We start from the raw sequence: 144,179 nt of genomic DNA on the forward strand, positions 1-144,179 counted from the left end.
TATGCCACCAGGATGACTGTTCCCATACAAAATGGCAAACTGGACCGTGAATGCCTCCCAGAATCCCTGTTGGAGAGAGGGGTAGTCCACAGTCTGACTGGTTTCATTTGGGTTTTTAACAATTTTACAGATGTTACCTGCAAAATTTGTGAGGAGTGATCTCCTGCTGCGGTGAACCCTACATGGCTCCTTGGCTGAAGATGACTCCAGAAGCAGAGCTGGTAGCACCTCATGGCATCAAGGTTTTGTTTTGTGCATCAGCTGTACTCTTGTGCTGCAGACAAAGAACAAGTGTACTGAGAGGGAGGAAGAGCCAATAACTCTATATTTTTTGCTATCATTTCCTTGCCAGCTGGTGAATACAACAGATTCAAGACAGTGCCGGCAAACTTCTTTATTTAGGCCTCTCTTCATGCAGTGCTTCTTTCTTTCCTAAGCACATGAAGGACAAGGAGAGAATTATAACCTCTTTTTTTTTTATCGTGCTCTATTAACAGAGATACTGACTGATGACAGAGACACAACACCATGTATTTTACCAAACTTATGACTTGTGAGCATGATTTCAGAGAGATGAAATGCTATTTACATTTGGAATAGCCCTTACACCAAAATCCTAGGTCCAAACAGCCTTCTGAATGCTGATGTCAAATGCTGGATCCCTCACACTGAGCCTTGAACCTGTCTCTGCATTGAATTGAACAGGAATGAGAGCTTTAAGTTTTTTATGCTTCAAATCAAAGAGATCTAGCAACATAAAGATCCCCAAAATAATGTCCCTACAGAGGAAACAACTATTGAGATATTTAGCATATAGGGAAAACGGTCATTTGGCACTGGTAATTGCTCTGTATTTTAGAGTCATTTATATTAAAAGCAAGCTGTAATTAGAATAAGCATTTAGTTGTTAATAAGAAAAGCATAAAATGAAATGTTCGGAAGACAAGACAATTCTGCCTCACATAACATCCCATAGTACAAGCTCAGATTTATCACTGTCGTCCTAAAAGATAATTGCTCTGTGTAAAGTAGACTACATATATAGGGGTCATTACTGAAGTAACACTATTGAAATGCAGCTGCCGTGGGGTGCAATGCAGCAGCTATTGAACAGTGTCTGCAGATCAACTTTTCTGAACAGGGAGCAAACCTAGTTCTGAATGCAGCTGAAATGTTGGGAGAATTTACGTTAACCAGTGTAGTTACTCTAGTCATTGCAAAAAAAAGCATTACAACCTGATCTCAAAGGCAGAAGAGGTATGCCTCATTCAGAAAGATTCAGGGCCCTATTAATTAGGCTGTGTGTTTGATTCAATGTGTGGTGCTTTTTTCTGTGTCACATTGTTCCACCAATCTCCTGGCTGTTGAATTTGTTGGTGGCACAGCRGGAGAATAAACATCTCTGAGATCTGTGCATTGCTGATTGAGACCTCAGTGAGCAGAGACGCTGTCTCCTATGGTTTGAGTACCAAGACCCTAATCCTGACTGGGAAGTATGCACAGTGCAAAATGCCATATAAGCAACCAGGTTTTCACTGAAAGTGAAACCTGGCTAATTTGCCAGGTGCCTCCCTCAGTCCTAAAGGCTGCAGGGGGAGGGAGGTGGTTCATTCCTCACTGACAGGTGATTGTCCCTGAACCTCATTTGTAAATGCCACTGTATCACGAATGATTCTTTGTGAATTGGAATGACTTACTAATACCCATTTAACTATCAGCTGTTTCATATGTTAATAGTTTTTGCATATTTAACTGAAGCATGATGTTCAACAGCAGGAAGTGAAGCAGAAATCAAACACATAGGCTGATACACTGTCTTAGGCAACTATCTTACAAATACTTATGAAAGTATCCGTTTGCTGTGTACATGCAATTAGATGATATTTTCAGAACTGAGGCTTTAATCTCCCACTGAACTCAATGGAAGTTTAGCCTAATTAAGACCTAAATAAAATCTGAAGTAGTACTTCAGGATTTAGTCTGATTAGCTTCACAAAAGAGAAGAGCACCATAAAATTTTTCTCATTCTAAGTGTTTTAATGAAGGTGGACTTAAAATCATCATTTTCAGCTAGAAAATATAAGGCTAAAAGTTTATCCATAAGGACAATTACTTTTTTTTAGAAGGATTTTGATGTATTTTGAGACTATTGAAAGCAAATGTATTTCATTTCTCTTAAGCACTCTGTATCAGATGCTGCCTCACAGAGATTTCATAATATAAAAGTTTGCTGGAGAGGACAGAACAATGGAGATCATTGCTTTAATGTGCATAAACCTTCCACCTCAGTGCCTTCAGCTGACTCCTACTTGCAGTATATAATGAAAAGTATGCTTCCCCATTAAGAAGTGATACACTTCAGGTTTTTAAGGAGGTGTTTAACTGTATTCTATTCTATGATTCTGTTTAGAATCAGGATGATGCCAAAATCTTCTATTAGCAGGGGATGTGTAACTGTCTTTTTATAACTCTAGATTTTCAGAAGCTGCCCCTGGTACAAGAGGTGGGAACAGTAGGTAGTATTGCACTTTTCCAGGAAAGAGAAAAAGGCTAGGTGAAGGAGTAGTGGAGCCCACCATAGCAGCCACAGACTAATCAAGGACTTTATTGATTAACAAAAAGAACACTCCTGGAATTTTTTGCAACTTTGCTAGCCAACGTGAGYCAATTATACTGGAGAACCAGGGAAGGTGGAAATGAGTGCTGATCAATTTTGTAGATTTGACAGACATAGGAAACAACACAGAATGGCTGCAAGTCAGCCTGAAAAAGCTATTTCTTGAAATCTTTAATTCAAAAATATATATCATCACAATAGGAAGTAGTATGAATACTGCCAAAAGGATTAATGTGAGTGCAGAGAAGCCCATATACTATCCATATTAGTATTTATCCATGAGTAGCTGAGCACCTTAGCTGAAGAAATGTTATCTCTGGCTGGCACTCTGATGAACAGAGAACTGTGAAATTAAAATGCTGTTTTGCCACACAAAGAAGAATTGTCACAATTAACTAGCAAGTCATTTTAGTGAAGTACCCTGCTCTCAGTTTTGATCTCAAATGTTTATACATTACTGTCATTGACTTAGCTTCTGGAAGTAGTCCTGACATATGATGTTCTTTGTCCAAATTATTCACATGAAATAACTAGTGCTAGATGTAGCATTACATGCAGAGATCACTCCTGTCAAAGTTTGTATACCACTGGTATACAGGGTGGGTCCTGACTACTTTTTCACTTACATATTTCTGACTGTTTCTTTTGTCTCTCAATTCTGCGATAAACCTCATATATCCTGTCCTTTCTCTGCAGTTGACTTCTTTGCAGAGTAAAGCATTTCAAACATTTATATCTCCACATTATAAAAATTAGATGATAATGAATATTCCTGTAATTTTAACCGTCACTTAGAAAACATCGTGTAATTATTTCTAGATCATTAATGTTGTGACAAGCTCATCTACAGGTACCATTTGTGGAACTTGTGATTTTCTACAACACTGAAAGCAAACAGAGGCCTAAGAAAGGTCTCTATGTAGCATGTAGGTAGCATGGAGCTTTTTATAAAACATTCCATTCTTACAAGTTTTATCATTCAGCTTTACAGATCCATGAAGATGCAGGAGGTTAGAAAAGTGCTGGATATGCATGCAAATATTACAGTGTTTCTCTTCCTTCCCTGCCTTCTCCCTCCACTATACCCTCTCAGCCAGGTACCAAATGAATTAGCTCTTTTAGCATAAACTTAAATTCTGGAGAAATGTTTTAATCAGTTGCATTATAAACACCATTGATAAAGTCAGCTTCATTTTATTGTCCGCCAGATAAGATGAGATGTAAAATTGGATAACAAAATTTCAGCRAAGATTTGGGCCTCAACTTTCTGCATGGTTTATGACACAACTATCGCAGTACATCCTTTCCATGTGGACTTGATTGAATGATATTTTCTTTAGAATCTGGATTAACAGCTCACTTGGGTTTTAGAGAGGACTAAGTAGAAACAGGAATTATCCTTGCTCCATTAATAGAAGCGCAGGGGCACAGAAATATTAGATCTTTTATTAAACACAGAGAGTCAGAATTGACTGAGAGTCTTGTTACCACCAGTAAAATATTTCCTTCTAGTGGGTTTCAGTCACCACTCAAACAGTTCTTAAGCTACCCCTAGTAACTGTCTGTTCTGCTGTGGCAATGGGCTATATCTCTAATTCTTGCTCTGATCTTTAGACCAACTTTTTTTTTTTCTCCTCTCATATGCCTTTGCATGTAATAGGAGCAACGTATTTCTTATGGCTGTGCTAAGGAAGACTGTGATGGTATAACGAAGAAAATTGTCTGTTAACCTGGTTTGTGCGCAGATGACTACCCTATTCCAGCTGACTAGCTTCAACAGCAACTTGAGATGTACAGCATATTGTTTGTGTGCATATTTGGTGGGGGGGTATATCTTAGTGATAATTAGTTTCCCAGAAACAATGCTTCTTGCTTCATCTGTACAGTACCAGGTAGGTAGATTACAGTTTAGTGAATTACACCCAAGGGCTAACTCTAACCTTCAAATGTTCTACCATATTATTTCATTTTCAGACAGTTTAATAGAGTTCTTGATCATTAATATGATTTTAATATCTGACAGTGCAAAAGGGTAATAATGTTGTGGAGCTGAGAAGGTAGAAAAGAATAAAATAGCCATCACTGTTGTTGATTCACTGCTGGTGTGTCATCCCTAAAAAATATATTTTATTGTTCCCAGCATGCCTGCAAAGCTAAGGGAAAGAATCAGTCATTCAGCTCTCAGACCTGTAAAAATCATGTTAACTCAATTACCATCTGTCCTCTCTTCCCACTCTTACTTCTTCTCCCAGCACTTGGCCAGACACAGTCTGTGACCAGCAGGTCCTGCTCAGCCCCACATTTGCAAACATCTCACTGGCTGCAAACTTTCCTCAGGAGTGTGACTGACAGCTACAGCATGTGCTTGGGGGTGAGGAGCAGTGACTGATATGAAGCAGCTGTGTGGTCTGCTCAGGAGGTTCGCTAGTGTGACTTGAAACTAGCTTGCCAGTGATATTTCTAGGTTGCTTCATATTCTTTTCCTAATTTGCCCTGTGTATCCCTTTTCATTTTAGATTTTTACAGAGATTTTAAAATACACTTATAGGACTTAAGTGCCTCAGTCACACAGGTTTCCAGAGGTGGGTACCTCTCTGCCTTCTGTTTCTCCTAGACCCTATCTGACTCGCATGTAGTGTAAGTTAGTACAGGGATCCTGTGGCTAGTGCAGACCACTGCTTAAAGCTGTGCAACCATGTCACCATGACATTGCACCTTAGAAAATAAAATCCAGCTGAGAGGCAGAACTTATTGTCCTACAAGCAATGCCACATTAACACAGCCAAATCGCTTTCAGGATTGAGGATAACATCTCTGTGGGACTGCAATATTCTCCATATACAGTTTAGCACACACAGAGCTAGCTCAGGGAACTCTGCTGGCTTGTACAATAAAGGTGTAACATCAGTCYTACAAGCTCTTGAAGCAAAGTCTACATTCTCTCTTTGGGAAGATTTGTGTTGTAACTGCCAAAGAGTACAAGCCATGGCAAAGACTCCACTGGGTGACCTCCTTCCACTACCAACACTGACCATCCCTTCCCATCATATTCTATCTTTTAACCAGTTAGTTAACTGTGCGAGGGCCTTTGCTCTTACTGCCGCTTGGTTAATTTTTTTTTTTAAGAACCTGTGGCAAAGGAATTTGTTTAATTACTTTTGAAAATCCAGGCAGACCATATACCAACTAATTCTCSCTTACCCATGGCTGTTAACTCCTTCAGAGAATTCAGATCTGTAAGCTATGATTTAGTTGGTGTGGCTTCTGAAAAGCAATGCATCTTATTTAATTATGGGTCAAATATTCATATACTTAAAATAGTTTCTATCATTTCATTGATAGGGTAATCAGGCTTATTGGTCTCCCCTGGAAGCCTTTAAAAGCCTTTAAGATAAACATGTGTCTGAGAAATCCATAGTATTCTTTCACTGTGGTAGGAAGGTCTCCTAAGGAAAGGATGTCCATGAATGTCTGCTGTGTAGCAGCCACTCACAGCCTGGTCCAGCATGCTTCCCTATAAGAAGCATCCTCTGTCTCCTGGCATGTTATGCCCCTGGTCTCAGCTGCCATGGCGTTAGTCAGTATATGAAAACACTTTGCTGCAGACTCGGACCTTACGTGCAGTTTGTAGAGTTAGGGCTACAAACTGGCTCACTTGATTTCCTCAGTCATTTCCCCTCACAGTGCTTTCCTGTTTGGCAGTAATATATTAGATAATCATTACCAGCAAGAGGATTATGAAGATAATAATTAACAAATGAGGTTATTGAAGGATTTATTGCTCTGGCCTGATCCTGGACTAGTTTCCCTGGGAAAGAGCATCATTTAGCTCACATTTGCCAGTAATTAGCTTTTCCTTTATTGCATTGTAAATACTGCTTTAATTACTGAACTGTTTAGCTCAGGAGATGAAATTCAATTGCAGTAACTTAAATGGGATTCTCATGCTGGTTTTTTTTTCCTTAATTCCTTTTATTCTTAACTCCTTTTAAGATAAATACATGACAATGACAATTGGCAAAGACATCTGGATTTGTTTTCATGATTAAAACCTTAAGCAGGGCTTCCCTATGGGGGGGGGGGGGAGATGAACTCAGTTATGTGGCTAAAAAAAACACCCCTTCAAGGGACTGCCATAATGGATCTGTGCTGGGATACAGCTATTTTCTATTATTCCAGTGGCATAAAGAGACAAGCATTGAGACAGACCGCTAGCAGAGAATTTCCCTGGCTTACAGGAATTCCTGTATATGCTCTGTACCACCCCCTATACCTCTGTCCATCCAAACTCAATGAAAAGATGTAATTTCAGTCTAGTAGATGTCACATACAGGAAATTTAGGTGAGCATTTGCTGTGTTTCATCCATAGAGAAGTAAGCAAAGGAAGATGGAGCAGAAGGGAGGGAAGTGCTAATGTTCCCCACTCCTGACTCAGCCTTTTGTTGATGCAGAATTCACATGGGAGCTCATCTTGGTCGAGTAACGCAAGATGTCAGGGCATCTGCTCTTCTGACACTGGGGAATATAAACTCTCCAACACTTCAAACTCCCTGTATCGCATGGGGTCTAGTGATCTGCCCCAAAACATCTGTCCTTGCTGATTAAGCTTATCAGCAATTGTCTGACTAGAAGAAGTGGTCATATACCCACCATAAGAACTGCCAGGGCTCAGCCTATTCTGTTAGTGCAGTAAATGTTAATTGCTCCTATGCCTCTGTGCAGGGGCTTAAGGAGAGTGCAAGAGAACATATCTACTTATCTGATGCTCAAAGAGAGAAAAACTCTCCTTTCTCTTTTTCTGGCCTGTCAACAGATGGGAGCTATAAAGTTTTGGCTGCACTTCAGGAAATATTTCCTGTCAAAGACATCTATTAGGTTGTGATTATCTCCCAGAAGGAATGTGTGGAGCCTCATTACTTCAGCTATTTAAATCTAGACTGGACAAAGCCCTGATAATTTGCCATCATGGAGGGCATCAGTAGGAAAAGTCCTTCACCTTCTAATGCAGTTTGTGTTGTAGAGTCATGAGGGGCTAACAGAGTTTAGCGTTTTCAGTTGTCCAGAAGTGGTAATCAGTGAGTTTTCTCTAGAGTCCAGAAATGAGAATGGCTTAGAAACATATGAAGAGTTAATTGAAGTTGGACTGGAATTGCAGCCAGCTTTTGTAGAGAACATTAAATAGTTACTCTGATGTTTTTCCTAAGTGAAGACCACCTTTTCTTTTTTTTTTCCTTTCTTTCTTTTTTTTAATTGTCTTAGTGTGGCCTGCTACCTCTGTTCCCTTCAAGATCAGAGTTTACAGATCACTTAATAGGAAACTTGGAAAACATGAGGAAAATTGAAGCAGAATAATTTATAATAGAATTTTTGTATTATGTCAACACTGGCTATGAAGCTACACAGACTACTTGATGCTTTCTTTTCCTTAAAATGAAGGTTTTTTACCAGATTGTACTAATTAATTTCCACTAGATAATTGTCTTCTGCCTATTCCTGCAGGTGAAAGAATGCCTTTGCTTCTAGTCCTAAGCTGTTATGTGCTTTGTCGCAACTTTTATTCTTTACAGTCTGAAAAAAACACTATAATGGGTATCAATCATATTTAAAACATGTGCCAATATGAGGCCTGAAAAATACTGTTTCCATTCTAACTGCCTCTGATAGCACTTACAGTAAGGAATACACTAAACAGCACCAAAGGGTTCCCAATCTCCTCACTGTTAAAAGAGGATACTCACCTATCCCCATATACTGCACTGCAAAGCATTTGCCGAGTTCTTTTCTGGGAGTGGCTGTACTTCAGCTATGAGGGAAGTAGTCCTCACATATAGAAAATCGGTAAGTATTTTGAGATCTTCAGATGAAAGTCACTATATAGATTTCTCCCCCTACCATGATAGATATAAAGCAGGCCTGCCAGCTTGAATATTTGATGGAATGCTTCCTAGAGGATATTGTGCTATACTTGGGGTGGGAAACATCTATGATTTAATCCCTCCAACCTCTGTTGGAGGCTTTGTGCCACATACTCTTTATATTACCCCTATGCCCCCATTCCTCTTCCATCAAATGCATTTACTGTCCCAGCAACAGAAGGCTGSGGGTGGATAAAAAATGTGCCTGCACAGCTAGGAGTGCTTTGATGCCATTGTAATGTGGGCATAAAAATCAAGCAACATATGTAGAGGCAGCTGCTCGCAGTTGTGAAGGCATGTAAAAAATATGGGACTGTTGAAAAACTTTGATAGATTTTATAACTGGGGAACTATATATTTTTATTGTATACTGTATGAAACCACAAAAAGTGATTTTTTCTTTAGTACATTTATTCATTGCTCGTTTACAACAAAGTAATTCCATCATGCAACAAACTGGAAGGTTTATGCCCAGTCTCTTCACTGAAACTTGTAAGCTCACTAAATCTGTCTGACAGAGAAACCAAGATAGTGGCAAGGACTGGAGGCATTGCAGAGAACACTGATCACCCTTTCTGATGGTGAATCACTTTCCTGGCCATACTTCAGATGCATGTACATGGCTTCTTAAAGGAACTAGGGAAAACTTTTAAGCTGGAGCTGGGATCCTGGAGTGGAATGTTTAAGGGAAGGCTAGAAACTACATGTGAAGTTCTTCTTCAAAAGAGCAAATTAGTACATATCTAGTCCTCTTGGAGTACCTTCTCAATACAGTCCTGATTTTTATCTTCGTTCAGAGAAGGTACAAATACTCTGCAGATCTTCAAATCAGTTTCCTTCTGCATTAGCAGGTGAGATTCCTGCCTTTGAAGGAGAGTTAATTTAGACTGCAACAGCAGAGAAGACGAGATATAGAACAGTCCCAAACTCACCATCCTTAGGATCTTCCCCTTTTAAGGCAATGCAGGAGCCATAAATGAAGAAATGCAGAGGTAACCAAACCCAAGGACTAGCAAAGGAGAGACTGCACACCAGAGTGAACAGCTATGTAGAGAAACACAGCAAAGCCTTCTTAAAAGGGCGGGAATTATGTTTGAGTCAGCCTTACACTGTTTAGCATGGGTAGCATGCCTAATGCCTAAGCATGCCACCGCAGACTGGATATCTCTCACCCTCACCTTGTGTGAGGCCATGAGAAAGCCACCTAATTTCTTTATCAATATCATGATGTACAAAGCAAGTAAGCAAAGAAATCTTTACCCTGTGGAGATTTTGGGAGGATCACCTAGCTAACATGATTGAAGTGCTGTTGAATGTATRTGCTTTGATTATGGACTGATCCTTTCCAGAGAGAGGGAAAATAGGACCTATATGTTGTTTCTCTGTCACTAAGGTTTAATTTGTTAATTGACATAAAATACCATATGGAGGAACTGAGCAGTCTGAAGGGAAGAGTTAGCTTGTAGTAGCTATATGCAATATTCTGTTTAATGAAAAAGTAGATGAGGCCAGGCAAAGATGTGAGAGTGGGAATCATGGGAGTTTATGGGCATTGGGCCTCCATCAGATTGTTACATTAGGAGCACCATCACAGTGTGTATGCTCCACTTAAAATCAGTGATTAGTGTGGCTAACTTGACCCGCAAGACTGGTAAGTTTGGTAGAACTTGTCAGTGAACAATTTCTCTGTACACTGATGGACAGGTGCAAATCTCTGCTTTTGAAGTAAATTTTAGCTTATTGGGAAGTTTATGTGTGCACTCAAATATAGAAAGTACTCCTAAAATAGGGGGAATAGTAGCTAGGGAAAGTCATATCCATGGTGTGCATAAACGATTAGCAAATGAAAGCTCCTCACTGACAATACTGTTTTCTTCCAAACTAGCATTATAAAATAGCAAAAAATAGTCAGACACAAAGTTTTACCTTCTGATTACTGATTCAGAATTGAGACCAGATTAGATGAAAGGGAGAGCAGACATCATCTTAAAATCTGGTGAACTATGTGAGATGTGTAAGCAGTCTCAATCTAATCTCAAGACACAGTTGTTGATCATTTCATAGGAAAAACAAAACCAAATAAACAATTTATGTCCCCTACTTCTAAGAACACACAAGGGAGAGTTAATTGTTAGAAATTTACAGTGCAACTCTGTGCCATATCTTCCTGTGGATAGAGGTCTTCAGTCTCCATAAATGACATTCCCAGGACTTGATAATTATCAACATTAAAGGACCCTTGGCTTCTTTTTCAAAAGGAACTCTACTGGAGTGTTGTAGGAAATTATGTTAAATTTTCTTCTTATCCTCCTTCCTTCAGATCCTATCACCTAGAACTAACCTGAAGGATTGACAGACTTTTTTCTTTTTTTAAATCAGTGTTATGTTTTACCTGGTTCCTTGCTGTCTTTGAGATTGAATTGGTAAAACAGATGGCACATTTATTCACTGCTGCTGATATAATTCTGATCTTTCTCTTGCTTTTTCTTGCTATCAAACTGCTGCTGCTTAGTTTATGTCCAAAAAGCACTTTGAAGATATAAAACCCAATGTAAATGCTAAGTATTAGTCAAGCATAATAGAGTCAGTCTAATTCAGCAGTACCATTGCAAGTATGCTACTGAAATGGAGGTCATAAGTGCCTTGTCACCATATGCTCCAAGCAGGCTAGTGCCAAGTTTCTGTTCTCCAGAATCCTTACATCTACTACATTTGGTGAAGTCCCTGTTTGTCTCCAAAATCAGGAGGCTGTTGTTGTCCTCCTCACCACATGGTCAGTCTCAATTCCCCCCACCCCTTTTCTACTTACACAAAGGAAAAGTTCTGCTTTTTCATAAAACTGAGAACATGAGTAATTGCATTAATTTCTACTTCAGTGCTACCAATACTTGGGAGTTAGAAGCCTTCAGTATCTTACCTCTCTCAGTGTCACTGGTGTTAACCCATTTTTTGGCCGTTCAGTGGTCCAGGGGTGTGGTACAAAGCTACTGGCTGGAACTGTGAGCAGCTCTGCAGAAGCAGCGCTTGGCATCCGGTAAGGGACTGGCCTGTCCTGGTCCGGGCAGAGAGCAGGAAGGCCCGGTTTTCTCAACTCTAGTATTAGTTGTCAGGGAGCAGCAAGGGTCAGCTGCCTTGTGAGAAGGGAGCCAAGGCAGGAGCCAAGGTATGCCTCGCACAGGTCATGCTTTTGCCAGTTGGCGCTGTCCCACAGAGGCTGATCCAGGGGCCAGGGCCCTGCAATAACCCTGAACACAGCACAGGGACAGGTCAAGGCCTTATGTGTGTGTGTTTGCATGCATATGCATGTCTGTGAGTCCTAGCAGTAGCCACAGCAGACAGAGCTATAGCATGGGTCTGATAGGCACATCCAGGAGATGGGCTTGGGCCAGACACCCCTACAGCCCAGCCTAAGAAGAGGTAAAGGCCCAGGTCTGAGCTTAAATGGGGCTCCTGGGCCTGTGGGCAGGGGCCGTGGCTGGGGGTCCCAGGTGAGGCTGCTCAGCACAATTAAGGCCTGTGGGTGCCCTCAGGGCCCTGATGCCAGTGATGTCTTTACCTCTCCTTAGGTCTTGTGAAATTCACAGTGATGTTTTCAAAAGTGTCCACTGACTCTGAGAATCCAAATTTAAGGCCTCCGTGCTGTTTTCATGAGTGCTGAAACATTTGCRTTATTCATTTGGCCCTCATCACTGTACTGAGTTCTGGGGAAACTTTACAATATTGTGAAAATGCATTATTTACTGTATGTTTATGTTTTATAGGTCAAACCATTGTCCCTATTTTACAGGTAGGATTTCAAGGCTCAGGCAGATCATTGGCATGTCTACACTGTGCAATGAAGTGTGAAACACACCTCCTTGAGCGATCAATGATCGTTGCTGCTTCAGAACCAGAAATGGTACAGTTGTCCCGGCACAGCACAGCCTCTGAGCAAATGAGCTGTAATGAAAGACTGAACTTACATGGTGTGGCACAGCAATGTCAAATGTGGCCAGACTGCCTTCAGATCTCATGAGTCTTGGCTCCTTGCTAAGCAATGCCATGTGAATGCATCAGCTTGCAATCTCTGCACTGTATTTGACTCTACATTGCAGTCATGCCCCCAGTGATTCACCCACAGTCATTAGGGGAGTCGATGGCAGAGCAGGGAATGGTTTTTGTAGGTTTCCTCTTTCAGCCCTGSCTAATGTTAAATGGAAGACCACCTCCCAGAGTCACTGAGAGGCTATAGGAATAGCTGCAGAAAAGCAGATGTCCTGGAGATGGATGAGAGGTGAAGCGTATTTTATGATCTATCACATAGCTCTGTTTGGGTTGAAACACAGAAACATCTCTTAGCTCTTATTCACAAAAAAGGAAGAAAGTACCCATCTCCTTCACAGAGCTTACCAACAGCATTACAGCCTGTGCTGCAGTTTCAGCATTTTCTCTGAGCTTATTTTATTAACTGACAGAAGTGATAAGGATAATCCACATAAAGTAAAAAATAGGTGAGCATATCCTACTCTGCACAATATAGTAGCTGCATTTCAGAGTTAACTTCATTCCAACATAATCCATTCCCCTGCTTTTTTGCAGACCTCCTTTTTCCTTTTTCCCTTTTCCTTTCCCTTTTCCTTTTCCCTTTCTCTTTTTCTGTCTTCTTTTTTTTTTCCTTTTCTTTGCCAGAGCCAGATCAACCAATTCTTGAAAATGTTCCCATGATTACATCAATAGCAATCAAAAGTACTGAGGGAGACAGAATCTCAAACAATGCACCATTGTCAACAACAGCCACAATGCAAAATACCTCATTTGCTCTCAAATTGATTAACTGTTGCAGCTTTGTTTAAATTCAGTTCTATCTAGGACTTGGAAAATGTTATTCTTGCTTTTTCATTCAGTGTGCAGCAATGCAGAAAGCCCTGCCCTCAATCCTCCTCCACTGTATGGTTGGGCACCACATTGTCCTTTATGTTCCACCTCTTCTAAATAAGCAACATTAGTGGAAAGGAAACCTAGAGAAAAAGCAGTATCAACTCTAAGGCAGGTGGCAAAAGGAAGGACGAACGGCTATACATATCTGGCCTTTTAGTATCTTTATCTTCATTGTAATAGTAGTTGAAAAGACACTGGAGAAAATAACAGGATAGGCATTCAAAATACAAACTTGCAGTTTGATGAAGATACATACAGAGAGTACATAACTTCCCATAGTATTTAACAATTTTATTTTCCAAATATCATATTTTGGTGTTACTTTTTTTTCCAAAAAGTAGCAAAAATAATTAGCTATGGAATTTTGGCCTATCTGAGATTAGAATTTGTCTCGTACAGTTTTTTCCAGGAGCTGGCTTATAGTCACGCCAAGGAAGTTTACACCTGCATATGATAGACAAAATAGTCTATTCCATACGAAAGAAAAATTTAGAAAGTGGAAAGAACATTTTTACTGGGGAGTGTAAATTAGAAAATGTCTTACTAAGTCATTACACTGTCTCAGCTTTTAACTTGGGGTGCAGAATTTGGGGCACTGCTGGTTTCCTGAGTGAATCCGTCTCCTATAGACTCCAATGGGAGCTGTGAGTGCTCAGCAGCTTTGCGCATCTCAGTGCTCTGAGTGCCTTGAGTTGATTTTGAAACCAAGCAATCAAAAAGTAGGAGTAAACTTTAAAATGATGAATCTTGAGTTCTTGGTAATACAGTTTCCTCAGCTGTAAAGCAGAGATGGCTTTACTTGGCTAACCCATAGGATCTTGTAAGGATTCTTTCTATAGTATTTGCAAATGTGTAAATTTGTAAGGGGAGCTGGAGATGTATAAGCATTACTTGTGCTGGCTCTGCAGTGGTGTGTTTGAGACTCACTGAATACACTCCCTTGCTTAGCATAAAGCGCTTTTTATGTAGTGCAGCATCATCTTGCAAAGGAATAAMAAGAGCTAATGATCTCATTTTTTCATGTTATTTTTACAGACAGCATAGGGCAGTGACATTGTGCAGTGTTCATAACACAGCATTTTGGTGTAGTTATTTTGTCCTGAAGGACATAAACAAAGAAAAAGCCTCTGAGTTAGGTTTGGCCTTTAGTATGAGGAGCCTATTCTCGTTGGGTAAATCACAGACTTAAGAACCCTGAGGCCTTGAGCATAAAACAGCAGTCTTCCATTTTCTGGAAGAATGTTTCATTAGCATTTTTCCCCAAGATTTTAATCCATTACTAGACCTCAGAGCAGTGTGATGTGATGAATGATTTTATAATGAAATGCATGACAGCTGACTGCTTTTTGATTTGCCTTTGAAGCCTGTCAGTGTCAACATAAAGTGCCCAGATCAATAAATTGCCATAAATCAGCATTAAATCTGTGATAGTTGATGCATTTACACCTGTAGGAGTAAAATAAGTACTTCTCCCCATATATTTAAAAATGGCTTTGTTTTCTTTAAATTATCAAATTGTGTTTATAATATATATCTATGCAAATAATTTATGCAAAGCAGAAATCTTAGCTTTTACTTGTTTGGAATGTTTTAGTGCCTGAATTGGATTAACTCTGAGGAGTGGGTAAAATGAAATTAATAGAATGGCAAAAAGATTCCCATGCATTCATTGCTGAGTTTTTTCTGCATTTTTGTTTGTTTGTTTTGAATTTGGAGCCAAAGTCCCTTGCGGGTTCCAGATGGTGTAGCATTTACCCTTACTGTGTTCCACAACTGTGCTCATTGAACTGTAGGCATAGGTCTAGATACAACACTGTTTATTGTGTAGTACAGTAGCAAAAATAAAAATAAATGTCATTTATTTTCAAACTGCATGGTAAGTTTTTAATAAAACTTTACTTGGCTCATGTTCTATTTCATTCTTTGTTTCATGCTTTTTCTCAAAAGTAGTCTGGGAGTGTATAAAACTGTTGCAATGCAAGATCTGTCACTGTTTTAATTTGGCTAAAGACTTCTTAAAAGCTTGTTTTTATCATAATAACCGTAGAGCTTTTCTGCTGAGCTTTGTTTGAATGTAGTTTTAGATGGTCCTCAGAGGAAAACATTGCAAATCGAGTGACATAGTTGTGGTTAATATGCTGTGTATAGGGGTGCCTGATAATGAACTTGTTAGAGTTATCAGATTTTGCTCTGCAAGAGAATCCAAAATGCACCGACTGCAGAGGTGTTTTAAGGTCAAACAGAGTTTGTTTTCAGGGTTTCTTCAGGGTTTGTTTATTTTTGAAGAAAGATGGAGAGAAAATTTCATGGGTACTAAAAAACACAGTTTAGAGTAAATTAGATAATACAAATTAATTGGATAGCATATATAATGGTACAAGCTGTTCATTATAGATGAGCGCATCTACCAATAGCTTTGCAAAACTAGTTGTTGTACCTAAGAAAGTGTGTTGCCCTTATATCATCAAGTCTTGGCATATTCTAAAAACAGCAGCAGAGATAAAACTAAAAATATGCATTTTCTGTACAAGGAACCCTAACAATTTATGTCTATAGCTGCTAGTATTCTGCCTGCAACATGTGCAAGGCTGTTGCAAGCACAAAGAAAGCCTACTACAGACTTCTACCACTTCACATTGCCAGAACAGTGGCACAGAAAAACACTGCCGATATATACCTGTGTCTAGGAAGTGGCAGCACTCTGGAAAATTCTGGCACTATCTATTAGAACTATAGAACAGTGGCAGGCATAAAACCAATGAACTGGAAAATGTCTGAAATGTCTGCACTCCTTGCGAGCAGAGTTACTGATGGGAAGGTAGAGGGAAAAGGGGAGGTTTCCCTCTGTTGGTCACACACTGGTTTTGTTCAAGAGAATATTGCAGCCAAAAGCCAACAGAAATGAAGCTGAAATTATGAGAGCCTAGAGTTGAGCACTATTTCTATGTTTTTGTTCCTTGAAAGTCAACAACCAGTAGACTTTTCAACATCATATTTTGCCATTTACTACAGGGTTGCAAATTACTTGATTTATTTTTAACACACCCCTCTAAACATCACAAATATGATATCTGAGTTTAGGACTTTTGTGGAAACCTAGCTATATTAAATAGCCATGTTAACACTTACATTAGCTAATTCCAAGGAGTTAGCATTCCTTAAAATTCCACCTCAAGGAGATACCTCTTCCTTACACTGACTGGTATATTTCCTCTGTTCTTTTTTGATATACATTAAGGCCAGTTCATTAGGCAGTGCAGAGAAAGAAGAGGACCATGGCTCAAGGAACCAGTCTCTGAAGTTTCTTTCATTCTTGTTTTTCTCTTCTAACTTCTGTAAATCTTTCTTAATACATTTCAGTGTAAATTTTACCTCTTAGCAACTGCCTAGCATTTTTTCTTTGTTTTCTATATGTGATCTACTGTACGTTCTTGTGTAGAACTGCTATCTAGTTTGTTGTTCTATGAATTCTCCTATGGGGATGATTTCCTCTCTCCATTGATTTTAGCAAGAGACTGCCGAGACTATTTTAGATTAGACATGGAAATGTAGAAATTTGTACTTAGTCTTGCTGAATTGCATTGTTTTTTCAAACCATTCCTCCAGTATGTCAGGAATGTTTTGAATTCTCAATATTGTTGAATAACAACAATATGTTGTAATGTACAAATTTAATTAAGGAAATTCTCTATTCGGTCATTCAGGTATAAAATACTGGATAGCCCAGGCTACTGGCAGTTACATCCATATGTTACTTCCTCCCATTTTGACAGAAAACATTAATAATGACTGTCAGGGCCCTGAGGGCATTAATAGGCCTTAACCAGAGAGACCAGCCTCACCTGGAGCCTCCACCCACACCCCCACATGGGCCCAGGAGCACATTTAAGCTCAGCCCGGGGCAATTGACTCCTATCTGAATTCTGTTAGTAGCAGTGCTGGTTTCCAGTTCAGCTGTGACTCTAGCCAGGCTGTGGGGCCCTACTAATCAGGATCCTGACCTGTAGGCTGACTGCCCAGGCTGGCCTCAGACTTGCCTCATCACAGGTCTGTGTCTGTCCCTGGTTACCCTCCCTGGGCTTGCTCTGGGACTGACTGCCTGTCTTGGACCTGCCTTGTCACCATGGGCTTGCCTGGTGATCACTCCACCTGATCTGACCTGTGGATTGACTCTGCCTCATCACCACAAATATTTCCTCACCACATCAGGTGATCTTGACTCTTGGTTGAACCTGGCTGCCCTCCTAGGCCTGCCCTGCTCCCTTGCTGAGGTACTGTGGGGCTGGGCCCTGGCTGGTGAAGCTCCTGCCCTTCTAGTTGTGTTACTGTGCTGTGCTCCTGGCTCTGTACTAATGAAACCCTGTAGGGTCATATTCTGTCCTCATCCAGTAAACTTGGAGTAACTGCTGAAATTGATAGACTTGCACCCACAGCCTGAACTGCATAAAATCTATTGATTTCAATACACTTGCTTCATAATTATGCCGGCAAACAGATCAAATCTGGAGGGGAAAACTGTGGTGATGCTGAGCATATAGCCCTKATCTTTTGAAACAAACTTCTTTCTCAATGTGGATCTTCCTTTATGGAAAAGAGAAGGTGAGGCAATTCTATTTACTCAAATAGAACTGAAGAGACTGTTTTTTCTAAGCACATAAACATATATGCAATGTATGAAAAGAGGTTGTCTACTTACTATTTTAAACTTAGCAAATTTTTCTTCATCTGAATGTGCACTCCTTTACTTCTCAAAGGAATTCTGCCTAATAGCTCTGATTTTACTGCCCTTTTGAAGAGAAGGGTAATGGTATCCCAAAGGTGTTTTTTAAGGAAATAAGGAAGCAGACCTAATATCAGATAAAAACCTTTGAGACAATTATTCACATTAATCAAAATCACCATCAACTACAACTGAGGGATGCAATAGAGAAAACTTATATTCATGGTGGTGAAAGATGAGTAAGCCTTGCTAAATGCAAGACTTCATTCTATTTCTTCTATTTAAAAAAAAAATTACTGTTCCTCTGCATTTTTCTTGCATGGCAAAACAAAGGGTTCTTTCTTCCCTCCAATCTTGTTCTTGCCCAGGGATTTCAGGTTTGGGTTTTCTTTTTATGTATGAATGAACCAATTGACTGTAAATATAATTCACTATAGGGATTCTTTAACCATTGGAGAAACAACTTCCCATAACTGCCAAAGACAGAAGTGAAACTAATCTATTTGCGTTGTCAAAGACCAAGATGTGGAAGGAAGGGAACAGTAGTGTCATGCAGATCCATTTTATGCTATTAAGTAGATTTATCTTTTGATATAAATCACAAGAATCCATTTTTTAATAGTGTTAATCAAAGGGTGAAGAAGGATTGAGCAGGAAACAAAATGGACTTTTTGCCTATATACATTGCTTCAAAGATGATTCTGAAAGAGCCACCAACATAAATATGGGCTCCACTCACCTGTTTGGGAATATCACAAAGTGCTTCATAAGCTGATTAGTGGCAAGGTACCATAAAATGAAGATGTAGGCTTTATCTTTGAAGAAACAGACAGTRTGACCTGTCAGCAAATGAAATCACTTGGCTAGTCTTATGCAGTTCAAAGCATGGGTTTAGTGGGACTGCCTTTCTGAGAAATGTGAGCCCCATAACTGCATCTCTTTCTGTTATTTCTTCATTGTAAAGTTAAATATAAACCATATCTAGTTATAAATTGGGTTTGCCATTTCTATGAGTCATCTTCGTGTTACTTGATAATACAGGAAAGGATACTGCACCTTTGGGCCTCTCCAATTCATTATATTCCTTCCTGTTCTGGAGACTTTCAAGAACCCCTGAAGCTCCTCAGTAGCTCCTGTGAGAGCAGTGTATTTCAGAATGAAATTACCCACTGTTCTGAGCATCCTCAGGCTACAACAGTGCTTCACCATATGGCTGGCCCTATAGGCTGAGTTTTAAGCTGTGTGTCAGTGGAGGGTGGGAATGCTGAATATCTGTGCATGTATCTCTCCCTAATTATAGGAATATCTATACCTACATATAATTGTCAGGATAGAATATAATCCCCCTTGGCCTACCTGTCACTAATACTCTTGTCTAAAAATTTCCTCAGATAGGGGTGAGTAGAGTTAAGTATCCAAAAACAATAGAACTGTAGGGAGGGAGAGGGAAAAGGTTTTTCACTGTAATTTGCATCAATTCATTTTATTAAACAAATTGGTGAGATAGCAATTTTACTGATTTAGTCAGCAAAGCAGAAGCCTAGAGGACAAGTGAAAGTGGTATCAATATTCYAAACAGGGTTTGCAAGAAGCCAATATGAGATTATACAGAGCATCAGTAACTTGATTAAGGTGAGGCAAGAAAGCTAGCTTTGTTACTAGAGCCTTTAGTTAGTGGCCATGTGGAAAACAAGTGTATTTTGGCCTGTTTTTGTAGTAGGACTCTGAATACAGTGCTGGCTGAGTACCTTTACCAAAGTATTTTTCCCTAAAATAAAGGGCCCTCTGACTATTTCCTTGCATTTCTCTAGACAGCACAGAAAGCACAATCTAATGCCACATCTTACTTCACTCATGCTTGGAACTTGCTTCTTTATTGATCAAGGCTGCTTAATGCAGGACAGATTACTCATGTTAATTCTCAGCTGGGAGTGTCACACTTGTGTTTAATCCTAAACAGATATCAAATCAAAACTATCTTCTCCTGTGAGAAGCCACTAGTGCATATTTCCAGTGTCTTCAGAATGGTATCCTCAATATTGCTCCATTTCTGGTAGGGAATCACTAGCAAAAGAATCATGTCATGATGCAGACTAGAGAAGGCTGATATCAAAACCTTGCCTTTCATCAGTTCCTGACTACTTGATCAGGACTTGTTTCTCTATAGCAGGCTTCCCCAGTAAATTTTGCCAGATATGTACAAATTAAAACAGTAGCACAGTGGCAGTGCAAAACTCACTCTGAATCTATTTATCAGAAGCACAAAAGTTGACCTGTCTTTCCCCAGATGAGGGAAGAAAATGGATACCCCCCAGCCATCTTCCTTTCAGTCCTTGATAATAGCCTCATTACAAGATTGGATCCAAACACTCCTCTGGAGAAGCTTTCATCTTATGGATATAACCTCTGTAGGATGTTGTTGGAGTCTGGACCTTAATGAGAATCCAGTCTGATATCAAGAAGAAATGCAGAGTAGTTGCAATCCAGTAATGTGACAATAAAATTAGCTTTGCAAATACTTAACTGTTAGCTTGCAGGCTGTGTGAGATGGGAGTGAAAGTGAGAGTGTCAGAAGACAAATTTAGTAAATGCATGAGTAGCACACTAAAGATAGCAAAAATGCATGAACTGTTACATAAAAGGGTAGGGACCTTGTCTAGGGAGCAAGTCTTTACTTTTATTTTCCTGGTTCTGTCTTGTAAGATTTGATTTCCTCTCCATGTTCTCTGTAGGCTTTCCTCCCTTTTTATTCATGTGGATCTTTCAGTTTAAGTCTCTGGGCCATGTTTCAGGTGAACACTTATTGCTGGGAGCCTGCAAACTGGCACCTGCTAGGACTATATCAGCTCAAGGCCATTGGTCATCTCAATTTACAGTGAGGATGGTGCAAGAATTGGGTTTAAAATGGAATAAAAAGGGATTCTATTTTTGCTGAAAGAAATGTACCCACAGCTTCTCTAACAGCTAGGCTCTTTACACTGATAAAAGTCTTTGGAAGTAATTATATATACAATACAGTCCACAGCATTTTACTTTCACATGCTATAAATAAGCTACAATCAATTGTAAGTCATAATAAAAAAAGGAGCATATATTAATTTTATATAGTATAATATATTTCAGGAGATGCTGCAAGTTGACAACAAATCCATTGATCTGTAGGGAAAAAAGCTGCTTATAATAGTGACATGTGAATTGTATAGTATCCTAAGAAGGGGTGTTCTCTGCATGTCAAAACTTCCCTTACAGTTTCTCTCTTGCTAGATTGCTGGTTTTAGTAGTGCATCTTTGGAAAGAAATCTTGACCTTCATTTTCATCAGCCTCATGACCTAATCCTTGGCTCTTACTCAGTAGCCCATTGAATTCCAGTAATAAGTCCCAACTGCTGGATAACTGATTTATCCACAAATGCTTAGTATTTGATGCTGGACAGCAAGGCTTTTCATTCTCACCCTTTAGAGATGAGGAAACAGAGGCCCAGAGAAATTAAATGCCTTCAGACTTCATCAGCAAGTAATTTAAAAAGCTAAATGAATAATCCAAGCCCAGTTAAGGATGGGATTTTGTTTTTAAACTAGATCTGTCTTTTGCTAGAGAATACTGCTTCAGCATGTGAAAGCAACAGTTAAGGCCATGTACACTTTAACAGCTTCCTAAATGTATGCATGCATACACAGACACACAAACATAACCCCTTATTTATATGATGACTTCTAAATGGAATCATAATCTAGATTTAAAGCAGCTGTAAACTGTTATTCTGAGGTTACCAAGCCAAACTGACATGCAGTATTCTTGTTTGCCAAATATTTTATTTATGTATGTGCTCTGGACTTGCAATTCCAGAGCCAGTTTGTCTGCAGTAGTAACTGATGCTGGGCAATGGACTTCTTGGGCTTCTTGTTTATTTGGAGGGGAGAGTACTAGAATTTTGGCTTGGGAACATAAAGCTGATAAAAATGACCTGAGTGGACTACAGGTGACTTAAAGCATTTGACAGTGTGTCCCTGGAGACTTCTACCTGTAACTGATATACAAGTGCACTTAGATATGGCAAACTAAACTGTATGCTATACTGCTGATACATGCTTTAGAAGCATGTTTTTGCAATGGCTTAATCATATATCAAACCTACAAGAACAACTTCATCCTGTGCACCAAATCCTAGCAAAATAGAGCTAAATAAATAAATTGAAATGTTACACACAGATAACTAAGCCAGTAGGCATGGGACTCTTCCGCTTACTTTTTATGATCATGCCTCTAGTGACAGGTAGATGACTCTCCAAGGCATTCAATAAATGGCTCACTGTTCTTTCTGATCATGTATTTCTGTGTTTTTTGTTTACACCAAAGTGAATTTTACAGAGGAAAGCTTAACAGTTAGGGATGGAGAGAATTTTGGCTCATCTAATCTTGAAGTTCATTCAAGGTCACTTAATGCCCAGGGACATGGAGACAGAAGCCCCCAGAAGTCCATCTAAAGAAACCTGAATTTATGCCTCATTAAGATATGAGGATAGTAGAGTAAGGAAGTGGAAAGTGATGTGGAATATAAAGTACTTGAGGTTCAAATCAGAACAGAATTTATCAGCAGAAAAAAACATTTTTCTAACTCTTTCAACAATATGCCTTTGTAGGTACACAAGACTTCCCACTGATCTCATGTATGAAAAATGCACACTCTGGACTCAGACTTGATTATCTTCTGCAGAGCGGTTATCCCTTCCCCAGCCCTGGATTTACTGCTGTAGGTCTCCATACACAGGGATGAAATCACAAACCTTAAACGCCCAGCCATGTCACCTACTCAGTTATCAAAATGGGACATAAACTGCTTTAGTAATTTCACTGGAAACCTGAAGAAAAGTCCATTTTTTCCCCCTTTGAACCTCTATATTGCCAAACTGCTCTTGCAAGGAAGTTACTTCCCCTCACACAGCAAAATATTTTTTTCAGATGGCCATGGAGTTCACTTCCAGAAAGAATCAGTGACTGCAGATGTTGCTCTGAACTGCACCATGTTTCTCGGACTATAACCTACAATTTAAACAAATCACCCCTAGAGCTGCTGAGTGGTAGGAAAATAGCAAGAGAGGAAACAACTAACTTTATTCCAGTGCATTATAACTGAAATTGTTTGTCATAGGGTCAGTGTCCTGTTGTCTCTCCACAAGCAGGTAAAACAGCCTCTCTGCAGTTGAAGTAATGTAAAGAAGCTTCACTTGTATCTTTCTGCTACCTTAATATGCATGTCTCCAAATCTCAGCTGAAAGAGCATTCTTTCTATTTTGAAAATAATCTTAATTTTTCCTTTCCTTCCATGAATATTCTAAACTGTGGGGTTTTTTGTTTTTGTTTTTTAGTAAGTCATTCAGCTTTAACTGTACAGGACCAAGTAAGGTGGGAGAAATTCAAAGTTATTGGCAACAGTGAATCCAATAAGAAACAAAGCACTTAAACAGGGAAAGGAAGGAAGAGGTTCTAGAAAAAGGGAATTGTGCAGGTCAATGGTGTTATACTAGCATGCATGTGAAAGTGGAAAAGGACAGAGCAGACTTCAGGCTTGCTGTTTGGGGGAACAGTGAAATATTAAATTCTCAGGAGAGCACTTGTGTATGTAGTACGGGATAAAAAATACTTTGCATCATGCAAGCAGAGGAATTTATAATAAGCATTATTTTCCTACCATATGGCTTCACTCAGTACTTCCTTTCTATTGAACTGGTTGCCCAGGTGCTCAAATGATGTTTCTTTCTTTCCATGGCTGCTAAAATCTGTATTAACTGAGGGAAGTAACTTTTCTTTTGTAATTGAGGCTGAAATTTTCAAAGAAGGTTATATAATTGTAGAGACTTCACTCCATGGTTTAGGCAGTAAACTTCATGGTTTTAAAGAAAATGAGGTATTCTTTTGAAAGAAAATAAATGTCATCCCACTATGTTTGCAAAACAATAGAATGTGGTTTTGCCTCTTGTTTTTTCTCTCTCAGGAACTGGTCCCTTTAGGTATGCATTAAATTGCCCAAAACATAGTAAGGTGAACCACCTGAGTCACTGTTAGTTTGCRTCCATCCTGGATAACACAGAAAAGCTATAGGCAGTGACTCTAGAGAGCTGTGAGGCCAGCTGCCTGGGAAGGGGCTGAGGTGAGCCCTGTACCAGCACTGTCCCCCAAGAGCTGGGGCCCTGCCTCAGCTCTGGGCGTGGTGAGGGGCTGGGCTGGGGCCTCGACCTGACTGGGAAGGGGAGGGGGTCCTGGTGGGAGCCATGGGAGCTGGGGCCACAGTGTGCATCCAAGGGGTCCAGCCAGGAGCCAGAGCAGAGCTGGGAACCCCCCAGCACAGCTTGGAAGGTTGCACTGGGCTGTCAGGGCCGGGGAGTGCCCTTGGTGCCCTGACGCTGATGTGCATGATTCACATGAACTCTTCTCTCTCCMTTTGTCCTCAGCTAATGTACGTGAAGTTTTCAAAGTGTGGTTTTGCCAGAAGGATTGTCTTTCAAAGACATGAAGCCACACTTCTGGTTACTGCTAAAGATCCCCTGCTATTTTTCATTTGAACATGATTGTTAATGCAGGCATCCTGGACAAACATCAGTTCCAGAATTTATTCAGTTTACCTAAATTTCATCTGTATTCAGGGTCACTTCAAGAGAAATGTGGCCCTTTGCAGAAGGCCAGAAGAAGGCCTGGGACCCTGAATCTGGGAATCAGGGAAAGCCTGAGCTGGCTTTATGCCAGCTGCAAACACAAGGCTGAATTTCACCTTTCCTATCCAAAGCTGTCATAAATGTTTTTGTACACTTGTAGATAGCTGTTACCTCCCACTTCAGTGACAAGTAAAATTGTTCCTTTTATGTAGTGTGAAAAGTTGCCTTAGTATGCTTAGATATTTTTGGATGAAAGGCATTTTATCAATATAAAATTACTGTCTTCCCTGCTCTGAATTCAAAGTTTTGTAGTATTTTGTGACTATTTGAGGAGATTCAGGTTAAGTTTGAGGGGCTCAAATTCATACTTCTATCACCTAGCTCACCAGAAATAAAAGCATTAGCAATCATTGCTGCTGCGGTTTTGAATTGGCGGACTATCAAACAATACTATGTTGCTTCATTGCTGTTATAGTATCATGAATTTCAATGCATTTATGTTGGCATGAAACTTGATGAATATGTTGGTGAATCAGGTGCAAAAACTGCAGGTCCCTTAGCGGTAGGACAAAGTAGTTGAACTAAATAGGAGTTACAGCTTCTAAATGGAGATGCATAACACTTCAAAAAAGCATGGCCTATAGTGATTCCATAGCAAGGCTCTAACTATACTCAACTATTGCTTTAGCTATATATACAATTTTTTTTTTTTTTTGCAATTTACAAGCTTCCATTTTAAAATATTTTCTTATGTTTCCTAACTCACTAGAAAACATTTCTACCATATTCTTAAAATTGAAATTGGATCAACCCAGGGAGTCCCTGGTACCTACAGAGTCCTACAGTCAGCCTGCTGCAAGTGTAAAGTGGATCTCTTCTATATTTTCCCATTTATCAGAGTTAATAAAACATTAATAAAATATTAAAGCTTTTACACCAAATGTGCTTGTTCATAGAAATAGCAGTACACACTCCAATATGTTGTACAGTTTTGTTGCAGGAGAGCGCTTTGATTCAGATAGCATTTAAACACATGGTTGACTTTAGCTGCAGGGATCTAAACACAAGTTAAGCATGTGTTTCCTTTCCTCTCCTGAGTAGAGAAGCGGGGCCTCAGGAGGAAGCCGATGGCAACAATATTCAGTGACCTTTAATGAAAATGAAGTATAAAGTGGGTTTTGTTTTGTCTTTTTTGTGCTGCCCAGCAGCTATTCCCCTTTCTTGTTTGATGAACTAAGGAAGTCTTTTTGTTTCTTTTTTGTTTAAAAAAAAAACACAAAATAAGGCTTAATTACAGTCCATTGAATAAGCTTCTCCCTGAGTACCCAGGCATATAATGAAGGATGGTGAAATTTAGGAAGACTAGAGCTAGTGAGGCTGGGCTGAGCTGAAAGAAGAAAAGAGATGGAAGTCCTTTTGTTATTCAGAAGGAAACTTTGCCTTCACTGTCTCATGTCAGTTGTTAGATTGTCACCGGGTGGCACTCACTTGCAAATTCATTGATTTATACAAATAAATGAACAGTAACAATTAATTACACACTCCATGAGTACAACTTGGTAGGAAGGCAGAAGCTGTGCAGACTTGCACRACCCATCCCTCCCCCTGCATCCCTGCTGTGTGATCGGGATCCTCATTAACGTGCCAGGCAATCTTTGGCAATTCCTGCTAGCTATATTTTCTTAATCTTTGATCATGAACATAGAGTCTRGTTGAGTTCTGTGGAGTCATCCAGCAGTCTGAATGCACATAGCCTTTGAGGAAGAAGTTACTAGTGCCATCATATATGCTCCATAGGAAATCCCTGTATTTTATTTTTTCTGTATAAATTGTTTTTCTTCATTAGAGCACCTGATGGTAGTTACAGTGCAAGGCAAGGTCTATTCTGATCTCTAAAGTGTAGTTCTCAGCTGCTGTACAGAAGAAATTGAAAAGGTTAGATCAGGCATTTAGACAAGAAATTTCAAAGCTGTTGACATACCTCATCAACATGCAGTTTCAAAGGACAGTGCAGGCTTTCCATGTAGGAAGTTTTTAAAGGGGAGGCTAGACCTGTGACCTGTTTCATCAAACCAAAGGGCTGGTGGATACAATGAAAGACACAGGTGACTAATTGGGAATTTCTGCAAGGTGCTGTGGATTCATAAAACAGTTTGGGGGCTGAGAATTAGGCATGGAAAGGACATGTCTCACACAACTCTTTAGGAATATGCCGGAGGGAGCTCTGCTGCTGCTGACTCCAGACACACCTGAAAAGGAGCATCAGAAAGACACATCAGATGAGAAAGTCTCATGGAGAGGCCAGATTCAACAAAAGCAGGGAGTTAGGGTAATTTTGTATGTCAAAAAAGGTTGTTTAGCAGTTAGGTAGAAGTCACCTGGGGTCAGCAGCTTATGAAGACAATAGGAGTAGTGGGGGCTGGCACTCAAATTCTTGCCCTTACCATTAAGCACTTAGGCTTGTACCCAAGCAAGTGAGTTAATTGCTAGATGAACCCTCTTTGCAATTGCAAAGCAAACCTACCTTTTCACCCAGGCCTTGGTATTTAGAGGCATGATTGATCTGTCTGGTCTTTGGGAACTGTGGCCTTATTTAAAGCAGCATCTGTGGTTGCTCCCTGGCTGAACAACGAATGAAGCCTGCACCCTTTCAGCCTTCCTCTCCTAACCTTCAGTTCACAGCTTTTGTACCTTTGATTCCTGCCTGCTGGTTCTAAACCATGGCCATCGACACTGGGTGCATTACCATTCACTAGACCCTTCTGACATCAAAACTTTGCTTCATGTTCTTTCATCAATTACCAAAGTCTTCCAGAGTTCTTAGTTATCTAAAATGTAAAAGGACCATTTTCAAAGGCACTAAGAAGTACAGATGCCTTTGTTCTAATAGCCTCAAACTTGGGACCTCTTATGGGGCCTGTAATTTGAAAAGCAATGAATATTCTGAAGATCGTCCCAGTATCCCAAGCTGAACGCTCAGAATTGTGAGCTGGAATTCATCTTTTTAATTCTAATTACATTCTGTACCTAAATTAGGAAACCTATAGTATAGCATTCTTTTAAGCACTTTGCTTCCTGGTATAAGTTCAGTGTCAGGGTAGATGACTGTAGCATGCTTTCTTACTCGTTTGTCAGATACAGTATTTGTCTTTTCCCCGATCCTGTCAAAAGTAGTATGTAAAAATAAAATGCAATAACTGACAGTAGTCTACAGAACTCTCCCTTCTGAATGATAGTATTTTCCCCTCTGATAAATTATTTTGTTTGTTTTCAGTTCATCCTTTGTTATCTCTGATATCTTTTACCTGCAGTATTTGTTGTGCTTAAGGCACAAATGAAACGTTCACAAAAATATTCAGCTATAACTCTATTCAGTCAATAGAGGTGTTTTTTCCTTCCCATTATCTACCACAGCACTGACATTTTATTGCTTGCTGAGATAGGAGACAACAAGGGGAAAAATTGAGTCATTTCATTCCTATATCTAAAAATAACCCCCCCCAAGAACACTTTGCAAAAGAACAAGTAATTGCTGCAGAATTCACAGGCTTTGCTGTTCATCGGAGGGAGAGTATTCTGGAGATTAAATATTTGGAACTGAATAACTGCCCATGATGTTACAGCTCTGTTGAAATGCAAAGATATATCCTTTCTTTCAATAGATGTCTTTACGTGATGTCAGTTAGATAGGTATGTAAATGTATTGTGACATTTTAAGTGCTTTTATCATTGTAGTTCCAGAAAGCTTTGCATATATTAACAAGTCTGGCTTCCCAGCAGCTATCAAGGTAGGGAAGTGCCTTCACATTACAAATAGGGATGAAGGCTTGATAGATTCAGGTAGGGATGAATGCTAAGGTAGATTAAGCAATGTGGTCAAGGTTACACAGAAAGTTTTTGGCAAAAACAGATGAACCCAGATGTCTTGATCACTCAAAGTGCAGAAATAATCTTTTCTCCATAAAATGAGACAACTGAGCAAACTTTGAGCCTGAAACCATAGTTATGCAATGCAAAGATCATTTTCTCTGAAATCCACAGACTTCTACTATGCTTCTAGTTAGCCTTAGCAAGTTTTTAAAAGAAAGYTCTAAAGGCACTGCTCTGCAGCCACCAGTTGCCATGGTGAGTAAGGAAAAAAGGTTGTCTTACTGTTTCTAAAAATATTTCTTCAATGGGCAGGGGGAAATCCAGAAAAGTAGATTCTTACAGAGCAGAGCCAAAGTAAATGACTGGTAACCATTATTAGTGTAAACTTAGAGTCTCCTTAGAAATCTCCAGCTATTTGAAGTTAAAAATGCTCAGGAGCCTAGCTCCTTTTCTATATTCAATCTCTAATGGGAACGCAGCATCTGAAAGCTGGTTTATTTTTAATCTTAGTCAGATTTATGCTGACCCTGTCAAAATTAGGAGCAGTCTTGAGGTTTCTCTAAACTCTTCCAGCTGTTAAGAGCTCCCAGAGAGCCCTATGCAAATAGGAGATTGCTGGATGGCTGCTTGTTAAGAGGTGGGTTTAAGAGCAGCACAATGAAAACCATTTGACATGCACAGTGAGTTTATTAACCTTAAAAGACCTGGGATTTTGCTGCACAGTCTTGAGCACCATCTACAGGACCTTTACTTGCTGAYTCATTATTTCCTATATACAGACAAAGAATAGTCTCAGGACTATTTCTGATTGAGACTTTACCCTGCCATTGAGGTGTCGCTTACATCGGGCAGGTGTACAAGTGATGAAGAGTTACTTTTGCTACACGGGCAAGAGGCGGGCAGTATCTTCTTTCTTGTGTTGGTGCAGTGAACCAAAGGCAGCACTGTGGAGTCCGGAATCTATCCCGCAGCATGGTAATGAGCTCTTCACGGGCTCTTAACTCTGAACTTGTTGTCTATTCTCTTCAGTGTACATAAATGTCAGGCAGAGTAGAGAGAACAAACTGCAACCTGTGTGTTCTTAGAGTTTCTGGCAAGGCAAAAGAAATGTTGAAGGACAAAACTGCTTTGCAACACTGTAAACTGACATGGTATGAATCCAGGTTTTCACTGTAATTTGGTTGAAAGTTCTGCTGTAGCTTTTTTCCCAAGGTTAGCATAAGGACGTGAACAGGTATTTAAAGGGATCCGGTCACTTAACTGGTATCATTTAAAAAAAAAAAAAATCTTTGAAAGTATGGCCCTCTGTTTCTAGGAAACAAATACAAATTCTCAGTAGAAATCTTGGGTCCACTGTTTGATTGTGCATCCAACCATGTGCTAGCAGATTAACTGGTCTTTACTTAGCATTTTTTTTCTTACCAGTTCAGTAAAAACCTTCCTCATTCCAAATTGATTACTGTTTTGGAGCAAGCATAGATATGAGTGCAGACATCAGATCTAAGATCCAGTTYAACCTCACAAGATACCTTATAAATAAATGTCCACACAATGTCCTGATGCCGTATCCCAAAAGGTTTAATCTTTAGTCAGAATACTGAGATGTGCAAGAAGGTCATTTTCCCTATTTCTTCTGTTCCCATTTCAAGAGATTGTTCCATCAAATGAAAAAAAAATGCATACAGGATTACATTCTTCAGGAAAATCTTAGGAAGTTGAGCACTGGGCTCCTCTTTCGACATGTTAGTTTCATTCCCTCTTCAGTCTGCACAAAGTTTTTAAGGTGTTTTTTTGGAGGCATTGGGAAGTGAGTAGAGTAGGAAATTGGTCATAGGTCTGGCCCAAATGAATACAGCTCCTGCATCCCAGGAACAGCCATCATTATTCATGACCATTTTAACTCCTGGTCCTGGATCACTGTGATGTCTGTATTTAAAGCAGCTGTTTGCTGCTCCACCCTAATGGTCAAAGGAGAAGCTTGACACCYGAAAAAGGAAGCCAGTCTTTCTTGAGAAAGGGTAGGAGCTGATTCTCTACTCTATTTGAATTACCTTGTTACGGATCTGCATATGAATCACATGCAGAAGTATGCTCTGACACTTCAAGACCTACCCACTTCTAGGCTACTGCCTCCATTTACTGATGCCTTAGAGCAGGGATAAGAGGAGTTATTATCTTGACAAAGGGGAGGTACAGACTGCAAATTAGCAGAGATAACCAAAAATGAAACATCAAGCAGAAATAAGGGGATTTCTGTCTTTTCATTAATCCCTAATCATTTTGTCACTTACAGGTTATTTAACCAATGAATTTATGTTCCAGATTTGTGCAGCTGTAGGGAGCAGGGGCTGGGAAGGAGAGTGTTTGAAAGTGGCATCTGTCTGTTAGCAGTAATTAAGCTGAAATATGCAAAGTTTCGGGGTTCTAACTGCTCCCGTTAAGCTGTTGATGAGCAGTAAAATCTCTGATTAAATTTTAAGCGGAGGGAAATGGGCCAGCCTCCTGATATGGGGAGGCTGATGAAGTGGAGCGTGGGCAATTATGTGTGCTGCATGCCTGTGCTAGAGGGGAGAGAACACAGCCAGGTGCTGGCTATCCAAGCCAGCATCTGCAACACAGTCCAAGCCTGCATCAGCTCAGCACCGCTCCCCTGTAGAGGTGGATCCTGGGCTCCATTCTGTTCCCCCAGAGTATCAACTGCTTACAGCATGGTGAAAACCTATGGGGTGCAGCTGAATGATTTCTGCACAGCTTTATTTTTCCAATATATATGCATACCACAACCAGACAGGTTCTCTCTCTCTCTCTCTCTCTCTCTCTCTGTCCCCCTTTTTGTTGTTGATGTTGCTGTCTCAAAGCATGTGTATTCCTTAGGCAAATCACTGTATGCTGGTGGAGAACAATACTTCCCTACTGCAAAAGGGTAATTGTGAAGGTTAATTAATGTTTTTAAAGCATTCTGAAAGCTCTAAAACAGTGTGTAAAGGCAGTTAATTATTATCCCAGTAAATATCACTATTAATTATCATTATCTAACTTATTCCTCCTCCTCTACCACTCTTGCTTCGCTCCCGTCCCTTCTTTCTTAACCATTTGGCAGGCCACCTTGTGGAGTGAACCAGAGGCATTGTTCCCTAGCATGTGAAGTGTCATGGAGCTCTATGAGTAATGAATGAGCCCATTACAACTTTACAGGAGAGGAGACAGGTTAGTCCTTTGTCAAATCAGTGCATACAGTGTCCTCCTTCCTTGTTCCAATTATTCAGGAGGTGACAGCAGTTTCTCATCCACAGCATTTCAGGTAACCACTGATGCATATTTAGGACAGGGATAGGTACAACACTTTGCACACAGGCCTTCAGATTCTGTYAAGGGGAACAAAGCTGACAAAAGCCAACAGTGGTGACTAATGCTCTGAACTGACTTACTTTGAAACAATCCTTTAGAAAAAAGCAAAAATAACAACAGAGAAAAAATGGCTTCTGCTTCAAGTTCTGAAGGATTCATTTAATTAAATATAAAAACTCCAAACATCCAAAAGCTATTGCTTTGAGACACTTTGTAGTGAGAATGACTTGCATTTGTATAGTGTCTTTCATCCTACAGTTTGCCAGAGTTCATTACATGATCTTGAAGAAGAGTAGCCACCTCTGGGGTGCAACTTGACAGCTCTTTAACAGCAGAGAGTACATAACCACACAACAGTGGAGGGTAGGAAGCAGTATTTTATTGAATTGACACTACAAGGAAGAGATATTTTGAAGAGAGCACGTGTGGAGGACACCAGGCCATTAACAACTTGGTGAACAAGGAACCATAACTGATCAAGACCTTGGATTTCTTCTTCCAGTAGGCTCATATTATGCACTTTGATACACTCTACTTACAGGATGGGAAGAGGAGAACCAATTATTAATGCTGCTTTTGCAGTCCACCCTTCCAGTTTGGATCCAACACTCCTCTGAGTTGGTGGCCTGCTGCAACAATATGTAAATGGCCATTTTTAACAAGAGCTACAGTTTAGCCAAGCTGTCATGTGATCTCCCTCAGCCCCTTTTTCAGGTTTATCAGTTCCATGACACTCAGAAGTTTCCCAAGACTGGAGAGTCTCAAGAGTCCATATTAAATCAGCATTGTTGTCTCTGCATGTCACAAGACTACATGAAGAAGGTTTTTCAAAATCTAGGATTTGGCCTCCATTGCATTCTGAAGGTTCCTCTCAGGATAAAAATGGCCCTGCTTAATTCCCTGAAGTACCTCCAGTGGATGAATGGAATTCTTTTCCATAGATTGCAGGCAGCTAGGGGGTAAGGCTATGAAGCCTTATATAAGCTTTCTAGTTACGTACCTGTACACCAGAGAAAGAGAGAATACTCCCATATGAGTGATTAGCAGTGGGAAGAAGACAAGTGTTTGTGTAAAAAGCAGGAACCCTACTAGAAGGAAACAGAAACAGGTCCGTGCAGAACTCCTTGCACTGAAATTATGCCTCATGACTGTGAAAGGAACAGAAAGCTGCTTTAGCAGACATATGTTGTTGCTATATCCATTCTTCTGGAAATGCTGGGGCTACCAAGTCATCCAGGTTGTGCATATAGGATTTTACATGCTCAGCACATAGTGGGTGGTTGTTATAATAAACATTAGCAGTGTTTGAGGAGAGTAGAGAAGCATCCAGATTCAGGKTTTTTTTGTTTTTTTTTTATAAACAGCTTTAAGCTGGGTGTTAATTTAAGACTTTGTAGAACCAATTACCTTAACAATCTGAAGGTGGGCTTCTACCACTGTTTTGGTAGTTTAGCAAGATGTTGTCTAAAAGAAGTGTTTGGATGTTGTCTCTCATTTTGTCAGGTGGACTATTTAGTAAAGCTAATCTGTAAAGCGTGAGATTTGTAAATTGGTCTCAAATGCAAAGGGTCCAGTCCCACAAGACAACAGTCATCTCCAGCTCCTGGTGGGGGGGAAAGGAAGAGTGAGTCACATAGCACCCAAAGGGATCACTTGAAGAAATCTCTTGCATTTACATCAGTTCTGAGTGTTTCTCCTCCGTGTTATGTCAGATTTTGAACATGGTTACTGGCCTTTTGCTCAAATATACTTGGGCTCAAGAACCTACCAGCTTTTAAGAGGGTAGTTAAACCTGAACAGAAGGCTTAAGATTTTACAGATGTGATTATAAGGACCAAGTTTAAAGTACCTTGGAGTGTGATTAAAAAGTAAGTCACTGAGTGGGAAGCCATCCTGTGCCAATCAGTAGGAAGCTGAAAGCAGAGAGGCGTACTTGATTTCATAGAATCACAGAATCAAAGACTCGTTCAGATTGGAGGGGACCATGGACTTGTACTGGTTGAGATTCTTTAAGAGATCTCTGATTCAATCCCCAACGTTACTGGTAGTTTCTCTCCTCCTTGAACCTTTCCCCTAGATGAGGCCTGGGAGACCTTGCTTGTGAAAACCAAGGCAAAGCAGGCATTGAATATCTCAGCCCTATCTGTGTCCACTGTCTGTATATCACCTGCTCCATTCAGCAAACAGCCCATATTTTCCTTTTTTTTTCTTTATTGTTAACATAGTGGCAGAAGCTCTTCTTGCTGTCCTCCTTTTTAGTTTGTCCTCACTTCCTCCTCCTTTTTGCAGTGGAGCACCCTTCAGAGCTTAGTTGCACACTAGCATCTTGGTCAGCTTCGCAAACACCAAAGCAACAAACCAAATGATCTGGCACTGGTCTTTACCAGAAGTTAGTGTAAAGAGCATACTACTGAATGTCTTTTCCCTTGTTGACATAACAATTAAAATATACACAGAGTGCTGGAAAATGTGCAATTGGACTGTCCTATCACAATTCTTTCCTAAGAGATTTTATAGAAATTCTTTATTCTTCTTACAAGAGGAAATGCAGTGTTCTGGGCCTGCAGCTCAGCCAGCTCCAATCATCACAATAGTGATTAAAATGAATTCTTCTGAGCTGGAAGTGAAATGTGCTTTTCAGGCACAAACTTGGGTAAATGGTCTGCAGGATGTTGCCAAACAGCTTCTTTTCTAAATAAGAGAAAATGGAACAGGATGATTTTGTATGGGACTAGTGCTGTCTGGGGAATTCTGCTTGCTTGGTTGTCCACAGTATTCAGTGACTAAAGACTGACAAAAGTGGGACACTGAGAAAGGATATTCTTTGCTTTGGAAGTGGCTCTGTTTTCATAGATGTGCAGTGTGGTGCTATAGAGTAGCATGAGGAAATAGTCATCTGTTAGCTCTGTGACCAGACCAGCTCTCAGATGCTCAAGAAAGAAGGGAGAAAGTCAAGCAAAAGAGGAAGACTCCTCAGCTTTGGGATTTGCTCTTTGACTCACATAAGCAAACACCTTTTAGATCAACAGAACCAAAATATGTTGTGCTCTAGGCTATCCTATCCATTTCAGCTATTTTCTAGTCCTTATATTTAACAGGAAACTTTAGGCATACTGGTTTGGTAAATAAGAAGCGTTGTTACGTCATTAGGTATTTTGCATTTTGGTCATTGAGTTGATCTGTTGAGAAAAACTATCATCATTTGAATTTTTGAGCCTTTGGTTTTGTCTTCTCCAAAGCTTCCCAAAAGATCCTGGAGGTCTTGGGAGCAGAAGATTTAAGAGAATATAAAAAGAAGAGGAATGCATCCAGAGCTGTTGTCTGTACTGTGACAAAGCAAAAATAAAATAAAAGCAAAGCAGCAGGCAGAAAGGATATGATCCGTTTACATAAAAATGAAAGAACATAAAAACATAAAGAAAATACCCAGTCAAACAGTGTAGAGAAAGGCAAATTTGACACACCCATGGAATGTATGCTGCTCCAGGGTGCTAATCTGATCTTTCCTGGGCACTTAAATTTGTGGAAAAAAATCTTGAAGTTGAAGCCAAAATATAAAGAACTTAACTATAAAGATGGAATAATGGGAGTCCAGCAATCTTCAGCTACTACTGTAAGTAATCAATCCACAGGAAAATAAAATATTAAAGAGCATCTGAAAAAGTTTTAAACTATTTCTTTTATAAAAAAGTAAGTAGCTGCCACGGGCATCATTGTTTAGAGGCCTGATGAATCTTTGAGTTCTAGTCCCAACTCTGACACTTGTTTGATGGATGGCTTTGGAGGAATCATGTCCACACATTATATTTCATCCCTTTGATCTGTAAAATCAGTATGAAAATATTTACTCCCTAGGCTGTTGTGGGAATTAATTAACATTTCCGTAGTTCTTTAAAGATGTAAAATGCCAAGTAATATTAAGATTATGCTGTCTCAGTCTGTGATTTTGTCAGATGTCACAACTAACATGGGTCAGTGGCTGGATACAGACTTCCAGTGAAATGTAAGGGGTTTGCATGATGTAGTTCTGCAGAATTAAATAATAATCATCTTCAGTCAATTGATAATAAAAAAGTCTTCAGCATTTGATATGAGGCATTATGCTGCTAGGTATGTAATTTTTCATTTTGAATGTAAAATCAAGAAAAACTAATATTCTGTGGTTGTTAAATACTAATGGAACTTTTCCCACAGGTATACAGATGCTATTAATGGTGTTTTAACCAAATTTCATAATAGTATGCTGCATTTCATTTCCATTGGTTCTTGGGTTTTGTGGCAAAAGGCATTCTTTATTGGTTTTGCCATCGTTTTTATGTTTGCTGCTTGACAACTTCCACGTTATTCCTCAAAGGTGGCTGTGTCTTGGTGAAAGGTGATGCCATTTTCTCTCCCTCTGTTTCTCTCCCTCTCTCCCTCTGTTTCTCTCCCTCTCTCCCTCTCTGAAATGACTTTGATGTCCTTCATGATGAAAGGCACTGTGGAAGTGTAACCTATTACTATAAATTACTCAGAGCTTTGATGAGGTGAGGTTTGAAACTGCTGGTTTTCTGTCTTCTCACATGTTCCGTAACATACTCACTCAGGAACATCATCCTGCAAAATAGAATTGACTTGCTCAAAAATGTGTTTAATTGAAACTGATCCAGTAAAAACATAATTTAGTGAGATAATGACTGTGCTGGTTCTTATTCTTGCAAATAGAGAAAGTTTTAAATTATTATCTGCTGAGTTGGCGTAAGTTGATGAAATGTCCAGGGAAATACTTTATAATATTGTTGCAGTGTAAAAGACGCTGTCAGTTCTCCTAAGCCTTGAGGACAGTTTGCAGGGAGCATGTTTTCAGCCTCTCCCTCTCATCCAGAAGTCATGTCTGGAAAATCTTTTTTAGGTCTGCCCAGTTGTGTCTTCAGTTCACTCTGCYGGGTGACTTGACTTGCTTGCATGGGTTGGAGATCAAGCCTGTGGGTTGGAGTTCAAGCCTTGCCTCTTCTGCTGCCTGCCAACCCAGAGGCTTCCTCTAGGCGCCAGCTGACATGGAGGCCCAGGAGACTCGGCCTGAGGCACAGCTCACATTACTAAGGCAGTACAGCTTTGTTGAGAGATTTACACACCTCTCCAACTGCAGAGATTGTTYGCTCTTGAGAACTGAGTGGTTACCAAGAAACACAGTGTATGGGCCAGCCTAGATCCGCAGTTTGCTTTGATTTAATTAGCTAGGCTTACCTGCTATCATTCCCTTTAGATAGTACAAAAACTTACTAAAAGTTCATTCTCTCCCATCAATATGCCTGTCACTTTTGATAAAGCAGTAAACAGTGAGATTGAGATGAAATTAAGAAAAGGGAAATTAAGAATCATTCAAAGAATAATTTCCATCAGAAGTTATTTGAAGCTGTGGAATACTTTCCTAACTGAAAAGAGAGGCCCCCGAAAGGTATGTTATTTAAAATTGTATTCAACATAATACTGGTGAGTGTGCAATAGAAAATTATCTTACAGTAACAAGGAAATCAATTAGAAAGGACTCCCATCCTGACACGGTAACATTTTGAACTCACTCTGCCCATGCTTTGCCCGGACGTAACTGAGTATGCAGATTGCCAAAGAGCACTGAACAAAGCCTGGCTGTGTCTATGGACAGGTGAAGAGACCTCAGCCACGTCGAAAACCACATCTGAATTTCTGTAGAGATCCACAGCTCCTGGTTCCCCCCTTGCATCTTTTTTTTTAGATTCCAGGGTTAGTCTGTGTTTTTTAGCTAAGTCCAGATGCATCTAACAAGAATTAGACATCTCAAGAAGCAAATATAAGTTAGTGCTGCCATGATGCTGCGCTTAGTCCTGCCTCCAGCCAAGCACTCTTACCCCATCGCTTGTGCCAGCCCAAGCGCTTAGCTTATCTCGCAGAATGAGCCAATTCAGGGAACTAAACTGATGGAAAACTACTTGTTTTTTCTGTTGGGCTAGTTTTCTGCCAATTTCACTCCCTGAACAGGTTCACCACAGGGTCGAATGGGCATCGGGACTGGAACAAGGGAGGAGGAAGAAATGATTAACCAGGGATTTCTACTTAGGTCAATTTAAATTGTCATGGAACTAAAACCTCACTTCAAAGCCTTGGTAGCCAGAAGTTTATTCTGTGGTCAATGAAGAGAGAAAAGTAGCCTCAGTCACCCTATATACCACCCTGTACAGGACTTAATTTTTCTTCACTGATTGTAGAGAGAACTTGGAGATACTACCCTCTTAAAGTAGCCACTGTGGTTGTGTTATGAACGAAGCCTGAGTGAACTTTGGAATCCTTTAGAGTTTTCTAATCCAGCTTTTTGTAAGCCCAAATGTTACAACATTTCCCAATTGCTGCTTGTCCCCAAACCCAATATGCCTGTTACAGAAGCGTAACTGCCCTCAGGAATGCAGGTTGCAGTATGTGTCACTTTCCCTTTGGTTGCTGTCTTGTATGGCAGTCATTCCGCACTTGTGGCAGGCACCACAGTATGTATCCAGGGCACTGTTATGGATACTGTCATGGTACTGAATGAAGTAGGCTGCCCTGCCTGTGTGATCTGGCCAGGCTGCTCCGTTTACACCCTGCGGACTACCAGTGGGGTTTCCCAGCCATGCCAAGGAGCTCAGTACCCACAGGTTTTCTCTTGCAGGGTCCTGTAGACAGCAGTAGGATTTACTGATGTAGCAGCAGGCAAATTTATGTTTCCTAAAGGCACACAGTGCTTAAAGGCATAGACTTAAAATAATCAGAAAGACCTGTATGTGTACTGTATTACCCATATCTGGCCCAGACCTGATACTTCAGCTTTGCCCTGCCTCTCCCCTTCCTTACGCATTTCTCTCTGCTGCCCCTCCTGCTCTGTCAGCTTCTGTCCATCAGGGACCAGCTGGCAGATTCCTCCCCCCTCTGTAGCACAGGCATGATACAATATCAGATCTCAGGTTTTCAGCATTGTCAAAAAAGTAAATAGGGACTAAAGAGCCCATTTTTCAACACACCTAGCTGGAGTACACCTGACCGGTGGTGTTTCAGATCTATTTGTCTAGCACTTTGCCTTCCTTTCCTGAAAGCATTTTTTCAACAGTCTGTTTTGATTTGGCGTCACAGGAAGAAAAAAAAAATAAAAAGAAGAAACACAGACACATGCACAGTCTTTGTATAAATTAGTATGTTCCACACTTCATGAAAAAAGGAAAAGGTGCTTTAAAAATTGCCATGTATGAATAATACCAGTTGCTGTTTTAATCAGAAATCCAATTCATCCCTGTTTATTAAATAACATGAGGAGAGTTCTTACACCAAAGATAGTTCTAGCCCATGGCATTCTATGAGAGCTATGCTGGCTTGTGTGGATCTTTCTGAAAATGATGAAGCGTCATTTAAATCAAGGTCTTTTAATTTTAATATCTCATCTAAACTGTGTTCTCACATACCACTTAGGGAAAAGCATCCTAATCACAGCATTTTATCCAAATTTTTCTCTTAGGAATTAATACAATGTCAGTTTCTATACCATGTAGATTCTAATGCTCAATTCAAAGACATTTGTGCTTTATAATCCCCTGAAAATACATCAGAGACTCACCGCAGATCTAAGTACATCTTTCCCAATACAGTCTAGCCTCATATTGTCAAGTTTTAATCATATTTATAAAGCATTCTGTAGTTCATTTATGTACACTACAGGTATCATCATAAGTAACTACAGCTTTGAAATTAAGCAGAAATATTATATTGTACTTCCCTGTCTTCACTTACTCGCTTTCTTACTAATGCATAGACCTCAGCATTTCCCATTCATTCGCAGATTTGTATCACTGAGGTTCTATTGCAATAGGGTAAGGGAGAAAGTTAGGGTATGACAAAATTGGCACCTGATTGTCCTTTCCGAGAAGATGTTCTCAACTGTAGTCTGATAAACCCAAAGTGGTGAGGATTCAGAACCTTTGTGCCACAATGCTGGTAGAATTTAGCCCTAAACACCATATGACTGAACTTCGCCCTTTGGTGGTGTGATTTGGAGTAGCCCTCAGGATGTTCTAAACCAGCACTATCAAGCTGGTGGCCTGCAGGCCAAATCTTACCTCTGGCATGCACCATCCAGCCTCCTGCCTTTTCCTCAGAGGAAGAAGGGAAGAGCTGTGTGTGTAACAGTTGAATGTCTCCTCCTGTGTTACACATAGTCCAGAACTGGAACTTGAGCCATCATCGCCACATCCATATGGGAGGATAGGACAGAGCTAGCGTTAGCAGCTACCACCAGTGTGGACTGAGAGAGGGTTTCCAATATCAAGTCCAGCCCCTGTGATCATCAGGTTTATTTCACCTTGCCAACAGATATTATTTTAGATCTTAGCAGTAGTCCAGTATCAGGAGAACACAAGGCCACATTTCCCTACCTCCTTTCTCTGTCTGGCTGTAGCTGTGGAAGTGGGCACAGTCCTTGAGCACTAGCACACTATTTCACAGCCCAATTACATGATGACTTAAGGGAAGACGACTAGCGAGTGTGATGTGTGTTATTTGGCATATCTATCAAAGTCCTATAGATATTTCTTGGCGTTTGTCCAGTTGCCTCCTTAATGTCTTATGACATGTTCCTGAAGAGGCTGGATTTTATGTTTGTATCTCTCTGGCCAGAAAATGAGCACCAAAGCAGATATTCCGATGACTGAGTTTATTAAGCACTGCAAGCCAAATACTTTAGAAATAATTTCATTTCCATGCCTTATTTTCTCTACACTTTCTCTTTTAGGACCAACAGTGCTTGCTTTAAACAGGTGCAGAACTGCCAAGGGACCAAGAGGGCTGCAGTCCCTCATTAACACACCCAGTGCATCAGACACTTTAGCTACATCTATAGTAGTAAATGTAATGTGTGCAGGAACATTCCCAGGTACTGATGCCAGCTGGCAAAGAATGCCCCAGAACTATCCTGGTTTATTCTGTTAGCTTCCAAAACAGGGTGCTGCCTGCAAACTGCTTATTGAGAATGGTCCTTGCAGAGCCCAGGAATTGTTTGGGAAAGGGCTTCTTAGCATGGGCCAAATGCCAGGTAACATTCTAACAATCAGGTTTCAGTGCCCAATTTTCCCCAGATATGCTTGAATTTATTAGTATAGACAATGTTTCTGTGTTATTGTCAGGGAAGAGCCTGCAGTATTTCACAGCTTGCTATCTTCACCAGCCCAACATTGCTGCATTCAGCCCTACCACTAACAGCTGATCTCAGCTGAAGGCCAGTGGTGTGACTTTGCTGTTTCCACGTAAATCCATAGGCACTAACAGAGCTGCATTGTGTGAAATACTTTGCATTTCTCACATATCTTTCATCTTTAGTATCTGCAAACAGTATCAGTATGGAAACAGGATGTCCCTGTTTGTGGTGTGTCCTACCTTACAAGATGGATAAGTGTTCATAGTACATGAGTGATATCAGTGGTCAGCATACAGAGTGTTTGAGTTTGCCTTAATATACTCATAGTTGCAGCCCTTTTCCTCAAGAAAWTTTTACTGTGCCTTAAGCAAATACAGACTGATCAGGAAAGTCAGTCTGATTTGAGTATTTTACACATACCTGTATGTAAAGAACATGTGTTGCACAGATAACAAGTAGTTGCTTTGGCTCAAATAAATGGATTCAAATACCTTGAAGGGGCTTTTCAGTCTTTGTTTTAAGTGAGCTCCATGCATAAGGTGTCCCTTTCAATGAATAGCAATAGTCACAAAATCAAAATGAGATACTATGGCTTCATAAACTGGATGTTTTTGATTGCCTGTGCTAAAGATATTTTCTGAGCAGGAGAGTTCTGGTCCCATGTCTTCAGTAGACCTAGCTGCTTTCCATTGTGATTCCATCAGCATACGTAGAGTTTAAGAGGCTATGGTATAAAACAAGAGAACTAAAGAAGTGCCTGGACATGTTAAACTGGAGACCATTGTATTATTCCCTCAAATACAGGAAGTGAGCACTTCAGTTAGGATTCTCTAATTTCTCTCTTTCGTGCTCCTGCCAGACTACGTTGAAACTCTTTTATGACTTCTGTATCCCAGATATCAGCAGCTCCAAGACCTGCAAGTCTAAGGTCTTATTTCATAAAACAGGTTCTTGAACTAGACTCATTTTAGCATAAATGCATTCCCCAGCATATTTTGATGGCTAAAGCAAGGACTATCTGCCAAGCCTATGACATTCTGTACCTGACCACTGCTAATTCGCTGGGTAACTATGGATAAATCATAGGGGGACTGATGAGCTGAAGACCATAGGCGTAAGCAAAGCAGGCTATGGGTGAGGGCAGCAAATAGTCATGGTCCAGCCGTTTACTTTGTTATGCCCTTTGCCAGCCCTAGAAAGCCAGGTTGGTTCCTCATGCCAGCAGTGGGATCAGATGTGTTTAGAGTTAGTGATGCTGGGTGGAGCACTCCTTCCCAGCAGCATCCATAGTTACTATACTCCCCCTTCAGAGCCCATCCCTCCAGCAGCAGTAAGAGCAACCCACTACAGCTCTCAGGGCTGACACAGCACAGCCTGCTATTTCCCCTTCCCACAGCCTCGGCAGCCCAACTGCTCATGTTGAAGCAGCAAAAATAAATAGCAACGTTATTAAGTAGTGACAATGTAAGTTATGACATTGCTGACAAGCTCCTCCTCCCTCCCAAAGGGCAACAGTGCAAGCATGCTCTGACCTTGTAACAGAGAAAGAACCACGTGGTAGTTGCTTTCATACCCATTTTGCTGTTTCAGACTGTAGTTGTATGCATGCAAGAAATTTCTCCATACAACAGAGAAGAAACACAGGGACTGCTCTTTTGGACATCATGTAGAGAAAAGATGTGGGTGTTGGGTGCTGAGGCTTGTTATGCTATTTACACAAGGGAGGCCAAATGACTGTGCAGTTCCACCTTGCCGTACTGAAGCTGTCTAGATAAAGCTACTGAGTCCTATTCTTAGCATCTTGATTTATTCCTCTTTACTTACCTACTTCCTGCTGTGACTGCCTGTTGTTTTGCCCTCCTAATATGAGGAGAATATAAAGACAAAATATTAACAGCAATGGTCTTCCCATAATGTTTTATTAATAAATATGCCTATATAAAAGAAAAAAACATGACAATAGTGTCACAGAGACACTGTAGCTTTTCATATCGTACCAATTTGGGGGTAGTTTGTTTGGGCTGAGTTACAGATCTAGGCTCTGAGCACTGAAACAGTTAAATGACTAAAAAGAACGCTCATTGGTTTCAGATTCTTTCCTTCAGACTGATTCAATCTGCACTGATTATAAAGTGTGCTTGCCAAAAACTTTGCTKTGCCCTCCAAACTCATGCATCCCATTATATCTGCAGTCTGTAACTACACTTTTTAGGCTGGGAACCTAGGAATTGCCACATACGAACTGACGAATGGTCCCCACTAGGAGCTCTAGGACTCTTACTAGTATTGGTCTTTCATAGCACTGTCATTGAAAGGCAAAAATTGTTCACAAATCAGGAGAGCTGTCACTCAGGAGCTGTCTCTGCTCTCCTGGACAAACAGGACTGCAGGAAGAAGTACGCTCTTTTGCATTTATGTATTTTTTCAGTTTACAAGAGAAGCCTCTTTTCACTGCTCTGGCCATTTCCACAGTAACTAAAAATGACACTGTAACAAAACAGAACAAAATGCAGTGTAATAGTAGACAGCCAGCACTACATTTAATTATATAGACCCATCAAATACTAAAGCAAAAATCAAAGCTGTGCAGTGAAGAAGTCTAATTGCTTTGTTTACTAAAGATTGAATAATCTCCATGAGCTGTGACATAGGATCCTGATGGCTTTTCTGAAACAGACCATCCTTCCCTAGGGAGCAAATTAAGAACTACCAAACTCATTGTACATCAAAATTTAGCAACAATTAGGAGGTCATAACTTTTAATGAAGGCAATGACTGCCATCTGGGGTGAAGTGGCGATGACTCTGGGTTCTTTCAGATCCATCTTCTATCAGCTGAGGTAATCAGTCACCTTTTCTTTTGGTTAATAGGAAAAATATTTGCAGTCAGTACRTAGATGGGATTTTTGGAGGATGGATGATGAAGCACATACAGAGCAGAAAGCTTTCAGGAAAATGGGAAGTTAGTATCCAAGGAAGAGGTAGAAAATGAGAAAAAATTATTTTTAATACATCTGAAACCAAGAGGCTTTTATATGCCTGAGTTATTATTGAAATCTGTCTGGATGTGATTACAGGGAGCTGTTGTTTCACGAATGATTTTTAATCCTGTTGGCAGAGTCAGACAGGGTATAAATTTGCAAGTCGATTGGTATGCAGATCACCCTGATGCCTTGGTATTGATTTGGAAGATGCAAGATGAATGTTCCCTGCTTTATAAGGAAAGCATTTGTAAAAGGAAAAATATGCTCCAAGTCCTGAGAGCCTTTGCTAAACACTGCTGGATGGGAGTAGCAGCATCTCGAGGAAACACTGGCTGTCATTCCAAGGACTGGAAGAAAATGAAGAAAATGTCTCTAGGATGCTTCTCCTTCAAAGGCAGAAAGGGTAGTGCCAAAGGGTGGTATGACAGGTGTGGACACACAGCCTGAGGACACTGGAGCAACTCATTCCTTTTTCACCGTTGAGGGCATTGGTTTGGCTCACAGTGCCAGTCACACTGTGTAATGACCCTAAGGACTCTTCTGAATGGGATCCCTTTTAGCCTCTTCATCTACACCGCCTCTTCCAGAAGCTCAGCATGATCTCACACAAGTGTAACCTCTCAGTGATTCAGAACAAAATGACAGAGGCAGAGCTCACTGACAGCACTGAAGTGTGCTGGCCGAGTTCATGGACCCAACAGTACTGGAGCAGTAGAAATGGGTAGTTTGGGGTAGGGATACAGCTCATGGGAGAAATGTCAGGCAAATCACCTGATGACTCTTCTGAAGCCTCACTTCTACCTGATTTTAATAATCCTTTATTTCTGTAAACAGTATAATTCTCACAGATGTTATATAAAAAAATGGAAACTAAAAAAGAACTGTAATTCTGATAAATTTACTATCCAAATTCTGTTGTTTTACTCCCTTTTTGTATGGCTGCATATTGCACATGGCAGTTGAACCTTGCACTGCTTTAAGAGCTCAGGTCTCCCCAGAATTACTCCACTGAAGAAGATCGAGCTGTAATGGTGCAAACAAGTCAGGATTTGAACTACATTTTTGCATAAGTACTTTACGGACACATATAACTGAAATCAGAATATCTCTATCCCTATTCCAAACCTAGACGGGTATGTTATATGCAACTTAAATACAGTGATTAAAAACATAGAAACTGGGGGTTTTGCTGTATATAAAACCAGGCCAAAGGGAGAGTGAATGCTAAAATAACACAAAGGAATAAAGTAAAATAATAGGAACTGCTAGTATACATTTTATGCAAAGTACATATTTCATGCATTATGTACTGTAAAAAACCGCAGTGGAGAGGCAAAGATTAAGATGAGATATAAAACAGAAAGCTCTGATACAAGTAGTGAAGAAAAGGCCAAAGCAGTGCTTATTTTTAGTCATGACTCCACAAAAAGAAAGAAACCTAGTGAAATTTCAGACAGCACATTTAAAACAGGTAAAAAGAATTTTTTTTTTTAACACCGAAAGAAGTCACAGGCACTGAATATTATTTAGATCATGTAGTATTTAAAAAGAATCGGTTATTTAGGCAATTAATAAAGTCATCACCTCTCACAATAGATTGGATACAATATTATAAGGAATGAAAATGCTGATACTTTTACTTCTGAAGATTACTGCAGATCTAGTAAATCTAAGTTACTTCACCAGAGCACAACAGTGGTGGTCTATACCTCTCCTTGCACTTTTGGAACAGAATAAATCATAGCACAGATTGCAAGGCAGCTATCAGTGAACAGCTGCTTGAATTGAGGAAGAAAGTTCAAATGAGTCCAAGCACCTCTTCAGCACGCACAACACTGAATCATTTTACCTCTTGAGTTAATCTTTCATGCCAAGATAAGCTCTGATGAAGCTCACATGTCTATCAGCATGTACTATCAAATACTCCTAAGGGTGTACTTTACAGGCTTCACTGCCTAAAATCAAGGAGAATTCCTTCCCCCTTTGGATCTGAGATTTAAAAGTGAGACTGCACCATTACCTGTGCTGTTGGTGGACAGGATGATTCCATTTGCTCCCGATGCAGTTGGAACCCAAGTATTGCCCTTTAGCACACTGCAGTGCAGTCCACATTGCAAAACACTGGGTTACCAGACTCTCCATGCACAGTTCAGATGCAAGACTGCAGGGATTACTGAACTGTTCCACCAYGCCAGTAGATGTGGTGGTCAAGCAGATGGATTCTTCGTCTTTCTGATTATGGCAATAATACAAAAAACAAGCTGTTCTCAGATGACAGGAAGCAGGAGTTCAGATTAGACTGATTATCARTTAGGATCAGCAGGGCAGTTCCTAGCTCCTCAGCAATCCATTAGATGCACCTCATTATGGAAAGAATAATCTGCTGTTCTTTCCTGCACRCTGAATTTTGGGTAGATTTTTTAAGTTAGTTGTTCAACTGGGATTAAACCATTAGTTTTGGCTATCCTCGGAAAAGCGTCCTTTTAAAGGAGCCTACCAACTCCGCAATAACTCCTGGGAGGCAACCACTCACCTTCCACACATAATTTTCAGGAAATTCGATGGCAGTGCAAATTCTATGCAAGAAGCTGTTCCTGGCTCTAGAGATTTGTGTCAGTCACTGAAGCTGAGGCCTTGATCTTCTTCAGTCTGATGCAATGTGAAATGAAGTAAGGATGGAGGTTAAACTGTTAAAAATGTGGTAGGGGGTTTCTCCATTATCTCTCTCCCAGCAATCTGAAAAAGCTCTCTGGGGTTTCAGAGAATCAGAATGTTTCAGCTCTAAATTGTTCCTTCTTAGCTGCAAATCTGCTTGGAATATTTAACAAATAGTGTTAGGAACTTTATGGGCAATGATGGTACCTCCAGAAGTTATTCTCCACTTTCCACATCCTCTCCTCAGAGATACATTGTTTGACATGGATTCAGGCTGCCATAATTTGATATGACACACCAAATCAACTTATGTAGCCTTCATAGTCACATTAACACTCCAATTCCCAACAGTGCTAACAAGTCACCTTTAGGGATGCAAATTTAATTAAACTTTTTAAACTTTTCTCCCCTTCACTATTTCCATTGGTAAAATCCACTCAGTTCTTTCAATAGGTGTTATCCTTCAGATGACCCAAACCACAGGCGACAGTCAGTCTTTTTCTCCGTGCTAATTGTATTAAGCATTGTATAAAAGCTCAGATTTGATAGAGAGGCGGGCAGAAAAGGGTTTTGGATGATAACAGCAATGAAAGAGAGAAGAAGAAAAGAAGGAAGAAAAATTTCCCTATGGAAGACCTTTTGAAGCTTGTTTTCAAACACTAAATAAACATTATTTAAGAGGAGATAGAAAAATGTAGAATCTTGCTTAGTAGAACAATATATTGTGACTATATACTGTATATGGTTAATGGCCAAATTCTACCATTCTTACTCATGCTGAATAATATTTCTCTCACAGTTGTGCCTTGGAAATCATAGTGAGTAAGGGTGGCCGATCCCAGCCCTAAATTTTGTCTACATGGTGTGAGTGCATTAGAGGGAAAGAGTGTACAGAGTCTCTTTTCCTTTCTAATTCTGTTTTGCTGCAGAAGTAGTACTTCGTAAGCACAAGGTGTGGGTACCTCATGCTTCAAAACAGTCTGTTTGCACACATTAGGGATATTCTTATGAGTCTACTGGAAATGGGAGAGATGCAGCCTGTTTCTCGTATATTAGAGGGGCAAGAGCTTTTATTCATCCATGCTCATCTGTTTCCCCAACCCACAAACCTCAGGAGTGAACGCCACTGTTCAAACACTGATGTTTTATGTTCCCAGTGTAGTTCTGCTGGTATGAGACAGCAAGTGGCAGGTAAATATATATTTCAAGATACGCTTTTAAACACACAAGGAACACTGCTTGCGGGAGGTGGGGTAAATTTTTCTCCCAAGTGTTGTAAATTCACATACATATCAATATTTCTACTGAAGAAAATGGGAAAAATCTAACACATACTTGGACTACTATAGACTTACTCTGGTCTAACAGATCAGCCCTGTTCTGAGTCTGGGATTGCTCTGTGTGTTCTAGGTAGCTATTTTTCTGATAGGTTACATTAGAAGTAGTTAAACTAGCAGTAGATACATAAGTCAAAACCTTGCCCTCATTCCTACTGGCAAGAAATGAATCATGTCTTTCTGTAAAGATAGAATGAGGAAGGTCATGAGCAAATAGGAACTTTATCATTTACAAGTGTAAGTTATACTAAGGTTCATAGCTCATGGGTTGGACATCACCTCCTTCCAGAGGACTGTGGAATGAGCAAAGTCTCATGGCACTTGCATAGGTGTTGGCCTGACATCTCTTGAGACTAAAGTCCTCTGTGTTTTTACAGGCAGTTGTTTCTTTATATGCAAATTTGCCATAGCTCCTTTACTGAAATGTTCGGTTTCTATAAATTTTGAAGTCCTTAACTGCTCTATTGAGACTGCCAACAAGGGTGAAAGATGCGTAGAGTGATAATGCTGATACTTTCTCACTAAGACTAGTTAGTGTGGTCTGCATGCATGCGCTTTTGGAATAACAAGGAGAATCTTGTAGCCAGCATGAGGGACCAAGCTGCAAAAATCTGTGCGGTTTCACCAAAGATCTTCTACTAATAAGGAGTAAGACTTTGCTCCTCTCTCTGCAGCTTAAGTTTTCTTCCGTGGAAAACATGGACATTTTTTCTTTTTTTGTGTCTGACTTCATTAATATTGGGAAAGTGTTGTATTATTACAACATCTCTTTCTCTTTCTTTYACATCTCTTTTTCCCTTTTCCCTTTGCTACTTTGTATCTCAAACATCAGAAAAGTAAGTTTGGCTGCAAGACACACAAAAAAAATATGAAACAAGGAAATAGAGGAAAACATCCTCATGGACCACTTGAAAGAAACATCTAGTGAAAGAGAGCCATCCTATTGTAAATGAGTGGCCATAGTCATGTATTTATTTTCAGTGAAATAGGAAGAAAAGGAGCCAGGTGAATGTATTAAAATAAATCACATGCTGAGCTAATGAAAGTACTCACCCAGTGCCACTTTTCAGGCTTCCTGGTTGTCTGTGCTGTTGTTTGTGTGAGCTTCATATGTAGCCCTCATTCATCCCAATAGTTTTGTTCTGATATGGATCTATTCCTCCTTTTTGCTCACGAACACTTCTCTTCCTCTTCCCAAACACAAGAAAATGATATATTCAGACCTAGCAACAAACTGAACTTAATCGTTCTAGCTGTTTCCTGTAAACTATGATCCAGCAAAATTAAGGGTCAGTCATTTTCAGGTAGAAAATAACACCAATGTGGAATGATGCATCAGCAATATCTCCATCAATCAGCCTTGAGAACAGCTGTTAAAGCAAAAGCTATTTTACTTGCAAAAAGATGAAACCATTATTAATTTTATCTGTCCCTAATTTGTTTTAATGACTGCATCAGAGCCACATTAAAAGCTCAGGCTTCAGACTTCATAACCAGTCAGTGCAGATAGCAGTTTGTGATAAATGTCATATGGATAATTAAGTTTATGCATGAACAATTTGTTATGTCATCTCGGGGAATGTGGCATTTTTGGGGTGACAAGTAAAATTAAGTCCTGGAGATCTCACAGTTCTTCTCATATATAGTTAGATGTGGTCTGTAGGCCAGCTTCTGACAGTTCCTTCCTTCCTGGGTCACTAAGACTTTTTGGAAAATTCAGCTGGATGCAGAATTGTTCTTCAGATTCCAGCCACCACCTACTATTATTGTGTGGTGCTAAAAAGAGAGGGAGAGTCACTTTGCAAAGAGGTGGGTGTGGTTTTTTATATGTGGGATTTGCTTTTGATCTCACAGATTCCAGCTATAACTCTTCTTGCTGTAGAAGAATATCTTCTCATATCCATTTTCCCAAGTGTGATCAGTCAGACACTGAATTTGTAAAGTGCTTTAATCTTACTTTTGTGAATAAAATGTAAATGTAAACAATGTGTTTGACATTGAGACATTCTCAGACTAGTTACATCTTAATGACTGGTGATATCCTTTGCATTATTTAATGAGCTATACTGATGAGTTTTATTCAGTATGACTAACAGTAGCTGAATCATGTCTTCACTCTGTATGCATGTTCAGCAAAGAGATATACAGTAACTATTTGTGAATCCACAGCTGGTGTCACTGTGTTAAAATTCCTATTTAACTAAAAGAAAATGGTTATCGACCTGTATTAGTTTGACTGCATGTCAGGTACTGCACTCAATTTGAATTATTAGGAAATAGCCAAGGAAAATTGATTGTATTTTAAAAGTCCTGTGAAAAGTTTTACAACCGCACGTTAGCAAATGGTGTTAAGCAAATAAGAACTAATTGTTCTCAGCTGCATTGGTAATTGTCCATCCTGCCTTCTCTCTTCAAAATGCATTAATTTTATCTGAATAGGAACAATAAACAAAAGTTTCCAAGTGCTGCTAGTTGCTGTATAGGATTCAAGACAAGACACAATACAATATTTCCAGCACTTACAGATTCATTTAGCTACACTATAGATCTTAAGACCAAAGATAATGGAAGTGATGTATCACAGAACTAGTCATGAGCTAGTCATGAGCTCACCCATCAGCTCTGTTTTAATAGTGAAAAAGTTGCAATGGAAAGTCAATGTAGTAGTCTCCAATTACTGAACTGCAAAAGAGCAACACCCCTCTGCCACCACACAGCACTGAGCCGCAGGTGCGCTACCAGAGCTATACAGGTGCTGAGCCTTGCCACCGCAGCATCTGCTAGGGAACCCAAAGGCTGCCATGCAGCACCAGGGTGCCTGGAGCCCACTCACAGGGCTGTTATCAATGCACCGGGCTRGAGCTAATGCTAAAATAAAAAGGCACCAGCTGGAGTACCGTAATAGCACTAAGAATGGGAATTATGAATTCAACTGAGCCTGAAATGGGTGATTAATGAGGTTCCTGTCTATATTTTCCAGAGGCAGTCCTGTAATTCCAGCACCTCTGTCAAGTTACAGTGACCAGCTTCTGACATGTGGGTTGTTTACAAGCTGGTCTTTGACTAGGAAAACTCCTTCTTTCAGTATAACTGTTGGAGCCTCCCACTGCCACTCCGTCAGTGTTAACACTTGTGTTCGTAGAAAGACTTGGCATTATTTCTAATGATCATATGTGTCAGAAACAGAATTTCTTAAAATGCTGTTGCCAGGATAGGCATGTGGTATTTTTGGTGTTATGGAAGTGTCATTTCCAGAACTGCCGCTTTTTGGAGGGGATGTGAGCTAGTTATGGGTGCAGCTCTGAACTGGAATGGGTATGAGGGAACATAATCTGCGCAAAAGAGCTGCCGACAACCTGCCAGTGTGAGCTAACATACCTTCTGGAGCTCCTCAGCGTGCAGAAGAAATTGTGCGCTTTGCAGTGTCTCTGTGTGAGCACCACACTCCCGCACTTACTGGAGGTGAATATTACACTATTCCTTCCCCTGGATCCCTTTGGGATCCACATACCCTGCAGAGATGAGTGGGACAGTTAGAGAGCAGAACCTCAAAATTTCTGTGATATTATGACAGTCATGCAAAACAGGCATGTTTTGCCAGCCTTAGCATGGCTAATCCTTGTCTCTACAAATGTATTTTCATCCTCTGTTTACACAGGATTGGAGTTTCTTTACAGTCCCACACAGGAATAGGTACTGAGACCTGTGCCACTGAAAGTACATCTAAATGATCTGGTAAAGGAGGTGAATAGTGAGGTGACAAAGTTTGCAGATAGTACAAAATTTTCAAAAGGAGAACAGACAGTGAAGTTTTGCAGAAGGTTCTCATGATACTGAGTAACTGGGTTATGAAATGACAAATTAAATTCAATGTCAATAAATGCAAAGACAATCTCTAAATTTTTATTATTTTTCTTACCACTCAAGAAAGAGATGCTGGAGTTACTGTGGATAGGCCTCTGAAAATTCCAGTTTTGTGCCCAGCAACAGTTGAAAAGAATGTTATGAAATAGAATGAAATGTAAAAAAATGAATACAATATTATGAATTAGGTATTAAGAAAGGCATAGAGAAAAAAATTGAATGTTGTTTCACCAGTGTGTACATGTATACCCACACCTTGAATGCAGTTTTGATCACCATATCTTGAACAGGCTGTAACACAGACTAGAACAGTACAGAGAAAAGCAAGGATGCCTGGAGTTATTGAAAGGCTTGCGTATCTTTAATAACAGAAAGAACTCTTCAGCTTGGAGAAGAGATGGCACAAAGATGACAAGATACAGAAGGGAAATACTGTTCTGTGCTAGCTATACTCTTATATTCATTTTCTCCCTCAACTTCCATTGTTGACCATTGTCAGAGGCAGTATAGTGAGCTTGGGAGACCTTTGCTCTGTCCTGTACTTAAGTTCTTATGGTCTTACCTCCCTGTTTTCTCTCTCTTTCCTTCTCCCTGTCATAAGACTACATAACATTGGCCATAACAACTTAAAGCTCCTGATAAACAGGGGCAGATCCTTGAGTGTTCCAAGGCACTCAAATTCTGGGTATTTATGCAAATGCCATCATTTCCTCCTCTGTGCATTATACTATTGCCATGTGCAACCAAAAGGAGAAACTCAGGCTTGTTTTCCATTCTGATATCTACATTGCTATTCATGCCAGGAGACAAAAACATGTCTGGTCAGCAAAACTGTCCCTTAAACTACAGCCATGTGTCATCACCAAAAGCTTGAGAAATGTCTTGTATTCATTCTGAGGTATATATCAGGGCAATGCAAATTTCTTATCACTGTTTCCTTGCATTTGCCAAGAGGCAGCATGTCAAATAAATAATTTATACTGGCTGAGACATCACAAGAAAACAAATCTATCAGTCATCTCAGCTACATTATTGATCACCAATAACAAGATACTTGCTAAGACAAATGGTTTTGTTATTATACTACTGAATTTTTAGCCTATCCTGACTAAATAAATTGCATTGAACTGTTTGTTGTTTTAAGATTTGCAAACATGTCTGTAATAATTTTTGCCTTTCATTCTGTTCAGCCATCTATAGAATCTATATACATATCTGCTGTTTATTCTTCTACAGTCTTTCTCCAAGTACAGCTATCTACATACTTACATAGACCTCATCAGTCTGATAAGGAATTTCATCTGTGAATGTGTACTTTTTATATCCCCAAGATCTACTTATTAGTTTGGATACAGAGGAAAATACAAACAGTGTGATTATGTAAATCAAACATTCCATCAGTGTTCAGTACAAATGTTGTTCTACTATCTTACAGGGACTGAGTCTGTCAGGTTCTAGTATCTGGAGTTATGATATTATTTTTACTTTATATATGGCTTGTTCTCCATTATCAATATGTAATTATTGCTTATTTTTATTATTTTGGGTATAATGGCAATACCCAGAGGTCTACTAAGACCTCTTCCGTAGAGTTCTGTTCCATAGAAGGGTATCAGTATCTCAGAAGCAGCCTCCTTCCTCTCACTTTTCTTACAGTATCTGATTACTCAGAATTCGACAGACAACTCCTTTGTGCTCTTCTGTCAGCCGCATGGGTCGTACTCTGGGGGAAGGTGAAGACTCCTCCCCATGGTGAATCTAACCAGTTCTAAAGATACAGGGAGGAACACTTGATCCTGAGCCTCTGAAGTGTCAAATGCTGTTTGCAAGATGCTGAGCTGTCACAGCAATCAAGAGACAAGTTCTCAGCACCTTGAGGATGTGTGGAAGAAAAATCTGCAGCCAAAGCATGGGTTGAGAATTGCTCTTGTGAATTCTAATCCCATGAGCTTCCCACATGAATTTTTTTCCAAGACTTTTATAAACTCTGGGACTTCTCTTCACCAGAATGTTTTATTTCATGTTAAATCTTGCCAGTTAACTTGAAGTAACTGAAGTATTTTAAAGGATTAGTATAGGCATTCTCCAGACATTTTGTCAAAACTAAAGGCATAGCTAATTTCAAACTATGGGGAATAAGTTCCAAACATCACATTGCTATGAGAAAAGTGACCCAAGAAATAAAATGAATACAAATGAACTAAGAAGATATTCTAGGTGGAAGAGAAGAAAAATAAAAACCTTTTCAAGAACTAAAAGATTCCCAAAATGTGAAGATGGTTGAAATAGTGCTAATTCTGTATATGAAAGCATCAGCTGTCACCTACTGACATTTTGTTGAACAGAAAACTGAAAGCAAGAATTCCTTCACTCCTAGAAATGCATGCCAGAGTCGCCAAAGACTTGCAGAAGTACAGAGAGGGCAAAACAGAAAACCTAAGTATGATCTGGGGTCTTGAAAGCTGCCATCACTTCACAGGCATGCTGTTGTGCCTCTTGCTGGTGGGAAACAGAAGTCACAAATAGCACTGGTGCCACAAGAAACCACCCCATAGTCAAATGAGATTGCCATCTTGGAGGGCTATGTATAAAAGATGAAACTGGACTCAGTCTGTCCAAATTCCCCAGCAATGAAAGGCTGAAGTGGATCACAATCAATAGAGATTGATAAGACCAAGCCCCAGGACATGAAGTAACCACGGTTAAAGAGTTTTATCACCACCTGACACCATAACATTTGCTGGTTTGGGGAAGACTCCCTAGGTATTTCTGAGACTAATTGCATATTGTTGTGTAGGTTTAACTAATACTCCTGACATTCCATGTCATGCTTAGAATTGCTATTTTGTTAAGTTTGGCTGAAGAAGGAAAACGTAGAGATCTGTACCTCTAAGACTCTTGCAGGAGTCATTTGCTGTGTCGTTTAAGAGCTCTCCTTAGCAATGCTGATCAGGCACAACTCAGACTCCTGATAAAGCAGGTGACTGTTGAAAACCCCAATTTCTAGAAAAGGACGTTTATATGAGGATCTCTTTTTTCCATAAATCCCCTATGTAGCAAAACTTAGATTAATGCTGATCTGAATTGGTGAAAAAATGCCATTATCAAGCTTTTTGCCAAAAATGACCTCTCAACTGATCCTGCAAATATCAGTCTGGATTTTAACCATTCAGAGTTACAAAGCTGTCAGTCATGGTGGCTCTGCAGAGCTACAGAGATGTAAAAACAGTTGAAAACATATTTGTTCTGAAGTCAATAGATGAGTCTCTGAAATGCAAAATACAGTGAGAATAGTATTATTGAGCACATTTTAGATTTTAAAGCACTTCAGAAAGGTGAATGAATGCTATTGTGGTGTTAAAAGCTGATGTCTGTAAATTCTAACTGTATTTTGAGTTTTCTTAGGATCCCAGGTTTTCTCTTACATATTAAAATGAAGGGGCACAGTTAAAGTGACATGATTTTTAATTCTGTTCAAAATGTATTATATTCTCTTATCTCGTTGGTGACCCAGCTTGGGCAGTTTCTTCTCCTTTCTCCTTGCTAGAAAATCTCTATGGAAAGCAGTGAGATTGTTACAGAAAAAATAAAAATAAAATCCTTGCCTGAAAAATCTCTCCAAGTTTTTTTTCAAGAGCTAGCATCWCCTCAGTGACATTTTAGCCCTGCTGAAGTCAATGACTAAATCCCTATTGATTTCAGTGAACCCAGTGATTCTGTGATCCTTTTTTCTTCTCTGTTTCTTCAATTCCATACATCTTTGTACTTCCAAGACAAGAATTGCAAGAGCCAGATTATCTTGACTGTTTCAAGCAACTATTTTGATCCACTTGGATGAAGTAGGCAAGAAAATGTGAACCATCATCAGTGTCTACCTTAGGAAAGACTTAAACTTTGGGGTAACAAGCTATGCTATATACTGTAACAAGAGCTCAAATGATTAGACATGTAAACAGGAGCTGCAAATCCACAGATTCACACCCCACCCCACCTCACTTCCTCACAGAAGCCTAGGCTTTCATCTTAGCCAGAATGATGCAGTCTTCCCTCCTTTTGGAACAGATCAGTAGTTTTCTATGCCATATAGCCTTATGGATTCTCAGGCTGACTAATTCCCAGTCTTCAAAGCATGGACATTGAAGATACTCTACTGGCTGCATTTCACAACTAGAGGGGTTTGCTGAGAACCTGCAGTCAAAAACGTCAGCCAAAGTGATACCACCTACTAACTGGCTTCCACCTTCTTCCAGAAGTAGACAAATTGCTTCAATACTATATAGAAACAGACTTTGAATTGTTGTGAGAACTTTTGGGATATAGAAAGGTGACCAGCATTTGAAATTTTATTGGTATAGGCTACCTAATTTACAGATGTTAGACAATGCATAAATCTGATCTAAACATTGATTCAGGAAATGACCCATGATGTCCTTTGGTACGTAAGCCTCCTGGAATGAATGGACACTCTTTTCAAATTATGTTAGCATAAACAGAAATACTACTTTACATATCTCAGAACCCTGGGGCAATCTGGCACTGGGTTCCACTCCTAGCATTGCTCTCCTAAATGACATGAAAATTAAAAGAAGGGGAGGATTATGTCTATAGAAAACAACTGCAATAATGCCTGTAGTCACATTCATCACCATTTCCTTATTTATATTTGCTAGCACCTTTCAAAAACTGATGGACAAATTGGCTTAGCAATCACTGTCCCTGCTTGGTGTGCTTTGATGGAGGATGACATTTGGAGTGATTTAGCTTTTGTTACAGTGTAAAGACATTCCCTTTTTTCCTTTTCCTTCCAGGGGATAATAGACCTTGTCATAAGCCATCACATCTTCCGATAAAAAAAGCTTTCACTCCCCCTCTCCCTTCTCCTTTGGCACAAACACAAACCAATATTTACAGGTCATACACATCTTGGAGGGCACTCCTGGGTCTCTCAAGCTCAAACAGACAATAATTAAGCTTTCTGATGTGAATCTAGCACCCAGCAAAATGAAGCAGGATGTTGCCATGTGGGATCTTTTTCAAAGAAGACTGAGCTTATCTAGTTTTGCTGTGGATGCACTGCTTTCTCCGTTTGTCCCCAAAAAGGCATACAAGATGGAGCTGTCATGGATAATAATTACTTTTTATTTCAGGAACCTAGTGTATCTCCAAACAAGTTAGATTAAGCGTTTCTTCCCATGTCTGCTTGTCTGAATTGTTCTGGTCCATCTGCACCTTTTCTACTTTCTGAATCAGTCATCAATCAACACTCCCACATACTTATAAATTTTCTTTTTGGAACTGGAATTCCCTCTGAATGAAGAGGRAGACCAGACATTTTCTAAGAATCAGAAATGGAAAACACTTCTCAGGTCATTTAGCCCATCACCCACTGTGCTACTGTCATACCTTCTTATGGGGAAATTTCAGTTGGTCCCTTATGGTAAAGAGAATTGCAGCCTCCTGTGCTGAAGGGGCTTYAGGAACACATGGACAAGCAAAGTCTTGCCATCACTACTTGTTTATGTTGCTTCTTTGGTATATTTTGTAAGTTCATTGTGTCTGGACTACTTATTACTACATGAAAGCAATTGCTGTGCTGGGATCCTGACCTGTGTGATATCCAGGGTATGCTTTACATACTAACATTATTTTAATACTATCAATGGAAAATTGTATTATTAACATTATATTCTTTCTTCCTGGTCTTATTAAATGGTATGAAGATCACAGCTTCAAATTAAGAATTTATCTTGTGAAAGGAAAGGAGTTATAATAACACAGTAAAAGAAAGCTAACTCCTGAACTCATTTAAAAGAATGCAATAAAATCTCTGTGTTCTAAAGGAGAATATATGCACTATGATTCCATTGTAAACTCTGAGATCATAGGTTACCTCAACCATACCTGTACAGTACTCAGGTAAGGTTGCAGATCTTGTATTCTATAATATTGTCTCAGAAACAAAATTAAGCATTAATAATTTGGACCTGGCTTAAACAGTTATAATGGTACGTTAATACTTATGTACATTCTGAGAGTAAAGTAGGTAGAGACAAGGTTGGGTTGTTCAGTTTTACATTACACTTAGTTTGGCCTTGAGATTTGGTGTCCCGTCACTAATTAGCCTTTGCTACAGGTATGCAGTAGAACGTTAGCTCTTTCTAATGACCCACATCTAATAATCTTGTGTGTCTACTTGTCAACTTCAGTAAGAGAAAATCAAAAATCCAGATAGGAATGATCCCATGTTCTCTTCTCTCACTGGAATCTTGTAATTATTACAAGAACTGACTAATGTCGTGCCTTTTGACCCATGTTAGAATCTTTGACGTGAAAATTTTTATTTCAGAATCTTAATGACAGATAGGTACTTCCCATCTTCCCAAAGTGCAGCCACTGTTTTTTTGACAAATCTACTGATAAAGAGCCAAAAATCAACCTTTTGTGCATCTGTTTTCATGACAAATGATATAATAAGAATAGACAGAAGCACCAAATTAATCCGTCCCAGTGACAATAGCGCTTTGAACTCTTTTGTTTCCTTGATAAAAGATGACCATGGAAAGAAAGTGGTACAGGACTGGCATTCTTCTCTCCTCTGTATTGCATCTGCATGTGAGAAATACAGTAAAAAGTAAACCATTGCAGTAGTTTACAGAGTGCCAACAGTTTTGAAGTTTTTTCCAAATCTTCATAATCCTCAGTAAAGTCCCTCAGGAGACTGTTCCTATGGACAAGAATATAGACTGTCTTTTGTATACTTGCCTGATCAAGATGAAACAGGCATTTGATAAAACGTCCAGTTGGGAGAAGCAGGCTGCATCTACATTGGCAAACAATATGGTGCAATAGGAGTGGATATTGAGAGTGAAACAGTTGGTGCCAAAGACCTGGCATCCACGCTATTCACATTTCAGTGATTCTGCTTCAGACTAACTCTAGTCTTGTCCCATAACCTGAGTACCCATTAGCAGCTGGAGCACATTAGGTGCTCTCCTAAAGCACATTATCTGGTTACTTCAATCTGAAGAGAATCCATTTCACGAGCTCCAAGATGTAAACAAAAATGCAGTCCATGGGGACACCCAGATCTACATCAAAAGCTTGCTCCTGACCAGAACTAAAACACTAGCCTTGACATACCCCTAGTTCTTTCATTAACACAGTCACAGCTTATGCCTTTAACCATGCTATTCATTTCCAAGGAAAAACTGAAATTACATCCTTCTAATAACATGGCAACTGCTTGACTCTAAATGCTCTCCCCCTCCCTGACTTCTGGAAAAAATAACATTACTTGGTAGAATAAATAGCAATCTCTTCCAAGTAAGTGGGCTTCCTGGAAATTCACAATGTTATCAGTTCTCATAAAGTGAGTACAGGTAGGCTAAAGCAGTCTTAGAAGAAGACTTGTCCATCCAGTAAGCAGTGCCTTTCCTTCAGATTTAATACAAAACTGATGTTCCTTCCAAGGGAAATATCGTTCAGATGTGACATAAAGCAAATAGTTGGAAGTCATTACTGGAATCTTACAGTATTTCACCCGAGAGTATTTTTCATTTTCCTTGAATGGTTGACCAATTGCAGCCAGCCTATTAAAGTTAGCTTCGTGGTAACGATGAGGGCTTGGTAAGGAATGCTTATAGCTAACTAAAAGTATGATTTCTGTGTTTGAGTTTTGAGGGTTTGTCTTTCCAGCAGAGGCAACTCCAGCTCTTTCTTGGATGTTTTTACATCCTAGGTCTTGTTCACACACACAAAACCACTGGTGTAAGTTAAGCAGTGTTTAACATTGGGTCTTCTTTCCTGATAGCATGTATCAGCTAAAGCCCATTATCAAAACTTTAGTGACCTTCAAGTTTTTAATAAAGCAGGTGAGCTTTCCTTGTTTTCAGCAGAGCTGCCTAGATGAAATAGAAGTAACTGAGAACAGAACATATGCTGCATCCTAACAGCACTGGTGGGTAAAAAGATGAAATATAAAAAATGTAAACCATAACTCAACCAAGTACCGAGTTTACAATGGTCTCTCAAGACATGAAGTGAAAGTCTCACTTTGCCAAAGGGAACAGCTATGTGGTAGCCAGTGTGGGACTGGACTACCTGGGATTTTTCCGTTACCCACAGTGACATGGTACTGTGTGATCTCTACATGAAAACTCAGGTGCAAAACTGTTTTGCTGCTAAGCCAGTTAATGTTGAAGCAATACCCTACAGTCTTCTCATAGTTCAACAGTTCCAAAGTTTTTCAAACTATCATTTTTTAGCTGTAACTGTGTTCAGTGATGGACATTTGGGGAAATCTGATTGAGATAATAGGAACATTTCTGTATTGCCTTCACTTTGGCATTACCATTTCTCCTCTCTGATTCCTTGAGGTGATTCTTGCTCAGGAACTTTTGCAAACGGAATTGTCTGTGCTTCATTTTTGAGAGCATACACATATGCTTTGTGTTTGTTTTACTTTGACCCACGCACCAAAATTAGATCACAAATGATCCCTGGCATTCGAAACAAATTACTTATTGATCTATGAGCTGTTATGTATCATTTCAGCCAATCCAACAAGTTTCAGAATAAGAAATATAATAAATTGGTTTCAGTGGTATATAAATTCAGAAAGATGAGCTAAAGGGGTTGTACTGATAACAGCTAAAATAGGAATTAAATTTTTTGGAAGTCTAAGATATCACCACAAGTTAATGATGAATGATGAAATTACCTCATTAAAGAAAGAGAGAAAAGATGCAGAGGGCATAATATTGCTCTCTTCTAAGTGGAGTGGGAAGACAGTTCCCTGTGTAGCCATGATACTGAATAAATTATTAGCAAGAAAATTGTAAGAAGTTTTTCGTTTCAGAATATCACTTGCAGAGCATAGGCTTTAACCCTGTTCTGGCTGTGCAGGTGAAATGAGGTATTAGCTCCTTGGGGTCTATCTCCCTTGCTTTTCTTTGCAGCTTTGTGGGATAATGGTCTATGATTATCTGCGATCCTCCCTGCCGTGGGGTAAACAGCGGATACAAAGGGTGATTTGCGGCCTGATGCCCGTGCCGGTGAGGGGTGAGACAGCGCCCAGGGCGAGCCGGAGGTCCCACCACTCGACGTTGCTCCACCCAAAACGACGCCTGGGGCGAGGCGGGACTCTTGCAGCCTGGTGTTGTTGATAGGGGCAAAAGAAGAAAAAGGCCAGCAGCCATTGACACCCTCTGCTGAGCTCSGCGAGGACCAGACGTCCCACAGTCTTTGACTCAGCCCCACCTCGCCAAGAGTATAAATTCAGCGCATAAACGATCCTCCGTTTGGAGGACGAGAACACCAACCTACGGACGGGTCGACGGGCCTGGACCTCTCTCCTCCCCAAAACAGGGACGCCTTTTTGTCAGGGTTTGTGCCTCCGACAACGTCGGACGTTACCCCGGGAAAAATACCATTGTTGAAAGCRCTTAATTATCAGTTTGAGCTCAGAAAAAGTAGAATTGGTTGCAGTAAGTGCATTTATCACCGGCAATCCTGAACCTGTTGATCTGTCGCTTTAATAAATTGTCTATTTTGATCAACTTTGTGAACCTGACTCAGTGAAAGCCCTTTTGAGGAGGGCTCTGGCAGGCAAAGTTGATTACCCCTTTCCCTCCCTTCACGCGACAATAACAAGCTTCACATCTTGTGTCTCCTTAGTTTATGCATTTCAGTGATCGCAAAYACATCTGTCTGTTGAAACACATCCTAATTCTGATTTCATTTGTACTGGCTCTGTGCCATTCTGACTTTAGTGGAATTCCTGAAGACTTCAGAATTACACCAGTGTATGTGAGTTCAGAATCAAACCCACCATTATGATATTTCAAACCAAAATGTTCTCTCCTCTAATCAGTAGTTCAAGCTTGATGAGTATAATTTTTTAGACATAAATGACTGCAAGAACTTGAAAGGTCTTTAAAGACACTAAGATCCTGCTTCAGAAATCTATAAACTGAATAAAAAAGCAACATGTCTATAAGCTAGGTATTTTCGCACTTACTTTTCAGGCAGAAAACCTGAGTCCAAAAGAAAGTAAGACATTTGCTTATAGGTGCAGCAAATCCGCCTTAGAGCTAGATGATCAGTTCTTTCTGGAAACAGACCAAACGGATGAGTGAGCTAGAAATGGGATTTATGGGACAGATCCTCGGTTGCAGTCAATGGAATTATGACAGTTTTTATAGGCTGAAAAGTGGCKGAATATCTGATTCTGCCCCTAAACATTGTACATTAAATAATGAACATTTTCATGATAATAAGCCAAGTTTTAATTGAAGTTTTAATGAAAAAAGTTGCCAGGGCTGTAAGTTTTTGATTCAGCTAAAGAACATAAGTTTAGGTCCTATACAAACAAATAAACATTGAAAGTGATTGATAGCTGGATTCTCTGCACACTTTCCCCATTGGGAGAAATGTTTTGCCTGAAAAACAAAACGAAGAGACAAAATCAGGTACTGTTACAGAGATATTTGCATATTGCTATTAAACAGCCAACCTTTAACATAATGAAGGGTATATTTACAGTGCTGCTAAAATTGATTGCTCTGAGGCTGTTTTATGATATTAAAATATTTATAAATAGGTTTTAATTCAGCTACACCTCTGTCAGAAAACTCAGTGGAAATCCTATTTGCTATTTCTCTACACAGATGAAAGGCGATCATATGTTAAGTATTGATATTCAACTAACACTATTGCGTAAAAGGTTCAATGGTTTAGCATGGCTGCCAAATCATTAAGTAAGGGCATAAGCTGGTTTTATAAATAATGCCGACTGTATTCAGAGTGTTATAAAGCACACTTAAAGTGTACTATCTAGGTAAATGAAACTGCCTGTACCTTTTCTAGCACCGCCAGGCTTTACATAAAATGGAATGACAGGTATTAATTTCTAGGACTGTCATCCAGGGTATCTTTCACAAGCCTTAGTTTCAGTAAATATAAATATATTCATAATTTAAATACACTCTTCCCTGATGCTACTAATTAAACTGCACTCTTGAAACATGGTTCAGACTCAAGTCTTTCCCTTTAATTCAGTGAATCATTCTTTGCACTTACCTTAGAAAATGAACAATCATAGCTCGAGACTGATGGGCAATGAGATGCACTGACAGATTTAATTTCCTCCTGCACCCAACCCCCTGTCTCTACTGAGCATGTTTAATTTTGCCACGTTTGCTGTCAAAGAACCTTTTCACATTTCCTACTGGGCCTGCATTTTATGTGAAGAGAGAGGGGGAAAAGGCACGGAGGAAAATTATCATGAACTCGCTATTTGGGATCCTCACAGCCAGAAAAAAAAAAAGAAATGCTGATATCCATTGTATTCTCCTAATCAGTGTATCACCTCAGGCCAGTAATCTCTTGGATACCCTGGAATACAGGGGCAGAAGCTAAACATGTACACACTATTAATTCTCCCTAAAATTCACTTGGTAAATTCTCTTCTTATAAAGCAAACATGATATATGCTGTTATTAGTTCTTGAGATGATCAGTACAACAAARCTTCACTTTATTTTATTGTGCTCTTTAAACAGACTATTCAAAGAGATTAAAACTATTGGATTTTGATCATTGTTTAAATCAGTGAGGAGAAATTTTGTTTTAAACTGTTTTTTCATCTTGTTATTGGTGCATTTCAGCTGATTTTCTGAAGGAAGGCTATTTCTTGTATAATATGTCATTTCTTTTTGCTAACTCAGGAGGACATGCTACATGTACAAGTATTGATTTAAATAATATAGAAAGCTTAATCTATAGCCATTCAATTTCATAATTATCATATGTTTAGTTTTTTACAAAATGATGAATTCTACATTTTGATTTATTACATAATGATTATCTTACAATTTATTCTGAGCTGCATTTGAAGGGAAATTGAAATGCCATCAGAATCATGTTTTTCTTATTTATTTTGTTTTTAAATGTAAATGAAATTGCTTTGGGCCTGACTTCATGCAAATCTTCCCAAACCATCAAAAAAAATTGACTTACTAGAAGAAAACAGTGTCTATTATTAATGAATTGAAGAGGTTGTTTCTGATCATCAGATCCTTTATTGTTCTAAAATGAGTTGATCTCCTCCTTTTATAGCCAAATTTTATTCATGGATTGGAAGAACAAAAATAATTTTTACCTTTTTATCAAGGCATTTTCAATTTTGTCTCCTTAACTGGAATCAGTCGTTGAAATAAATGCAATTGAAATACAACTAAAACTTTTTTCCTGTACCAAAGGAAGAGGCTACAGCCATTGTGGCTCAGTTAGCAAGTCAATGAACTGTATATGCAGAATTTAGCAAATTATTTACATCAGCTTAGTGGTCTGATATGCATTAACACTTCGACAGCAAACGTACTACATTTTTATTATTATTTAATTTGAAGGCTTTTAATACAACCATAAATTGAGCTTTTACATAAGTTGTCATAATTTCATTTTAAAAAAAGATTTTGATATATTTTGTAGATCTAGAAGATTTTTAATAATTACCTTTTATTCTGTCTTGAACTCCAACTTTTTTTTTTGCAGTAAGATCCACAGAGATCTGAGAATAATTCATACAAAGAATGACACAGGTGTGGTGTCACCGAGCCATTTATCTGGACTAATACAAACAAAAGTTTCCATTTACTACTCTTGTAAAGACAGTGCAAATAGAGGAGAGCTAGCTTGTGCTTCTTCACATACYGTCAGTCAATGTAGGAGATGGACCTAACCTACATGGGATTTGGAATCTAGCCTGAGTTTGAAGATTTGACAGAAAAAATATTCTGTCTCCTCACTGAGCCAATTTGTTCCTGACCTCCTTGACAGAGAGCAGATCTGGTAGCCCACAATCTGACTTTGAGTGTTGCCTTCAAACCATACCCACCCGTTAAGTTTACACTGCCATCAGTTTTAAAATATGGTGCTGTGAGAACAATTTACAGTATTTGACAGGGTGCCACAAGCCATCCTGGCCGCCTTTTACGTTTGCAGTTCAGAGGAAATGACTTCTTACCACTGTTAGCAAGCTGTAAAAGCCTTGCTTTGAATGACAAAAGCATGTCACAACGGTGTGTGAATAAGGTGGAAATATTCTGCAGGCTCTTACACTAGAGGAGAAAAACTGGAGGTCTAAGAGCTGAGGGGGGAGCCTGTGACCCCGACAGCACCTGAGTGCAGTTCAGGGAAGCACTGGAAAATTCAGAGGATTAGAAGTTCTTTAGAGCTTTGGAGTCTGGGATAAAACACTTCTCATTTTGCTAAATCTTTCTCCTTTTTCAAGAAAGATAGCTTTTCAAAGGAATAAGGAAAAAATATTAAAATTTGCAAAGCAAGAAATTGTTTTAACATTTTCAGAGAGRAGAGTTTTTTACCAGTCCGATCTACTTTGAAGTCTCAGAAGATAAACCTGAAATCTTAATAAAATGGCTTATGCATGCAGTAATTGGGTGTTTCTTCTTGGCTGGAAGCCAGAGTTACAGAGCCATTGTGAAAACAAGCAGTACAGGAAAGAAAGTTAGTGTACATATTTCACAATGTAAGGGTCAAGCTTATACCAAGGACAGGACAAGGGCTCAGACAGAACCTTTGCTTTTCAAGGAGTAGAAAAGTATTGGCATAATAGTGCAGCAATAGGGAAGAAAACTCAGTAGCAGCAGTCTGCTTAGAGTACAGCACATGGAAGGATAAGGTAGGGAAGCCAGCAAAAAAGGAAAGCGTTCATCTAAACTCAGCAGAACCACAACATAAAACAAATGTAAGCAGCAGTCTCTTAAGAGGATTTATAATCACACTTTTGAGTTATATCACCACAAGTACTTCTGTGGTAGTTGATGGTAGTTGGGGAGAGCGAAGGTGGCTTTGCTTGGTACACACAACCTAAATAATTACAAAATGTTGAGGGTTTCTTTTCCTGGTTCTTCCACTGATTCAGTCTGACATCTTAAACAAATGTTTCTTTTATTTCAGTATAGGCTGTTCATAAGAAGGGGCGATAATGCTGTATTTACCTACTGCACTGGAGTCTCCTGATTAACTCATAGTTTATAAAGCACTTTGAGAAGGCACTCAGTTGAAAGATGTTATAGAAAGAAAAGGGTGTGAAATACATAAGACTTCAGTGTGTTTGTCCTGCATTTTCAGTAATTAAAATTGGCAGAATATTTACTATATGAGCACTGATAGAACTGTTCCAGTGTATAATTAAAAAGAAAGGAGAAGCAACTTTGCCTGACAAATGACTTAAGTCATGATTTCATTCCACACTGTGCCTGCTTTGTAATGCCTGTTGTTACAATGTAAGTAACTAATTGGTATCTGTGCAGAGATGTCTCTATTGGCATATTAGGCATCTACRAGAAAATATCTTATTTGCGAACAACAATAAAAATACCAATGGATAGACTTGTTTTTAATACAATACTGAATGCAGCCTGAACAAATGAAGAGTCTTGATGTGATTTAGTGTAATGCCAACAGTGAACACAACTGTAAATTATTTTTGCAACCTGCTCTCAGAGTCCCAAATTGCCTTTTTACTGTCTGCATTCCTAATGATGGTTGATACATCCCTGGGAAAAGAAAATACTGATCTCTTTTATCTTGATTTAGTTACTGGGCTGGGTTCTTTTATATATTCAGTAGGATATTCAAGAACCCCCAAAAAATCTGTTTTTGCTAATAGAGTAAATACATTCTAAAAGTAGAAAGCACTGTTCATGAATAGAAAACTTTTGTAGTGGTAATTTAACCTGACTGTTATTTACACTATAAAACTGCCCCTCTGTCTGAAGCTGTGTTTACTAGAAAGATCAGACAAGTTTTCTTGCCATTTTAGTTGGCTTTAAGGAAAGCAAACTGACAAAGTCACAAACTATGCTGTGTGTAGAACAGAAATGGTAATGATTTTAGAATACCTGTGAATCTGTTATGTTTAGGGTATTTTTTCCATTTCTAAACTTAGGAGTTTGAAGAAATAAACAGTATCATTCACATGGAGACTAGAACAACCACTGTTTKTCTGTTGATTTACTTACCTAAAAATTTGTTCATTTAGCTAATTATCAGCACCATTGTCTATTGTGTCAGTTGTACCTTGTAGATATCTGTATTACAGATATGCTACGTTGGAGAATCCTGACTGTCCGGGGTGGGGTGGAGTGTGATGAACACCTGAAATGCTGCACACCGTAATACAAAAGTTCCTATAAACTGGCCTGTAATTTAATAGTAATAGCTGTGGGACTTATGTGCTACAATCAAGAAAATTGACTTAATCACAACTATTTAAGGGCATATTTTCAGCTCGGCTAAGGAATGACTTTTGTGACTGAAGGTGCAGTTGACTGCAGACAAAAGCACTCTTATGAAGTGACTGCATGAGGCAAGGAAGCCTTGTGGAGACAAACTCGCGCTGAATATACTGATTTGCCCACATAGTATAGCACCATTCTGTGCTAAGATACTAGCTCTAAGGTAGTATTACTATATTAACACAGTACTGCACTGAAGCTAATTAGTCTTTTCTTCTTAGTCTAATTAGCCTGATCCCAGTGCTGACCCAACTTGCCTTCAGTACAGGTGAATATCCCCCTGAGGAGATGCGGTAAGTAACTACCGCAACTTCCCTTGCAGACAAGTCTTAAATATATGCCATTCACAGCTTCATCTGCACCTTCTTCATGACTTTGAAAGCAAATGTGTCTGGTTTCTATGTTACAAAGGCCTTGCTCATGATGAACACAGAGGCCTGAGAGGACAGCAAGGACCCTCTGTTTTGAAAGCACAGTTCTCACAAGAAGGCTGAGATTTTGGTAGGGAAGGAGATTAAGTTGGTTTTTAAGCCACCAGCATTATAGTCCAATAAATAACAGTCATGAGCATATAGTTCAGAATAAAGAAGGATTGAAGAAATGGTACCACCAGGAATCCCCATCACTCAGAGCATGAGGATATTTACTCTGCCCTACTACATGACATTTTTGTATCTTGACTCAGTAATAATACAGACATTACTATTCACATTAGCATTCCACTTCCAGGGTTTGTGCATATTCATGTAGCAGAAGCCTGTCAGGTCAGCCCTGCAGCTGCATATTAGTACATTAAGGTAAAGCAGAACCAGTTACTGGTTACCCTAATAGTGAATGCTGTGGTGCAAGAGCTGCAACAGCAAAGAGCTGTTTTCTTCAGAAAACCTCTCCAAGGAGCATTTGAGGAACCACATCAGGAATCTCGGGCTAAACCCTCCCTGACTAGGAATCAGAGCCCTTAGATATAAGCCTTGCTACATTTACTTAAGATAAAGTTCAATTCCATACTAGAGAGCAGTAACATATATAACAGTTAGCTACCCTATGGCAGAAGTGAATATAAACAGTGCTGGGATGTGAGCTAGTGCGAGACCTTTCAGTTCTATCAGGTCTTTTCTTCATCTCTGCCAAAATAGGGTCATTCTCTTTCATACATTTTCCAGTGCCTGCTCTTAAAATTGCTTAAGTAATGGGGCTTCACTGGAAAGAAAATTTTCTTTTCGCAGATATACTGTGAATCTGACCTTATGCAAAGGGCCATCRCCCTCTTGCATCTTCTTGTTATTCTGATATTGTTCAGTATGACTTCCTAAGGGATGTAAGTCTCCTTTGTGATTTCAAAGATATTTTACCATTCACTTATGCCCTTGACAATAAAATTCCTCCCCTTAGAAGCTGTGAGCACAGCTGCAGTTTAGTATAAAAAAATGCAAGGATAGTATATATTATACTCCTCCAGAAAATGACACTAAAAGAACATCAAGTTTGCAAAGTCAAATACTCAAAAGTTAGGAAATGCCAGAATTAAGATTAACCAGAGCAAACTTCATTCAGATCCCCTCTGCACATGCATTATAATAGTACTTAATTACAAGATCAAATGAAATCTTCCCCATAGGTCCTCTGCCTCATTTAATGTACCAGCTGGATAGTGCTTACTGAGTGGTAGCTATTCAGTATTGCTTCTCATCTTCACCATTGATTGCATGGTCTCCTGTGCTTTATTTACTATACGCTATCCAAACCCTTCAGTGAATATAGAATTACAGGCTGATCTACTGTATTCTTAATGCTGTGTCTTAGCTCTTAGCAAATACTGATGCATTAATATTTATATCAGCCCTGTGAAGAGAGTTGTATTACTGCTCAATTTTACACACGAGAAGCAAAGGCACAGGTGTGCTATTCTGAATTTATCTTGGGTGTCCAACTTGAGAACCAAACCCTTGGTATTCCAGAGTATTTAGTATTTGATATCAATTTATCTGTTTACAGTACTGTTGCCACTGACATCTGCTGTATTTGTTAGCATTCTGCACTTCAACAAACCAGTCACCAACTATTAAATTAGATACCCTGAAAATGAAGAAGCATCTAGTAGAGAGGGTAACCTTAAAGAATAAAGGGTCCAGCCCACCTGTGAGTAATCAGATCCCCTTCCCAGTTGCAGGTAATGATCACAATCAAAGGACAGGCATGCCAGGTGCATAAATTATGCCAAGAGAGGGTAAAGAAGTTTTTGGAGGAGAGAGAGATAGAAGAGCAGGTGGAAACCTCTCTGCTAAGAGTTTTCAGTCTACAGTGAGACAAGAGTGAGTGTTGCACAAGGGATTCAACTCAGAGTAAAGCAATTGTAACTCTGTAGAAGTATATATAATTCCTTTGATGCTGTGTACATGTGATAAGAAAAATCAGGATTTTTTTTTCTTCCCATAAGAACTGAGGATTTTTTAACAGCAAGATTGTTAGACTTTGGACATATGTGTGTTACTACTGTAATGAGGAACTATTGATTTCCTTTTTAAGTAGTTTAGCAAAGTAGTATGCTAGTGGCTTCAAAGAGGGAAGGAAGAAGGGGAGCTAAAAAGCCCAGATCTCTGGAAGAAAAATCAGAGTGATAATTGTCATAGTGAATTGAGGATTAGTTTTTAAACATCACTGGAATATGTAAATGAAGAGGGGGGAAATGTCCTTATTTTAAATACAATCACAGCTTAAGGTTTAAGCTAGACTGAATTTATTCCTGCCCAGTCTGGCTAGCTGCAAGTCTTTTCTTCTGAGACTTGAAATATGCAGTGAATGGTTTGAACTCAGGAGACTGTTTATAATTATTGGCTAATCTTAATAGTAGGTTCAAAGCATAACAGGGTTTAATGCCACAAGGGGGTCTGTATGCTCATCTGTCTTGTTTCATGTGTTCCAACCTTTGTTGATTATAAACAGAATTTACTTTCCAGCAGTCTGTGCTGCTCTTACTCCTGATCTGGTTTTTTTTGCTACCTGAAAATTCTTATGCTCAATTTTTCATTTGTGGATTCTCCCTTTCATTGGCTACATGCATGGTTGTAGGTCTCATTAAGATCAAAAGTAAAACTTCAAAGTTACTGACACCTGCATTTTCTTCAAGTATTGGTAGATGAGACTATATGATATTGTTCACTATACAGCCCATTTGTCAGATCTCAGTTTGATTTACAATGCTCTGTGATCATGCAGAAATCAATGTGATATCATTCAAAATGTGATAGTACAACACTATAGATTCTTATTCTTTCTAATCATGCCTGTATTTTATGCAAGTTTTTGGTCTCAAAAAACAGATAAAATAAATAGCTAATCTAAAAGTTTGCACTGTTTTTGTGTATGGGATGCTGTGAAAGATGAGGGACAGCAGCTCTCAACTCCTAGCTTGTAAACTGTTCAGTTTAACAGTGAGAGTCCATCACCTCCCTGCTATTGTAATCCTGAAGGAAATGTTCCCTTACCTACATTGCATGTTTTTCTCTAAAGTGCTGAAAGCTCCTACAGGGACCAACACACAGGTTTCTACAAGGTCAGCTCTGAAAACAGGGCTCTGCTTTGGATATGTTCTGCTTGGGCAGTGATCTTGCTATGTACTTTACCACTTGCCAGCTCCCATGTTCATGGGCAACATTTAGCCTCTTTGCCAGAATTTGGCTGACCTGTGAACTGTGGTGGCCACTGGCAAGGGGACTGGTGAGCAGTACTGAAATATTAACTGGAAGTTTTAACTATGCTATAGATACTAATCATAGGTTACCCTTACACAACAGAGACCTGGTCATTTGCCTGCACTTCCTAAGGCATGCAAGCCTTAGGAACCTCATAGAGCCGTATTTTGAATGTGCAAACTATACTAGAAGTGGCATTGCATTTCACATCTCAAAGACTAATCTAGATGTGAAGCTTTTCCTCTTGTTCCAACTTAAGAGAATCTTGCCACCTTTCAGAGACATCAAAAAAGGGCAACACTTGTACAGTTTTAAAAGATATAAAAGTTAATTTTAGCTTATTATTGGGAAAATTCCCATTTTTGCAGTGCTAAATCACTTTCACTTGCTCCCGGAGTTTTCTAAGCAACCTACTGCTTCTTTTAGGCCATTACAGAGTGTAGATCATTTCAGCAGGTTTGAGTCTCAGTAACTGCACTAGTAAAAATGGGACCTGCTGAAACTGTAGTAATAAAATCAGATACAGAGGAAAGGAAAAGACCAAATGAGGTACACTCAAAGTGCTGTCTAGTATTAGTTATAATATGTAGTTGGTGCTTAGGCTTCCACAGAGTTTTGTCAAGTCTCTTTTGGATAAATTACAAAATCTTTGTCTTGTTTTTACATATGGAAAATGATAGTATTCAGTATGAAAGGTCACACATGACTAATTGTGTTTTAGCTTAGATTTCAGAACTGAATGTTTGTCCAGAGCCACTTTCAAAAAACCTTTATTTTGAAGGAGAGAATACTGAATACTTTCTAAAAATTGAGGCCCTTGAAAGAATTTGAGATTGCACCCCAAAGCTTGAAACAATATGAAAAGTTACCTACTTTTCAGGACAAAATATATATCTTTTCAGTGTGGTGTGAAGCAATTAATGTTTGTTAAATGCTCAGGGAACACATTTTCCTGTCCTCTTATCTACAAAGCTGATTTGTTCCCAAGGCTGAATGGTAGAGTACATTACTTAAGCAGCATTCCGCTTTCATTCAAAAAAATGGAATGAGATTGAATTATGCAGTCAGATCACAGAGTCCTTGGTAACTTTTCTCTTAGAAATGCTTTCTGTCTTATTCAAAGTCTTGCCTTTTCATGATTAAATAATACACTCATTTGTAGCCATAGGATGCTTGTCTCCTGGGACACTGCAGAGTAGCTACAGTAGTTTCATCAGCTAGCAAACCTAAATACATCTGTGCTAGGAAAAAAACACAGCACACTTGAGCTGTGATAGACAGAACAAACGTTTGCTAATTTTCTCTTGGAGAATTTGCAGTTTTCCACTTGAGTTGATGATGCTGAAATGAGAATTTTCATGTTTTGAATATGACAAATATTCTTCTTATGAGGAAGATAAGACATACAGTAAATATTTCAGCTGGAGAAAGTTTAAAATTAGCCCAAGCTCCCAAGGTTTAAAAAGTAACCTCTGCCTTTCCAGAGATGAATTAAGGTGTCTGGTCTAAGATGGGTCAATGATGGATGAATGACTGCCATGGAAAAGGCCTTTGCCTGGGCAAAAGATGCTATTTCCCTTGATCAGAAACAGGTTTCTTCCTTCCCTTTCATTCTCCCTTCGTTCTTTCTCTCTTTTTCTTATTATTTCACCTGATGTTATTACTACTCCTCCAGCCTCCTATTTCTTCTCAAGCACCCSTTCCTGAGACATCAGTTCTGAAACACAGTGCAAGAATTTGTGGCACCAGCATGATACATGCTCTCTGCTGAAACACGTTCCCTGATGACACAATTGTGCTTTTGCTTAGTACTTTTTTTTTTGGGGGGGGGGGATGGGCATTGGGAGAAAGACCAGCGGGGGATACTGTCAGTAGGATATGGCGCTTTCAGTCTGTGGCCACCATTTTGAATCTGGCCTATGTTGGTTATATTGTGACTGCTGCAGGACAAATTTGTCAGGAATATGCAGGATTAGTTTCATGTTGGTTCTTAGCAACCAAGTGTGCCTATCCCCTGCAGCACCATTACAGATTTTTTTAACATAGCAGAAACCCATACCAGAAAGACCAATGACAGGGAGTTCAGTTCCACTTCCACCCACCCTAGGTTGTTTTCTAAGTTTGGCCTAATGACTACTGGGATTGTACCTTTTGTACTCAGAATATGGCTAAAATGACCTCAGTTTCCAAGGAAGAGAAACATATCTTTTATAGACACCAGATGAAAAGATGAGCTGTTTTATTGTGCTTTTTTCTCTTGAGACATACCCATTGACATTATCTTGATCTCCAGCAGCGGGATAGGGGTGGCCCCAGCAGAAGAGTAAGCAATGTATGAAGTGACTTTTTTTTTTTTTTTTTTTTTTTTTTTTTAAAGCATTTCACATCACAGCCACAACCCTTTGGCCTGGGAGCTTTTAAAAAAAAGGTTGTAATTAACTTTCAAGACCGAGTCAGATAACTTCCTACCTCTCTTGGTTAAAATATGAGGTATTCCACAACCCATTTAGAATATTGCGCAGCATTCAAGATGAGGTTAGTGTTTTTCTTTTATATTAAACAAGAAGAGATAACCAATATTAAATAWAATGCAGAATGGTCAGATACCATGGCAATGACTCTGTAAAACAGAGAAAGGGAGTATAAGGCTTACCAGAAGATAAGTGGAACATTCTCTAAGGAAAGTAGCTGATAGAACTATGGGATCACATTCCTTCAGTGTATGGGGACATTGAAGAGCGTCCCTGTAGTTATGGTTTCAGCAACTAAAAAGGTAGGTTGAACTACTCTAAAAATGGTGCTATAAACATGAGGGATTCCGTGTCTAGTAATCAACATGTTTAGCCATCATAACCCAGTCTTTCATAGCAACATTTCTAGACCTATATGCACTTCAGATGAATTTGATCAAAGCTATGTATGTTTTCTGATCCATTTTAAATATTGGAAGACGAAAAGTCTGAAAATGTGAGCTGTTTTCATTAATGCTAGGGAAGGAGTGTTTATCTTCCTTACTCAAGTAGTATATTGTTAGTATATATATTGGAGTAAATTTGATATTACTGTGTCCCCAAAAGTGTAAGCTGTTAACTAAGAGCACACATTCCGAGGGTTTTTCTCTGGAGACCTGTAACCTAATAGATGTAGTGGCAAAGATGGTAAGTTCCTTCTTTGCATGAATGCATACTCTGTACCTGAAAACAAAGGACTGTGAGAAAGGACAGAAACCAGAATTGAGCATATAGAGGTATGTACTGGGTGAACATAATGTCTGCGAAAGATGCTCTTTGAGCATTTCCCCCTTTAGCCACAGCATTCTCCCACTCCTGGAGTAGGCCCTACTTACAGTTTCCCATATGCCAAGTATTTCAACACTTCTCACTTAGGTTTGGAGAGTGCAATTCTCCTTCAGCTACCACAATGATAATAGAGACCAGGCAATCTATTGAAAGCCAGGTATTATTTACTTCTGAGACTTCTGAGAAAACTTAGCTTTTTAAATTCTAAACCAATCTGAAGGTTTGCATACCTACCCTGAAATTTATCATCCCCTGGATCTGAGAAGAGTCTCTCTGTGGGTCAGTCCTGTTTCACCCTGAAAGCACCTAGCAAATGACTTTTCTGTATCTTCCAGTAAAGGCTTTTACTTCCCTGTAAGTTGTTTGAAATGTAGCATAAAGACTCTTGAAGCTCAGTTTGCCTAGTTTTGTGCACCTTTTTAGACAAGTTTTTATATATTATGTGGGAAACCATTTTATTGACTTCCTGTTTATTTCCATGAACCTCCTCTAGGTTGAAACAATGCTTTCACAGAGAAAAACTTTACAAGCAAAGGCACAGTAACTTCCCCATRCTGCCTTTAACCTTGCTAGCAGTCAGAACACTGTTATATCCTGGTGTTCTTAGATGAAGAGTTCATACCTGTCACTGCCTGTTTTTATGCTGTCATAGACAAGTCACGCAGTGGCTTTAGAAAGCTGTGACAAATTTGAAAGTGCAGGTAGGATTCTGCTATAACACCCATTTCTGCAAGGGCTCTGTTCCAAGTCAGTGCCTTCATCCTCCAGTGTTGCGTAGCATCAGTGCAGGAATCCTTCTGCCTGCCTGCAAGGTAGCAGCTAGATTTTCTTAATTGTTTTTTTATTATTATTCTGTTGCATCTGCAACAAATAATAAATATGCTCTTTCCATTCTGAGAGTCATAGCACAGTTAACTGTGGTTTATAAGCTTCCAGCATATGTCTAAAAACTGTTTGGATATATGTCATCTTTGAGGGCAATGGGCCAGTCCTCTAAACTTCACTAGTGGTTGTGTGTGTGTGTTTTGTGGGAAGGGGTGTCCTTTTCTCCTGTTCCTAGACAGAAAGATACCAAAGTAACTCTRCTACTACATCCTCATTATATATGATATTAATAAATGTGCCACTAGGACATTCTGTTCTGTTAAGTAACTTGGCTAATCTGAGCGCATTGTGCTAGATTCATACTACAGAGGAGAATCTCTGGGGAAAGCAATGAAACAAGCTGATATAGAGAATCCAGATTTATTGTCATCTCTGCTTTTGTGGCATGGAAAGAGGGAGAAGAAAATGCAAAGGAAGAGAATTTGCATCAGAATGACTGCAGCATGCTCTGTCGTTGGTAATGCAGATGAACCTTGCTGGATTCTTTCATGTTTCTCTCCATGCTTCTAAGCCATCCTTATTTCATTTCAGTCTGTAAAATGTTCCCTTCAGTGATTAAAAAGGCTCATTCTTAAATGTCAGTAACTATACACTGACATTCCAGGAGTATAAGGAGCAGTTTAGTGCTGCAGATAACTTATTTTCACTGTCAATCAGCTCTTAAAGATCCCTGGAATATCCCTGGAATACCCCTGAACTCCCCTAAGTTTCTCTCAGCCATGGGAGAAAGGGCTGGCAAAAGGCCTATGTGAAGAGAACCTACAAAATGGAAGGTACTTCTTGCAAGAGCACAGGTGATGTACGAAATGAAACTCCTGGATTTACTGGGACTTGAATTGAGGAAGTTGGCACCAAAAARTGTACTTCTATCACTTGGAACTGTCAAAAAATGTATTGTTCAATATTAAAGTTTGTTTCTTCCACGCATTCATGTGTAACACAGATGAATTTCTTCCTGTGCTTTTACTATGCATGCAACCTTTGGATACTTAAGACAAAATTAGCTCTGTGTATTCTTTTACTCCCACATTGGATTTGTTCAGTTTAGTTTACCCTGAATCATTCAGTAGGTACCTGTACATCATTATCTGGCCACTTAAGCATACTGTCTATCACCAGATGCCAAAGCAGCGCTCTACCATTTCACCTAAGGCTAAATTTCTTTTGCAGTTGTTGCTTGCTGTAGTTAAATTTTCTTTATATATTTCCAGATATCAGAGACTTCAGCTAATACAGTGGCCTGTCAGACAGAGTAGATGCAGCAAATAATTCCTGACTTCTGTTCAAACTGTTATATTTCAGTAACCCACAGGCAAATACTCGTGTGCTGAACTAAGGACAGAAAGCAGCTTTTGTCTGGTCATTTCCTCTTCTCTGCTCCTTTTCTGTGCTGTCCTTCCTTTCCCATTTACAGCCTTGCATCAAACACCCAAATCTGTCTTCCCAGAGATTAAGATGCTGACATAATGCATAACTCTCACTTATGGAACAGAGTACTTTTTTTCTCTGCAATCAGCATGACAGTACTGAAGTTCTACATAAATGTCCATGCACATGCCCAGGGACTACCAGAGTGAGCACACCATCCATAAAACTTGGAGTACTCAATGAATGAGTTCAAGTAAAAAGCCAAGGCCAAAAAAAAAAAAAAACAAAAAACACAATTTAAATACATTAAAAACCTCAAGAGGTATAGATTTGACAGGATGTTCCAGTTTCATACTACATTAGTATAAATAGCTCTAGTTTTATACCCATTTGTATTAGAATGAGCCTTTATTTTTAAGGATTGAATTTCAGTATCACATGGATGTTTAAACAAAGTATCCTTGCTTTGACCTTAGCCAAAATCTGTTTGAGGCAATGAGAGAGAATTTTTCAGATGAGGCTATTGGTCCTATTTTCATGTAACAGGGAAATACTGGTATAATTCTGTCTCTGCTGCCTCTTTCAGCAGAAAATCATGCTATTTAAGGATTTCTATCTGTCACCCTCCGTTGATTGAAGAGCCTGCAAAGTATTCAGTTCTCTCAGTAGGAAAAAATAGTGGAGATTCCCCATTCACTTTGACCTCGACTAAATTGGACTTTAGTCAAAAACCTTACTGTCTATTCTTGTGTTAAAACCTAATGTAATCTTGTTGATGACACACAGGAAGCTTTGCTCGTCTTGTTCTTGAGTTTCTCTCTGGGACACTAGCTATGCTTTTCTATTCATATACAAAATATATAGGATCATGTAGCCCTTAGTTTCTGTTACCTCCCATAAGTGCTATAATTACACAGTGATAAGAAGAAAAAAATTTGGAAACATGCTGTGACCAAACCTACAGAGGAATTTCTTTGTCAGTTCTAATGGAAAAGCCATATAGCTTTGATCTGATATCAGCTCTGCTCCTGTTCCTAGTCTTCTTACTTACAATTATCAGTCAAAGGGAGATTGAACACTTCGAGACACTACAAGAAATTTTGGTAATGTTATAATGCTTGATCTTAACAGAATTCTTAGGAGAGGTATTTAACCTGGTTTCACAGAAACTGAGTTTTTGTATTGTTTTGTTTTTTGTTTAAAATTTTCTCAAAGTAGAGCAAGATTTCACATGGAAGTATGGGTTATCCTAGAGATGCTGGCAGTCTCGTAGATTCTAGGTTAGATGTACTGGTCCTCAACAGCCAATCTTTTTTCCTCAGCTCCAGATTTTCGGGCACAAAGTAAATCTAGACACAGAGAAGGCATAAAACGCACCAGTATTTGTTATTCACTTCAGACATCATAGTTGCTACTCAACCTGTGCTGTGCATCAGAGAATGCAAACCCTCTTTGTAATGACCTAAGCATCATTCCAAAGAGATTTCTGGTATAAACTATTGCTTTGTAAATGATTATTGGGACTTCAATGACTGGATGAAAAGGTGTCTTGTCAGCTGGCTTCTTGATTAGCAGAGAGCAACCCCTTACCCATCATTTCAGTCTGCCAGATTATTTCCAACACTCTCTTCTCTGATGCTGAAGGGAGCACAACCTAGCATGTCTCCACTCACTTTGCATAAATACCAAGCCTTACAGGCTGTGTAAAGAAATACAGAGTGACAGCAAAATGCATGGCTACATCATAGGTCTGGAATTCTGAGGATCTGGCTTCTTTATGTGGTTCTTCTCAAGATTTCCTGTGTCATATTGGCTACATCATTTTTAGTTCTGTACAGTTCATTGCTACGTTAGAGTTAAATTTGTCAAGCACCTTAGGGTTTGTGAGCTAAATCCAAGAGTGCCTATAATTCTTATATGGAAGGTTCTTTGCATTTATAAAGTACTGATTTTCTTTTATCCCTCTCTGTTGAGGGAGCATTATATATACCTTTTAATAAATCATGAAACAATAGCTTTTTCATTTCTGTTTGTTACTGATGGACTACTAAAAACTACAAGTATCAGGTTTCTTTGTTGTTAATAATCTCATATATGAGATTGGCAGAGGCAGAGAATTCCGTTTCACAGGTAATACTTTCAAATACGATTTGATTTGATTCAAAACAAAACTACAAGTTATTTAAATTCCCATACATCAGAAAGGGGCTAGAGCTCTGGCCCCAGTGGTCTCCAGCACACAGATTCCCTGGGACCCGCAGCCCATGGGTGTCCCCAGCTCGGCAGCACTAACCCGCAGGTCAAGCTGTCCCASAACCAGAATGGCCCGGGAGTCTAGGCTGCCAAGAGCTGAGAGCCAGCGAGCTTGGATGACAGACTTGTCATGCTCTCAACTCCACTGGCCCACTAGATGGGGTGCTGAGGAGCCAGGTGTTCAGGTGGCAGGGCACCAGACCGGGGATCCGACAGTGTCCTGCTTCCAGCACAGCACTGTCAAAGTGAAATCATGTCTCTGGAATGTTTCAGTTTCAGAAAATTGGTAGATTCTGCCAAAATCATGTTTTATTGACTTTACAGCTAACTCTGGTTTCTGTAAGTGTTATACATGTGAGTCATGTCCTTGCTTGTTCTCTCTTGCATAGATATATGGAAGTTAAAATGATAAATAAAAGGGAGCTGAAAGAAGATTGCTGTGGAAAGGTGCTTTTCAAATCCTAATTTATTTGTTAAAGCAACTTCCTGTTAGTCATAAGTGTTACTCAGCAGGGACATGAAAGTAGACAGAATATGTTTATGATAAGGTTTGATTTAGTAGAAAAAGTCATTTTTCCTCCCTTTAGCGTATTAAGGAGGTAGCAAGACTTCTGGCAGTTAGGGTCTGTTGTGCTCTGTGGACATTTTGTCTGGGATCTTTTGTTTCCTCCTGCTGGCAAGTGTGTTACTCCCCATGGCTGCCGGGCAGCCCGGCTGAGGGCTGCAGGCACGCAGCTCTTTCACCTCAGGCTTTGAGGGACAGGGAGAAACAGCACCACGCCGGTCCAGGAGACCAGCACGGGCACTGGAGAATGGAACTGATAAAAGTGTAGAAAAGAGAGGGACTGAGCTCTCTCTGGATGAACTTTATGTGTTTTTATAATGTAATTGAGCCTTACCAGAAGCAGAGGATGTGTTTACCTGTCCCAAATTTATGAGTGATGGCTTCCTCCTGGAGCTATTTCTGGGCTGTAGAAATATCAAGTAATAGACTGAAAATGTGTTAATCTTGCATAAATAATTACAATTTTTAAATAATGGTGACATACATTAAATTTGACAGAAATAAAATATGCTTGTTAACTAAATGCGCAATGATAGATTCCCTGCTGGTAATAATCAGGATAACCTTATCTGAGGCCACATGAAGATCTGGCTTTCAAACCTGGAGCTTGCAAGCCACATGCTCTGTTAGAGCAGAGATGTCTCTTTATAGAAATTCAGAAAATTTGATTTAAATAAGAGTTATAAGGACATTCAGGAAAAATGTTTGTATTTCCAATATTATTGCTGATGTGTTTTGCCAGATCAGAGGCTAAAGTACTGGATAAGAAGTCAGGGAGCCTGACTTCTAACTTGGCATACTTATAACTCCTTATATAGAAGACTTAATTTAAAATATTTGTGCCTTTGTTTCCATGTGTAAAACAGAGTAATAAAAGTAGTCATCATACTGGAATGTTATGTGACTGTATGAGTGAAGACATCTAAAACTGGTATTTCTGAAAGAGAATGGCCATGGAAAAGCAAAATATTTTCAGGGAAAAATTAAAAGATAATGATTCTGTTAGCTGTTTAAAACAAAGTATAAATGCACTAGAACAGCAGATAGAAGGAATTTAAGCATAAGAAAACCACTGAAGAAAACATGTTTTGTTCTTGCGAGTTGGCTCCCTTGTTTTATATCATTGCCAAAAGGCCTTGACATGACAAATGTTGCTGCTTCCAAGCTCGGCAGTGTGTGTAGGACCATTCAGGCAAGCAGGTGAGCTGGCACCGGAGGAACTGAGAGACACGACTGGGCCGCCAGTCACCTGTTGTGCAGATTGCTCACAGGGGAAGCAAACTAGTGAAGAGTTTGGAGGTTGTTTTAAATGTGTACCTTCGCAGCCGCACTAAATCTCCACACAAATTACTCAAAGAATTGCTTATTGTTGTTTTATTAGATTAAGCAGTAGACTAGTTCTTCCTTAAATTAGGAGATGAATTTCCCTACAGTCTTTTTCAAGGTTTATAGATTTGTCATCAAGATTTCCTGGCTGCTGTGATGAATTGCCRCTAAGACATCATCCTCAGAAGAACAAAGAAGGACTTTCATACCTGAGCAATTTTGAAAATAAAAGCAGAATTTAACCAAAGCAAGATGACTGTTTGAAGAATATTTCCCGCTGTGTCCGGAGACACTTCTTTTTGCTAAACGTTTCAAAGCCTGACTTCCCCTTTGACACAGAAATGGAGATATTACTCTACACATAATGCACATGTCATCACAGTCTTCAGTCATGGAGATGAGTGTGCCTATAAATGTCTCAGGCCTGAGGCAATGATGTATAGGCCTGAGGCAATGATTTATATATAAAAATAAGCACAGGTCTGGAAGGATGGATTTCTTGCAATCTAACCCCGGTTTCAACACTTATCCCCCTTTGTGGTCTTGGTCTACTCACCACAATTTGTTGTGGCTCATTTTCCCCAACTACAAGCTAAGGACAATAGCATTAATGGATATCAAGACCAATATTAGTTAATGGCTGTAAAGACATTGTTATTCATATCAGCATTATATATTGTTCCTATCAACTTTACAGCTTCACTATAGAAAAAGCAGCTTGATCATGAAGGAGTGGCTTTTTAATAGCAATGGGAATTAGCAAGCATGGTGTGAAACAGTATTTTAGTCTTGTAAAGGAYGGATGGATTGGTGCTGGACAGGACTGTCCAGCAGTAACCAAAACAAAGAAATGTGGCTAGTATCACATGGGAGAGCAGCTGGCTTTCTAGCCACCCAGTTGTTGCTTTCACACTTATTTTCGCAACGATTTTTCCTTTGTCCCTTTTTTTATGTTTTATACCTTGCATGTGAGGAAACAAAATGTAATGCTGGGAGTAAAAAAAATGGGGAAGGAAAGGGAAAGGGAATGGGAAAGGGAAAGGGAGAGGAAGATTTATACTGGAATGGAAATACTGGCTATTTCAGCTGCAGGAATGTTCTGTATTTAATGGATTGCCTGGGAAGCAGTTAGTAGTAAATGTACATCATTCTCACTCTAACTCTGGTAGATGCAACTATATAGCAAAGCTAGCTGAGCCATACTAAAACGGTCTTTTGATTTCTAAAAATAGACAGTTTGTTAAACTAAATTATCTTTGTGCTTGCAACAAAATCTGATGTGAAAAGGCTTCTTATATTCACAAAAGTTTGGGAAGTGGTTGTTCTTTATAATATCTATATTCACATCAAATGGCAGTAATTGCTGGCCATTGTTTTTTCCCTGATACATGTTATTCTTTCAGTGATGGATCACAGACAAGAAAAAAAATGAAGTACCTTGATTACTTATTAAAAGATCTTGAGCAACTCCTAAGATGATAACAGTTCATTCCCACTGCCATTTACAAATAATAGACTTAATATCACTCTAGAGATAGTCAGCAATGCTGTGAAACATAATTAGTTACTGTGATGCTGCTTTTAGATACTTGCATGCAAGCTTGTATCAGGGATATTCAGGAATGCTGAGTAAAACAGTATATTAATAATATTATTATTACCATATCATTCTTGCTGTAATAATAAGAGGTGTAAGTCTGGGTCAGGTTCCACTGTGCTTGTTGCTATCTATATCCAGTCATGTTTACAGTCCAGTAAGAGGTATATTTGCTTATTAAGTACAGGTTTCACCTAACGATTTGATGTTTTCATATTGCTTATTAACTCAGAGCTTCACACAATTTGCTAATTGAAGAGCACAATGCTGATAGCTTTAATGTGAGCACTGGACCACTGGATTTTTTGTTTAGCAGAATGGTAAATTAATCTTTAAGAAAAGAACACAAAGAATGAAACCAGCTTTAAAGTTTTTGAGGGATCCAAACTAAAGAATGACAAGAAAAATGTAGGTCAAATGAGAAGACAAAACCAGTTGTGTTTACGGTGTTTTATTACCAGATTCTACAGCTTGACACATTTAATTTAATATTCTTTAAACAGGGAAAAGGAAGGACGTGTGTGACAATATTATGAATGGAGAGTGGCTTTGCATTACTTTCAAATAATTACTACTGAGATGAGAAGCGGGTGGGGGGAGGCAGTCCAGGCCTGTCCGCATTATTTCGTGTTGTGTTAATGTAGTGTTTCTAAACTATGAAGRGAAAGAAAACATACAATTTCTTTGGCTTTCAAATGAAATATTAAGTAAGAAAAGCCTGGGACTCTGTGTGCTGTGTCACAATAACTATTATACAGATGGGCTACCAAATCAAACTCTATGTCCAGGCAGAGAGATTACCTTGACTATTGATGCTGGGAGATAACCATCACCAGGGTGACAGAAGCAAAGAGAGAAAGAGAACAACTCCAGGGTTAATAACCTAGGAGCATGTAGAGGAATTTCATCTTTCTATATATAGGAAATGAGTTTGCCCTTTCTCTCCCAGAGCAGTTCTCTCTCTTGCCTGGAGCAGTTCCACGTTCCCCAGGTGTCTCTGCAGTATGTCTTATAGAAAGCATTATAGTGACAAGGTATGGGGAGCAGGCCAGTGTGCAGAAAGAGTTGCAGAGACACACACATTAGGCCACTCTGCATGGAGGAACTGCTCACTGGTATAGTGGATCTCCCCTAATTCTTCCCATCAGCTTTTGAAACAGTTCAGCTGCTAAGGTAAATATCATTATTGGTTCTGTTACAGGAAGGGTGATAGTTCTCATCTTCCACTAGCTCTTGATTGCATTTTCACAGGCAGAAAGTTAATAGCAATTACAGAATTTTCAATACCACTTGTGTCCTAGGTGAATGGAGAGTGAAACAGAAGAAGGAGGCATCAAGGAAGGCAAGTGATGGCTGTGGGATATTATCTGAGTACCAGCAGAGCCAGGAATACTGCTCTTATCTACCCAGCCTTTCCTGTATAACATTTCTCACTGTTGCTAGTTACTGGCAACAGCTGATGGAAAGCTGGCATGGATGAAGCATCGCCTCCCACTGTTTTCTCATCAAGGCTACATGAACTAGGTCTTCAAAACATCACCATGTAGCCTATGCTAGCATGATACTATTGCCACCAAAGGTGACACTGCAGCAGAGATAGCAGGAATTTTAAACAACGACAACAAAAAAACAAATTAAAGTAGGCAATCCAAGAGGAACATCGGTGGTCAAATCCTGCCTGCTTTCCAGTAGCAAATTTCCCATTGAAAACAGTGACAGTTTCACCTCAGTAAAGGCCATATATTTTGGGCAGAGAACAATAAAGACGCAGAGACAGATAAATACAGACAGCTAGATGGAAAGCTAGTACACACATCTACTTTTCAAAGCAGAATGACAGCTTGTACAGGACAAAAAAACATTTCTGTGGTGTAGATTTACATTTCTGTCCTGCTAATAAATGGGCCAATGAAACAGCTGACTGCTCCCCTACTGCAGATGTGGGAGTTATTTACTTTCTAATCCTTTCCTTTTTAGCCCCGGCTGGACAAGAATGAAAATCCTTGGCATTAGGTATTAGAAGAGATGGCAAAAGCACAGGAACCAATTTACAGGGTTTCACTTGACTAGTTTTCTTCATTTGACTCCTATTAGCTCTGATAATGTATCCTCACCATTAATCAGCCAGGGAGAGAAGAGGCAATGCCTTTTTTTTCCACATGCATAAGAGGATGTATGTTCACCACAGCAATCTCACTGGAAAAAGAAGGTCAGTACCTTGAAGCATCTCCTTCAGGACTTACCAGCCACCAAACCACTGACTATGAGCACTGGGACAGCTGTCAGCAGGCATAGAAGATTTTGAATAAATGTTTGAAATAAATATTTGAGTCAGTGACACCTTCTGCATAAACTCTATGGAACAAGTCTATCCCTACTGTAATCCCGTTAGAAGCAGTGGGACCAAACGGACTGTTTAGGCAGCTGATCCTGTTAGATGTGAACTTCTTCCCAAGTAGTGAGATTCCCTGCGCAAAACCAGAATCACAGCTGTCTAATAGCTGCTGTTGTCAGAATGGCACATACTGCTGGACAACTTATGTTCTGCTTCTTCCGGCTGCTCCTGAGGAAAACAAACAAGCTCTGGGCTGAACAGCCCCTGAACCTTTGTCTCTTGTGTCTTGCACTATGAAAGTCAAATTGATTCCTCTGATGTCCAAGTATAGATATCAGAGCTTCATCAGTATGGAGCTTGTCTAATGTTTCTGCATGTTATGCCAGTCACTAGTCAAGCTTGACAGCTCCTCACTGCAGGATCATTACACGAAAGTGTAAAAAAATACAAAAGGTGTTGGTTGATTTCCATGAGATTTGATACAAATGCATCATCACTAATGTATTTTAAAAGTGTAGTCAGTAAATTGCAGTAGAGGTGGTTTCCATAGCAATGGTGTCAACAGTGGTGTGATTGAAATTTGAGATTTTGTCACATAACAATAAAGATGTCCATATTGAGTCAGACCAGAAGTCCAGCTTGCCCAGTATCTTTTCTCCAACAGTGGCCAGTAACAGATGCCTAGGACAGGATACAAGAGCAAGGCAAGTGCAATGCAATATATACCAGAGATACTGTAGCAGTCTCCAGGGCTTTGCAGCTCAGAAACTTTCTGAGTTAGGGATGGTATCTTTGTTTTCAGTAGTCCTTGATGGATTTTTCTTCCATGAGATTATTCCAGTGCTCTTTAAGCCCATTTAATTTTCTGCACCAGCTGTTTTTCTGTCTGCCTCCTCCCCACGCTCCAAAAATCTTCACCAATTTATTTATCAATACAGAGACAGATAAGTCAAGACTCAGAGGGAGATCTGCTCCAAGACTCCTGTTTAAGACCAAATTTAAGCTTTGTCTCTTACTAGCAGTTAGAAGCTGGTATAATGGACTTCCTGGGAATCCCTCTCCCTGAACTTATTGAACTATGAACAAACAGGCCTGAGCTAGAGCAGCCTAAAGGTTCCCCAAAATGTAAGCTAACTCCTGGGGAAATTCTGCACTTGGATTTCTCCCAGCTGCTCCAACAGCCTGTTGAGGAGGAAAAAAAATGAGGCTTCATGTTGAACTGAACAATCTACAAACCTTCTCCCATAGGGCTGATCCCTACCTGACTCCAGAATAGGGGGCTGCAAAAGTTTTACAGCTTCTCTGCTTCATTCCCTCTACCCCTYACGCTTGAACCAAGCTGAAAAGCGGTTAGTTATAGCACAGAATCCAGGCTCTGTGTCTAGTTCAGCGTTTGCTATCCATCACTCATTAGTCTCATTTCATTTAGACCCCACATTTGTTTCCACCTCTTTAGAGAAAGAATTGTTATCTCTGTACAGCTGTATTTTAACCAGGTGAAATCTTAAAGAATCATGTGGCATCTGTAAGGTAGGACAAAATATCACAGAAAGATCCTAAATTTAAATACTTTGTAATGCGATAATTGCAAAAAGGAAAAAAAAAAAMCCAACAATTTACTCTTCTGCCCAGTATAGAAATATTTCTCTTTAAGGGAAAATGTCCCAGCAGCTTGTGATTTTGGCCCTCAGTCTGCTGGAGTGGGCGGCTGAGTCTGTGCAGAGGGATGCAGACACTAAAACTACAGTACGTTTGCCCAGCAAAGCTGATTTGGGAATGGGTTCATAGTGAATAATTCAATGTGGTCTTCTTGTGCTATATTCAGGGCTGGTTCAAAGCAAGCACACAATATCTGTGAATGTCTTCAGTAATAGCAGCTATTCAGCAAAGGGTTCATAAAACAAATTCCAGCCCAAGAGGTATGCCCTACAAGAATTCACTGCTCATTATTTGCAGAGGATTTCATCACCTAAATTACCTGGAATTTTTCCTGTTTCTGAGTGGGTGGCTGAAACTTTTTAAAGGAGTGAATGAATAATAAACAACAAATGTCAAGTAATGAAAACAAATGTCAGGTATTCTTATTCGCCTACACTTATCCTCTTTCATTGACAAGCATGGTCTGCATATAAAGAACCATTTACCAAAACACACTTGTGAGCTGTCCTGGGGAGATGCATATACAAGAGGAGCTTCAGTCTCAGAGGAGAATATTCCAGCAAAACTTTTTGTATAACTGCAGTAGGTTAAAACAGAAATTATTTTACTACTTCAGTATTATAGTTTAAGAGGGGATCATAGGAATAGATGGATGGATAGACTCTTAATTTTGGAGGTTCCAGATAGCTAATGTTAAGATGCCAAGCTCACAGAGGGCTTGTTCCAGTGCTATGCTTTGTTATAGTTAACTCATGAGATGCGAGTGTCAAAATTCTTCTGATGTCAAATAATCATCCTTACAGGGCCTCAGTATCAAGGCTTTATGCCTTGCCTGATTATTGGAAGGTTACTGAGAAAATGGGACAGACTCTTTCTGTAAGATAGCAATAGCATTATAGCCTTAATGTTCTCCTCACCCTTGTGGAAGGAGAGGTGGCATGATTGGAGGTGATCGTGATTATTCATGAGCAAGAAGGAATTACTCAAAAGTTACGGCACTAGCCTGAGTATTAACTTCARTTATCTGCATTGTCACTGTGATTACATGCAATTCACTGAGCTTCCTGATCAACGATAGAAAGCTTCTAGTTTTGGTAGCACTGGGTGAATAAATATATTTTAACTATTGGGTGCTCAGATGATGTAGTAACAGGGCTAGATAAATACCTAGATAATTGGAGGCAGACTGTTAAGCCTCCTCCCTCTTCTACCTCACAATAACCATTCCCCGATGTTACTGCAGACTGCCAGGGTGAGCTAGGCTGCATTGACTGTAAGAGATAAGGTTTGGGAGGGTGCTTTGTTATTTATAACATTGTTTTTTATAACTTTGTCCTTTCCAAGATTCTCAAATTTACTCCAGGTTCTGAGAGCCTGACTTGCAGCTCTGGTTTCATGGGACCAAGGTGATCAGATTTATTCCTCCTTGCAATGACTTTTGACATCCCCAAAATATAAATCCCACTGCAAGCAAATCAGCTGTTGTTTTTGTTCCATTCAAAGCTAAAAGGCTGAATCAAATAAAAAAAAAAAAAGCTACATTGTGAAGCTCAAGCTTGAAAGTCCTATGATTAGGAGAAGTAGAAACTGTTCAATGCTTTGGTCTCAATCTCCTTCTGAGTAATCAGTAATAAAATCATTCCATTTTTATGATGCACAGAAGGACACATTAAGGTCTAGTGCAAAAGGCTTTGAATTTTTTATTGATTTTTTTTCTGACTTGATATGAAATTACCACTTTGAGTGGTTTAGCCAATTGCAGATGGTGTATGGCTTTAAATATTTATTTCCTTTTATCTCTTTTTCAATCCTCAGACTCCTGTAAAACTGCTCAGTGCAGGGAGCTGCTAAAACTGAGCTGTGTGGTAGGTCCTGAGTGTCTTGCATTTGGATAGCTGTTTGTGCCTTAGTGTTGAACACTGAAATTAAGGGTTAGGTATACATCTGTATTATTGATTTATGATGAAAATTAGTTGCACGATCCTAGTGTCATCCCTACATCCTTTGGAGCCCTAGAAAAAGAGAAAGTGAGAATTTTTAGTTGAGGTTAACAGTACTTTGGAAGATTGAAGTATTTGGGAAGTATTAGGATAGCAGTGAATGTTCCAGGTCTTATTATCAAAGTGAATACAACTGGAGCAGCTGTAAGGCCTGGGAGTGAGTGCACTCGTAAGCTGGGATAGAGTCTGTTTTGAAACACAAGAGAAATAATGGCTATAAATCAGCACTGAATTTTGTCAGTAGAAAACTGCAATGAATTTTTCACACTGCAGCTATTGCAAGAGACTTTTTTGCAGAGAGTTACCAGGAATTCAGGAAAAGTGTTTTCAATTCCCACTTCCATCTGGACAAGTCACTTGCAGTTTGATATTCAAGATCTGATGGTTGGATGCCTGCATATACAAATAGATCTCCATTGTACATCCTGTCTAGTTAAACTGTAAACTTCTCAGGGTTGGAATTAYGCCTTGTCGTATGTTTTTATACTACCTAGTAAAAGCTTTCTAATTTTGATGGAAATCTCCAGGCATTATTGTAATGAAAATAACCATAATTATCTCCAATGGGAAAAACTCCAAGTGTCAAATTTAAATTGAAATGCTAAAATGAACCCAGTGACGGGTAGGTACCTACAGTGCAATAGATGCCCTTTGCATCACAGACACTATTAAAATATTAAACTTTCAGTCAGCATTATTCTGAGTTACCCAAATAAATATTGCTGTAACTAAGAGTTAATACTTCCATATATCAGATTTTATGTAATTTCTAAATTGATCTAGCCATAATCCATACAGATTTGGAAATACTTTCTTCTGGAAGGTTACTATCCCCCTTCTTTACCCACCTCTGCCCAAAAAATGGTTCTCTAAACAYAGATATCAGAAACAGAAGAGATCAGTGAAAGATGTAGAGTTGTGAAGTGGAATAAGAAACAAGGCAGTAAATGCCTGAAGCCCAAACTTCTGCCTTTAGTATAGGCCCTTTTCATCTCCCAGACCTCAGAGCTGCTAGCAAAAATCCTGTTTATTGCTGAAGTCAATACCAAAAAGTGTAAGTTTCCAAAGTTAGTCAAAGCTGTGTAGGAAACTAACACAATGGACTACAAGACCATGCAAGTTTGTCCTGTGAGCTTTCTGGTTCCATGCCAATAGGATCCTTTGTACTTTACGGAAGTGACAAAATACTAGTAGTAAAGTAGAGGGAGAGAAGGAGAACAAGAGTCTACCATCTGTGTCATGAAATAGACATATAAGAGAAAATTCATTTTCAGGAAGAGGAAGAACAGAAAAAAGAAACAGTTTAGATGGTCTGGTGAAACTAATCAAGGGAACAGTTTTAGCAGTTCTGGCCTTTCGCACAAGGGTTAGTTCTGCTTGCAGAAAAAATGATGCCAACCAGGTCACCAGGACTGGTCTGATGCTTGCAGAAAGTTTCTGAGCTGTATCAAGAAATACTTCAGAATAAATCACACAGAGTATGGGAATTTTTCTTACACTACCTGTTTGTGTCACCTTACATCTCTTTACTCTGTCTCCAGCATCTCTGATCACTTTCTTAGATTCCTCATCTTTCCATCCTTTTTCCTGATCTCAGGAGAAATAAGGCTTATTAAAGGTGTTCTTTCAATAAGTGACACTGAATATTTGCTTAGCTAGACACAACCTATCACCAGTATCACGTTTTTTTCTCTTCACCATTTTTTGTTTCCATTCCCATTTTCCTCAAGGTTCAGTATTTGTGTTGTAAAATCCAGAGATTCTACCACAAATTTTAACATGCAATATTTTCTCAAACAGGATACATTTCTTATTATGGTCAATATAACATCCAAGTGGTGTTATCGGACATTAGAGATAACCTAAGTAGTTACAATTATAAAATAAAAATATTTTGTAACTACAGTATACAGTGCTTTTCACTGGGGAACCTTTAGAGCATTGGAGGATCACTGGAGCACTTTAGAAAGATATTTAAGCATTAATATCCATAGTTAAATGATATGACAGATGCTAAAACATAATTTTGCACAGTAAGTAGTTTTGGATAGTATAGGAATATAAAAATAGTAGTGAATAGTTTGGATAGAAGTGAATAGTTTTCTGTTTTCTCCTTTCAGCCCTGCAATTGCTTGCACCATGTTGTGCCTGACAGCTCAGATTCCAGGAAATACCAGGTGCATGGAACGGACCTCCTCTAGATCTGGTAGGACAAGCTAGCTTTATCAGCCAACTCAGTACGTGGCTTTTCTGTCGAGACCCCCTCTCCCGCAATGGGCTGTGCTTTGGGATGGGAGTTTTGAAAAGCATACTGGTTTCAGTTATAGGGACTTTGAGTCCACTGATAACTGGGATAAAACCACTACATTTACTTTGTGCAAGTCTGTGAGCAGCTGGTAACAACAGGAGTTCACTTGAACGAGGACAAACAAGATAGACTAGCCTGGAGAGCTGTGAGGATGTAATGCTCAGAATGAGGATGTAATAAGACTCATGTATTCTCTGAGTGACTTAGATACAAGACCTTAATTGTATTGTAGTTCTGCTTGAGTAAAGTAGACAATAGACTGCATTATTACTTTTAATAGAGACTGTGTTTAATTGTATTAAACACAATTATACTGTAGTTCTGCCTGAGCAATACAGACAATGGAATTCATTATTACGTTTAACAGAAAATGTATTTAATTTTCTAGTAAGTAATCTCATTGAAATTGAAATGGGCTACTAAAATATTTTCCAAAAACAAATTACCTTTGATTGCAATATTTTTGCAAAATAGAGCTGTCCATATTCAATTAAGTTAATTTCCTTTTAAACCAAACTGCAGGAAAAAGTAATTTGCTTTTAATTTTATGTGGAATTGTTTCACATTTGATCTAAACATTACCTGTGTTTTATGCAGTAGCTATGAGCCTTCTGAATAATAAGAGAAACAGAAGCAGCCATGTAGATATGTATGTATATTTACACAAAGGTCTTATCATCCAGTTCAGCAACCTGGACAAAGGGATCCCAGCCTGCATGACTGGGTTTCTTTCCCAGGGAAAGAAGGCAACAGGGAAGAATAAAGTGCACCCCCAGGTGTCATGTGAAGTCTGAGCATGATGAGGATGCATACTCAGATCCAAAAATCTGGAAGGTCTCTCAAATCCCATATAGATTAGACATTAGCTACAGAGATCCATGTATATTTAGAATACATCAGGAAACAAATAAGTTAATAGCTTGATTTAAAGAGAGGACATTCACAAGTGACAGCTGTTCATATGCACAGAGGCAGCTGTGCTGGACCGGTCACAATGTCCACATGAATTAAGATGCTGATTTACAAATAGACCTGAGGACTTCCCAACCTGTGTTCTTGCACCTACTGCTAGGCTACACATTCAGCCTGTCTGCGCAAGATGGATAGCCCAGTATTAAAGTAATCCAGGCAAAAAATAGCTAGAAGGTAACATGGCCGTTACCATCTTTCTGTTTCTGAGCTCAGGAGGAACTCTGTTGAATCTTTTCTTTTTTTTAACTCTCTTTCTACCCATCCCACTCTTCCTACTTCTTCATTTTTTCTTACAAAGGGAAAGAAAAGCTAGAGGGAATGCATTTTCATTAAAAAGCAAAAATCCAAAAATCTAAATTCCAATGAAAAATTTAGTAGAAAACAATGCATTTTCTTTCGGTGGTTCTCACAGGGGGACTTTGAGAATGAATTCAGAACAGCATGTTCACTGTGCTTGGATCAAAGAAACTGGAGAAGGAAAGGCTATGGTTTATAATTATTTTATTTATAATTGTAGCAGGATAAAGGGCTTTCTGATGTGTATCAGGACCTCATTTTGCTGGACACTGTAAGCACAGAATAAAAAGATGATCTGCACCTCCACAGAACTTATTACCACTGTCAGATTTTGGCAGCAGCAAAATGAATCTAGCTTGGAAGCACAGCTATGGCTAACATATGTGCTACATCCTTATTTTCTTAGGAGCTAATGATAACTTCCGTTGTGAATCATCACTGCTATTTTTCTCTTTTCTTATAGGCATAGTAAGTTTCTCAAGTTGGTGTTTGTTTTATGGGCAGCAAAGGTTAGTAGTGAGATTTGTTGGGGCCAGAAAAGTGGGGCATGCCTACTTATATTTCAGGTCTTTTTTCTGCTTACATTGCAATTCTCAGGCCTTCACGTACTGTCAGGTTTATTGTTGGAAAACTGTTTCAAAAATGATCTTAATAAAAAATTATTCTAATTATATATAAAAAAATAAATCCTAAAAATCTCAGCATGCTTCTTCCTGCCAGGCAAAYTCCAACAAATAACCCATGAAGCAGAAAATTGCTTTGGATGTCATTGCATGTTCATAACCTAGCTTTTTTATCTATCTTAAAGCTGTGAAAAAATGCTCACATGTAACCATCCTTGACTTCAGGATCTAAGAAAGTTTCTTTTGTCCATAAAATAAAATCAGGCTGAGATCTTTGCCTCCCTGAAATCAGAAGAAATTTTGCAAGTGCCTCTGCTAGGAAATGGGGGAAGAGAGCAGGAGCTGCAGCATTTCTCCTCCACTAGGTAACTGTGTAAATCCAGCTTGAAAGAGATAGAAATAATTTTCCCAGTGGGTAAGAAATGACACAGCAAAGAAAACTGGTAGGTGAAGTTTAAGTAGTCGCTGTAGGTTTAGTCACAGGGGCATCAGAAAACGCAGTACATTTGGTAATACTGGCACATATAGAAAGTCCAGGGATACCAGACATAGCTTGTCTCATGTTATGGTAAATGAGTGCCATGGACTCAACAGCACCAGGGAGACAAAGTCTGAGGCAAGAACTCAAATTCTGCGGCGGTTAGCGCATGGCTTGYGCATCCAGGAAACAGCCGTCACTCCTGCTCTTCTCACACACACAACCCGCGACGGTGCTTTGCAGTGAAGAACGAGGGATGTGCATTCGATGGTTACCTTTTATGATGGATGGGCTCTCGGGGCTAGGACAATGAGGACACTCTCAGTGTGACACTGGTGACTGGGATCTTCTCTGCTTGCCTACAAGGGTTGAAAATGAAGAGTTTCGCTCAGGCCTCTCTTGCTAACTTCTCATCTCAGCAGAGATGAGTCTGCATACCCAGCCTACCATTCCCCAGTCTTCACTCCCTGCTGTACACTGGCATGCATCTCCAGCTCCTTCATTTCTTCCAGATGCCTGACTGTGACTGTCTCAAAAAGGAGACAAATGCTGCAGTTCAGTCAGAGACCCTCTGAGGGGAAGGTGCAGAGTAGAAGACAGCTGCTGGCAGTCCCAGGTTATGGGAGACAGAAAACCACGTCAGGGGCCTGCCTGTAGTACCTGAAYAGATTACAGCAGCATGGAAAGTCCTGACATCTGTGGTACATTGGAGAAATCCCAGATCTCACTGACAAACACCAGCGATGGGGCATTGGGCCTGAAGACAGGCGCAGCTCATGCCTCCCAGCACCGCAGCTTCCAACTCGGCAGAAGAACTAGCCCCTTGTTAAATGAAAGCTAAACCATACCCCAAAGTTTTTGTGACAAGCAGAGATTCTGCAGGAAGTTTAGCCACTACAAAACTGAGAAACACATTCAGGGATGCTATGGCTCCAGCATAGTTTTGGAGCTATGTAATCCTCATCACATCCACAGGGAGAGAAGAGATGAGAGCAGAGGAAAACGTGATGCCACAGAGGTAGGAAGGAATCCAGAAGGGGCATCCGTCTCCAGAATGCTACATAAGACTGCAATTTCTCTCTTGCTTTGGCAGTGCTGTTATCAATAGGAGATTTTTCTAGGATTTCTCTCTACAAACAAACTGCAGTCAGTATGCAGTAAAGATTTTGAGACAGTTTCTAATAACAGCAGTGGTTTGCCCTGTTGTCCTTGGCTGGAATTTTCCCTTCTCTATACACTTTCTGCTGGTGCAGCATTTTAGTACTGCAGTTGTATTAACATAGTTTGCAAAGCGCTTCAGGACCATTCAGGTTGAGAAGCACTATATTAATGTAAAATATTCTTCAGTAAGTAAGTTAAACAGTAAACACTATTGATTCAATGCCTCACAAGATCTTATAAGAATTAATTCAACAGGCTTGGATGTGAGCCCTTTTTGCATGGGCTGAAAACTGGCTGAAGGCTTGTAAACAAATTGTAAAGATTAATRGCACCTCATCTTGCTAGGAGCCTTCTCAGACACATTTTCTGGATACCTTGAAACATTAAGTATTTATGCTCACAACACTCTGGAAGTGAGGAGTTGCTGTGGGAGTTCTCACAGTTTTGCAGAGGGGAAGCACAGAGGCCCAGAGACCTGGAGAATCTTTGCAACACATCAGCCAGAATTTTGGTGAGAATTCAAATGCAGTCTAAAACCCTAGCTGCAAGATCATCCTTTCAAACAAATCTTCCCCCCATATCTTTGGAGATATTGCTATTAAATCTGCTTCTACCAGTTCTATACCTGCTCTGAATTAACATATTTCTCAAGCTCTAATAAAGGTTAAAACAAAAATTAATGATAGTTTCTCTCCATAACATTTCCCTCCTTCCTCTGTTCTCTTTAGTTACACAATATTTAATATTAAGACAGAAAATATACGTTAGCTTATGTTCCATACTGATATTTTTAAATACAGATGAGCATAAGAATAGTAGGAGTTGACAGTATCCTCTCTCGGACAATGATCACAAGAAGATGCTTAGGGAACAAATATGAAAAGGAAGCAAGTATATACCTTTCCAGGCCATGGCATACAGACCAAAGATTAACTCAGTGATTAGATACACATTTTTAGGTAGATAGCTCTTGGTGTGCCTATCTTCTATCAATTTCTCCAATCACTTTTTAAACCCTGAAATGATTTTGGTCTYTTTATTCTCTGACAGTTCAACAGCTTAATTACACATTGTGTGAACAATTGCTTTTCCAAAAAACAGTGCATAATTATGCCCTATTCACCTCCTCCAAGCCATTTGTGATTTAATGTCTTTCACATACTCTCCCGGTCTTCCTTTTTATGTGACTAAGTTCTTTTAAGACTGAGAGACTTTTGAACAAGACCATCATCAAAAGCTTTTTGGAAATCAAAATGAAATATATCAAGTGGATGACACATGCCCAAAAATCTCAGTTGGATTTGTGAGGCATGATTTACTGTTTTTTTTAAAGGAAAGCTATATTGACTCTTCCTGAGAATGTCGTATTTATTCACACGTCTACTATTTTTATTCTTTATCGCAGCTTCAGTCAATTTGCTTGATAAGAAAATCAGACTTATTTGTCTGTAGATTTCACAGTCTGCTTATTCACAACCTCGATGTATCCTACAGGGCCCTTCTAAAAATGAGCGTTAGGCTTGCCACCTGCTATCTCTCTGGTATGAAGACTAATTTGTTCAATAGTTTACCCAGCACAGCTAGTAGTTCAGCAGCATTGTTATTATTCATTTCATTGATCTGTTCTAAAACCTCCTCTTCACTTTRAGACAGTTCCTCAGACTCATCCCCTGTAAGTAAAGGCCTCAGTGCAGCAACTTCTTTAAGCTCCTGTGTGGTTAACACTAATGAAAGCAGTTCTTTTAGCCTTTCTGCTATGGTCCCACCACTTCCTCCAGTGCTTCTTCCATAACTCAGCCTTCTGTCAGCCCTACAGACTCTCCGGCRGAGCTGCTTGAATCTCATGTGTGTTAGAGAGATTTTATTACCCATTTTTATGCCCTTAGCAGCTTGCTTCTCAGAGTCACTTTTGACACGGCATATTATTATTTTACATTTCACTTATCATAATGTTTATTCATTTTCTGTTTTGCTCCTTTGAATATGACTTCTGTTTTTCAAAGGATAGTTTTTTACTTCTAAGTGCCTCCTTCCCTCTGTTGTTTAACCACACTCCTTCTTTTGGTCATTTAGTCTTTTTGGATAGGGATGTATGTTTACTCTGAGGCTGTAGTATGGTGTCTTTAAATACTCTTGAAGGCATTTTACCTTTTTAATTGTTCTCCTTCATCCTTTAAAATAGATTCCTGTTTACCATGTAGTTCCCTTTTTGAAGTTAAACTTCACTGTAGTGTTTTTTTTCACTGCTATAAGGATGCTGAATTTGAATACATTGTGGTTTCTGTTCTTGCTTTTGAAGCTAGATGCTTCAAGAAACAGCCGTCAGTGATCACTAAAAATGTAATTTTTGCATAGAGCTTCACCTTGACATTTAGCCAACATTCATGGAGAAAAAGGGACTTCTCTCATTACAGCTGTGTTTTCAGCCCTTGCAGGCTCTCTTATCACTCATATTACTGTGCAGTCATCATCCCCATCCTGATTATATCATCAAGACTTCACATAATATTCATCTGATTTAAACATGAAATTTTAATGCGAATAATTTGTGAAATGTAAATTTAAAGTTTTTATTTTTAAGTTAATTTGTATTAACCATATACATTAATCACAGAGATTTTTTTTTTATCTCGATGCTTTCTTCAACATAAAGCACTAGGCGTCTCCTGGGAAGCCTGCTTTGTTTCAGTCACATACAATTTATTCCTTAATTTTATAGTGTACCACTAATTATCACCTTTCCACCAACTACCTGAGATGCATGTTATGTCAGATGTCTTCTTTACTGTTGCAGTTTTTCCATAGGACCTCATTGTTACTTTTCCCAGTGCTGTTGTTACCCACATGAGCATTCAGCAACAGCTCTACAGCAATATTCTTTGGGAAACTGTCCTGATAGCTCATCAGCTTGCCACTTCTGCACCTGGCAGAGAGGTCATCATGCATAATGTACTTGGGTGTTATACATAAAACCTGTAGTTTATAAAATAAATAAGTCAAGAAATAAAGCCTTTTCTTTAGCTAGTTTCCTCTTGCCACAGAGTGTTTATATGTTGTTTCCTAAGGGAGACAGAGCAGAAGGAATACAGACTTGAGAAGACATCCCCATAAACATCTGCAAAGCTACCTCATTATCTTCATGCAAGTAGCTTTTTAAAGTGCTTGTTTGCCAATATATTTATAACTGTTGTTAATCATTAGGCTGTTAATGTGTGATCACTTTATACCAAGTTATTGTGCCTGTGGTTTCTTTCCATTTCCGCCCATTTATCTGTGTCCACTCTGTTGTCTTTGATCTGATGCTCACATTGCAGGTCTTTGGGAAAGAAGAGGAAGACTTTTTACTGTGTACTGCTAGATTTGTTACTGCAGTATGGTCTTAGTCCATAATTACCAATTTTACATACTGTGTTTATAAGATATTATTATCAAAGGCCTAAAGTGAACAATCAAAATAAACACCTGTCTCAGAAATTTTTAATTTTCTTTAGTTTGTTAAACTATTTATTATGAACAGTATCATCTTTGAGAAAAAGCTGTTGCTGATAAATCTTTTTATTTTCTGCCAAGTAATTTCATCATCAGAGAAACTGTTACAAAGAAATAGAGTATAAACATAAGAACAAACATATACATCTTCTCAGATCTGGGCTCCATATCTTCTGAGACACCTGTATATAATCTCTGAATTGATACACAGAAACTTCTAGAGGACTGTCAGTATTGATACTCCTAATCTCTTATAACAAGTGAAAATTTAATACAACTTCCAAGTTATTTAAAATTCAAATGCAAATATCTTGGAGTTGATCAACTCAGAGCTCCAAGGACTTTGTAGTTTCTGATCAAAACATCATTGCAATTGTTTAACATTTCTGTGCTGTGTACAAAAAGGACACTTTGCCCTATTTTTGCTTCTAGTTTGAGGTTCCAACATCAAGCTACACAATACGCTTGCTAATTTAACAGTGCAGCAAATACATCATCAAAGGGTTGGGGGTTTTTTAATGAAAAATCAATGGACAAATTTATTATCTCTTTTTTAGAGTAAGTTTTCCAAAACAAAGGGTCTTTCAAAGATGCTCAGGTACTGCATAGGAAGAACAAATCTTAGATGTTTGACTCTTTAATGTACTACACAAAGAGATAGATGATACCTTGCTTCCTGCTTTGGCCATGAGCAATCTTAAGTACAGTCCTACCTCATTTAAAATTTGCCAAGAATTTAGCACAATTTGGACACTATAAGAAGGATATTTAAAAGTGCCAAAATAATTTAAAAGCATGAATCCTACTCACTTTCAAATTTACCACTACAAGACCTAAGGAGCATTATTTTCAAATATGTTTTTTATGTCAAGATGTAATTCTGTCTCCATTTTGAACTCCTCACAATAAGGACACATAGACTGGGAAGAAGTTTAGAAAGAAGTATAACAGATGTTTAGTTAACATCACAGCACAAAGCATCCTACTTATGTTAACCAATAAATGAAAATGTAAGAGGAAATGAGTTATGAGGAAAGATTTCAAAGCACCCAGAGACATTCCACACAGATTTGGTTACAGTACCAGTAAGGACAGTTGGGATAATTATCTGCAAAGAACAACAGCAAAGAGTTATAGGGCTTTGTTGACAATGTATCCCCTTCATTTTTTAGAGGCTCAATGCTTCTAAAATGTTCTAATGCAACAACAATTATCATTACCAAGGGGGTTTTGGACAGACCGTAAATGAGCAGATGGTGATTCCTTTCACATGGGCCAATCCCCCCTTGGGGTCAGCAATATGTCTGATAAATTACTCTTCCCCACTTCTCTGTAACTTCCAAAGTGTGGAACGGACACGTGGACATCTGAACTATGAGGTGTCAGAAAGATTACACCCCTTCTTTTTTGACTCCTAAAATGAGCACATTTCACACAGAGCCTAGATCATGGCCATGGAAGCTATAGTGAGAAGAACAACAAAGTATTTCAAACACATAATTTTATGAAGAGAAATTGAACAACGTATCTGCACCAAACATCAGCTGTACTTAAAGCTACATCTAGAAACTTACTGAAGAAACACATGCATGTTCTGTTTATGGGGAGAGGAGAGGGACTGGAATACAATTTGCCGCAAAGTAAGAGAAAATCAGTTCCAGAGGTTCCTAATATGAATGGCAGGTGGGGGGAGGAACTTCACATTTATTTAGAAAAAGAAATTAAAATTGCTTTATCTGCTGATTAGCAAGAGGTTGCTGTTTCTCTCTCCTCTGGACCTCCCTACTTTTCTGCTGTCTCCATCCAAAGTACCCCTATAGAAAAGGTCTGTGCTGAGGACGGCAACCATGCAAGTTTCCACAGCATCTTACACCTGTTTCAGAGTGCAGAGGCAGTAACTAACTTAGGATGACTTTTAATTGATGTGACTCTGCAAACTTTTCCCCTTTTATTTGGTAGTGATGAGACTTAGTCTAATGTGATGTTCAATCCAAGGCAGAAGCTCATAATGCATTAGTAATGCATTTGTCTTGAGAAGTTTAGCAAGCATAATTCAGGAATAATAGGCTTTACAAGCTACTTTAGTCCTGCATGTGCTGTGCTGGCACTCCTCATGTGAGGTTTTACTGAGCTAGAAAGCTGAGCTGAATAGCCGGTACATTCACCGCATATACACCAAATGACTGCTTTGTATTATACTCACTGCCTCCAACCTTATGAAAACATAACATGTCATTGAATATGACTAGAAAAAAAACAGAGGTGTAAAGTTTCTTGCCTCTGCTGGTACATCCATGCTCACTGAAAGTATGTCTCAATACAAGAAAATACCTCTGTTGCAGAAATCTCTATCACAACCAGCTGCTTTATTGGCATTCAGTAGACGCAGATGACTGAAAAAGCCATCCAAACTGAGTTGGCTCCTGAATGACAAAAGAGAAGAGGTATCTGAGTTTCTGCATCCACTGTGGGAAGTTCAGTGGGATGGTGCTGAACAGAATGGATGGAGCTGCAACCTCAAGGTTATTAATATCTGAGGTGAAATAAATTTTCAAGTCTGTGGCTGAGTGTACAGTAAATCAGTGGAGTCCAACCTTTTGGCTAAGGTGGCAAGAGAGCTTCTTACAGAAACACAGAAGGACCAGGTGTCTTAACCACCAGGTGCCTCCTCATATTATGACTGGCTGTGCATCCAACACGAGAGCAAAATAGAGGCCCAGCCCTTCTTTGCAATACAAACAGTGCATATCTAGTCAGATGGTGGGGTAGGCAGGTAGTTCCTATGATGTGATTTTACATACACACGTGCACACACAGAGTCCCTTTGTAAGGATGGACTTAAAGCCAGCATGTGACAAGTGCACGTAACATCATTCATACAGAGAAGCACTGAACTTGCATGTTGTGATGCCAAGTCCACAGTAGGGACAGCTTTAAAAATTTAGTTAGTGCAGTGCAATCAGAGAGGCTATAGTCAATAAGCCATTCACACTTTCATCTTGTATGCAGCCTTAGTATAATAAATTCTAACTCCTTCAAAATGTAAGATATAACATTTACTTACAAGTTAATATACACTCAACGTTCAGCTTATTATTATGGGGTTCTGTGTTTTTATGTACAGTAACTTGGTCATTTTAATGTAGCTGAATGAATAATTTAACAAGTGACTTAGAACTAACCCTGTGAAGAATCTTAGTTGCTCCATTGGCATTGTCAGGTCCTCTAAGTGGAATGATCACAATCAGAGGCAAACATTGTCAAAAACAGTGATATTATAAAGGTTGTAGAAGCACACAAGCCATTTAGTTAGCCATTCAGTTATAACATTAGTCAAGCCTCACTTACCAGCTGGAACAAGTATACATGCCTTAATACATTCGAAGACTGGAACAAGGAGCTCCAGTCTGAGCCATCTTGATCATTTAAACTTTCACCACTTCTGCTTTGTTCCGTAGTTTCTATGCAGCCTTGGCTTGTGTCTTCCTTACTTCATTGTTCTCTCTTTCTGCAGTCCTTGCATTCACACAGCTCCAGAGAAACCCCTTTGTTTTCTTTGTGCTACTTTTTCTTTCATAAAAGGTAAGAATTCCCTTTTCTTCTGAGACACTTGCTGTAAGAAAGAATTCCCACAGCTGAATATAGCCTTGGTCCATCTGATGGCATATAGTACCCACACAGAGGATTAGGGAGGGTGACTGATACCTGAAGGTATTTATTGCTTAAGAAAAACCTGTTAATTCTATTGAAAAGGTATTGCAAAAGTGGTTGGAAACTCAGTGTTAAGGGAAGATATCATGCCTATAAGAAAATGACTCCATGGTTCCCAGAGTGCTCTGGAAATAATTTCTTAAATAAGATATCAGAAAAGACTGCACATTCAGGCTATGTTAAAACCCCTCCTTCCATTTCTACCAGTTTATCTTTTGGAGTACATGCAGGAAGTAAGTTACATGCAGATGAAGGCACTAATGGTGTTTCTGGCTGTTTGTTAAACAATTTAAAGGGACAACTGCAGAATTTATAAACAAAAACAGTCCAGGAAAAATAATGGAGAGGATAATATTGCAAACATATAGGGTCTGGCCCATTCCCTCATTCATCTTCAGCCTGGTGGAAGAAGGTCTGCAGTAAGTGAAGGATGGGTCTGCTGTAATGAAGCTGTCAGCAGCAACAAGTCGTTTGTGCATGGCCTACCACTCTAAATTACTGTCGACTGCCTAAGCTGGAGCTCTCATCAGTCATCCCAAACACACCTGCTGGGCAGAGTGATGTGGACCATGGGGTAAGATATCATTATTCTCTCAGAGATCCCTCTGCTGGTTCTTCATCATCTCACATCCCTCCTTTACATGAGTTATCATTGATCAAGTCCTGTTATTTCTTCAGGTACAGAGCCATGGTACATACAGTAACACCGTTACTCTTCCTTGCAGTTCCCATCCACCTTTGAATTATTTCTTGCCCTTCCAAATGAATTATTGTCCAACATCTACACATCTAAGCTCTTTTTTTTTTCCTTGCTTGTGCCCTGAATGCCAATCTTGGAGAACAAAAAGGAATACTCCACTTACATCTGTGCTTCCTGGGGTCAAAACATTCACTATATCCTCTCTAAAATGGGTGAATGGACCCCTTCTAATTAGCCTTCTTTAGCTGGGGTTCTTGTATTAATTTCTTGTAGAGTGGGCCCTATACAAGAAGCAAACTGCAAAGTTACCTGTTTGAATGCGAGGGCAATTCTCCAAATCAAAAAATAAGATTGGTCACGCATGATATCAGTTACAGAAAATGAAGTCTGAATTTCAGCAACCTCTCCCTTCACTAGAAATTCCAGGAAAAATCAGTCACAGAGAGAAGCATTTGTTCAAAATTAATTCGCTGGAAGCTTTTCTGTATGGGAGAAAAGGATGGTATCTTGTTTACATAATCAGCACTCTCTAATTATATTCTTTCTGATGAACTTGTCACACCTAGACATTTATTTTGCATCATTTTCACTGTATCAGGCTCAAAGTTAAACCAACACTGAAACGTTTACCCCTGAATCTGTCTCTCCTGTATTTCCCGCCTCCTCTATAATGGGCTGCAGAGCATCATGAGAGGATTCAGATATCTAATGAAATGTGCTGTTCATTAGGAGAGCTTTGTTCAGTGCTATTGAAACATCAGCTATCATTTTAGCCATATACATACAAACTGGCTGCTTGGTACCACCCTCAAATCTTCTTTCCTGCGTCCTGTGCTCCCTTCTTGAGGCTCCATACAGGCCCTATACCCTGCCCATGAGCCATGAGAGGTTCTGCGATAAAACAATAGTGAATGGATGCTATGATCCCTGTTTATTCCCTATGTTTTCCACAGCTTTCTGTACAATTGTTTCTCTTCAGAGTGGCATTCTGTAGTTCCCATTCATCAAAACTTAGGCACTTCAGTCTAAGTTCTGTAGCGAAGCTGCACTTGATGGTTCTGATGGGAACCTGAAGTGAACATGGCAAAAGACGTCTTGAAAAGCTGCCTTTTGACAGGTATCAGAACTGATCAGAAGAGCAGCAAGGTAATCTTGATTGCTTGTCTTAAAAATRATCATAGGACTTTGCCTTTCATAAGATAACTGGACAGAGGATGGAGTACCCAGATCTAGTCTAAAAAAAATTGCATCTTATTTCTATATCTGTCATATCTGCAATGTAAGCATCGTCTCCATACATAAATGTAATTCACTCTCACATTCCATTTTTGGGGGCATGCCAACACAGCTTTGCGATACACATGACCTCTAACTTGCAGCATTGTTTGTTCTGTGTCTTTAAAATGACTTTATTATGTACGTCAAATGTGCTTTGAGAGTCTAGAAGTAAAAGTTATTAAGATCTTAAAAAAGCAAAGTCTTTTCATTTGCAAACATAAACCTGGCTTTAACTTGAAAAATGATGAACAGAATAGATAAGGGAGAAATATAAGAAGCTGACAGGTTAATATTTTGGAATACTGGGATGAAAATGTGTCTGAAGAAAGATGTTTGGTTACCTAGAAGAGTAAGACAGTCTTTTGTCTATTAATATTCTTAATTATTCAGCCTTCCAGTTTTATATTTAAGAAGTAAGTCATTAGACATAACTTCCACATTTAATGTTACAAACTAGTGCGAACACTGAAAAGAGGTAAGAAGAAGGTGGAAAGATAATAGAAAGAGACAGAAACTTGTAAAAGAAAGACCTTGAATTTTGCTTTAGTTAGACTTAGTGGATATGCCATGCTCTGTGGTTGTGTGTATCTGTAAGAGACTGTGTATATATATTACTGTGTTCATCAAAATGAAATTATTATTATAGTGTACACAATTTGAAGAATTTTATGAAAGTTTCAAGGGTATCCACTGACAGTTAGGAAATGACAGAATTAAGGCGGTGCCTGCAAATTTATTTGGCCTCTGGTATGTATGCATTATGGCAGAGCCCTTCATTGCATGGTCACATGCCTTTATTTACAAAGAACCCTTGTCTCATTCAGCGTTCAGAATTTAGGGTGCACTTCATGAGCAACTCCTTGATATTTGATTTTCCTCTTATTGTTCAGTATGTGATCTTAGGCCTTATCTACTGCATGACATTCAACCCCTACTCTGAATATGCAACTGTTTGTTTCCTCATGGGCTTTTTTGTGGTGTTCATGACTAATATCTAACTGCTTCACAAACATTAATGAATTTATCTTCTCACAACCCCTGTGAGGTGAAGGCTGTTATTATTCTTTTCTTTGTAGACAGAAAACTGAGACACAGAGGAGTTAAGCTCAAACATAGCCACTGATTTCAAACATGTAATCTGAGATATATAGCACCCAACTTTTCAGAGGAGTTAGCAGTAGATCTCATTTTGTRACATCTTTGTGAGTTATGCTGAAAGCACAATCCTGATGGACTTCAGCTATCGTTGTGAGTGTTTTACACTCTTGCCAATCAGGAAAAAGAGTCTCATGCTGGTCACTCTGGCAACAAGAAACAAATTGTTAATGACCTCATCTGAAAAAGAATGTCACTTGTTAAGCAACACATCAGAATTCGGCAAAGACAAGGATAAAACCTGATTCCTGAGTTCAGCATCTGATTGTCTTAACTCCGAGACTCCCCTTTCTCTTCCTACAATTCCTGCCTCAGAAACCAAACAACTTCTAAAAATGTGCAACAAATTAAGGAACGATCCTATGCAACAGTCTCCTCCTCTACACAACATGTGTTTCCCATTCCTTATTCTTGAAAAAAGCAGAAGTATCATAATCAGTCATTATTTAAAAGACAGACACCTGAAAGTCAATTCAAGACAAGCCCAAAATCTTTTGTCCTGATGAAGTCTAGTTAGGGAATCATTGCTATGGAGTGGAAAGAGAAGTATCATCATGAACAATAAAAGCTGACTGGAATCACTTATTTCACGAGCAGTTAAAGATAGGTTTAGTCTTCTGTCCTTTCTGAACCTGTGACCTCAGAAACATGTCCTTGTAGGGTGTAAAGGAAATGAGCAAAGAGTCTTTGCCAAGAAATATCATTGCTTTTATCATAGGATGATAGAATCAAAGAATAATTTAGGTTGGAAGGGACCTCCAGGGGTCATCTGATCTGTCCTCCCACTAAATACCCRCCAGCTTATTGCCCTGAGACTATAGGGATCAATCTGTGTATCTATGTCATTGTAAGAAGAATGTGTCTAACTAATAGCAGTTTAAAACCTTACTGCTAAAAATTTCTGATTCCATTCAGGACACATCCTCTTGGCTGCCCCTTACTGAATGAATGGGCAATATTATCAGCTCACTATAGTACTATCTATTTCCATCCATCTAAAAACAGTCACATAAAAAGAACCTGCACCTACAGCCCTATGGCTCAACAGAGGACTGTTAAACCTCTGGATTCACTTTGGATTAGCAGTAAATAATGCGGGCATCTTTGTTAAGGCTCATGATTATGTTAAATATGGTAAAAAAGAGTGGTATAAAACTAGAACAAGTCTTAATACAGCTAGCAGATGACAAGGGGATTTCAGTGCCATTTGTACAAGTCTAATCAAGAACAGTCATCTGAACAAAGCAGCCTCACAGGACATTTGACAAATGACCACTTCTAATGTAATTTAGTAAATTAAAACTTAAGGAGAGCCTCCTAAGTTTTGGAAGGAAGGATACAAGCAATTTCTAACACTACATTGATTGCAATTCTTTTTTCCAGTAAAATGAATAGTCAGGGTCAGCATCTGAATTATTATAAACAACAAACAAGATAAATTTGACAGATTTCTTTATTTATCTTGATCATAATATTACTATTCTGTAATTCTTGCTGAAGAATGGAACAAGGTGAATGTTGCAAACACTCCCTGGAAGAATCAAGAGATGGGGCAAGCTAATGAAATACAGGAAAGACTGAATGATGCTGCCAGTAAAATTACCCAGTATGTAGCCAGTAGTTTTAAACCTGGGTTTTCTTTTTGTTTCGTTCTCTTTCYTCTCCATTTTTATCATACCCCATCTACTCTTCCTTCTTTTTAGTGCTAAATTTTTGTAGAAAAACTTCATGGCAGAGGCCACTCTGTCATGTCCAAGGCAAATACTTCAGTGGAAACCCCTTTTATTTCAATGACAAGATAAGACAGTTTCTAGTCTGAAACCGTCACACAAATGAGAAGAGAATATAGGTATTTAAGGATCACCTAGATAATCAAACTACTCAGCAGGGCCCCTCCGACATCCACTGGATGCATGTGCCCTGGAAGCAAAGGCCTTGCAGTGCTATGACTTTCCCTTGTTTTTCCCCCCTACTTTTTTCTACCCCTTTTGTCTTCTCCCATTCATGGTACTGTCTTTGTTTTCCCCAAATATTTTTTCCACAGTCTTACTGCTTTCCCATTCCTCCCATTTCTTCTTCCCTCTTCTCTAGTTCCTTTCTTGCCTCCATATTCCTCTCCACTTTTTCAGTAGTCTCTTATTTTAAACCCTTTTTTCCCCCATCCCTGCTCTGCAGTCAGTTCCGTTCCCCTGTAACCTCAGTCTCTCAAATCCACATCTCTGTCTCTTTCTGAATGTAACCCTCATTCTATACTTATATTCCATTCTTTCCCTTGCAGTTTTCCTTGTCTATCTTCCCTGTGACCCTACTGACCAGTGGCCAGAAAAAATGGTAAATATCCAGAGCATTCACTATGCCTTCCTTTCCCAAATAATCCAGACTCTCTTTATGAATATTATTTGTATTTCAAAAGAAATGAGAGACCCCAAGTGATCTCAAAGCCCCTTTGTGCTAGGAGTAGTACATGTAAGATAGTACATATAGGAATAGTACATTTTGAAACAGGGCTCATGAGGAAGAACTTTTGATCAAGTAAACATGACATAAAAAAGGAGAGGGAAGGGAATTTTATCACTGTTTTACAGATTTAGAATTTTAGTGATTTGGTCAAAGTGTTCCTTGAAGCCTAGGGAAAAAACAGCCCTTGCTTGAACTCAGAAGTCCTACATCTTGATCCAATACCTTTAGTTTAAGGCCATATCTGACTGTCTGTGTACTACCATTTGTTCTGTCAGCCTGTCCTCCTGCACCACGTGATTGACTGGGACAATCACAAGGAAGAGCAATCCCTATCTGGCTTTCTGTTCTCATAGGTGGTCTTTAAAATGAAGCTCAAGAAGTCCCTAAATCTGCATGTAGCCCAGAGAAATAATTTGTTTTCATGTGTTTGTATTTTAATTGACTCCGGAAAGCAATGAGAATAAAAGAAGCGGCTTGTGTAGTTCATGGTTAAGAATTTGCAGCTAACCTAGATAACCTCTGCGAAGCTCAGAGAGGGAGTTCTCTCTGTGGGAATGCCTGACCTTGCAGGTCAACCCCTTTCTTCTAGTCCTTCCTTTCATGGCAGATGAATACGAACTTCAGTGCAGAGACCCAACTAACTGCTGGCTAGAGAGAATGGCAATTTGTGATGAAGAATGAAAGACACTTCTCCTGTGCTCACAGAGTAACAGTCAGTATATTTTTCTTCTCTCTCTCATCAAATGGCAACAAAACTGTTTCTCCAGCCACCAATTATTCAACACAACTTCACTGGTACAAAGATAAAATGAATCAAATATATGTACCTCCATGCCTGAGACCTAATAATTAATCACCTTTAACCCACCTAACAGCCCACCCCTAGTCAGCTTGTAATGGTCATTACTTAATGATATACAATTGCAACATCAATACAAATTGAACTTTCAGTTGCTGCTCAAGTACAACTTAATGAACGAGGGAGAGTTAATCATTCCAAAAAGAAAAAAGGAACAAGTTTCTTTTTAACACAGTTCTSGTATGTTAGCAGAAGAGAAGAACAAGCTAAGCTAGAGACTATGAGCCTTCCTTCTCAAGCAACTGTACCCATTAAAACAAAATGTCCACTCCTTTGCCTTGGGTGCAGACTGCCAGTACTTTGCTTGTTTGATGTAATTCTGCCCTGCAGTATTCTATTGCTGTCTGTATTGTAGCTTTAAATTTCCAGAAGTGAGCCTAACTGCAGGAGCAGCTGCTGTTCAGTGAGACACTTAATGAAACAGTTTCGCCCGTGTGCAGATATTCTCTGCAGTATCAGTTGCAGAGACATAGGATGCTACTAACCCCAGCTAGTTTGGTACCACATCTCTGCTTGGGATTGCCAACCTCACAGCAGGGCCAGGAGAAGGAAAGGARTCTGTCCTGTGAGTGATCCTCATCTAGGGCAGTGTAAAGAAAACATTGTAGCTCAAAGCACCAAGGAAAGCTGTTTAAACTGAGCCAGCTGACTTTGCACTGGAACAGAAGAATAACAGTAAGCAGTTGGGAGCTGGTAACAGCTTACATTACGCACTAATCCATGCAGGTTAGATGATCACAAAGGAAAGAGATATACACAGCTTCTTCTTTTCCCTTTTTGGTTTCACTGTCCCCACACTTAAAATGAGAGCTTGTTCACGTGCTTTCCATGCATGGAAAACATAACACATTGATGACATTGAATTTATGCATAGAAAGACTGTGGTTTCTAGTTTATAAATCACTTTGTAAAGTTTCTTGAATGCTTTGGGATCTTGGAAAAACTGTCAGTTAATCTTCTCTACTTTTGAAATGCTTTTGTGAGTACTTTGTTGCATCCCCAGGTAATAAAGCGGCTTCTAAAAGACAATAGCAACCCTGACAGGTTTCTGTAATGTCAGGCTGCCCTATATGATAATGCAACCTAACATACAGACTGTGGTGAACTGGTCAGTGCCACCTGCAATATTAAGAGAGTGTTGAACAATTAGAAAACACATAACCTAAGTTAACAGATGTATCTTTTTTCTCTTATTCTCCTGCCTGCCCTTCCTTAACACAATTTAGTCTGCAAAAACTCTTCTCTGAAATCACATAGTGAGAGGTTTTGATAAGCTATCACCATGTTAGACATCTCTCGAAGGAGCTTCTGAGGAAAATGTGCAGAGACAAGGCCTTGCATTCATGCATATGAATTCAGTAATGCATCAAGCTGCCTTTCTCCTAGGATGTGAAAATTCAAACAACGCAGACGTGGCTGATGTGACTGGAGCTCACAAATTGCAGCTATGTTCCCAAAGCCTGGGCAGCCTTCCTTTTCTAATTGGCATATGTGATTACTTCTGAGGCAGAGTGGGKTTTTTTTCCTCTCAGTTTTCTGCATCAAGCTTGAGGTACTGACTGCTGGAGACTGCTGTAGAAAGGTGTCACCACTGTGATAAAGTCTTCCTGTTATTAATTTCAGCAGTAACAAATTACATCTGTACATTGAATGATACATAATTCACAGAAAGATTTTTGTCTTGCAATAATAAATAATAATAAAGGGCTATAATTAGATACAAGGAATGATTTTAATGAGATTTTACACTCCGTACTGTGCTCAGCAAAAGGGAGAGCATGTGACTGAGAAGTCCGTTGTCTGGCCCTTTCTGAAGGCAATCCAACCAAATCTCATAGTCCCATATTTTTCAAGTGCGCTGTCTGCAGGGTAAGATTTGATGCCTGATTTTCCCAAATAGCTGCATGTTTTCAACTCTCCATGAAATAGGTGTCTTAGGTGTCTCAAAAAACATGCCCAGGATTAGAGGCTTTTTTGAAAAAACAGAAAGTGACTTGATTTCCTTGTGGAATGAGAGAGGAAAKTGGGCATAATGATGCAAATACCTCTCAGTTTATCCTAAAAAGAACAGTTTATATCTCAAAGAAGCATGAGCATTTCAGATGAAGTGCAATAAAGAAATTAATAACACTTGCTGTTCATGGGCAGGTTTCCTACATTGCTGTCGCACTAGCAAATCTACTGTAGGTACAGAGGCCCTTTGCTTTTTCTGCTGGCATTTTCATAGCAGGTCTCGGACACTACCTTGTCACTAGATAATTCTCAAATGATGGGAGGAATACTCTGGATGCCATGTGAAACAGCCCAGTTTATTAACTCCAGTTACTCCTGTATCAAAGATAAATCATTCTATTTGGCATTTACACAGTAAACGCACAGAGTTAGAATTCTGGATCCAAACCCTCCTGAGATGAAAGCTCACAGTGTAGATGTTATTTTTTTTGGCTTGAGAACCTTGTCCAGAGGGATTCTTGATGGAGGGTGCAGATATTCAGGGGTAATGCTGTGTAAAATGTTAAGTAAAGAGTTTATTCTGTCCATCTTCATGCAGCAAAAAATCTGTGGTTATGACTTTTGTTTCAGTTATGTCTATCCTAGAAAGTAGCATTGAAGAAGACCCACAAAATAACAGCAGAGGATAAGGTTGTATCTTGCATTAGGCCCCACGTACCATTTGGATGGTTTATGAAGTCACAGGTGAACCTTGGTAGACCATTTCRTAGGCGGAAAATTTATCTCAGGAAGAACAGGACTTAAGCTGCCTCCTTTGTAATTTCCCAGGTGAATCAGGATCGAAGGTGGGAGCAGTTGGCTCTGCATGCAAAAGTGCAATAGGGATTGTAGCTGTACTATAGCACTTCAGTAGCCCTCCTTAGGAGTTGCACCTTCTGGTGCCAAGTCCAGTCTTCAGTAAATGAGGCCTCCAACAAATACATGTCACTCCTCATGAGAACAGAGATGTAAACCAACGTGGCCAAACTCCAGCATACATAATGACTTTTTGTTGCTTATATTGCAGTGGACTTTCAGCATTTTTCATCATTACTTGTTTTAAATGGTTGTGTATAATTGAATGGTGTTGAAGTTGCTGCCACATTCAGCACCAGAGGTGACATCTTAGTTATACAAAAAAGCAATTTCACTAAGTTAAGTAATAAAGTGCCAAAACCACCCAAGGGCTTCAGTGGAATCAGTGTAAGACCTGTGCGAAACTGAAAAGCAGAGGGTAATGTATGAAGGTAGAGCAATTATYTGAGATGGGATACTGTCAAAGGCATAGGAGCAAAACAACTTGACTCACATGGGAAATTGCAAGATTACCTTTAAGGACCATAAAAGGTTAAGACCATTGTTCTACATTGCTGGAAATATGGAAACTCTGGCAGAGCAGCAGTTTGGTGCCACATTGCCTGGTTAAGATAAAAAATCAGGATTATTCCATTAACACAAAGACATTGAAAAGATGAAGAGAAACCATGCACACAAAATAGTTTATGTAAATTGCCTCTGGTGATGCTTCAAAATGCAGCTCAGGTGGATTAATCAATGTTAAAAGAAATAGCCAGCAAGATAAAAATTGCTGTGATGTATCTAGGCTTCTCTTCAGGGAAAGAATATTTTGGTCCTGAGCCATGTCTCTTGATTCTTCTATGGAGTTACAGGATCAGCTATCATTAAGCACTGCTAAAAGATGAAAAGCTTGGTTTGGAAGCTGGAAGCTTGGATCTGGCAGGAGGAGGAGAGTGACAGGTTGTTGGATTCCTGGAACCAGTTTTCAACAGCATCTGGAGTAAGTCATTAAATTTATTCCATGTGGACAGCTGTTTGCATCAGCCTAATAGTGATGACTATATCCCTGTGGTTTTGTACACCTGATTGAAATATGTTTCCATTAAGTATTATCTGATAGCAATGAGGACTTAATATGTTGTGATAAGACTACTGGACAATGTTGTCCTTTACCCTGCTCCTGTTGGAGCCATATGTTTTAAGTATCATTTTGATTAATTGATATGTACAAAACAGCATCTCCAACATGGGTCTAATTGAAACAGCAATATGGGCCAGATTCTCATTTGGCATAAGTGGGTGCAGCTCTGCTGACTTCAAAAAGGTCACCTCCTATTCTTACCAGACCACCATGCAAATCTCACAGTGAGATTCACTTATAATGCCCAGAGCAAGATGAATCAGGCCTAATACGCAGCTCACCTGGGAAATAACAACAAAACCCTGAGAGAGCATATGCATGGCATTCCTGGACAGTGTTATACCCTCAGCCAGTTGGCATTAAAGATGGTCTGCCACAAGCTAAGAAAAGCACAGTTGTTACCCAGCTGATACTCCCTGTCACTTGTATTATGTCTGTCCTATGTTTGCAGTAATAAAATTTGATGGAAACAAATATCTCCAAATTAAAGCCATCTATATCATAACTGTGTTACCACTGTAGGTAGTAGCTCCTGTGCATAAACATTGATTTTTTTTGCTTGAGGAAAAAGTAGCTCGGGCCACAGGGAACATATTGTAGAGCCTTTCATCTCATGGCTAGGTTACCAGTTCGACACTAAGGTGTGTCAGTCCTTGCCATCTGATAAATGATTTATAAGCTGCAGAAAATCAGCTGGAGATTTCATTCCGTTTCTAAAGGTCTAGAGATTGCCTCACAAAAACTGGCATTAAATGGGTCTCTGATGGCTACTTTTGCTAAGAATGCGAATTGATACAGAAATTAAACTCTTGTGTCACCTTCAGGTTATGATGGGGCAAATTGATCAAGGCCTAATTTGGAGCAAATCTGCAGTGTTGTATGTATTTATGCTCCACAAGGAGATCAGCTTGAGACCAGCCAGCTGACAATGATTAAGGCAATTGGCAGGGATGTTAAGTTAGTGTTCACATCTCTTATGAAAGTGGAAAGATTAGTTATCAAATACGAGCTATTCCAGATGAAGATAAAATCTTTAAGTTGTTAAGTTGAAATAACAAAACTCACAAGTCTGAGAGTACTGAATTGAGATTGCAAGTTCACTTCCCTTAAAATACAGTCCATCTGTGCATAATGACATACATAGTGGGGTATCTTGTGCAATTTACACTCAGTAAGATACATCTTCTACATCTTCCTCAGCCAGTGTGGACTGACTTTAAGTCAGTGAAGCAATGCCAGTCATATCTTAGTTTGTGGTCCTCTGACTCAGCTTTGTTGTAGACTACTTTGCAATCTAAGGAATAAGGTGCCTTTGCAGAAAATCAGTTCAATTGTTTTTCAAGTCTTTACTCACTTGTTATTACACAACTTTTAGCTTTGTCCATATTTTTATGATTTAGTTCTGCATCAAGGTCACAACAGTAAATTTATGCCATGGTAAGCTTAATTTCGTGCTTGCAGGTTGTCAAGTAAAAAGAAGGTCACAGCAGAAAGGAAAAATGGATGAAGGCAGAATCTCTGTCTTCATAACAGTGTCACAAAGATGTTATCTTTAAGGATTATTTTCCCTGTGCAACACTTTAAAATGCAAGCTGTTCTTCTGCTGCATGGCAGTACAGTGAATAGATTCAAGATGGCAACTGGAAAATGAAACCTCTCTGTCACGCACTCAAGTAACAACTTTGTGTTCACTTTTTATTTTTTGCTGGTTTTCTCTGATGTAAAGTGAAATTGTTTAGACTGGAAGTACTAGTTGCTTTTTGTGCATGGAAGACAGAACCTAGGAAATGCAGAATAGGTCTCGCCAAGAAGGTTCCATTTTTAAAAATGGTTTTAGATAACCAATTTKCACATGTATAAAAGTCTCTCTTTTGTAAAACTGTTAAGTTATGTGCTGTATTGTGACTGCAGAAGGTGGAAGTTTTTCCTGTGCTGCCCACTGCCTTTATCTCGTACATTTGGAAGGCCATCTCACAGTTTCTCTGGCTTCAGTGTTTATCTTTGAATGGAACTGACGGAGGGAAGTAGGCTGAGTGYAAAATCTAGTCATCTCCAACCTTCCTTGGGAGTGTGTCTTACTCTGTTCTAGAATAAAACCCAAATTAAACAAGAGCTGTTACAGAGTAACTGCCTTTTGCTCCTCTCTCAGGGAAAAACTCAGTGAGTGGAGGTGTGCACTGGCTGAGAGGGGACAGGGTCACCCCGTGGGCTGTGCTTTAAGCACAGGAAGAAACAGAAGGAAAAGGGGCTTAGGGAGAGAGAAGGACAAAGGGGACCGAAGCCACCTGAAAGAGAGGGGGCCCTTGTGGGGGCTGCAGCTGTATTTCTTTGAAAATAGCTGGGGTAAATGTGATTAGGGAGAGAAAGACCAAGAAGGCAGGCTGATTTGCAGGATTTATGGAGTCCTTGGGAGGGCATCAAAGAGGGAGGGCATCTGATGATTCTTTGTCCTCAGCCAGTTAGGGACAAAGTTACTCTTCTGAGTGTAATTTTCCATGKGTTATTAGGGCAAACCATACTAGATAGAAATGCCAGGAAGCCCTAGCTGAGACCAGAATCCAATTATCATGAGAAAGAAAAGTAGACCAAGAGTTTCATCAAAGGGAAAGAGGGGCATTATGGAAGAAACAGATTGCAGAAAAAGACAAAAACCTTTGAACAGCTCTTGAACACTATATTGACTCAAGGGAAAATACAAAGAAATTAATTCCTGTGAGAGGAGACAGCAACAGGCCTTCAGAAATGTTAGACTAAGTTTGCATAGCTTCTACTTTTGTCCTCGTGTTCTGTGTGCGGGTGAATGTCAACCAATGCAAGGAGATGAAAAATCAAGCGTTGCTGATGTAGGACTGATTAAACTCCATGACTGAGATCACTGAAATAAACAAAAAATCTGTTTTACAGATTTGTTGCCAAAGTTTTTTAGGAGATCCCACAAATCATTCTTCCTGTCTCTTCTGTGTTTTGAATGGTGGAGGTGAGGTGCTTACCAGAAGGGCTGCTGAACAACTAGAGAGTCTTTTCATGTCCCTCTTTCCATTTCAATATTTCTCATTTTCCAGCAGGGAAGCAAATGTGCTGCACAGGCAAACTGAAAATGAGCATATGCAAAACCCCATTTGTAAACAGACTCCTTTAAAAAATGGAAACACACATATCATGAGGATGGAGAGAAGGAAAAAAGAAGCTGTGTGAGGGAGGGGAGAAGTACCTCATATGTGGACCTTTTAGTAAGAAAGATATAAAAACTCTTGCCACTTAGACAAGTTGGTTCATTTCACTTGCCAAACTCTTTTTGACCACCATGTTTTGTCAGCTATGGAAACGATTCTGCAGCAATATGCAACACAGGTGACACCAGCAGGACTGGAGAAACCCTCCCAAACGCCTCTTGCATTAGTAGAAGCATTGCAACAAATATATACTAAGGGTAGGGCCACAGCAAGGGTTCAGGCAGCAGGGCTTGCTACTCCTTCCCCAGCCTCTACTCATCCACTCCTGCACCCTGAGCAGAGGCAGTGGCTGTGGCTGCAGTAGCCAGTGCAATTCAGGCTTATTAACCTTATTCTAGTGTCCCACTCCATGCCTCGTAAGGACAGGTGGTCTTTTGTCCTTCCTTTGTTTAAAGTTATCACCAGGAACCTCCTCCAGCACCTCTGAGTTTCTACCTGCTGTCATAGAAAAATGTCATGTAAGGGAAACATCTTCTTTCTTACCTTTTGCCTCACCCTTGGGTTGTAGGGGATTCACTGTGCTGTCCTTCTACCTTAAAAAGAATGACAAGCTCCCCCTGCCTCTGCACATGTCAAAATTGAACTTTTTATCCACAACTGTACATGGAAATGTAATATTTCTGTTTGCAATTCCAATTTCATAGCTGAGCAGGATCTACAGAGACAGAGAATTCTAATAAAATTGCAGAAACATTTAATGCAATGACTGGCAGATGGGGAAAGGGTTTGTGGTGGCTCCATTTTTCTGATTATGTTAACAAAACATGGCATGTGCTTTTCTAATGTACAGACAACAGTTTCATTTACAATTTAAATCTGATGACTGAAACGCCARTTAGATGACTTTTTCAGAGAATGTGTTTACCACCTGAATGGTCTAATAATACAGAAATAGTTATTTTTCTTCCCTCAAATTAGTGGTCCAGACTCAAAGTTTAATGAAGTTACATGGGGCAATTTCAAAAATTGCCTAAGTGCAACAATGCAATTTTGGTAAATTATTTTTGCATACTTGATTCAGCAATTAGGAGACAATAGACTATTTTGATCCACGCTAAGTCCTTTAATTACGGATATGTATTTCAGAGCACTCATGGGCTGGGGATTTGCACTGACAGAAAAGATGAAGAATCTTCTGCAAAGTGAACTATACAAGCTAATATATAATGTTTTCAAAATTTGTTTCAAGAGAGTTTGAGTATATGAAATTAGGTTGGAGATCGGGGTGTTTGAATGTAATCTGCCTAGCTAGCTAATTTATCAAAATAGTGTCACAAGTTCTGGATCAAACATACTGAGTTTTTCCAGTGCTTGAACTTAGTTGGCTCAAATCTGGCATGTCTGATGTGTCAATGCCCAATTACAGGTGTTGTCTGGAATCATAAGGTGGCTTGGATGCCCTCTCCGCTTCTGCTACCCAACTTGAATCTCACTTAAACAACTTCCTTCTTTTAAAATGGGATTCAGATTATTAAGTGAACAAAGGTATTAAATAACAGTGAGCCAGGAACTGGAGGAATCACTGAAAGTCATAATGCACTGTCTGCATCAGGCAAACACAAAGCTTGGAGGTAATGTATGTGGTTTTTTTTCTTTTTCCTTGGGTTTCTCCACCTTAATCAAAGCTCATTTTTAATGCAGGTTCAGAAACCAAGTGAAAATTACTTCAGCTGATTTTAGCTGACCCCTGGCGAGCCTCAATCATTTAGGGTTACAGGGGAGTTATCATGTGATTTGCCATGTGATTTATTCCTATAAATTATGCTTAGGTCTCTGGATGACTGAAAATGTGAAGATGCTACTTCAAGCACTGTTTAATTGGTGGTGCTGAAAGTCTTTATTACAATCACTCATTTATAATCTCATCCTTTCTCCCCTTTCATTCCCAAATAACACCATTGCAGTTGAAAACTAGGAGCACTATCCTATATAACTAATTAGTAGCCTTTTAATAATGGCACAGAGGAGATAAGGAAGATTTGCCCTACTTTTGTTCATTCTGGCCTCATCTTACGGTTACACATAGGACTGCAGTCTCCAGCGCTGCCGAGTCTTACATGAGAAGTGTTTGAAACTATATGGATTGCAGTTACCAAGAAAATGCCTTACTGAAAATAGCTCCTGAAACACCACAGACCGATAACACCATCATAATAAAAGCAGGAATCATCAACACTGATTCACAGGACCTCATCTTCTCTCCCCAGACCAGGCCTATTTCATTGCCCCCCTGCTCCCCAGGTTTGTCAGCAAGGGTATGCTGGACTCACAGAGCAGCAGACATAGTCTTCTGATCCCATCTTTAATCCTCCCCTCCTTTTTCTTTCCCAATGTGTTGCTGTCAGGCAACTCTTTCGTTTCTCTGCTGTAATCACAGTTCTGTTCCCTTTCCATGCCTGTCTCCCCTCATTACGGAGCAGTCCTCCTGCTGTCTTCCCTGCCACCAAAGTGCAGCAGAGGGGCTGCTTCTTGCGACTCTTTGGTCCCTCACTCAGCGCAAATCAAGCTGATGCACTCTCCTTTTTTCCTGGCCTCTTCACGTTAGGCAGGAAAATAGATATCTAAAGACAGCACCTTCTAATTCAACAAATCTGCTCCCTGTAGAGGAAATGTAGGGGTGTGTTGCAGCAATTTATGCCCACAGTTGAGGAGGTCAGCTAGCAGAGCTGGCACAAACTGGCAGCAAAATAGGCGTGAATGCTCGGAGGAGAAAAGCCACCCCTACCTGATGCAGAATCCATATAACCAGTTTTACACACTATGGCACTCCTCCCTGAGGATCTTTTGTACAGTGTGAAAATCCGGATTTAGCATGGTTCGGGTGCTTGGATATGCCAACCATGCTCAAATGCCAGAAACCACATGCCCAAGCTGCCCAGAGTCGCAGGAGCACACTGCCCCCTCCTTTAAGTTCTGTGCTTAGCCCAGGCCCAAGGTGAATTTCCTATCGTGTTTTTAAGTCCTATCACTGTAGTGATTTGAGTACATTTTTTCATTCCCATTAATCACATGAAGCTATGGGAGGAAAGTCAGCTGTGCTCTAAGTGGCATCATGCATCTGAAGAAGAAAGGGGCAAATAAATCTAGACTCTGGGATTACTCATAATAGTTTCAGAGAGATTTATGCTGGTGTTTTTCCAGTGAATGGGGAAATGTATGCCGCCAGCAGTCTGAAGAAAACCAGCAAGCTTCTGGCTTGGGAACTGAGCAGATCTGATCAGAGAACTCACTGACGAAGGAGATGTGGTACCAGGGATGTGATTTCTAATCACTTTCCAGAGTAAGACTGTGCTTTAAACTGACATCCAAAGCTTGTGGCTTCAAAGAATTCTTTTAAATAGTGTTTCAGAGATTATCTGCTGATGCTCCAGGTTCCCAACATGCACTACAAAACAATGAGCTGACTACCGGCAGCACAGCACCTCTGCCAATAAATGTGGCAGCTCAAACATAGCATAGGATATCTGATCCTGGTTTGCCCCAAAGGTTTATAGCATCCTGCATAAAAAAAGGAGCAGGATTCACCTATGCTGAACATAAAGAGCTTCTTTACTGGGGACAAGTTGGTAACTTTCTCTAGCTTTCAAACAGATGAAAATAGGTTGCAGTGTGTACTATAAAAATATAGAGGGTTTCCAAACATTTCAGCCTGAACTCCTCTGGCGTGAGTGGAATTACACAATGCATTATATAATCTTAAAACCTCTTGGAATCTGATTTTCTAATATTTTCAGACAGAAAAATCCCCCAAAACCCCAAAATGACTAAAGTGCTTTCAGCCACAAACTTTGTTTTCACCTTTTTTTTCTGTGCTGTTTTTCTTTCTGTTTGGGCTTTTTGGGGGGAGGAGGGGGTTCTCACTTTCCTGGTATTAACAGGACTAGACTTTGTTTTTTATGAAATTTTCATTGTTATTTGGCTGACTCTAAAGAGTCTAGATATCTCTGAGCTCTTGTTTGAACTGAACTAGACCTTTTGAACTCACCTCATCAACGTGTTTGAAATGTAATAGGACTATAAGTACCACCTCCTCGTTTCAAAGCCAGAAGGTCATTATTTAAGTCATGGATAGCCCTATTAGTGTTTTTCCCACCCTTTCCAAGGTAAGGCCGAAGTAAGAACATTCTCTCTCRGTTTTCATTCATTTTAGGAGTTTAACTTCTTCTGGGTTTCTTATCAGCTGTATCTGTAGGATGTGATTAGCTGGGCTTCTGACTGCACCTACCTACACACAGCACTTATGTAGCATTTACCCTGAGGCAGCATCTAAAGATGAGTTTTCTCCATCTCAGAAATATTTTATGCTTTTTTTTCAGGGAGCAGGGCCATGATTTTGAAATGTATTGTTTTCAGCTTATGCAAAGTTCACCCTGACAGTCAGCTGGTAAGGATCAAAGCTTCATATGGCATGCTGAAAGGTCAAAGCATGTGTTAAATTATGCACTGAAAAATCAAAGCTTTGTAATTTACAGGCAATAGCTCAGAAATTCATACTTGAGGAGCAGGGTCAAAAGAAACTCTTATCCCTCTTAATTCTGTTGGCAGCACAGTTCTGTTCTGTGTCGTAGCAGTGCCTCCTGCTGCTGCCCTGCAGATCTGTTGATATTTCTCCCAGCAATTTCAAGGCTACGTTCGGTTCCATGCCTCAGGTCTGCCTCCTGCTCTGGCACTCCTGTTTCAGGACTTGAGAGAAATGTACTTGTGAAAATGTTTGACCCCAGTTTTTCTGCATCTTAATATCCTCTTGGTGACATGGACAAAATATGTGAGGCTTGTGAGGATTGGTTTTGCAAAGTAGCTGTTGCATACTCTGACACCTCTTTGTGAAAGGTCCTAAAGATAGATTTACTTGATGCTTCTATACAATAAATACAGTATAAACAACAGCAATTTTAAATTTAAAGACTCATTTCTAAGTAATATTGATCTGAGACAAAAATCAACTTTCAATTGCACCTCAGATTCTGCATCATTTGATCATAAAAATTTAAGAGGATACTGGTTTATTAAAACCTTGCTGACATAGAAGCCTTGCACTGTTTAGGTTACAGACTGGGCATGTGTATGGATTTACCTCAACTGCTCCATATTCCATGTGAATAGATTTGGTTTATAACTGATTCATATTAATTTATCTCGGTTCAGTTATTGAGTAAGCTGGATCTGTGAAGGATTTGTATTACTTTTAACTATATCAATTTAAACAAGAACCTGAACTAAACTGGTGCAACGTATTTGTGTAGACAAGGACTAAGAAGAGGAAAATGAACTTTTCTTTTATTCTTCTTGGAAGCTTTGGTCTTACTCTGCTTTCACATGCTCTGCTGTCTGTGAAAAATAACTTCCAAAAGTTCATGAAGACATAGGGTAAAATAGATCAGAATCAGCCTCTTCTGTTGTCTGACCTCTTCTTTACTATTACTTTTAATGCTAAATTTAGTGCTTACTCATGCAAGTTTTAGCAGTGTCCTGATTAGGGACACGCTGGGAAAATGGGCATGTTCTGTCTTCCTTACCCTCAGCAGCACTGAGGTACTTCAGCCCTAAGCTGTACTCCCACACTCTTGCTCATTAGCCCTGTCCCTGGTTAGTCCTCGCTTTTGTGTCATTGCACTTACCTTCTGTCCTACCGCAACACAGAGACGCATTTGTAAGTTCTTGCTACTCCTGGCTGAGAGCGGACTGTTGGAGATAAACCAGAGGAAAGTAGTGAGAACAGAGGGCTGGAAAAGATTACTTATGAGCAAAGACTGAACGAGCTGGAGTTACTTAGCTGAAAGAGCAGAAGACTGAGGGGGACCTGGTAATAGTCTGCAGATACACAAGTGTGTCTGTTCCCTAAAGAAAAGGAATCATCTCTTCCCTTTTTTCTGGTAGAAGGGGTGATACCCAAGGCCTAAACTGCAGCAAGAAAGATGCGGGTTACCTGGTCAGAAAAACCTCCTAATCCTAAGAAAGGGGAAGTACTGGAATAGATAGCCCAGAAACACTGCAGCTTCYCCCTCATTAGAAGTCTTAGAACTGGCTAGACAATGTCCCACATCAGGAGCATAGAAAATGATCCAAAGGGGTATTTCCTAGATCTATTTTTCTGTGATTTGCTGTATGCTTAAGACATTCCTTCTCCCCTGTTTATGCTTCCAATATACTGAGAAAAGGGCTTTTTTCCTTCCAAAATGACCAAGCACAACTCAGCTCCAGCAGTATTAAACAGAAGCAAAATTTATTGAGACTGAGCTGGGAAGAGGAAGGAAGGAAGGCGCTCTGCTCTGCCTCAGTTACACTGGAGCCGATGTGGATTTCATAACAATAAAAGAAATAAAACAAAGGAATAAATAGGAGGTAGTAGCCCCTTTCTTCAAGGTGTTTTAGGTAGTCTTTGCTCCGGGTCCATGCTTTCAGGCATGTTACCTGTAGGGAATGTATAAAAATGTTCATGACCCAATTGCTGACCTCCTGGGAGACGCCTGGTATTAAGCTGCCAGCTGACTTCGCAGCATCATTCCTCTGGAAGCAGAAGTCAGGGTGCCAGTCCCTCGCTAGGCCTGCTTTACTGAAATCTCCCACTCCCTCCGAAGCACTACGGAGACATGGTGGGCAAGAATGCATATGCCAACACTGTGCTGGGGCAGGGTTTGTGCATCCCATCTCATCATCTGTGATTACCTGCTGATGTAGCACAGGGATCCTCTCTTAAGGGTGCTGCAAAGCTTATGTATATAGACAAGTTTTTTTGTGTCATCCAGGTCTGAAGAATAAGATCACCCTTATTATCTTTTTCAAAATTTCCAGGATCTCTGGGAGAAAAATGCTTTGTTACTATGCATACAGAAATAGCCTGTGTTTGCAGGCTAGTTGTCATACAGAATTCYGTATAGAACACAATATTTATTTTCTTTAGATTTACTGTACTAGTCATACTAAGTAGGAAGATACCAACTGGCACAATAAGACACAGGGAAGTTTCAAAGGTAACGAACACGCACCATTATAGATTACCCCTTCTGCCTGGAAAGGCAAAGAATCTTTAATAAAAAGAGGGGGAATACTTCCAGCTAGAGAATGAACAAAACACCAAAAATCAGCCCTTTAATTTCTGAAATATAAATTCCCCTACTCAAATATCTCAGCTAATCGGGGAAAAAACACAGACAACAAAACTCTCTGAATAATTTAAAAATCCATGAGTCTAGAGTATAAAGGAGCTATCAAGGCAAGCTACTTGGATGCTGTCGGATTTGAGAGTAATTCCTACACATCTTCACAGCAGCCTCCTAATCTCCATAAGTTGTTTGTGGGAGCTGTGCGGAGGCAGCCTGTCATTGCAGCCAACTCTTGCCCCACTTCTGAAGTGAGGAGCTATTAACACTCATACAGAAAGCTGAAGCCAGCCTGATATCTCAGGYCTAGGCTGCTCTGTCAGAAAGCAGAAATGCCCCCACAAATCTTTTCTTTTGCCAGCTCTGTATTCCACAGAGTGTAATGAATTATTAGCAGGCAGTTTGATCTATATAGTCCAACAGCACAGTATATGATGATTCATCTGTTCAGGCAGGCAGTGCTCAGTCACTGCTGTAAGCAGGCGCAGGGCAGGGCAGGGGTTAGATTGGGAATCAGCGTCTCCACTGGAGGTGGCTGCTGAAGCACTGTGGGGCATTGGGCAAGGCACAAAGCCCCTTGGTTCTTTCTTTCATCCCCCTGCAAATAGGAACAAAGAAGGATTTGTGCGCTGAAAGTACTGATGCTTTGACGTGATCTCAGGGAAACTGAGGATGAGCAAAGGACTTCAAAGCCACCAACCTGCATCTGTCCTAAAATTTGTTGCATGATTAGAGCCAGCTTCAGTGAAGACATGGAAGCCTGCAGCTGTGCACAACTGTATGTTTCCAGCGCATTTACCACTGCTGCATGTGCAAACTGTGTGAGAAGCACAGTACAGCTAGGGTTAACTGTAGTATGGATTAGAAAGAAATGGCATGCTCACTCAGGAGGATAATGGCATATAGTTTTTATTTATTTATTTATTTGTTTTGACATGAAGAATCTAATCTGCAACCATGGCAAACCCTTGAGCCCATCTCTTGCTTACTTTGCTGCTAGTAACTGAGGAGACTTCTGCTTCCCTTTGTTCCTCTTCTCCAAATATAAGAAAGCATGAAATGAGCAGGGAGAGGCAAAGGAAATAAGTAAGCCCTGCTGTCCATACTGTCCTCTTTCCTCTGAGACCTGCAGCACTCAGTACACAGAAACCAGAACAGATGCATGAATCCATCTGATCTGTGCTCACATGTTGTTACTAAAACATACTGCTCTGTCCCTCTTAAGGAATAAAGCCTTTTGCATAGTTTGGAATATCAGCATTTGTYTGTATATTTTATAGTACAAGAGAAAGTTTTCGGAGTTTGATGGCAGAGATCATCAATTGGCAATTGGCAATGTTGAGGAGCGCATTTAATATTCAGTTTTTTGCATGTTCTCACAATAAAATTTTGAGGTACTTCACTGGATGTAATAGCAAAAACTATTAGAGGTTATATGCACAACTCTATCATTTTAAACTTAATGTTCTACATGCTAATGGTCACACTTCTCACGGAGATTGATATACCTTTTATTGAATATTAATTAAATTCTGAAACAAATTATTGTCTACCAAGGATTTCACAGTTGTCACTAACTGACATAACCACCTTGATGATCAGAGAGGCAGTGAGGAAGCAAATTCAGGAAAATCACTCTCTCTATTAGCTGTAGAGGGCCCAGGGGACACACAGTTGAGTAGTTTTGTCTGTGTTAAGCAGAAAGGAGTCGTGAATACAAAGACTAGCCAATTAATTGCAATATTAAGCTTATGTTGTCCCCATATTTGCCCCATTCCTGTGGGAAGAGCATGCACTGAGGGAAACACTGTGAGACTGGTAGTCACTTGTGCTGTTTTGGAGCCATGGCAGAGAAGCCCAGGACTCTAATATCTAGCACAGAGTTGGAATTCCTCTCTCATCCCTCCTCAGCTAGATTTGAAACCTACTGATGTGGAAGCCCACCTGTAGGTAAACAAAGGTTTATACCACTGAGGTTGCCTAGCCAACACCTCTCTCCAAGAGAAAGATCATTTACAAATACATTGCCTTATTTTTGTTTTTTCAGAACAAAGAGAAGGAGGAGGCATGTCTCCAAAAACTGTATAGTAATACCAAGAATGTTTTCCGTTAACAGCCAGAAATAATGGAGCAGAGGATGGAAGGGATTTGTGCACATAGTAGTCATTTAGAAGATAATTTCAGGGTGCATTCTGCTCAGGTGGTGATCTCGGTTTAAATAAGCTAAGGAGCCAAAGGATTTAGCTCCGAGGTGCAGTTAACAAGCATTCCTCAAGATATTCTACAAGACTGCAGTGCCTGCCAATTAACTGTTATCAACTGAGAGAATGAAATAAGTTTTTATACTGTCTACTGAATGAAATGAGGGGCTGAAGTGACCATTTTGATTGTGATTATATGAATAATATCATCRTAAGCCAGTCAGAGTGAAGAAAATTATCTCTTCATTTTCAGTCACCAACTATACAGTATCCCTGGGTTTTGACATCCAACTCAATCCTGTTTTACTATTGCAAACATTAACTAGATACCAATTGATTTTTAAAATAAATGTGCTACGATTCAACAGTAGCTGCAGGGTGGAGAATCAACACTACTCACATACTTGTGACTATCTCTGTAGTGGGTGAATCCTTAYGAAGAGGATCTCAGCTTAAATAATGCACAGCTGGTAGCATTTCTGCATAGTTATCTCTGTTTGTCTGTGCATCCCAAACTTACCCTCATCATATTTGAATTTGCATGGTGGATGAAGACCTGCAGTTCATCAGCGTAACAGTCTGCCTTTTGTGATGCACAAATATATAAGATCTGTGCATGTAGCCAGAGAGTATTAAAACTGCAGATCAGTGTAGGAAGATGCTGAAGTCTTTGTAAGGAGGCCGCCATCTTTTGGGACAGAAAAAAATCCAAAACACACAAATATCTAATAAGGCAGAAAACTTTGTGTTCCCCATGCCAGAACAATGAGAGCAGGCCTTAATTTACAGGCTTTTCCCTACTTCAGTAGGAACTGATACTCAGTACAGCATGTCCATGTACAATTTCTCGTCAGCAGCCAGTGTCACTTCTTTTAAAATAAGTCTGGAGCTGTTCTGTGAAATTGTTCAGCCTTTCAGAAACACAAAGGGACCGGCTGCTGCTTCGCCCTTCTCCTGTGCTATCCTGCCCCACTCCCTTTCTCCCCATTTCAACAAGCACTGTAACACCAATTCTTYAACGGCTTCACTGGGAACTGGGCTTAAGCCATCCACATGCAGTGTGAAATCAATTGGATGGGGAAGCCTGTATGGCTGCATTTTCTTTCCCTTTTCTTAAGGAACTGGAAAGAATAGCTACCGTGTGTCTTTCAATGGATAAAATTCAGTTCTAAATTAACTAAAGTTATTCCCTCTTGTGCCAGGACTGAATTTAGCCCAAAACATTCTTGCTTCTTACTTTGCACCGAATCAGATGTACTACGTCTTAACACTTGCATATAAAAATGAATTATTCCTCTTTGACTTTTTGTTAATACACACACTCTGCACAAGAAAAAAGAAAAGAAGCCATACATCTCTTTCTGTGCTTGTGTGTGGCTCTTTAGCTCCACTGTCTGGTAGTGATTTAAATTTTTATAAAGGAATGTAAAATCATTTCTATTCTGATCTAAGATGTCACTGTTATGCACCAAACAACTGGGAGTATTTAAGGTTCYTTGATGATGCACCTGACTGGCAGATATAGTAGTAGATGAAAAAGGCCTATTGATGTCCAATTTTTTTGCTGTTGAATTGTGTTTAGGATTTTACTTGTTATATTAATTAGAAATGATCTTGAGTTCTAGAGTTCAGATCTGTAATTTGCAGCACTCTTGTGTATTCTGAATCATTATCTTGGAATGCTCCATTTAAGGACAGGAGCATCCTGAAACTTAAGAAAAAATGCTGACTAAGTATCCCTTCAGTCTACCTTTCCAACTGTGCTTTTCAGAGGACTATCATGAACCACTGAGTGAACAGTTTGCAAGGAATAACTGTGTCCTTTCTGTTTCTTCTTTTCCATCTTCCTGTTCCTAAACTCATGATGAGGCTGTGGTATTTTTGGAGTGCTTGCCTTAAGGAAGTGCTATTCTGTATATTGTTGAGGGAGATAGAAAGGGAGAGAAGAAGGGTTTTAACTTCCTTGTATGCTTAACAGAAGATACTCAGATATTGTGGTAAGGACACTGGTACACATGGTTAGTCAGGCAGGCAGATGGAAATTGGCTGAATAAGCACACACACATGKGTCCTGAGAAACACATTTTCTTTCAAACCAGCACTGCTGACTTTGAAAGAAGCCCTAGACAACTACACAGTCTTTACTGGAGAAAAGAGTAAGTACACTGAAAGCCAAAGCCTGCCCTGCTGACTTTCTTTAAGAGAGGATCTTCTGCAAAGGCATAGTATGAGCTTGATTCAAATCCACTCAGTGCCACAGCTTCAACACAGGGAGATCACAAAAGCATCATCTGCCCTTTTCCAGCACTTGCCAATGCTGTATTCAGGTTCTACAGACGGGGCTCAGGCTCTCAAACCAAGTCCTCAATTCATCTGAAAACTGGGGAATGTAGGATAACATTTTTAAATTGTTTTCTAAAAAGAAAATAAAAAGCTGAACATTCAACAGAGCATATGTTTTCAGCCTTTGTATCCTTGTCTACCCCATACTCCCATAACACTTTTCCCACCTCCCTGGCTTACTATCTTTTGTTTAGCTGAATCTACATACACTGGAAGGCCTGAGTTGGGTGACTCAAGCATGCCTTTCTATACCTGCCTATTAAGCATCATTTTTGCTGTAGTTCAATAACAAGAGAAATGTTATACTTCAATGAAACAGAGGAAATAAAACTGTAGAAAGTTAAGATTTTCTGCCCAGTCTCAGAGCTAGATAGAGAAAGAGCTAGAAGGACACCAAAGTGAGACTACAACTGTAATTTTTCACTTGCAGCAGGTCACTCTAGTTGCTGCCTTTCACATAGGGGATGACTCTACCAACAATAACTACCTTTATATTGTGATAATTGTACCTTATAATGTTATTAATGATTAAATGTATTATTATAGCATGTTGGAGCTCTAATCACAGACCAGAATTCCACTGTTTTAAGCGCTGTACAAATGCAGGACAAAACAGCTAAATATGGTATCACTTCAAATATTCTTTTAAGTAAACATTTTTCTAACATATATACATCTTTATCTGCAAAATATCGGCTGTTGGTGTTTAATACTGGGATATGTGATTGGTTAATTAAGTCACACAGTAGTACTATTTAGTTCATTGAGTGAACAATCAAAAGGCAAATACTTCATTTCATCTTTGTTCTTTTTAGAAGCAGCGTATTTGAAATGTATTGAGTTGCTTTTCAAAGGCAAGAGAATAGTAATGATTTTTTCTTTCCAGTTTTTACAATGGCATTACATTCAGACTATGTGAGCTTTGGATTTTAAAAATACCAAAGTTCGTTCCAAATACAAGGCTAGATAGATGTCAACTATTAGAAGCCAAAGCCACCAGCTGGGTGCACAGAATTTAATGTGGTAGAGAGGCCATCTATGAATTACAATAATTGAGATTAATGCCTCTTGTATTTTCATCGGCAGCCTTCCTGGACCTAATGTAGTAAGGTAAATAAAAGGAATTGGGGGGGGTGGGGGGACTTGTGGACTCAATGATTCAGCAGGAGCAGTTTTCAGAAACAGTCTTCTATAGTAGAAGAACTTACATGGGGATAATAGTGCTTTTATTTTTTAACAGAATAGTCTATTCTTAGAAAAGTAGCCACATATTTATAAATAAGCATTTCAGTCTGACATGTTGTACCTATTGGGCTGATTATCCACAAGCCTTTTCTTTATATTTTCACAAAATCATTTCATTGTTTAGTGCATAACTACAGGTTTGCTCTAATCTGTAAAATAGCTCCTTCCCTATCACATTTGACAATTAGTTTAACTGTAGGTTTTGGTGTGAAATGTGGGATCCTCTGTGCAGTATGTCTTACCTATCACTAGTGCATTTCTTGAATGTCCTGGTCTCCAATTCTCAGACACTCCTACCTGCAACTGCCTTCCTCTGCTTTTAAGGCCCACAGCTGCCCACTGCTCACAAGCAGGTTTGGGTCCTTCTGCCCGGTGGGGTACAGGCCTTGCTGCTGCTCGCCAGAGGGCTGTTGGATGGGAACGCCCATTACTGGTGTCTCTCCTGCTTCTCTTCCAGACTCTCCTCTTCCTCTTACATCTCTGAAAGCCGAGAGGAGGTTTTCCAATGGCTGTGCAAACACCTACCATGCCAAATGTTCATTAATATATTCTTGTGATACCTCAAGAGGTATTTGCTTTACCTGTACATTATTGCCAAAGCACACTGATATTAGTTAGGGAGGCTGAAGAAAATTATTATCAATGCCCTTAAAAATGACCCAGTTCAGCATAGTGTTTGCAGGTCATTTTTCTGGGCTATCTTCCTAGCACTGTCTGAACTCAGGATTTTCAGGGTTAAGCTTGGGATACATTTCAACTTTGTAGCTCCAAGTTCTGCTCATGGGTCATTTTAAAATGTCAGCACTGAGRTACTGCTAACTTACTACAACTGATGTTAAACAGTCTTTTGCTTCTGGTTTAAAACAAGCCTTTCAGTTCACCTACAAAATATACATTTTTTCCCTGACAGATGGATAATACGCACATGGAAAAATAGCTTTTATAAATGACTGGTTGGACTTGAAAGTGGATGTTTTGTATGCATAAAAATGTATACAGGCCAGCAATGTCAAAGGCTTAAAAGGAAAGATCATTATAGCTTCTGCTAAATGCAGCTATGCTGCTAAATTGCCTGTGATCCTAGGGAACAAAATCTTGCAAGGATAATCTATGATTTGCCAGTCAGTTGTAAAAGTCAGGTTCCTTTGAATGCAGTCTTCCTTCAAGATAGCACTCCCATCTCCATTATTTGACACACAGTTTTTCAACTATTAAATCACTTTTCCAAACAGCTTTGTTGCCACACAAAGGACAACCCTGGAGTCCATGTAAAATATTTACAAGAAAAATATAAGACAAACTAAAAGGAAATGCGAAACAGAAAATATTCTAGTTATAAAGGTTATGTCAAGTCATATCAGACTTCCAAAAAATAAGATGCGTTATATAAACAAGTCCTGAGACGTTCCAACTATGTTGTGTTGAAGTCTGTTATGGTTAGACTGAGCTACTGTGGGGAAGATATGTTCTGTTTCTTGACTGCAAACTGAGTTTTCATTTCATATCTATGTAAGGTAACTGCATTTGAAATGGAACCTTCCACTCTTCTGTCATCAAAACAAATAAGGTTTATTTGCTACAGAATGGAGGTTATTATTATCTAATGGTTGTTTAATGGTTCCTTTGCAGAGGAATTGGTGGGATTTGGACCATTTTATCAGGAGACAAGTATCCCCCACTCCAAAGCTACTTTCCCAGTCTGTCAGCCTTAGGAAAGACGCTAAAATTTTTACAAGGACAGAAATTAATTCCTCTTTTATGCCATAAGCAATTCCTGTAGTGGCTCAACTGTGGACTGGTATATGAGAAAACTTACACCATGGCCCATGTTGAGTATTTTGGGCACTGTGTCCTTTGGGATTTTGTTTTTCAGAGCTATTAATCTGGACCCTTTCACCAGTGGTAAAAGCCTGTTAAAGAAGAGAAAATTATTTTAGACTCTTCTGTTTACTATGTGGGAACTGAGGTCCAGCAAACCTAATCTTCTATACATCTTCATCCTTTGCTTCTATTTGGCAAAGTGCTTGATAGCAGCAAAAGATTTAACTCAGAGGCTATCACAGTTAATGCTCAGCCAAKACCATGTACCAACAATTCGAGCTTTTGTCAGATGCACCCCCTCAGTTCTGAGGCTCCCAGAGCCTTTTAACCCAGCTATAATTTTAATCCTGTCATTTAATAATCAGTTTATGCCTATTTCTGTGCATGATGCAGCCTCTGTTCACCCGTTACCAACCTCAGTACTGGTAACTGCCAGTTAACAGCTAACTGCATGCTTTACTCCTTGTGGGCTCCTGGAGTGCACCACTTTCCAAGCTACCAGATGTCTCCTAAAATTTCACCCATTTCTCCTACCCTCAAATGAGCCTYGAGGTAGAGTCTTCTAGTACCAACCATGAATATCTGGCCCTGAAAACCAATTTTTTTCCTGACACCCTCATTAGTAGTATCAAGTTCCTATTAACAAAGTAAACTATTATTTTTCTTAGAACATCAGTGTCTGGTTGAAATAAACATTAAAAAGTGACATGTCTATGCATTTCTATCCGTCTTCAGCTCAGGTCTCATGTCTAACCCTTGTATGGGCAAAATCAGGACATCACGTTGTTGGTGACACATCTGTTCCCTTGACTTACAAATCAGGATATTAAAAATATAACACCATGATATGATAGCACTGGTGACAAAATGATCCAGATGTTTAAAACAAAGCTTTTTTYGCTATTTTTATTTTTAACTCACTTCATTTTAGTGATGTGGTTTACAGAATATCCCCAAAAAGCACTTTTACCATCATAACTGGGGGTAGGAAAAGCAACAGATTGCAGCCAAGGGGCAAGAATGATTGAGTAGGGCAGAAAAGTCTTAAACCAGTTTTGTCACATCAGGAAACACCACCTTCTATTTTGAAACAGATTTACAAGTCAGGGCTACTGACTCCCCATCTTGTGCTCAGAGTTGGTATTCCAAGCCAGTCAGAAACAAATGCTATTAAAAGTTTATTTGATGGACTGAAAAGTAGATGCATGCCACTGACAGGAGTATGACAGATGAACTTGSGAAAAGAAAATGTAAATAACAAAGTCCAATATATTCTTTGGTTCTTGGAAGATAGATGCTTGTAGCTGTTAATATTATACAGGACTCACAGCCAGCAAGTATCCTTAACCATTACACAAATCTTCATCTATTTTAAGCTTGCAGGCAAGATGTGTATTAAAAAGTGACCTTAATATTAGATTCAGTGAAGAATTTTAACAATAGCCAAGGATTGACCTGCACAGGCAAGAATTCTACTTAGTTAAACAAGAGGCTGTTTCAGTTTTTTTTTAATCTGTATGAGATTTTCTAAGTCACAAAGTTTTAAACAAAGCTAGAATCTACTATTTCAAAATTCTAACATATCATATAAATGTAAATTACATCGCAATCAGAGGAATGAATTCATCATAAACAGCCTCTTTATGGAAAATGTTGAGGAGGAACACTGCAGATAAAGAAGGAAAATCTCATTACAGCATTGTGAGAGTATGTGATTATAATAGTTTTTGACATCAGCCAGCTATATATCTTATGGAAAACCACAGGAGAGTAAACACAGAATCTCTCATCAGAAACAAATTGATAGTTAAAACTCTTGCAAGAAGGACTCTTTGAACACGTGTCCTGAAGATGCTGTCTGAAAAGCTGTGGAAAAGGAGTCTGCAATGCTCTAGAGGCAGGAGCAGGACATGGGACATGTGGCAGGACATGTCATGTGATCCTCAGGCAAGAAAAATACACTAGAACTGCATCAAGTGTGCCCCACACTTCTCAGTCTGAGGAGGGTGAAGGTGGAAATGAGCTATACACCTGACTCTGTAAAGCAGTTGCTGCCAAAGCCACTGAAATATCCCACCTCCAGTAAAGCTGCGCTGCCATGTACATTCCTCTTTTCCTCTCTTCCTAGCACAAATGATAATAGAGACTATACAGTCCCCCAAAAATGGAGAGGTTTTGTGCCCTGTCCATCATACGCTCTTCAAGGGAAGGTCAGGGCCAGCGCTGTGCCCTGAGAGGCCAGAAGYGACTTTCCCTAGCCCAGGTCATTACAGAAGAGTCCGAAGTGGCCGGCCTAGCYCTGTTTCAATGGGCCACCCCACAGGGACAGCAGGTGAGCTTGGCTCAAAATGCACTAGCCGGGCCTGAAGGGAAACCTTTCCTCTCAGACCAAATCTTTTATTYGAGAGGACTGGAAGACACATCAGGCACAAACCTCAACAAGCTGGAAGGGCGAACCATAAAGAGCCCAGCAGCCCTTTCAGTTTAGGATTAAACTGCAAGATGGTGGGAAGTCCAGCTTTGATGCATCATGACAGAAGAACAATGGTTAGTGACACAAGGAAAGCCCAGTTTGATGTTTAGTTTAATGTCAGAATCATTTTGATTTTTATTTCATTTTCAGATTTTTTTTGTAGGAACAAACTTACTGGCATGTCTTTCTGATAGTTTTTGTTTTGCTAACACTTCTAGGGAAAAAAAATTGAGTGCTAGAAAGGTTTCGTATTCAATGGAATATTCTCTGACATAAAACTCAGACTACAGAAAAATCTGTATTCTTACCTGGGTTGTTCATAACACCATCAGCTCTTAAAATAAACAAGATCTTACTTATCTAACTTGTTTTCACTACATAACTGTATGTGTCCCAAAACCAAGAAGATAGGATCCTGTTCTGTTCTTGTTTTCTGCTCAACTTGTAGTAACCCATCCATAAATGCTCCAAGTGGCTCAGGCTATCTCTATGTTGAAGAGTATGCTTAGGAGATGCATCACTATCCGCAGCCTTTTCCTTGACTGTCTCTAGATTTCCAGACCATCAAATTAGTAATTGTTGTGGGATATGTAATGGTCCATAGTACTATGTGTTTAAAACCCAAACCTTTGGCCAGCTGTAAAGTGTATATTCCATCTAATTTATCACATGAGGCAATTCCAACTGAGGAACACTTCTGCTTACTAGCTGGGATTTTCCTCTATCAGGGACTCTTCTGTCCTTTTTTATTTGGAACAGTAAAAGAAATAATACTATAGAAAGCCACCAAAAAAGGCTATGTTAATATATTCATAAACAYCAAGTAGAAACAAAAATTGGCTATTATTATATTGAACACCTGGAATGAAAACATTTCTCAGGCTTCTGCCTAAAATGATTAGCGTCTAAATAAATATTGCCTGGGATGTATTTGAAGACACCATTTGCAATTCACATCTGATTTACTTTCTAATTAAACAGTTCTTACAAAAGTACTAATAATGAAATGCATGTAAAATCATCAAGTGCAAATACCCAGAGTGATACATGTCTCCACATCTACTTATATCTGGAACATTTATGAAATTCTGAGCCTCCAGCAGCTTTTCACATAATATTATATTCAATCCAGGGGAAAAAAAAMAACAACTTTACTTTAAAGGGGCCCTGTGAAATTATTTGAGGAACTATAATTCATTCTTTAAAACAGACAAAATTCAGGAGTAAAATAAAATTTAGTAGAATGTTTTCCTAGAGAGCCATGCAGCAAATTCCTAATAGCAAAGCACCTCTTTAAATTTCATATAGAGCTGCTGGAAACMCATTTCTTCAAGCACTTCTGAACTTATCCTTCCCATATTGAACAGTATGTAGGATAAAAGTATAGCATTAATTTAATATACAGAACCTAAGAAGGTTGAAAGACTGGTTTGACCTTGCTGTGATCCGAATAGAGTTGTAGAGGACCAAGAAGCTGTAGCAGCTGTATCATCCCCAGGGACTTTGCAGGCCAGTTGGTAAAAGTTCAATAGATCTAGSTTAGTTTTTGTCCTAGTCACAAAGCACAATCGTTATTGCTTATAAAGGTTTATATATTAAGTTCAAACCTGTTCTGTGATCTGCAAGTGCGTATCTCAAACAAATACCCTGAACTCAGGCCCTGACAAAACTGGGCCCTGACAGAAGTAGGCAGATAATGATAAAAAGTGCTTGAAAATATTGTTTGAATAAAATCTATGAATTATCTTTCATAGGATTTATGAAATACTTGTATAGGACTTATTGAATTACTGAGCTTATATAGSCTGTATATGTTCACAAAAACATTTATGAAAAGAAAGGATCATAGATATACACATAAACGAACRTTTGCACTGGAAGCGTTTCTGCAAACTGGCTTGAAAGCACTTTGTAAGTTTGTGAAAAATCCAGCCAGAGCATGTGACTGAGACTCATGAGTAACCAAGAGACTGCACTATGTTCCAATAAACTACCCAGTGAATTTGTTTTGAGGCAAAGCAGAGCAGTAAAGTTGCTTCAGAGCTGAAATGACATTCAAAACAATTGGAATTCTAGTTGGATTCATCTGTGTTCATTTCTTTTCATATTCATAAAGTTTTGAAGGCAATCTAGATAGTGAAGTCAAAACATTTATTTCAGATAAGCAGTCAGCCTACTGTGACCATTCAAAACACTTTGCTCAGCCAGCCAGATGAACAGCAGCAAAATCACTTGACTTGGATAGTCAGGTTCAAAATTTAAAAGCCCTTTGGAAACCCAGCTTATTTCGTTATGCTTCTTTAAACTAYATTCACTTGTAATATTAGCTGGATATTTTCAAGCACAAATATATTCCCCAAACCAGGTCAAGGACACTGCTAGGATTTGGCAAATTCTGTTTGACCAGCTCTGCAAATTCCTACAAATCAAAGTCTGTTCATGAATAATCTGTAAATACAGAAGGAGACTAAATTTGTCAAACAAATTCTTCACTCTAAACTGTTTGCCCAAAGCTAGTGCCTACCCAAAATGCCCTTTGGTCTCAGCTGGTGTTCTTTCTATACTGAGCATAGAAAAAAAATCCATACTGGAAGTAACTGAGGTGCTATGAAACTCAGAGAGAAGAAATTTACTTTACACTTCTGTRGGTGTATACATGGATTTGGTTCTGGTAAAAGACTGCTGCTTCTGCAGTCTACCTCCTTTATTTATACAACAGGAACAGCTTAACTTGAACAGGGAGCAGCCCCTCTACAAGGAGTTCAGCCTCTGGCTAAGCAAGCCTAAGACTGTTTCATTACATCTGGCCTTGAGACCCTAATACCAGTTGCCTGAGCCAAGCAGTCCCTCTCCATATTCTGATATGTGCCAGTACACGTGCCTATAAAGGTGCACAGAAAGTTTCAAAGTGGCTTCTCGGTGGATTGTCTAGTGATGAAAAGCAAGTATCCATCAGTATTCCCACCACCAGCTGAGCCAGAACAAGTGACCATGGGCATGCTCTGAGTTCCTCTCCCGAGTGAGTGAAACAAAATATATCACATTCAATTCTCTTGCTTCTTTTTTCATTTTGCTTATGCAAGGATGGGAGTAGGGGAACAAACATTTTTTATTATTTATGACTATGGAGCTCTCAAATAAAATAGAAGCTCCAAATTTAGGCTGGAAATGTATTTTGCCACTTTTAGCAACATAAATAGAATCCATCCTTTTTCTTACTTCATTTTTGTAAATTTAGGTAGGATGTGACTACGATTTTTGGGTAGTGTCCTTGCCCTCAGTGATCCTAGGAAATATCTTTGATTTGGGTATTAGGCTGATCTAGTTAATTAATTACAGGATACTCTCAAGATCTCACTAAACCTATCAGGGACTTCACATATGCCACTTAGAATAGTTCAGCTGGCAGAAAAACATCTTCTCTTCCCAGAGATAATTTAGCCTCCAAATCTAACAAAACTTGCCATAACTATTGAAAAACTACAAAGATGTCAAAAGATCCACAAGCAAACTTTTTTCCTGCTATTCTTCAATTACTGATTGAGCCTTGTTTTTTATTTCTTTTTCTTCAGGAAAAGATCAGTAACAAATGGTGACTAATGAAAGTTTTTCACTGCAAATGAAAGATGTTCATCCTGTTTTCTGTAAAATTTGGGGTAGTGACAAATCCAAAAATGCTCTGCCTGAATCTGTTCTTTGCAAGAACTCTGGCTTGAACCAACGTGTGTGTTTGATCTCTGTAATAACTTTTTCCCAGTGTGTGAAGCTAAAAGCAGTTACAGGAAGAAGTTTAGCATGGTGGTGAAGCAGAAGACTGGAACCTTGCTTTTTGTGGACCGGCTCTGCCACTAAGACTTAGGTTTTCAAAGGTAGTTTAYAGTTTTGGAGGGGTGCTCTGTCTAAAACATCTAGGCGCCTTGTGTTTGGCAAGCAGAAAATAAAATGCACTCACAATTAACGAGCAAATTTTAAGACTGCTCTAAAGCTTCTTCAAAACATTGCCACTGATTTCAGTAATCTTTGGGTCAAAAAAAGACCTTTACTCAGGCCTTTACTTCCATGCCTATCAGTCCCTAGCAGGAGGCACATGAAGTGACTGCTCTGGACAGGCAGTGTGGTTAAGTGGAGCTGCAGGTCAGAAAATGTATGTTTGAGCCCTGCATCTGCCACTGATGCAAGCCCAGGCAAATCATTACCTCCCCTCCCTTTCAGTGATAAAATGGGATGATACTTGCCCACCTTTTAAGGCACTGCACGTTGAGCTCCACTGGCAGTAATCATTCTGTGATTAGGAGGCTTAATTATTGGAAACACTTTGAGAGGTAAGGTGCTCTGGAAGTGTGATTTGTTATCATTAATAATAACAATGAAAATGGAAAAAGAATAATTTCCAGTAAATTAAAACAGAGCCACGGATCAGTTGCAATGTTGTGAGTTTTAAGTGTAGCATTTCTTTCCCAAGGGCTGCAGTGGGATCTTTTCCTCCTTCATCCATTCCAGCCAACAGTTAGAATCAGATTGCCTTTTAAATATTTAATAACTGCTTGGGACATTTTATTTCATTGTAATTCGGCAACATGCATCCCTGGGCTCCTAAATTCAGTGCTTGCTTTTAGAACAAACAAAGCCAGTTAATTCTTCTATGTGTGTAGACCACATGACTCTCCCTTAGAGCTTCCTGAAGGTCAAGTGAAACATGCAAAGGAGTTTTTTTCATTTTTCACACCCTTCTTTCCACCCACCATCAAATCAAGCAAAGCTTCTCTTAATCATTATCAGGGAGACAAAAAGTTATAGTGCAGAGCAATGGACCAGAATTTCACACTCCATTTGCACAATAACTCTGAGGCTGCTAATGTGCTGTTTGCTTTTTAGCAGGCATCTCTGCAGCCATCACTGAAATGCATTTTGGCACTGCTCCCAGGGCAACTTAACTATTTATGACAGCTTGTCTTGAAGTGCCTACATGAACATTAGGATGTCCACAGCAATCTGCAAATTGACCCATCCACATGGCATTTGAGATCAGATGGAAAGAACTTTAATAGTGTAATGAAGGTTAGGGTAGATGTCATTTTTAATTTATCTTTTTTACCCATGGTGCAGCAGCAGCTCCAATTTTCCATCCCATCATCCGGCCAGGATATGTCAAATCCTCCCATATTAACAGATGCTAATGATCTGACTCAGACTTGGACTATCTTTTATTACACATTCAATCAGACAATAAATGGGAAATATAAACTCACACCTTGCGTAAACCATTTTCCTCCAGAGGGTGAACCTGCTTTGCCAGACCCAGCTGTTTGCTTATTGTCCAAGATGAGTGATGGATAAGTAATTTAAAAGACAGGGATTCTTCATGAYAGCTTTCATCTCCATGCTGCTCCAAGGTTCAGAGGTGGATTTTATTCTTCAACCTTTATTTCAGCTTTTTATTCTCTCTCTTAGAAGCAAAGCTGCCTAATAAAAAGTCATTTTTAGACACAGATAACAGCAAGGAAGAAGAAAACAAACTTCAGCTGAGATCCAACTTCAGCCCCCAGCAAGAATGGGAAGTTACATCAGAGAGATGCAGCAGGGTGAGAGGAAAGAAAGGTCGCAGCTCCTAACTTGGCTGCTGTTTTATTTACAGGGCAGCATGAGTTAAGCTGCCTCACCTCATTAGGCCTCACTTTCTCTGTCAAATAATAAATGTGCATCAGGAGCTGTAAGAGATGGAATTCGTTACAGAAAGTTACAGTAGAGGAAGATACAGAAAAAGAGTGAGTTCCAGTTACTTCCCATCTTTTCACCTTTGTTCCCCTTCAAGCAAGCTGACTATAAATATTTTGTGTAGCAGTCAGTTTTAAAAATATGGCTATACAGTACACATTACAATTTTCCCAATAACCCGCCTCCCTAGGTGATAATTATCTGTCTCTCTCTCTCTCTCTCCCACAGGGCTAACAACATTCTCACCTCTTTCTTCGCTAACTTCTTCCATTCCATGTATACCAATCACCCTTTTCTCTCAAAGTGTCTAATTGATTAGCATAATTAAATTATGTTAGAGCAGTTGATCCCAGCTTGCACTCAGTTTGAAGTTTGTTGCTTCTGTTTCAGATCAGCAGAAGGTTTTGAGTACTCCAAACTTGCTCATTTTTCTAGCCATATCAGAAGATCTCATAAAAGTTATTCTCTCTCTAAGTATGGGATTGCTTATATCCTTAAACCAATATATATAAATCTCTGTGTGTGTGTGTGTGTGTATATATATACATATATATATATATATAGGCCTGTATAATGCTTAGCAAAATGGACCTCAGTTTCAGTAAGACCTCCAGGTCCAATTGCAACACAATAATATTCATAACCTGGAGCTACATAGGCCTTCAAGGATAAATGGGATCTTACTAGGTCCCTTTGAAAGACTCCACTGTACGTACCAAAGTGTTAGTGGTTTCAGGATTGGGATGCAGGTCTGTTAAGGGGGAGCAGAGCAGCAGTGTACCCTGAGAGGCGCCTGTCTGGGCTTCTTGCCTTATCCTCTTCCACCATTGCTATCACTGGCACAGCTCCACCATTGCCAGCATAGAGGAAACATGAATAGGCTTCATATAATTGCGACAAACCTGGCTTGGAAGGTGCTGAACTAGTTTTTGTCTTATTCCTGTCACAAGAATGTTTGCACCAGTAATCACAGGAGCTGGGTAATCCAAAGGAACAGGGATGCAGTGTGGACATGGGCATTACAAGCACTACTGCAGACCAGCAGAGCAGTTTGTTATGCACAATTAAAAGAAAAACAGTCAGAAAACAAACTGTCCATGGTAACAAAGATGGTTCATCAAAAAATGCATTGGTTATGCTCTTGAGAGAGAAACAATTTAATTTTATTTGCAGCAGAAAGTTTAATTTTCTAGTGAGTGTAAGTGCACACCTAAGGGCTAAGCAAAAAAGAGCCCTTTGTGCCTGAAGAGAGATGACAGGAATTCATATGGGAAACCCTCAAATGGAGCAGGCTGAAGCRCCGAGGGCAGGGCCCCTTGCTGCCCCCTCCGCTGGGTGGTATCAGCTCTGCTCTGTGCAGCTGCTTTTTACTGCTAAAGACGCCCCTGGGACCCAGCTGCTTAAAAAAGGTTCTTTTCTTCTGCACCATGAAATTTCAGTCTCTTCAGACTGGCCTTAGAAAGGACTGATAGCAACAACCATTACATCTTAATTTGACACAAATTTCTTGCATAAAGTTTCTCAGCATAAAGTTTCACTGGATTCAATATAATCCTAGAAAGAGGCACTTGTTAATTATAGTGTTGGTCCAGGGAAGTTTGTTCTGGAAAGGTGTTCTATTTTGCACCATTTTTTARTCTGTTTGTTTGTTTGTTTGTTTAAAGACAGTTTGCTTGCTAAAAACAGATAAACAAATAACAAGCAACAGGGTCAAGAAAAGGAAATTGTCATTGCCTTAATCTCAGGCTTTCAACAAGAGGCAGCATTTCCTGTGATTTTATATGGTGGATGGAATTGTAACTTCTGAGAGACACTGTACATCACAAAACATTCCTTTCTTGTGGCTGTGGACACATTCGTCAGCCCCCGCTTACCCACGACAGCAGCAGGGATTCATTCCCACAACAGTAATTATTCACAAAATAAAATGTTTTTTCCCAAGGGCTTGATCTTGTGTCAGTAGAATCTGCAGTATGACTCTCCTTGCCTCAGGACTGCTGTCCAAAGCAAYGACTAGAAAGGATTCATCCTGTTCTGTCCTTCCTTGGCTAAAAATTGCTGGACTGGTTGTGCCTGAACAAGCAGTGATGTGAATTGCACTGGTTAGTCAAGTTGCTTTGGTCGCTTTCAGTCCATTTTAAGGGAAAGTGTTGCCTGACAATCTTTGAAGTTTTTATGCTTTTTTTTACTGCTGAGTCCTTGCCGTTCCAGAGGAATCACTCCAACAGGCTGACTGGGAGCCATCAGCTCACTATCCATTCTTCTATTTGATGTCCAAAGTCACAGAGGGCACAAAAGGTAGAAATAGTGAGCAAAATGCTGTTTCTCACATCTGTGTAAAATTTTAGTATCTGCAGCAGCCTAGGGAAGGAGTTCCAGAGTTTACATCTACATCATGTAAAGAACCACGTGCTTTGGAGGGCTTTGAGCCTGCCACCTGGTAGATCCTTTAGACAACCCTTAGATCATTTCCTGTAAAAGACAGCGGAAAATGGGCCTATATTCACCCTCTCTGTGACACAATTTTATAGACTTCTGTCACCTTCTGTCACATTTCAAGCCATCCCTTCTCCAGGTTTGAAGCCTCCCAGGACTTGCAGTCACTCCTCATGTGAAAACCATTCCGTACCTTTTTCTGGATCTTTTACAGTTCTGTTACATCCTTTCTGAGATGAGAGGACCAGGGCTGCAGACAATAGTCTCAGCACAAGTGCACCATGGATTTCTGTAGTGGCATAATGATGGTCTGTGTTTCATTTTCTGCACATTTCCTATAGCCCTAGCAACTGATTTGCTCAGCACTGAACTAACATTTTCATGGAACTTTCTATTATGGCTCAAAAATCTCGTTCTTGTGTGGTAACAAGCTCTGCACCATCATTTTGTATAAATCAATACCCACTGTAAAAATCATTCATCATTTTATGTGATGAAAGGAACTATATAAATGGAAAACTTTGTCACCTCTGTGAAACTTACTTACAATGTGAGCTCCAGCATGCTCCAGCATGCTCTCATGTTTTGACTGGGATCTGAAGATACTTCTCATTGGCTGGAAAATATGCAAGTATGCAAATACTCTTCTTTTTTAAGTTTAGTTTATCATTCATGAAGCATAAGGTCTGGCAGTCCTGGGTGAAGATAAAAGACTTCTACTTACTTACCGAATAGAAGCAAAGCAAGCATTCCTTAAACAATTTGCCCCAACCAGAGCTGGGTGAATATTTCACAGGAAGTATTTTAGGTTCCAGTCCTACCTTCTCATCTATGGAAAAAGGACCTGATACATGTAAAGAATCCCAGTAAAATCTCTGGGGCCCCAAGCTAATTCAAAGGTCTGCCTGCTGCTTTGACTACAAGCAAGTAAACAAGATCAATACTGTCTCTTTTGTTGTTGTTGTTGTTATTGCTGTTTGCAGATTTTTGATATGAGGCTATGGTCAGCAAGCTCAGAAAAAACCCTTTATAAGCATCTAGTATTGTCAGGATTTAATTAAAAAAATACTTCTGGAGCTAACTCTGTTCCATCTGTACACGTCATCWAGTTGGGAATAGCCAGCTGTAATGCTGATTTTTCCATCAAACAACATCTTGGGAATCACCCCATACATGTCTGCAGTGCTATAATGAGAGTGTTTTGAATGTCTTTCCTCCATCCCTCTTTGCCTTTCTCCTAATATACATTATGTGTCAGGCTTTTCTCACAGTTGTTTTAAAAGCAACACAGAATTTAGCCCCCATTTAAAAACCACATAGCTCAAATGAGTGGCTGAGGCTGAAGGAGAATCATTCAGTTTAAAAGAGATCTATCTCCCACAATCTGTGGGACACAAGTGAATAGACTGAGAAGGTTCTTTACTGAGTGCTTTTAATCATCTCTCTAATCAATATCCTATTTAGGTCCCAATGAATCTGTACTCTAAACTAGCAGCTCTTTCCTTGCGTATGTTCCTGTCACACAGTTTACTTCTCTGTAACTTGAAATAAGAGATGAGGAGAGGACAGATGCTCAAACAAGAGAAAAAAAATTAAACCTATGTTCAAGGAGCATGGAAGAAAAGACAAGTAGAGTGGATTCTCCAGCAAAAAGCAAACTCTTGTTTGAATCTGGTTTTTTGGTCAATTCTTTCCACGCAGCCTATCCAAATACTGCCACAGTCTGAACCTGTTGACTGTTACAAACGACTATATCATATCATGGCAGTATTAATATCTGTAAAATTCTTACCACCACTTTTGGTTCTGATTCTGATATCAATAACACTGGTACAGAGTAACTGAGATCATTTGTGAATTTTGAACTATGTTCTTTAACACAGAGCCTCACAAAGGACCTGATGCTGTTCTCAGTTATCTACCTATAAATAATATTACACCAATGTTCATTTGTTTTATGGCAAACAAGACTAGCTGGAAACTGTTATTGTTTCCTGAAAGGCAAATACATTTACAAATATTTATTTGTATAATATCCTTTATGGATAATATCCTTTTATCGGCATGTTAGGACTCCAAATTCTTTTAGCTGCTGACAAGCTTCTCCAGACAAACAGTGCAGGGAGGTGAGGAGGGATTAAGCATTGAAAGAAACTGAAATGCCAGGAGAAATGTGCAGCTTGTGTGGGGAGCAGGGACTCTAAAGCTTTCTCAGCAAAATATTCATATATTTTATCCTGAGTATATGTCGTGAGCAGAAAGCTAAGCATTTAATATTGCTGGCTGTAAGCCAGCAGTATGTTGGGAAGTTTTCATATGAACTTCCCCCACACCACTCTGCTGATGCACCTCCCATCAATCTGCGGAGCCCCTTGCTATTTCCATTCTGGGCTCCTCCTTGCACAGACCTACTGACACATATCGGAGGGGGTTTACACAACACCTTGCTACTCTGATTCTGCCATATGCACCATAATTGTGAGTTGCAGAACTCCCTGCAGCCCTTTTCTTCTGTAGAACAGCTCCTTCATGCCAACTCCCAGTAACTTTTTGACTATTCATCCCCATTGCTTTCACAGCAGCTAAACTATTCAGTGCAGCTACATTAATGCATCCTATTCCTTACTTGTCAAAGAAAGAACTTCAGTAACCACTCACCCAGGCTGAATTTGAATCACCAACTGGATCTATATCCCATATAGAGTTACTTGAGCCATCCAGCCCATAAGAACTATTAATCTCACTCTCTCTGGAATTTCCATGAATTCTTCAGCCAAAAAAATAGTCATTAAAATGAATACAGAAAGCATATTATATCTTAAAGTACTGAACTGCTAAAGTGATGAGGGCTATATAACCAATTTGCAGATCTAAAGGGAATGGTAACTGATACGAGTCTGAAAGCTGAACAATATGATATATTCTCTCAAAACTGAACTTGGAAGTCATCTTTTTACTTTAGGGCTATATTCTGACTATTACCTTATACCATAGGAATATTGTTTCAAGGCGCCAGATGCTGACGTTTGTACACTGACTGATATCCTTGCCTGCACTTAGTTCCAATGGCTTCAAGAGAGGCATAGATCATCTTTTGGGTCTCTGAACCCCAGTGAATTCTACTACCTGTTCAGTAAAACTGGAAATACCACCTGAAAAGGGCAGGAATTTCCAGCGTAAACAATATGCAGCCAGTAACATGATTCTCCATGTACCGAGAACTAACTTTGTTTCAGTTGGACTCCAGCAGATGTCACCCATTTAGGCAGGGAGAGACGGGAGTAGGTGCTCTTTCATCACTACTGGTTCATAGGTCAACCAAATCAAGGTGCAGCCTAACTACGTGAAGGATCGTCTTCCCAATGACGGCTAGTCCGGAGCAGCCTGGTGGCATCAAAGCCAGCTCCCTGCCTCAGGACACAGTCTCCTAGCCACAGGKTCACCATAGTGGTGGTGATGGTTAGCAAAGCTGAGACATATGAACAGAATGAGGCTAGGCAGAAGGAACAATATTTGAAGTGAAAGTCCTACTGAGTGATGTTGTTTTGTTACAATGAATGCTCAAACTTCTTGTTTGGAAAGTGAAGAAAGTACCTTCTGATTTTAAGAATAACCATATGAGAAAATAAAAAAGGAGAAACATACTTGCCATGAGAATGTTGAGATTTTCAGAAAGAAAAGGCATCAGCAATTTTTTCTCAGACTGCATCCAAAGGCAGGTTTGTTTCAATATATATTTTAGCTTGGAAATAAGCATATAAATAAATTATAAGACTATACACCTTATTTGTAAAGCTTTCATATGAAGTATAAACAACAAGCCCATTCTCCCTGCCTTCCTC

Source organism: Apteryx rowi, unplaced genomic scaffold (assembly GCF_003343035.1).
Source record: "Apteryx rowi isolate R43461 unplaced genomic scaffold, aptRow1 scaffold_122, whole genome shotgun sequence".
Lineage (NCBI taxonomy): Eukaryota > Metazoa > Chordata > Aves > Apterygiformes > Apterygidae > Apteryx > Apteryx rowi.